Source organism: Natator depressus, chromosome 1 (genome assembly GCF_965152275.1).
Source record: "Natator depressus isolate rNatDep1 chromosome 1, rNatDep2.hap1, whole genome shotgun sequence".
Classification (NCBI taxonomy): domain Eukaryota; kingdom Metazoa; phylum Chordata; order Testudines; family Cheloniidae; genus Natator; species Natator depressus.
In genome coordinates this window covers 347731818-347844578 of record NC_134234.1, presented here as the reverse complement: position 1 = coordinate 347844578, position 112761 = coordinate 347731818, and the positions used below count along the sequence as shown (strand labels likewise).

Here is a 112761-nt window from a genome sequence, read left to right as displayed (position 1 = left end):
GAGGGTGCTGTCTCCCTTCCCTGAGCTGTCGCTCGCGCGCTGGGCTCAGAGGAGCAAACCCAGCCCTGTCAATTGCACCAATTCACCCCATGCTGCATCTGGGAGCTGGCAACGTGGGGCAGCGCCATGGGGAAGGGACAGAAGGGGGCTGGGCATCTATAGCCAGATCAGTCTGGAAAGTAAACCCTGCTGTGCGCCCTCTATGGACCCCAAACACTCACTGGCTAATCCTATGCCCTGACCCAGACGCAACCCCAATCACCCCATTTCCCCAGGGCCCCACGGCGCCTACCCCAGCCCGAGCCCATAGCACAGCCATCCCAGCACAGCAGCCCTGTGACAGCCACCGTCCCAGCGCTCCTCAAGTGCCCAGCCCCATGTCCCAGCCACCAGCCCCATGTCCCAGCCACTAGCCTCACATCCCAGCCCCACGTCCCATCCACCAGCCCTTTGTACCCAGCCCCACATCCCCACATGCGTTACTCCTGTACCCATCCCTGGCCACATACTCCAATACACGCTACCCACACACCATAGCCGCAGCCCCACACACTGTATCTCCCAGAATACACATCTCCAGACACTGCATTTGCACTCCCCTGCCCCATATCCCCAAACATACCCAACCCCTATCCCCATACACCATATCCCAGCCCCCAAGCCCCAAACACCGTACCCCCAACCCCCTAGCCCCGTACACTACCCCAGCCCTGTATCCCCATACACTGTACCCCAACCCCTATCCCCATACACCATACCCCAAGCCCCAAACACCATACCCCTTAGCCCCGTACACTACCCCAGCCCTGTATCCCCATACACTGTACCCCAACCCCTATCCCCATACACCGTACCCCCAACCCCCTAGCCCCATACACCATACCCCAACCCCTATCCTCATATACTGTACCCCCCCCCAAAACTCATACACCATGCCCTATCCCCATACATCATACTCCCCCAACCCCATCCCCATACACCATAGCCCCCCCATACATGACATCTAGCCCCATGCCCAACTCATCTACACCCCTTCCCAAGCCCTCCCCCCATACGTCGTGCCCCCCACGTCATCGTCACATGTGATATCACACACAGGATCCAGGCCCATACGCAGCCCCCTCCATGCTGTCAACATCCAGCCCCACTCATCAGCAACTGCCGCGGCTCCCTGCAGCCTGCACCAGGCAAAAGCCCACTTCATGCGGCACGTGTCCTCACCCCTCTCACCAGAGCCCCTTGCTCGTCTTTCACCCAGGACTCAACAGTGAGACTCGGTGGGATCCCGTCATTCACCCCAGCGCAGACCAAGTGCTACCAGACAGGCTTTCCCATTCGAGCCCTGCCCCTTCGCCCAGCACCTCAGCGCCCATGCTGGGCCTCACTGCCGTTCACCCCACACACCCCAGCGTCCGGCACACCCACCCCTGGCCCCAGCACTTCGCCCTGAGACGCAGCCTCCACCCGGCGATCCCAGCAGCTCCTCAGGCTGGCAGCAGGCCCCTGCAGACAGCCGTGATCCCCAGGCCTGCTGAACAGCGAGCCGGAAAAGCAAACTTTCCTCTTTGGGGTGGTTCATACACTTCTCCCACCTGTCTTTGCAAGCCCCATCTTGGATCTCTGGGCCCCGCTTGGCAGCGTGAAGGCCTTGTATGGCTCTTGGGCGCCTGAGGGGTGAGTTGCAGCATTACGGGTTGTGTTAGCCTGAGTGCAGGCTGAATTCGAGTTCATGCTCTTGAACTCTGGGTCTTTGTCCCTTCCGCAGCTGTTTCTGGGGCAAACCTGTCGAGACCCTGCTTGCACCCTGCCTCCTGTCTTGGAGGCCACAAGCCTGCAGACCGTACCTTGTCTGCGGCACGTTCCGCCGGGGCCAGGGAAAGCTGGGGCCCTTCGGCCCCTTTCCCACGCGCCCTCCCGCATGGCGTTGTTGTCCCACGGGAGGGCTGGGAATGGCAGAAGCGGTGCTTCTCAGCCTCCATCCCACGAAGCAGCTGCAGCCGTACCTGTGTTAGCAAACACTGCGTGATCTCCTGACACCAGACGGTCAGTCCTGGGGACACCACGGCGAGGCCCAGGCAGGCATAACACAAGAGAAAGCAACGTCCAACCAAAGTGGCTCAACTCTTTCCTGCGCTGGAAACGTCTCTGGCCAACCAGGGCCTACCCGGCTCGATCAGCCAACAGCCCATTTCCCTGCCCACCCAGTACCTGCAGCCTGGCAGCGACTGGCCCGCCTGAAAGGCTCTTCCCCTCTTAGGGGTCACGCTCCCCTTCCAGGACAAGATTGGCTGGTTCCTCCTATTACCCTCCCTCCTGCCCGCTGCCCCCATGACTGCAGTCAGCTCTGCGGTACGGACACAGCACCCTCCCAGTATGCGCGCGACGCCCCAAAGGCACGTGCCTTTGATGAGACGCCGCAGAGGTCTGGTGACCTCTCTACAGCCGCTGGCGGAGGAGACCTCCCTGCCTGCTGCATCGGGGCCTGGCAAGGAACTCACCTGTCAGCTGCAGGGTGACCAGCTGGGCTGCGTTTCTCTTGAGATGAGCATTAATTGCCAAAGGCAATTGCTGGTGATGATGCTTAACCTAAGGCAGTGACAGGCTGAGGCAAATTCCACAGCTCTGCTTCCTTCTTCCTCGCGGCAGACAACAGACTCTCGTTTTGTATCAGTCCGCAACAGCGTCAGAGCCCCGGTTCTGGTGAACACAGGACTGTTGCGGGAGGGTCTTGGCTGCCCAGTGAAAGCCTTGGGCATGCTGAGGTCTGCACAGAGCCTTGGTTGTCTCACAGTTTCATTGACGTCTTGTGGCATCGCATCCCATAGTTCTGCAACATTTGCCCCGGGCTCCGTCTTGAGAGCCCCATCTGTGGTCTGCTGGCTGTGACGAATGTCTCGCGCATTCGCCACACCCGCAGAAGTCCAGTTCGGCGCTGCCCACCTTCCCAAAGTCCTGCTGGCCCCCAGGGGCCTTGTTCCATGGTCATTTTGAGACTCCCCTTGGCGCAAGCGTAACTTGCCAGTTACCGCAGCTGCTGTGCCAGACCCTTGTGTTCTCAGCTGAAGCAAAGGGGATATTTTCCATGTGTAGATAGCACTTTCCTGACTTTATACCTATTCTAGCTGCATTGGCATCGCTGTTCCCACCGTCTCCAGACAGAGAGGAACAGCTCATTCTGAAAAGCCATTGGGGGGGAGGCCGCGTGACCCAGGAAAAGGGAGCCGACCGTGACACGTTAGCGTCAGGGTCATGTCGCGAACAAACGCGCCCATCTGGCAGGACATCCCGCGCGGCTCAGGATTTGACGTGCTGAGGTGACTGTGATGTCTCATGGCTTCTGAATGCCTTTTGGTAGCTTCTATATAAACTGAGGGCAACGTTTTTGCTTTGGGGTTGGTTTTTTTTTTTAAAGGTGTCGATTTTTTTTTTTTGGTCCGGACTAAATTCATTAATTTTTTGTTCTTCATGCTCTTCTCTTTGTATTTCTAGACATTAAAACAAGGAAGACTCAAAATCCTAAACACTTTGCCCCTGATGGTTAAAAGCTTTTCCAGCTACAACCTCGTGGAACTGGAAACAAAGTGTGGGTTCATTGTCCAGTCTCACACGCACACATGCCCCTACCTACACACGCACACGCACACACACACCCTGTTCTTTCACCCAGACAAACTCACCTGTGGGTTTTTGGTTTGGTTTGGTTTGGTTTTTTAAATTTTACAGGGTCAGTTTGACTTCACACCTTATTTTGTATGGATTTTCGGAGATTTCTCCTGCTCCAGAGTCATGGAGGTGTGGCCCATGCACCTCCTTCCCCTCAACGTTGTGATACACACACCCCACAGAGATCTATGTTTCTTATATTATTATTAATTATTAATTATTATTATTATATTATTATGTAATAAATTTATAAGAAACCTTTTGTTGTGTTCTGGGCTGCAGCTTTGCTCTTCCTGGCTTGGGACCAGGGTGAGCAGATTGGGGAGCAGCACCCCCGGCCAGTGAGTCTGTGGGCATCTGTTTGCACCTTATGACATGCCCAGTCCATGGGGCTGGCTCTGCGCGTGGGGGTAGAACAGTGACACTCAGACCTCAGGAGTTCAGGAGCCAAATTAACCATCAGCATTCCCCAAAGAGCCGCAGGGGTGGGAGTTCGGTGTTAGTGCTGTAGAGTCACCTTGAACCCATATGGCAGGAAACATGTCGTTTATCTCGGTCATTCTCCCAGCAAACCGACTGACCAAGTGTTGCTATTTTATCAGCTACACGTGATTACTGACAATAGACACATCCTGACTGGTCAATCGCTCAGCCTGGTACGAGGTCACGCAGCGCTTTAACGTCCTGTGCTGCCAAGAGCCCCAGGAGAGATGTTAACGAGCCACTCGCGGCTCCCGCACTGCAGGCTGAGGCTCTCACTGGGGCAGAATCAACACTCAACCAATACAGGCACAAAACCAGCCCCACCCTGCCCCCCGCCCAACCCCCTGCAGTAAATCCCCGGCAGGCTACAGCGCTTTCTCACCCGCACCCTGGCCAGCCACAGTCCATCGGCCTGACGCCAAGGCCAGGCTGGACCACAGCTTCCCACACCACACTCGAAAGGCTCCCAAATGTGGGCTTTGCTGGGCTGCGGGATGGCATGAAATCCAGGACCAGGGGGCCCTGGGCTGGGACTGTTGGCTCCCTGGCTTGGAGCTCTGCCTTCGGGTGAGGACAGACAGCAAGAGCATGCCCAGACAAGCAGACAGGGGTGTGAGCCTGGGACTTCTGACCCAGTCCCTGGAGGTGCTGTACATGGACTGGCCTAAGGAAGGGGCTGGGCCTGCTGACATCAGCCCAGCACAGTGCAGCAGCAGGGCCCCCCCGTGCTCGGCCAGGTGATCGCTATGCAGTGCACGTGGCCCCAGGGAAAGATCCAGGAGTTTGGGGAGGGCTCCACATTGGCGAGGCAGGAGAGGTTCCCCCAGGCAGCTGACCCGTGCCCCACAGTCCCTAGCTCGGCGCCTGCACTCCAGGAGCAGAGAGGTTGTCCGCATGACCCTCAGGGTCAGCTGGGGGCATTGCCCGCGTTCTCCGCCAGGGTCAGTCACAGCCACTGGGCAGGTCCCCTTCCTGCCAGCAGCCCCAGTGCCTGGGCTGCACTGGGCTTCAGCCCCCGCCCCCCAGCGTTCAGCCAGCCTCCCTGCTTGGCAAGCATGGGGGGACCAAGGAAATGGCACAGGCCAGCCAGGACCCAAAGGAGCTGCAGGACTTAGTGTCAGATGCCCAGTTCAGGAACTGGAGCTGAGACCCCTCAGGCATGTCCTGCTACGGCACCTACTGGCTGGACCGGAGGGAGCCCTTGCGGGCGGAGGGGGGAATGCCCAGCAAACCCTGCCTAGGGACAAGAGTGGGGCTGGGGGAGCCGCCCCATCCACCCCAGCAGTGGCTGCAAACCAGTCACCAGCCCTTGTGTCTAGCTGCCGCAGCAGGAGCCAAATGCCTCAGCAAGGTACCTGGTCTCCGACTGCCGTGACCAGGGTGGCCATGTCGCTGCCCTCCCCAGGCCTTACCGAGGGTCAGAGCCTGGTGGAGCCGAGGACACCAGGCTCCTCACCCAGCTTTCACCAGTCATGTGGGCCAACGGCTGCTGAACGAGGCCCAGCCTCCACCAGGGAAACGCTGTGCCTGCCACATGCCCCTCCTGCCCTGACGTGGGGGCCATGGCACCAGCCTCGCAGTAGCCAGCTTCACGCCTATGGCTGCAAGCTCAGTGCAGGCCTGGGAGCTCAGGCAAGATCTTGGAGGCAGTGGGGGGGGGCCTGTACTCATGGCTCCTACACTAGGCCACCTTGGGATTCACACGTTCACAGGCCCTCATCTTGGGCCTGAAAGACCCCAGACGGCTCAGCCAGGGCTCGGCCACACACACACACACTGGGATGGGGCTTAGTCACAAACGAATTGTGGCAATGGAAGCAGGCGTGCACACGCTGCAGCATCGCTGCTGTGTGCTGGAGGGTGACGCTCAAAGCACCAGGGCCTGTGAGCGCCCAGAGAGCTCCTGGCTAGGTTCCCATGCAGCTGGGCCTAGCCTTGCACGGTGCCAAGCATGAGCTGGCAGAGCAAGGGCACAGCAAGCGAGCCAGGCTGGCTGCCCTGGCTGGAAAGCACCAGGGAAAAGAGACGTGTTCAGACCAACCTGAGAAAATGTACCCAGAGCTGGTGGCCCGGGGACCGTAAACAGGCTGACTGAGGCATTTCAGAGACAGAACAGGGCCATAAGCCCCCACCCAGTGTAAATTTGGAGCCAGGCCGCTGACTCCAGCTGAGTGGCGCTGGCTTTACAGAGAGCAAGTGACTGCGAGCAAGCTCTGGCCCGTCGGGTACCACTCCCTCCTGCAGACATGGCTCTGCAGGGCTCCAAGGGGCCAGTGGGGCCGGAGTCCAGGGCAGGAGCAGGCGGGACTACAACACGGGCTAGCTGTGCTGGTAGTTGCATGGCCATGCATGTGGCCACCTTGCCATATGTGTAGTTTGCATGTGGCCAGCTCACCAAGGGAACCAGCACGCGCTGTGGATGGTGCCTGGCCTCGTCTCCACCCACCAAGACGTGGGAGGGCCGAGGCCCAACCCCGGCGGGACCCTGCAGGAAACAGCTGCACTGGGGGATGAGCCCCCATGTAGAATGACACTGTGAGATCTGTCACGGGCTCGCAGGCCCCGTGCTCGCTCAGCTCCGTACGGGCCCCTTCAGTGTGACAGCCCTTCTCGGGGCGGGGCACGCGCTCTCGGCGGGTTAAGCCGTGGGCCCCTCCCCCTCCCCTGAGCCGTCGGCACGCCTGTCTCCTAGTGCAGGTGGGCTTGCCAGGGCTCCGGTTTCCGGCCGGCACGCCCAGTCACACGGGCCCTCGTGGCGCCGGCCAGCGCCGCAGCATGCTGGTCGGCTGTGCTAAGGTGCGGCTCCTGGGGGGGTGGTGGTGGGGGGGCGCTGTCCACTGGGCTCCGTGCACTGCCCCCACCCTGAGCACTGGCTCCACACTCCCATTGGCTGGGAACCGCGGCCAATGGGAGCTGCGGGGGGGCAGTGCCTGCAGGCGAGAGCAGCACACGGAGCCTCCTGCCCCCCCCGCCCCCGCCCCGAGCTGGGCCTGCTGCTGGCCGCGTCCAGGGTGCGGCGCAGTGCCAGGGCAGGCAGGAAGCCTGCCTTAGCCCTGCCGCGCTGCTGGCTGGGCGCTCCTGCCCAACCCTCCTGCCCCAGCCCTGAGCACCCCCTAAACCCAGAGCCCCCCCTGCACCCCAAACCCCTCATCCCCAGCCCCACCCCAGAGCCCGAACCCCCAGTTAGAGCCCACAGCCCTCCCGCAACGCCAACCCCCTCCCCCAGCTCAGTGAAAGTGAGTGAGGGCGGGGGAGAGCAAACCACCGAGGGAGGTGGAATGTAGTGGGGGGGGGGCGGGACCTCGGGGAAGGGGTGGGGCTAGAACGTTGACAACCCTCGCCGTGGGCCCCCTGGCTCTGGACCCCCGGGGCCTCCACTCCCAGAGGGAATAATGCAACCCTGATCTCTAGACTGGAGTGACTCTCGGGCAGCGTAAAACAGGAAGGTTTATTGAGCATCTGAGCCCAGCACAGGAAACTCTCTGGGCCCTTGGGCCCAGCAACCCTCAGCCAGTACGTCTAGGTCTCTCCTGCATCCAGCTGGGCTCTGGCTGCTCTCTCCCCCCAGTCCAGCCACTCCCTCCTTCCAGCCAATCATCCTAGATCATCTCCCCCAACAGCTTCTCCCCTGTCCTTTGTCTTCGGTCCCAGGCAAACAGGTTGTCTGGGCCTCCTCTCTTCCATCCTTTGTTCCCCACTGGCTGGAACCGGCTGGTCAGGTGTGACGAAGTGGGACTGTTCTTAATGTTTCCTCCGAATATGGTTGGGGTGCCTCAGTTTCCCCTATGCAGTTCTTAAGTATCTAGGGGGTGGGGTAAGGGTGTATGATCATTGCAGAGCCCTAGAGGGCAGGTGTGTGCAGGGGTCTGGACACAGAGAATGGCCGACACCCTGTTTCCTGGCACCTGATGGCCTGGGCCCTTCCCCCCTGCAAGGTGAGAGCTAAAGGGTTGGAGAACAAAGGAATCTGGTGACCTCCTGGCCCGGGAAAGGGACAAAGCCCAGAGGAGGAGGGGCTGGACAGAGTTTCAGTTTGGGGCTGGCTGGGGACGAGGAGTGAAGTGCAGACGGGGTTGTCTGGCTCCCTGCCCCCCAAAATGGACCCAGCTGAGGGGTCCTGTTCTCTGCACCTACAAGCTCTGTGTTAGACCATGTTCCTGTCGTCTAATAAACCTTCTGTTTTACTGGCTGGCTGAGAGTCCCGTCTGACTGCGGAGTTTGGGGCAGGACCCTCTGGCTTCCCCAGGACCCCACCTGAGCGGACTCGCTGTGGGAAGCGCACGGAGGGGCAGAGGAGGCTGAATGCTCCGAGGTCAAACCCAGGAAGGTGGAGCCGGGTGAGCTGGGTGTCCTGCAGACAGGCTGCTCACAGAAAGGAGACTTCCCCAGAGTCCTGCCTGGCTTCATGGGGAGCAGCTCCAGAGCATCGCCCGGGGACTCCGTGACATCAGGTCACCGGGGTCCTCTCCCCTCAGCCCTTAGTCCTCCCACTGGTCAGAACCGGCTGACGACCAAGCTGGGGTGGGCCTCTCGGTCACCAGGTCACTGGTCGCTAGGGTTCCCCATCTCCAGGCAGTTGTCTGGGATCCCAGCTGCTAGGCGAGGTCATGCCTGGTCTCCTGCAACAACAAATTTCCTCTCCCCCCGCCTTGTTACACACACAGCACACAGGGAAACTGAGCCCCACACAATGTTCATGCCAAGCACTCGGAAAATCCCCCACTTCGTCCCACTGTCAAGCCCCATTTGCTGTGCCATGTTGGGCTTTGCTCAGTGGCAGCTGGGAACTGGTCTAGGGAGGCTGGTGCGGCATGGGGGGTGCAAGTCAGGAAGGCCGTGGGGCAGCAGGCCTGTGTGGCAGAAGGCTTGGGCTCTGGGCCTGCTGCTGAGGGGCCCCCGCTGTCAGACCAGGGGTGCGTGGGCAGCCTGGTGCAGGCCCTGCAGAGGGGAACAGCCCAAGGGCCAAGCCAGGGATGTCTGTAACCCTGCATGTGTGGTGGGCTGCCTGTGAGGGGGTACAGGGGGAGACCCTGCTAGCTACACCCCTGCCCCAACCCGGACAGGCTGGGCTAGGCGGGGCCTGAGCAGGCGGCCCCTTGCCAATGGGCCAGTTACCCACCCGCTGGCTGCCATCCCTTGAGGCTGCGCCTGCTGGGCTCTCCTACAGCTCAGCGGGGCCGGGCTGCCCCGGGGCGTGGCGTGATGCTGGAGACCCAGCAGCGTGCCCGGCCAGCTGCCAGGCCCACCCCACGGAGCCGTGCGCTGAGAGGGCTGCAGCTTGCGCCCCCCACCCCCGGCATGGCTTTGGCACCAGCATGTACCTTCTGTCCACTAGCCGTGTGCCCAGCAGGCCTGCGGCTCCGCCCCCGCGCTCGGGCTCCCCCAGGGCCAGCCAGTGCCGCCGCGTGGCGAGGGGGATGGCGAAGGTGGGGCCTGGCTCTGGCTGCACGCGGACGGATGCCTGGCGTAGCTGGGGCCCCGATGTGACAGGAACCCAAAGGCCCAGCTCAGTGTGGTCCTGATCCCCAGCACCAAAGCCCGGAGCCTGGTGTCTCTGGCCTCAGGGCAGCCTCAGCCTGGAACCTGGGCCCTGAGGCATCCGGCAGCTGCTCTTCCTATCGTTCGCAAAAAGAACAGGAGGACGTGTGGCACCATGGAGACTAACCCATTTATGTGAGCATCAGCTTTCGTGAGCTACCGCTCACTTCATCGGATGCACTCAGCCGTAGCTCACGAAAGCTGATGCTCACATAAATGGGTTAGTCTCCATGGTGCCACACGTCCTCCTGTTCTTTTTGCGGATACAGACTAACACGGCGGCTCCTCTGAACCCTTCGTATCGTTGTTAAACAGTGGCTACCTCCCGCCCCAGAGGTGGCTGCATTTCAGGGGTGGTCGGGCGGGTTTCCTGACGCTGACACATTGACGGAGCGACCGGCGTGAACTAGAGCGAGGAGCCTAGGCATGTACACCCCTTCAGAGGGCCTGAGACAGGACCCCTGGCTGTGCCCCCCTCCCCCCGGCGCCCCGAACGGCTGAGCACACGCAGCCCTCAGCGGCCCGGCGCGGGTGCCCCGCTGGGCTGCACAGCCCGGCTCTGGGGCGGCTGACAGACGGGCCCAGCCCTCGGGGTCACACAAGCATATCTTTATTTATTGAAAGACCCCGCCAGGCGGCGGCCGTGAGGGGGAGAATCGTGACCCGGGGTTTTGTACACGTCACAGGCGCTTCGGAGGGCTCGGGTCACGCGGTACCGGCGTTCGCAGAGCGGCGTGGGGCTACGGGCGCGAAGCGAGCACTGGGCGGAGAGACACGCGGGCTGGCAAGCGACAGGCACAGCAGTGGGGCAGGGAGAGCCGGGCAGAGGAGCTGGGCGCTCGCCCAGAGGGGCCTGACGGCAGCTGCAGGAGCTCAGCTCACAGGCCCTATCGCCCAGCCGCCCCGGGGCTCCAGCCAGAGCTGGCTTCGTAGCCACGGGCTCGTGACGTGGGCTCTGGGGTGTCTGTTGTAACCGCCCAAGCTGCTCCGGTGGTGGTGCAGGATGGGGGGCCACGATCCAGCCCCCCCCGCTCCCTGGTGGCCCCTGCACAGGTGCAAAGCCCCTCCTGCACCCCAGCCCCCAGGCTGCCCCGGGGAGCTCCGGCCAGCCCCATCCAGTGGCTACGGCGGGTGCCCTGACAGAGACACGTTCCCGGGCAGGGGGCACTGGCCAGGGGGAGCCAGGCGGGGCACTGGCCGGGGGGGGCCAGGCAGGGCACGGCCCTGAGCACGGCAGAGGCCAAGTGGCCCAGGGGTCAGCACTGCACCTTGGGGGGCGGGGGACACAGGTTGCCAGGTGCAGGTGGTGGGGAGGACTTAGCCCAGGGGTTCACATCACTGGGGGGGTCGTGGGGGATGAGCCGGCCCGGGGCCGTTGGGAGGGCCGGGGGGGATGAGTTGGCACAGGGTCATTGGGGGGGATAAGCTGGCCCAGGGGCCGTTGTGGGGGGGTTGTGGGGGATGAGACAGCCGGGGGAGCAGTGTGGGGGGTGAAGCCTGATTTAAAGGCTGGAGGGGCCCAGACCAGGCTCGCCTCCGCGCCGGGCACCCCTCCCCCACTCCAGGTGCGGCCTCAGGCCCTTCCCATGACCTCGGACCCCCAGTGCAGGCTCTGAACAATGAGGCCCCCCCCGAGAGTCAGGTGCCGGCCATGGCCAGAGGGGTGGCCATGGCCACGGAGCGGGCCAGGCAGGGCCCAGCCGGGGGGGCTGGAACAGGTTGTACAGTGGGGGGGCTGAAAGCCACTGAACCACCAGCCCCATGCCCCTCCCCGCACTCTGCACTTCCCCAACCCCCTGCCAACCCCCCACTCCCTGAGCTCTCCCCCTTCCCCCGCCAGCCCCTCCCCCACTCCCTGTGCTCTCTCCCTCCCCCGCCAGCCCCTCCCCCACTCCCTGCATCCCCCCTCTGTCCCCGCCGGCCCCTCCCCCACTCCCTGTGCTCTCTCCCTCCCCCGCCAGCCCCTCCCCCACTCCCTGCGTCCCCCCCTTTGCCCCCGCCGGCCCCTCCCCCACTCCCTGCATCCTCTCCCTCCCCCGCCAGCCCCTCCCCCACTCCCTGTGCTCTCTCCCTCCCCCGCCAGCCCCTCCCCCACTCCCTGCATCCCCCCTCTGTCCCCGCCGGCCCCTCCCCCACTCCCTGCGCTCTCTCCCTCCCCCGCCAGCCCCTCCCCCACTCCCTGCATCCCCCCCTTTGCCCCCGCCGGCCCCTCCCCCACTCCCTGCGTCCTCTCCCTCCCCCGCCAGCCCCTCCCCCACTCCCTGTGCTCTCTCCCTCCCCCGCCAGCCCCTCCCCCACTCCCTGCATCCCCCCTCTGTCCCCGCCGGCCCCTCCCCCACTCCCTGTGCTCTCTCCCTCCCCCGCCAGCCCCTCCCCCACTCCCTGCATCCTCCCTCTGCCCCCCCGGCCCCTCCCCCACTCCCTGCATCCTCCCTCTGCCCCCCCGGCCCCTCCCCCACTCCCTGTGCTCTCTCCCTCCCTCGCCAGCCCCTCCCCGGGGAGCCTGCTGCAGGGGGCAGCTGCCCGGCCCAGCCCTTGTGCCCTCCATGCCTTAGCGTGGGTCACTGAGGCAGGTGCCCCTGCGGCGCAGTCTCTCCTCAGGCCCCCTGGGCTCCGCTCCCATCAGCCTCCGGGGAAGGGGCCGGCCAGGGCTGGGTGCCCCCTGCCAACGCCTGCCCCGCCTGGGATGGGGCCTGCCCTCCAGCCTCGGCTCAGGGAGGAGCAGCCGGCTCTCCGGGCCCCCAGGGAGAAGCAGTGAGGATGGGCAGCGAGTCTGTGCGGGGGGTGGGGGCCGCAGCGTGTGCAGAAGGAGGGTCCAAGCCGGCTGGTTGTGGGGTCAGACAGAGTCTCTGGCCATCTGTGGGGCTAGACGGGGGGCAGAAGCAGGAGCCGCAGTGACTCGCGCCCTTACTCCAGGTAAATGTCCTCTGTGGGGCAGGCGTACTCCAGGTGCTCCTGGTAATATTCCTGAAACGCCCGGCTGCAAGGCAAGGGACACGGTGAGCGGGGGACAGACAGCACGTGAACCACGGGCCGGGGCAAACCCCGTGGGGGAGGGGGGCCACGCCGCAGGCCAGCCACGGGCCGGGGCAAACCCCATCGGGGAGGGGGGCCACGCCGCAGGCCAGCCACGGGCCGGGGCAAACCCCGTCGGGGAGGGGGGCCACGCCGCAGGCCAGCCACGGGCCGGGGCAAACCCCGTCGGGGAGGGGGGCCACGCCGCAGGCCAGCCACGGGCCGGGGCAAACCCCGTGGGGGAGGGGGGCCACGCCGCAGGCCAGCCACGGGCCGGGGCAAACCCCGTGGGGGAGGGGGGCCACGCCGCAGGCCAGCCGCGGGCCGGGGCAAACCCCGTGGGGGAGGGGGCCATGCTGCAAGGGCCGGGGCAAACCCTGGGACCCCATAACTCCAGCTCCCAGGTTCCCCCTGCTCCCTCTGTAGCTCAGATCCCAGCCCCCCCTTCCCGCAGGCCCCCCACCCCAGCTCACCCGACACACTCGGCGACATGCCGCATGGACTCCTGGGAGACGAAGACGTGGCAGGCGAAGCGGCTGAGCACGGGGTGTTTGGTGATGAACCCGAAGTAACTGCAGCACAAAGGGAGGGTCAGAGCAGAGCCCCAGCGAGGCACCAGGGCCGGCCTGCTTGCTGTGGGGTGATCAGACCCCAGGAGCCCAGGGCTGCCCCACGGGGCTGTGGGGAAGTCAGCAGAGGGGCTGGAGAAGACCCATGATCTCCAAAGCCCCCCTCGCACCCCAGTTTTGCACAACAGCAGACAAGATTCAGGAGCTGAAGCAACTGCAGTAAACTATTGCCATGGTTCAGGGATAGGACCCCCCCGCATCTCAGCACATCGGGGAGAGGGGCTCCCGGGGACACAGGCTGGGCAGGGGCAGAGGCAGGAGGGCTCCGGGGGGCACAGGCTGGGCAGGGCAGAGGGGCTCCGGGGGGCACAGGCTGGGCGGGGGCAGAAGCGGGGGGGGCTCCGGGGCGCACAGGCTGGGTGGGGGCAGAGGCGGGGGGGATCCCGTGGGGCACAGGCTGGGCGGGGGCAGAGGCGGGGGGGCTCCGGGGGGCACAGGCTGGGCGGGGGCAGAGGCAGGGGGGGCTCCAGGGGGCACAGGCTGGGCGGGGGCAGAGGCGGGGGGGGCTCCGGGGGGCACAGGCTGGGCGGGGGCAGAGGCGGGGGAGCTCCCGGGGGGCACAGGCGGGGGGGGCTCCGGGGGCACAGGCTGGGCGGGGGCAGAAGCGGGGGGGGGCTCCGGGGGGCACAGGCTGGGCGGGGGCAGAAGCGAGGGGGGGCTCCGGGGGGCACAGGCTGGGCGGGGGCAGAGGCGGGGGGGCTCCCATGGGGCACAGGCTGGGCGGGGGCAGAGGCGGGGGGGGCTCCGGGGGGCACAGGCTGGGCGGGGGCAGAGGCGGGGGAGCTCCCGGGGGGCACAGGCTGGGCAGGGCAGAGGCGGGGGGGCTCCCGGGGGGCACAGGCTGGGCGGGGGCAGAAGCGAGGGGGGGGCTCTGGGGGGCACAGGCTGGGGGGGGCAGAGGCGGGGGGGCTCCGGGGGGCACAGGCTGGGGGGGCAGAGGCGGGGGGGGCTCAGGCTGGGCAGGGCAGGGTAGGATGAGTGTGTTGGGCTGGAGGCCACCTCCAGAGCCCTGACCCTGGGTAACCAGCTGCTGCGCTGTGCTGCTGGTTTGCCCCGTTCCCTGCCGGGCGGGGGCCTCTCACCAGCTGTTCCTGGGGTGGCAGCCGCAGAAGGAGATGTTCTTCATCTGGAAGAAGTGGCTGCATCGCTCCAACTGAAAAGGAAGCAGCAGTCAGAGACGATCTGAGCCCTGCCGCCCCCTCTAGTGAGAGGGCGCCCCGTCCGTCTGTCTGTCAGACCCCCATGCCCTCGTCAGAGCGTCTCTTCCCCCGTTGTACCAGCTTTAGCCTTATTCGGTGTGTGTCCAACTCTCCCGCTCTCACCTCCTGTCTGACACATGACCCCCTCTGGCCCCCCACTCTCTCCGCCTCGGGCCGGGCCCTGTCTCTCCGCTCGGGCCGGGCCCTTACAAAGCCTTCTTCTGTCAGACATGGGGACAAGGGTTTGGCCCGTGTCACTGTCACTCCAGTTCCTGCCCCTGGCCTGGCTCCAGCTGGGGCCAAATCTCCTGTTGCTGCAACTCGGTCTGATCCTTGTGCACTTCCTGCATGAGGCCAGGGGCACCCCTTGCCACGCTTCAGACCATTTCTCCAGTTTGTCCAGATCCGTTTGAATTTTAATCCTATCCCTCAAAGCACTTGCAACCCCTCCCAGCTTGGTATCATCCACAGACTTTATAAGTGTACTCTCTATGCCATTATCTAAATCATTGATGAAGATATTGAACAGAAACAGACCCAGAACTGATCCCTGCGGGACCCCACTCGTTCTGTCCTTCCAGCCTGACTGTGAACTACTGATGACTACCCTCTGGGAATGGTTTTCAACCCTTTATGCACCCACCTTAGAGTAGCTCTATCTAGGTTGCATTTCCCTAGTTTGTGTATGAGAAGGTCATTTGAGACCGTATGAAAAGCCTTACCAAAGTCAAATTATACCACGTCTACCGCTTCCCCCCCTCCACAAGGCTTGTTACCCTGTCAAAGAAAGCTATCAGGTTGGTTTGACAGGATTTGTTCTTGACAAATCCATGCTGACTGTTACTTATCACCTCATTATCTTCTTGGTGTTTGCAGCCAGTCATCCGGCCAAGGGCCACAGCCCCCGCCCCAACCCAGAGCTCCCCACCCACCCTCACCTCGTCGTCCCGGCTGTACTCATTCACGGTCAGGATCAGCTTGATGCCCTGCAGCATTATCTCCAGGTCACAAGTGGCCGGTGGGCGCAAATGCACCGTCAGCTTCCTGGTGGTGGCGATCTGGAAATGCCCAGGGAGAGTGTAAGCGGGAGGAAGAGGCCAGGCTGGAGCAATGGAAACAGGCTGCTAGTCAGGAATAGCCGAGATGGCCGCATGCACTGGACCCACCTTCTGCAGGCACGCTTCCCACCGTCCAGTGCCCCCCGCAGCCAGGCCAGACAGGAGTTGCCAGAAGCTCCCCCGCAGCTAGCACTCCTGCCCCACTCCCTGCAGTGCCGCTCGAGTCAGAAACTTATTCTGATCCCCTGGGTAACTGTCACGGAGCGTGGGGTAGTCTGGGGCCTGCACCCCTCTTCCAGAGATTCACTCTCAGCCAGCCAGTAAAAGGGAAGGCTTATTGGACAATAGGAACACAGTCTAAAACAGAGCTTGTGGGTACAACCAGGACCCCTCAGTCAAGTCCTTCTGGGGGGCAGGGAGCTCAGACCCCAGCCCTGGGGTTCCCTGTGTTCCTCCACCCAGCCCCAAACTGAAACCAAAACCCCTCCAGCAGGCTCCCTCCTGTAGCCTTTGTCCAGTTTCCTGGGCAGAGGTGTTACCTCCCCCTCCTGGCTCAGGTGACAGGCTCTCAGGTCTCCCGTCCCCAGGGCACATTCCCAGGTCAACACTCCCCCAGCCCTGCTGCGTCACATCCTCACATCTCTGCCCCCTTCGAGACTGAACTGAGCGGGGTCACTGTGACCAGTGACCTGGGGAAGTTCGGGGCCCCTCTCCGGGACAGCGCATCCGCTATCAGGTTGGCACTTCCCTTCACGTGGACCACGTCCATGTCATAATCCTGCAGGAGCAGGCTCCATCTCAGGAGTTTGGCGTTGGCTCCTTTCATCTGGTGCAGCCAGGTCAGGGGAGAGTGGTCGGTGTACACGGTGAAGTGTCGCCCGCAGAGATAGGGCTCTAGTTTCTTGAGGGCCCACACCATGGCCAGGCACTCCTTCTCGATGGCCGCGTAGTGTTGCTCCCGGGGTAGCAACTTCTTGCTCAGGTACACGATGGGGCGTCTCTCCCCCTTTTCATCCTCCTGCATTAACACCGTCCCCAGTCCCGTGTCTGAGGCGTCGGTGAACACCACAAAGGGCTTGTCAAAGTTTGGGTTTGCTAGAACTGGGCCACTGACCAGAGCCTCCTTCAGCGCCCGGAAAGCCTCCTGGCACTGCTCGGTCCAGACCACCTTGTCTGGCTTCCCCTTCTTGCATAGCTCAGTGATGGGGGTGGCGATGGCGCTAAAGCGGGGCACAAACCTTCGATAGTATCCTGCCAACCCAATAAAGGCTTGGACCTGCTTTTTGGTGTGGGGAGCGGGCCAATCTCTGATCACCTCCACCTTAGCTGGTTCCGGCTTTAGGCGGCCGCTCCCCAGCCGATGGCCCAGGTAAGACACTTCTGCCATCCCCACCTTGCACTTCTCTGCTTTTACAGTCAGCCCAGCCCCCTGGAGTCGGTCCAGCACTTGTCTAACCTGGGACACATGATCCTCCCAGGTCTGGCTAAAGACACAGATGTCATCAATATACGCCACGGCAAAACTCTCCATCCCCCTCAGGAGCTGGTCCACCAGGCGCTGGAAGGTGGCCGGCGCTCCCTTGAGGCCGAAAGGCAGGGTCAGGAACTCATAGAGCCCCAGAGGGGTGATAAAGGCTGATTTCAGCCGGGCATCTGCATCCAGCGGCACTTGCCAGTAACCTTTTGTAAGGTCCATGGTGGTAAGGTATCGAGCTCCTCCCAGCTTGTCTAGGAGCTCATCCGGCCTGGGCATGGGGTAGGCATCAGATATAGTGATGGCATTGAGCTTCCGATAGTCCACACAGAACCGGACCGACCCATCCTTTTTGGGGACCAGCACCACCGGCGAGGCCCAAGGGCTGGCCGATGGCTGGATCACCCCCAAAGCCAGCATGTCCCGGACCTCTCTTTCCAGGTCCTGAGCAGTTTTCCCTGTGACTCGGAAGGGGGAGCATCTTATCGGCGGGTGCGACCCCGTCTGCACCCGGTGGACAGTCAGATTAGTGCGTCCAGGCTGGTTGGAAAACAGCTGTCGGTACGGATGCAGCACCCCCCTGACCTCAGCTTGCTGGGCAGGGGTGAGCTGATCCGAGAGGGGGATTGTTTCCAGGGGGGAACCAGCTCTGGTCCCAGGGAATAGATCTACTAAAGGGTCATCTCCCTGCTCCTCCCACTGTCCACACACGGCCAACACCACATTTCCCCTGGCATAATATGGCTTCATCATATTCACATGGTACACCCGGCGGTGGTGGGCCCGGTTCGACAGCTCCACCACATAGTTTACCTCATTGAGCTGCTTGACGACCTTGAAAGGGCCCTCCCAGGCGGCCTGTAGTTTGTTCTTTCTCACGGGGATGAGAACCATCACTGGATCCCTGGTGGCGTAGGCACGGGCCCGCGCCGTGCGGTCATACCAGACCTTCTGCTTCCTCTGGGCTCTGGCCAGATTCTCCCTGGCCAGGCCCATGAGTTCAGCCAGTCTCTCTCGGAAGGTCAGGACATACTCCACCACTGACTCTCCATCGGGAGTGGCCTTCCCCTCCCACTCGTCTCTCATCAGGTCCAGGGGGCCCCTCACCCCCCTTCCATATAACAGTTCGAAAGGCGAAAATCCGGTAGACTCCTGGGGCACCTCCCTGTACGCGAACAGCAGGTGAGGTAAGTACTTGTCCCAATCCTGCGGGTGCTGGTTCATAAAGGTTTTCAGCATCATCTTTAGCGTCCCGTTAAACCTCTCCACCAGCCCATTGGACTGGGGGTGATACGCTGAGGCCCAGTCATGCCGGACCCCACATTTCTCCCACAAGCACCGGAGCAGGGCCGACATGAAGTTGGAGCCTTGGTCTGTCAAGACTTCCCTGGGGAACCCCACTCGGCTGAAAATGGTCAGGAGCGCATCTGCCACGGTGTCTGCTTCAATGGAAGCTAAGGGCACTGCCTCGGGGTAGCGGGTGGCGAAATCTACCACCACCAGAATGTATTTCTTCCCCGACCGGGTCGTCTTGCTGAGAGGCCCCACGATGTCCATGGCCACCTTCTGGAAAGGCTCCTCTATGATGGGCAAAGGTCTCAACGCCGCTTTCCCCTTGTCCCGGGCCTTCCCCACCCTCTGACAGGGGTCGCAGGATCGGCAATACTGCCGGACGCTGGTAAAGACCCCGGGCCAGTAAAAGTTCTGTAGCAACCTCTGCCGGGTGCGCCGGATTCCCTGGTGCCCTGCGAGGGGGATGTCATGGGCCAGGGACAGGAGCTTGCGGCGGTACTTCTGGGGGACCACCAGCTGCCTCCTGATCCCACAGGACTCCCCTTCCCCTGGGGGAGCCCATTCTCGGTACAGGAACCCCTTCTCCCACAGGAACCTCTCCTGGCAGCCTCTCCTCATGGTCCGTCCCTCACTGAGGTCGGCCAGGTCCCTGAGCTTCCGCAAGGAGGGATCTTTCCTCAACTCGGCCTGGAACTCAGCGGCTGGGGAGGGGATGGGGCCCGGTTCCCCCTCAGTGGTCAGGTCTGAGGCCGCAGCCTCTCTGAGCCGTGCCCCTCGGCGCTCCCTCCCCACCAGGGTAGGGTCCTGCGCCTCCGGTGTGGTACCCTCCCCAAGGTCAGGGTGCAGTGCCCCTCGCCGGCTCTGGCTACGGGTCACAACCAGGGCGGTCTGGGGGTTGCTTGGCCAGTCCTCTAGGTCTCCCCCCATCAAAACTTCAGTGGGCAAATGGTGGTGTACCCCCACATCCTTGGGGCCCTCCTTGGCCCCCCATTTCAGGTGTACCCTTGCCACGGGCACCTTAAATGGGGTCCCGCCCACCCCCGTCAGGGTCAGGTAGGTGTTGGGCACCACCCGATCTGGGGCCACCACCTCGGCCCAGGCCAGCGTCACCTCCGCGCCCGTATCCCAGTATCCATTGACCTTCCTCCCATCCACCTCCAGGGGAACAAGGCACTCTCTCCGGAGGGACAGCCCCGCACCCACCCTGTAAACCGAGCACCCTGAGTCCAGAGCCTCCAGCCCTCTGGCGGAGCTGGCCGGGGGTACTCTCCCCTCCTGAGCAGGTGGTAAACTGGTAGCCCCCCTTTCCTGGGTCGTCGGCCCCTCGTCCAGCTGGGTCCCTACCCAGTTAACCCTGGGTAGGTTGGGTCTGCTCAGTTTGTCCCTGAGCCCGGGGCACTGGGTCCGTACGTGGCCTCTCTGGCCACAGTGATAGCAGCTCAGGTCACGTTGGTCCCCTCGAGCGGGTCGGAGGGGCCCGACACCAGGCGTTCCCCTTTGGAGGGGGTTCTCCCTATTTCCCCGCTGGGAGGCCCCATGGTGACTCTCTCTCTGCATCGGGGGGGGCCTGTTCTTTTGGGACTCCTCCCTGCTACCCCTTGACCGACTGTTCACAAACTCGTCGGCCAGCTGCCCTGCGTGCTGGGGGTTCGCGAGCTTTTTGTCCACTAGCCACAGCCTCAGGTCGGAAGGGCACTGTTCATACAGGTGCTCCAGTACAAACAGGTCAAGCAGGTCCTCTTTAGCTTGGGCCCCAGCTGTTCACTTGCGGGCATATCCCTGCATCCTGTTGACCAGTTGTAGGTAGGTGACCTCAGGCGTTTTACGCTGACTCCGGAACCTTCTCCGGTACATCTCGGGGGTCAGCCCAAACTCACGGAGCAGGGCCTGTTTGAACAGTTCGTAGTCCCCTGCCTCCGCCCCTGTCATCCGGCTGTACACCTCCACGGCTTTGGGGTCCAGTAAGGGGGTGAGGAACTGGAGCCTGTCTGCAGGGTCAACCCTGTGCAGCTCGCAGGCATTCTCAAAGGCCGTCAGGAAGCTATCCATGTCCTCCCCCTCCTTCCGCTGGGCCAGGAAGCACTTATCAAAGCTCCTTGCAGTCTTGGGTCCCCCCTCACTCACCGCAGCCGGGGCCCCACTGCTCCTCAGCCTGGCCAGCTCCAGTTCATGCTGTCTCTGTTTCTCCTTCTCCTCCTGCTCATGCTGATGTTGCTTCTCCTCATGCTGACGCTGCTTTTCATGATCCTCCAGCTCCCGCATTTTCATCTCCCTCTCCCATTCCAGCCGCATCCGCTCCAGGGATGGGGAGCTCCGCGGGGAGGATCCCCTGCTGGCTGCTGGGGTCAGGGGGCCCTCGGTATTCGCCGGGCTTCCCCCAACCCCTCCCCCAGGCCTAGGTAGGAAGGGTCTCGGGATGTCCTGGGCAGCAGCCTGACCCCTCCCAGCCCGGTCAGGCCCGAGGGCCCACACTGCGTCCGCCGGGCGGCTTCCCTCCGGGACAGGGATTGGGTCATCCAAGCGATCCCCCTCCTCCAACTGGACAATCAGCTGTTCCTTGGTGGACCTCCCGACGCGCAGCCCCCTCTGCCTGCACAGCTCCACCAGGTCGCTCTTAAGGCGTTTAGCGTACATCTCCCTGCTGGCCACTCGCAGGCCGGGCAGCTGTCCACGGTTTCCAGGAAAAACCCCTAGTGTGCCAGTCCTTCTTGAGGTCACCACCTCTTTGCCAGGGTCGAGCTGAAGACTCCTCCGCCCCTGAGACCGCTCGCTGCAATCCCCCGGGGGATCCTGTTACTGCAAAAGTCCTTCTCTCTGGTCACACACTCCCAGGGGTTAACCGCCCCCTGAAACCGTCTCTCTCTGAATCTTCAGCATGCCTGGTCCCCGTCAATCCCCCTTCGTTTTACTGCTCCCCAGTCACTTACTGCAGGAAGCGCCGTTCACGGGGTGCATTAGATCCCACCTCTCCCACCAGTTGTCACGGAGTGTGGGGAAGTCCGGGCCCTGCACCCCTCTTCCTGGGATTCACTGAGACTCTCAGCCAGCCAGTAAAACAGAAGGTTTATTGGACAATAGGAACACAGTCCAAAACAGAGCTTGTGGGTACAACCAGGACCCCTCAGTCAAGTCCTTTTGGGGGGCAGGGAGCTTTGACCCCAGCCCTGGGGTTCCCTGTGTTTCTCCACCCAGCCCCAAACTGAAACCAACCCCCCCCAGCAGGTTCCCTGCTGCAGCCTCTGTCCACATTCCTGGGCAGAGGTGTCACCTCCCCCTCCCCCTCCTGGCTCAGGTGACAGGCTCTCAGGTCTCCCATCCGCAGTGAAACTCCCCTGCCACATTCCCAGGGCAACACTCCCCCCTCTCTGCTGCGTCACAGTAACACCGACCAGAGACCCTCGCCCCGTGCTTCCTGCATCCAGCCCAACCCTTCTGGCTGAGTGTCTCTGAGACAGACCCAGCCGATCTCCGAGTGAGGGAGCAGCCATCAGCGGTTAATTGCCCTCACTGGTAAAAGCGGGCCCCCGTTTCCAGGTGAATGGGCCTCGCTCCAAGCTGCCACCCACTGGGTTTGTTGTGTCTTTGCTAGGCTCAAGAGCTGTCAGCTACCAAAACCCTTCTCCCAAGGGAGATACTCGTAAACAGACTGGGACCAAGTCACCCCTTCACCTTCTTTGTTGAGCTAACCAGAGGGAGCCCCTGTTGGTTCTCCCTCTAAGGCAGGTTTCTCACCCTTTAGTCATTCTCCTGGCTCTACTCTGGACCCTCTCCAGTTTCTCCACACCCTTTCGATGTGTGGACATGAGAACTGGGCCCCGCCCGCCCGGGACTGTCTGACTTGTGGGGGTCGGACCTCTGCGCGGCTCACTCCTCTGCCGCTGGTACGGCTGGGGACCGCGCTGCCCTTCTTAGCGACCCCACCACCCCAGGAGCTCGCATAGGGCTGCTGGAACGAGGGTGCTGGGCTGCGGCAGGCTTGGAGGAATAATAGCAACCAGATGCCTGGCTTCCATCACCCACAGGGCCCGTGGCTTTGTTCAATGGCTTTCGGCTCCCATGGGTGACCAGACGACCCGATGTTATCGGGACCGTCCCTATGTTAGGGGCTTTGTCTTCGATAGGGAACTATTTCCCTCCCCCATCCTGATGTTTCACATTTTCTGTCTAGTCACCCTACAGCGCCCCAGAGCTCACGTTCAGCTGGTTTCCACCACGACCCGTAGCCCCTGGCAGAGTCACTGCTTTGCAAAGTACAGTCCCCCCACAGCCAGAGCTCCTGCCCCATTCCCTACAGTGCCCCCAGCTGGGAGAGGCTGGGACTGGGGTAGCCGGGAGCACCCCCCACAGCCAGTGCTCCTGCCCCATTCCCTACAGTGCCCCTGGCTGGGACTGGGGTAGCCGGGAGCACCCCCCACAGCCAGGGCTCCTGCCCCATTCCCTACAGTGCCCCCAGCTGGGAGAGGCTGGGACTGGGGTAGCCGGGAGCACCCCCCACAGCCAGTGCTCCTGCCCCATTCCCTACAGTGCCCCTGGCTGGGACTGGGGTAGCCGGGAGCACCCCCCACAGCCAGTGCTCCTGCCCCATTCCCTACAGTGCCCCCAGCTGGGAGAGGCTGGGACTGGGGTAGCCGGGAGCACCCCCACAGCCAGGACTCCTGCCCCATTCTTCACAGCACCCCCTGCTGGGAGAGGCTGAGACTGGGGTGGCTAGGAGGCCCCTCCCCACAAGCCCAGAGCTCCTGGGTTATAACAGCAATTCCCTGGGAAGTACAAAGTCACGTCCCTTGACTCCAGCGACCCACGTTGCTTGGCCCGCCCCCTGCGGAGCGCGTTGCCTCACCTTCTGCATGGCTGCACACAGGATGCCGTTCCCCTGATGGTATGGGACCTCCACAGAGCCCAGAAACTGCACGTTGAACCTCTCCACCCAGCCAGGGTTCCTCTTCAGACCTGAAAACAGAGTCATGCAAGCCCTGGAGAAAACCATCAGCACCAAAGGATTAGGGGGGTGATGGTGGTGGGGTTTGAGGCCTTATCCCAGCCAGCAGCGCCCCGCTGAGTGGGGGGGAGCCAGAGGCATAGGATGCCCTCAGCCGGAGGCAGGGTTGCAGGATACCTGCGGACGGGCTGGGCACTGGGGAGCGCTGGCGTCCCGGCTGGCAGAAGCATACACATCAGAGACAGGAAGAGCCCCCTGGGTACGTTCTCTAGTGCCTTGCCCTAGAGACCCCCACCTCCTCCCAGTGCCACTCAGTGCCAAGGAACTTCAGCCCCCTCCTCCTAGATACCCCTCGTGCCACCCGAGACACCCCATCCCTCCCTGGGGGTCGCGCCCCTCTGTGCAACCTGCAGATGGCTATCGTCTCCCTGAGCCACAGGGGTGCCTAAAGGCCTGTAGCCCGCGGGGCCCTGCGGTGGCTACACCCAATGCAGCGGCCGTCGCTGTCCCCTCCCACAGCAGACACGACCTCAGAGAGAGGGAACCAGCAAGGCAGCACAGATCAGCCCCCGCCAGCCGGCCCGCCCAGCCTCCACGCGCTGCGCCCACTTTCTCAGACTCTCACTGGCAAGAAGCCGCCCAGAGCAGAGCGGGGCCCAGGTGCCATCCAACCCTATGGGCAGGGACTGTCCCCGCCCAGCTCCCCACAGGAGGCCTCTGCAAAACCTGCCCCATAACAGCAGTGCCCTTTCCCCCCGCTGCCGCCCCAGCAAACGCCTGACCACAGTGCTGCCCCCTCAGTCACTCTCAGCCAGGCCTGTTCCTGGCTTCCTCCTCCCTCTGAGGACGTGGGCTGACTCCTGGGTTGTTCCTGCCCAGGGCTCTGACCTCTCGCAGCCCCGCTGGGTTCCCAGCTTATCCTGGTTTAGAATCGTAGGACTGGAAGGGACCTCGAGAGGTCAACTAGTCCAGTCCCCTGCACTCCTGGCAGGACTATTATCTAGCCCAACCCTGAGAGGTGTTTGTCTAACCTGCTCTTAAAAATCTCCACAACCTCCCTGGGCAATTTTTCCCAGGGCTTAACCACCCTGACGTTGGGAAGTTTTTCCTAATGTCCAACCTAAACCTCCCTTGCTGAAATGTAAGCCCATTGCTTCTTGTCCTGTCCTCAGAGCTTAAGGAGAACTATTTTTCTCCCTCCTCCTTGTAACCACCTTTTATTTACTTGATTTAGTATCATCTGTACGTGTCAGCAACAGGCTAGTGAAGATGCTAAACAAGCCTGGACCTAACAGAGACCCCATAAGGCTCTGCTCCCACCTTCCCTATCGTCTGTTCTCCACGGGCTACTCCCTGCTGGAGCCCCCGCTCTGCATCCCGCGTGCCCGGGTGGGAGGGCAGGGCTCCTGTACTTGGTCTGGTGCGATAATGGGGCAAAAACGTACCCCAACTATGAGCTCAGCTGCAGAGGGAGGGCAAGTTTATAATGTGGCATATTAAGCAGTGACAACAAATGTCGGTGGGGAAAGGGGCAGAAAAGAGAGTGACTGAATTAGCCCAGGGGAAATGGGCTCCTGGCAGAACTGCCGGGCCGGGTTAAGATCCTGCCTGCTGCAAGAGAAGCATGGGACTGGAAATCCAGGCACTGAAATTGGTGTGCTGGAAATTGGATCTAGCTGGAGCACACAACAATAAGGGGCTATTCCGCCTTCACCGGCTTCTGGGGTCCTTAGAGATGGGAGGGAGGGGGAAAATGACTGGGGGGAGCTGCTGGGTCCCATGATGCTGGATGACTGACAGACGAGTACGGGAAGCAGCAAGCTTCCCAATCATGGCTGCACCTCCCACCATCTCCTGGGACCCCAGACCTCCCTCATCCTGATCCTTACAGGAGGCCTGATCACACTGGGCTGGAGGGCGGGACCCAGATGACAGCAAATTGTCACTGGCTCCAGCCTGATCCTGGACACTGCTTGGGACATGAGACGTCATCTCCCCCGTTCCCACAAAGCATATCCTGTTCCTTCCTGCCTCGGTTCTCCTCTTTCCTCTCCCGCTCCTCTTCCTCCCCCGCCTTGCTTCTCCTCTTTCCTCTCCTGCTCCTGTTCCTCCCCCGCCTCGGTTCCTCTCTTTCCTCCCCCGCTCCTCTTCCTCCTCCGCCTCGGTTCTCCTCTTTCCTCTCCCGCTCCTCTTCCTCCCCTGCCTCGGTTCTCCTCTTTCCTCTCCCGCTCCTCTTCCTCCCCTGCCTCGGTTCTCCTCTTTCCTCTCCCGCTCCTCTTCCTCCCCCGCCTCGGTTCCCCTCTTTCCTCTCCCGCTCCTCTTCCTCCACCGCCTCGGTTCTCCTCTTTCCTCTCCCGCTCCTCTTCCTCCCCCGCTGCGGTTCCCCTCTTTCCTCTCCCGCTCCTCTTCCTCCCCCGCCTCGGTTCTCCTCTTTCCTCTCCCGCTCCTCTTCCTCCCCCGCCTCGGTTCCTCTCTTTCCTCTCCCGCTCCTCTTCCTCCCCCGCTGCGGTTCCCCTCTTTCCTCTCCCGCTCCTCTTCCTCCCCTGCCTCGGTTCCTCTCTTTCCTCTCCCGCTCCTCTTCCTCCCCCGCTGCGGTTCCCCTCTTTCCTCTCCTGCTCCTCTTCCTCCCCTGCCTCGGTTCCCCTCTTTCCTCTCCCGCTCCTCTTCCTCCCCCGCCTCGGTTCCCCTCTTTCCTCTCCCGCTCCTCTTCCTCCCCCACTGCGGTTCCCCTCTTTCCTCTCCCGCTCCTCTTCCTCCCCCGCTGCGGTTCCTCTCTTTCCTCTCCCGCTCCTCTTCCTCCCCCGCTGCGGTTCCTCTCTTTCCTCTCCCGCTCCTCTTCCTCCCCCGCCTCGGTTCCCCTCTTTCCTCTCCCGCTCCTCTTCCTCCCCCGCTGCGGTTCCTCTCTTTCCTCTCCCGCTCCTCTTCCTCCCCCGCCTCGGTTCCCCTCTTTCCTCTCCCGCTCCTGTTCCTCCCCCGCTCCTGTTCCTCCCCTGCCTTGCTTCTCCTCTTTCCTCTCCCGCTCCTGTTCCTCCCCCGCCTCGGTTCCCCTCTTTCCTCTCCCGCTCCTCTTCCTCCCCCGCTCCTGTTCCTCCCCTGCCTTGCTTCTCCTCTTTCCTCTCCCGCTCCTGTTCCTCCCCCGCCTCGGTTCCCCTCTTTCCTCTCCCGCTCCTGTCCCTTCTGTCTAACAGGAGTTTGGCTCAGCCAGCCAAGACTGTGTAGTTTGGAACACTGCTGTGAACCTGTGGTCAGAAAGAGTCTGCTCAAAGCAGTGCCATCAACCAGTGGTTCTCAACAAGAGGTACGTGTACCCCTGGGGCTATGTAGAGATCTTCCAGGGGGTACGTCAACTCATCTAGATATTTGCCTGGTTTTACAACTGACTACATAAAAAGCACTAGTGAACTCAGTACAAACTAAAATTTCATACAGACCATGACTTGTTTATACGGCTCTATATACGATACACTGAAATGTAAGTACAATATTTATATTCCAATTGATTTGTTTTATAATTATATGGTAAAAAGGAGAAAGTCAGCCATTGTTCAGTACTAGTGGGCTGTGACATGTCTGTATTTTTAGGTCTGATTTTGTCAGCAAGTCGTTTTTAAGAGAGTTGAAACTTGGGGTACGCAAGACAAATCAGCCTCCTGAAAGGGGAACAGATGTCCGGAAAAGTTGAGAGCCACTGCCCTAAACTACCTGATGCTGGTACAAGTGGCCGGTCTCAGAGTGGCTGATCAGACTGGGTGCTGGGCCTGTATTTTTCCAGCCGTGAGGTTGCAAGGGCGAGTCAGCACCAGAGTCAGAAGCCACGTCTGCTCTCTTTGCTGTTCTTTCCTCTCCCCTCTTGTGCTGGTCTTGTCTTGGCTTCTGGGAGCCGATATTGGATTTTAACAACAGCAGCAGCAATGCCAGCTCCAGCCCAGCTCCACTGACTCCTCTCTTCCCCAAAACGGAACAGAGACCATGGTTAGCACCAGCTAAGAGACTGTCAGAAAAAGGGTTTTTCCTTCTAAAGGCTCTCCGAAGCTAAAGGGAAAGGAAACCCGGGGTGCTGTTGATATGAAAGTCTTATTCAATACTTACATTTCAAATGCTTTAACTGTGTTTCCTTCTCTTCTGTATCTTTACTAAAGGGATCAAAGGAGTTGTCGGGGTCTGTTTGCCATGTACTAAGCAGGCGGAGGTCTCTGTGTACCCAGCCACAGATCTCATTTAAAACTCTTTAATGCTGGATAGTTTCAGGGTCATGTTAACACCTTTGACTAATTGGCCCCTTTATTCCATCTAACTCAGTGGTTTGCAACCTCCCACAGGTCCATGGACCACAGCTTGGAAACCATCGATCTGGGCCTCTACGGGTTCTGGGGATTGATAGCCACACTGCCAAGAACAATACAGAACGGTTACTCCCGTATCCTGTTGCTGTTCTTCTTCGCGATGTGTTGCAAGTCTCCGTTCCACATTAGGTGTGTGCGCGCCCAGTGCACCGAAGCTGGAGGTTGTTCCCACAACGGTCCCTGTCGGGCTGGCACATGTGCCCAGCGTCTGACCGCGCTCCCAGTGGAGGGTATAAAGGGCGGAGCCACCCTGAGCCCCAGTGCTGCCTGGGCCAAGCAGGGGTTATTGAGATCAACTTGGTGCAGTCCTGCTTGAGCCTGAGAATCACCTTAGGAATTAAAGGCAGGGGAGGGAATGCACAGAGTAGACTGTCCTTCCTCGGGAGCAGCAGCCAGCCCAGGACGGAGCCCCGACTGTAACCCGCCCTGCAGCAGCACTGATCGCACTTCCTGCTCTGCTTTATGGTGCACAGATCTACTGTAGGTGCCCACCAAGTGTGAAACGGCAACCTGAGCACTTTGGTTTTCAGACCCCAGTCATGGCCCATCCTGAAGGACCTGCCAAGCTGGCTTGTCAGGCTGCTCTGTATTCCCAGAGGTGCGGCCCTTTGAGCAGGACTGCGTTCCTGGTGCAGAACTTCGAAAGATTCGCTGCTTCCTGTCGCCCATGGCGATGCCCTGTCTGTTCAAATAAAACATGGCTGTGGGGTTGTCCAAGTGGACGTGCAAAGGACTGCCTTTGATGTGTGGCAGGAAGACCTGGCCTGCCTGCTATACTGTGCAAAGCTTGAGAACATTCATGGGTAGGGATAGCTCCGCATCTCACTAAGTCCTTGGGTTCAGAGATCTCGTAAGTGTGCTCCTCAGCCTAAGGATGATGTCGATGTGGCTAGGCTCATGGAGGGAAGGGGATGTGAGAAGGAAACTCCCCTGCACAAGTTGGACAGGTTCACCCACCAATCCAAGGAAGCTAGAACCCTTGCAGGGATGAGAACTAGCACGTCCAGCGGATGGTAGAGAGACTTCAGTCACTCCTGCACGCGCCTCAGGTGACGACTGCCATAATGAGTCACGTATGCACAAGCCGCCATGTGCCCAAGGAGTCTCAGACAATTTCTTACAGGAGTCTGAGGGTGAGGCTGGAGAGGGGCGCACAGGTCCAGAGTCACTTGGAACCTGGCCTGCGGCATGCAGGCTGTTGTCGAACTGAGAACTGCCTTGATAAACTCTATCCTTTGCAGAGTACAGGACTGGGGTGTCAAATGGGGACTGGATTTGTCTGTTGTCTTCCACCTGCTATCTGGAGCAGCCTTGGATCCACCGGCTGTCCAGACACAGGAACACTTGAACACTGATCTTCCAGAGGTCATCAGTCGCCACTGCCATGCATTGGGGGCTCACAACAGGCCAAAGCGGGGACTGTAAAGTGGTAGTGAACATGTACAGCCATGAACCTGGGGAACGTCTTTGGCTCAGGTGGACAGCCACATGAAATCAGCGTCTCTCACGCTGAGAGCAGCATGCCAAGCAACAAGATCTATGGAAAGGATACAGGGAACCAGGGAAACCAGGCAAAACATCATCTTCTTGATGAATCTATTCAAGTTTCATAGATCGAGGATAAGCCTCAGGTCCCCTGGACTTGGCTTGGAGGGAATAGCAAGAGTAAACTCCTTTCACCAATGTTGTGCCGGTACCTCCTCTATGACTCCCAGCCCGAGTAGAGTCTGTTCTCTTGTCTGAGAACAGCCTGATGAGATTGGCCACTGAAAAGCCTGGAGAGAAACTACAGCGTGTAGCCCAGTCCCACAGTTCTTAGCACCCACCAGTCTGCTGTAATGGCCCTCCAAGCACTGAGGAAGTGAGATGGCCTGTCTCCAAAGGGAGCAGTGGGACAAGGAATAGCCCCATGAATGGATATGCTGGCCTCAGCTGAAGAGTCAAAGAGCCTGCTTCGAACTAGAGAGTTGCTGAGATGAAGCAGAGATGGCAGGTCCTCTGGTGTCGCCGGTACCCCCCAGCCTAGTTGCATGGCCCTGCACGTTGAGGCTGGCTCCCTGATATAGTACAGCTGGGGTCGGTCTCAGCGGTACCCAGGACTGCACCGTGGTCGACAAAGCCAACACAGGAGAGTCTCTAGCCCTCAGCATCTGGGAGCACCAAGCCAGAATTCGTGCCCTAACCTCAGCACTCAAACGGCTCTGCAAGGTATCAGCCGAGGCAGAACAATGTTCCTTAGTGGCCGAGGAGGTTTTCTTAGCTCTCTATTCCAGAGGCTGCTCTGCAACTCTTCTACCTCTTGCTCATGGGCCCCCGAGAGGGAGAATGTCGTCTTCTCGAGCTCTGCTTGACAAGGAGAGTCTGACAAGTCAGGACGGGCACTTCTGAGCTGCTGCCTTGCACTGATGGCCCTGGATCCAAGAGGGACGTAAAGCACACTCCATCCGAAAGTCTCTGAGCCTCACCTCCCTTGACTTCTGAGTTCTGGTCTTGAAGCCCCTGCAGCTGTGGCTCTTGTCTCTGATACGACCCTCCCCAAACGTTTTAAATAGCAGGGTCACTGTTGGGCATAGCTACTGTACAGACAGCAGGGCTTGTAACCGGGAGACTAACGCCTTGCTAAGTCCAGGTCCCCGACACCTGACACCCAGAGCAAACCAGTACAAAGAGAACAAAAGGGAAAAAACCCAGCTAGGACAAAACCTGAGTCCTATTAACTGTCTAAGAACGATTTCTGAACGATTTACAATGGGAAATAATCCCCTTCAGAGCAAGACAGTCGTGGGCTCCTGCACATGGGATACTCCGACTACCAACCCCAGGCAGTGAGAAGGAACCAAAGGGGGTCGGGGCAGCTCTGCCCTTTTTGGCCTCGGCTGGGAGCAGACAGGAGCAGCTGTAGGACAAATCTCTGTCTTCGGCACACTGGGCGCGCACACACCTTATGTGCAATGGACATGTGCAGTCACTGGAAGAAAACCTGGGGTTCCCTGACCCCACGGCCAGGCCAGGGGGTCTGGCTCACTCTGCTCCTGCAGCGGATGGCCCCAGGCGTGTCTGTGCGGTGCTGCTTTCCCCGTGTCCTAGCACCAAGGATCCTGCGCTGTCCAACTGCAGCTCCCTGGAGCTCTCACTCCTTTGCTGCCCCCCGCCTCAGCCGGCCAGCCCGGCTACGAGCCGCAGCCTCCCAGCACCCCCTTACGCTGGCCCTCGCCTGGCCTCCTCGCCCTCCTGGCCCGTCTCCCTGCTCCCAGCACTGGGTGCAGACACTTCAGTCCATCCAGGCTCTTCTGCAGCGTCAGGGTCACAGCGACTCCACCTGCTGCTTCACTGCGCCCGTGGGGCAGGACTGGCCCCCTCACCAGAACGGAGGAAAAACTCCTCTCTCTTCCCTGCCAGCTTGAAAGCCTCCTACCGGGCCCGCCTGCCAGGGACCAGGATTCCTCCTGCTTGAGTGGAGACTGTCAGAGCCAGGCTGGCTCTCAGCACAGGAGTCGTGCAGCTCCTGAGGCTTCCCGCCCCCCCCCCCCCCCACAGGTGCCGGGCACTGGAAGTTCCCTGTGCCACCCCCATCTCTACTCCTCTCACCAGGGCCCTGAACCTGCTGCACGTGGGCTCATTCACAGGAGCTTCCCAGCATGCGTTGGGGAACCCACACCGGCCGGTCTGAAGCGTCGTTTGCCCGGGCACAACATCTGGTTCCTGTGAGGGCACCACAGACCCCTTGGGCCAGGTTCCTTCCTACAATGCTCCTGTCTCCCTGGTGACTCCTGTCAGCACTCACCTCCCCGGAGCTCTCCGCTCAGACATCCCCTCTCCTGGCAAGGGCAGTGGGTGTTGCAGGGATCAGCACCTCTTCCCCACTGCCTCTCCTTCTATGCCTTCCTCTCCTACCACCGGCCCTCGAGCAGACAGAACCACCTGCTGGAGTCAGCCGGGTGCCCTTTGCCTCTGGCAGAGAACCCAGCAGCTGTCCAGGCTCCCAGAGCACCTAACAGATATGGATCCTTGGTGGTCTCCACTCAGAGACGGGCCCACTGTGCACTGGGCAGCCTGGACCATCAACAACCAACCTCCATCACCCAATTGGTGCACCATTGCAGGCCTTCCTGTGCAACTGTCTGCTCCCCCGAGAGCTGCCCCCCATGTGCTCGCCTGCCCCCTCTACAGACTCTGAATGTTCGGGACATTCCATGTGGATTCACGCCCTCCTCTGCTCGTAAGGACATAAGAACGGCACTAGTGGGTCAGACCAAAGGTCCATCCAGCCCAGTGTCCTGTCTTCTGACAGTGGCCAGGGCCAGGTGCTCCACAGGGAGTGAACAGAACAGGGAATCAGCAAGTGATCCATCCCTGTGGCCCATTCCCAGCTTCTGCTGCTGCACTCAGCCGGCAGCTGCCGAGCGACCCCAGGGGCCCGTGGGTTTGCTCTCGCTCTGTTCCCTGCTGCCACTCAGAGCTCCAGAGCCCAGGACGGGCTCTTGGTGGGGATAGGGGGTGAGTGGTGGATTCCTGGTGCTTTCTCCGTGATTACACACGATGATCTAGGGGCACTTGGGCGGCGGGATAGGGTCAATGCTCACCCATCTGGGTGGGTGTGTCTGTGAGGGGGTGTTTGTGTGGGGAGGGTCTCCCTGGCAGCCCTCCCCATCTGCAGCAGAGCGCTCTGGGTCACTGCCTGAAACTGTGGCCGAGCCTTACCCTGACGGCAGTGCCATGAGCTGGCTATTGCTGTCCCTGCAGGGCCCATGGCAGCACCAAGGGCTGCAGGTGCTCAGGGCTCCCACGCCACGGGGGGGGGGGGGGGGGGGGGAGATGCCTACCTATGACCTCCTTAGCTTGGCTCACCACCTCGTGGGCATAGAACGCCGGGAAGATGCCTCTCTCGCCAGTCCGCATGTTATAGCCTCGGTACCAGTAATCATCCTCCTCCAGCTCCACCAGGATCGGGTCGTCCACGTCCAGCTCCAGCTCGTCCTCGTGGCGGGGGATAAACCTGCAAGTGGAGGCGGCGGCACCAGGATGGGGGGAAGGGGCGTGGGGGGGAGGAAACGCGAGAGAGGGAAAGAGACGGAGATGAAGACGGGCGAGGACGCTCTTGCCCGCAGGAGCCAGAGGCACCGTACCCGGTTCCCAGCAGCCCCCTCAGGCCTCCCTCAGGGGAGGACAACCCCAGGCAGCCTTGGGACTCCTTGGCACCAGCTGGGCCACCATCCTATAAATCTATCTACTAGGAAGCGGTGGGCTGCCCCAGAGAGGGATGCTGCCTGCCTCACCCCCATTCGTTGCCCTGGGGCTGTGTATTTATCAGCTGCTCAGCCCCGGGGATGAAGCAGTTTCCTCCTCTCAGCGCCAGGCAGACCCCAACTTGTTCCTGGCCACGCGCCCAGAGGGGCAGCGTTGGTGCGGCCCTGGGGTCCAGGCTAGGGTGCTCTTCTCACCTGAAGACAGCCCGGTGCGTCTGCTCCCGTTCTTCCCCATTCACCATGCATGAGAACAGCCCAAAGGACTCCGTACCTAGGGAGCACAGGAGAGGTCACTGCAGCCCGGCAGGAGGACGACATGCAGGAGGCACCCTCGCCAGCCAAGCAACGGACAAGAGACCCGAGCGGCTCGGGCCTGGCTCCTCGGCGGGGAACGCCCGGCCCCGAGCGGCTCGGGCCTGGCTCCTCGGCGGGGAACGCCCGGCCCCGAGCGGCTTGGGCCTGGCTCCTCGGCGGGGAACGCCCGGCCCCGAGCGGCTCGGGCCTGGCTCCTTGGCGGGGAACGCCCGGCCCCAAGCGGCTCGGGCCTGGCTCCTTGGCGGGGAACGCCCGGCCCCGAGCGGCTCGGGCCTGGCTCCTTGGCGGGGAACGCCCGGCCCCGAGCCGCTCGGGCCTGGCTCCTCGGCGGGGAACGTCCAGGTCAGAGCTAGTTGGGGTTGCCCTTCCTGTGTTAATTCAGCCCCCACAGTCTGGGGAGAATGTCTTCAGAGAGGAAGGAAGAAAGATGTCCCAGCAGTTAGGGCACTAGCTCTGGTTCAATTCCCTGCTCCATCACGGACTTCCTGTGTGACTTAGGGCTTATCGCCAGGGCCCCGCAGTCGGAGCACAGCGATGCGATTTACAGCACATACCCAAGTGCTGTGCTGGAACTGCCCTCTGTGGATGCTGCTGGCGTGAGTTCGAAGGCCCCTCGTCCCCACTAACGTAGTCCTGTTTGAAGAGGACGACGTTAACGCCAACGAGGTACCTTTGAGTTCATGCCCACAGCGTAACAAGGGGCGGTTACAGACCAGCACTTCGGTGCGCACTGCAATTCACACCCTCGTCGTCTGGACCCGGTGCGGTGTAGACTCAGCTTTTGTCTGTCTGGGTCTGTACAGTGAGGAGTGTAGCACCCCCCCTTCCAGGGGTGCGGTGGGGACAAATGTACCGCAGAGAGGGAGGTGTTTAGACACTGCAATGACCGGGGGCTCGGCACATGCCCTACCCGGGGAGATAAGTAGGTTTAGGGGTGGCCCAGTCTGGATGTGGGACTCTCCTACAGGGAGAGACATGGCTGACCCCTCTCTGGGGCGGGCAGGGGAATTGGTACTTACTGGAGGAGCGGGATGTGCTATTGACAAAGACATTGAGGAACTTCTTGGAGAACTGGAGGTCGGCTTCAGGGGAGGAGTCCTCCGAGGAGCTCTGCCCGTCCTGTGCCGCCAGCCCCTCCCCAAACTCGTCCTCGTCCTCCAGCTCGCAGTTGTCGCAGGCGGTCAGCAGCTCACTGTCGTCGCTCAGCACGGAGGTGCAGCGCTTTAGGCTCACCAGCTCCAGCTGCGTGTTCTCATCCACCACCAGAGTGTATTTGATGGAGTCGTAGACCAGGGACTCATCCAGCGGCCGAGGCTCCAGGGCCATGGGGGGTGGAGGAAGCGGCAGGTCCTCCTCGAAGCTCTGCGTGTCGTCGTGGAAGGGGGAGCCCTTCAGGCTGCCGAAATACGGCACGTCATCCTCGTCTGTGGAGTAGGTCAGGTTAAAGCACCGGTTGGTCTTGGCCGTAGAGACATCGAGCATGGGCAGGAAGGTGTTGGGATTCTGATCCAGACTCTCTAACCGGATGTCATCGATCATGTCATTGTCCTCCAGGATCCCCGAGTCCAGGTCCTTATCGATGGCCCAATCCTCTCGCCCAGCTGCCGGCTCCACCTCTGTGCCGTGTTCTCTGGACGCTGGATCCGAGCCCTCTGTGCTGGCGTGAGGGGCGAAAGGGAAGCTTTTGATGGGCCCCGTACAGCAGCCAAAGTTTGCCAGCACCCCTGAGCTGCCCAGCCTGTCGATGGAGAGGGGGTGCCCCAGGAACACTGGGGTGATAGTGTCATTGGTCGGGTTGCTCATGAATAAATACGGGCCGGAGTCACTTCCCGGAGGTGAGGACTCTGTGGCAGGGCTGGTGCTCGTGGGTTTCTCGTCCTCGGCGCTCTGGAGTGAGCTGCGCAGAGTCTCCATGTCCACCAGCTCGATGCTCTGCTGGGAGGAGGACAGCTTGACCGGCTCTGCTTCGCTCCCTGGGGAGTCCCGCAAGCTGGGCTGTACGTCCAGGGACTCGCTGAGGATCTCGGGCTCAAGGTCAGAGGCCGGGGAGATGGTGTCACAGAGGGAGTGGGCCTGCTGGAAGCACTCGTCCGGACACTTGAGAGGGTATGAGCCCTCCAAGATCATCTTGTTGACGAGGTTGCTGAGCAGCCAGGGTGAGTCTGAGTCCTCGCTCAGGTCAGGCTCCGACTCGGAGTCAGAGTCGTACTCGCTGTTACCCTCGTCGTCCACCTCCGGCAGGAGCTTGGGCCCGATGGGCAGGTAGAAGGAGCGGCGGATGCTCTCCAGGCTGTGGTCTGGGTCAATCTTTAGATCCAGGGGACTGGACCCAGACACGTCTGTCTGGTCAACGGGGGCGGAAGAGTCCTCTGGGTTCAAGGTGTCATAATAACCCTCCATCTTCAGGTCGGCCAGGCTCTCTCTCCTCACCATGCTCCGGTCCCTCAAGCGGCTCTCCGGCAGCTCCCCGTCCAGGGTCATCTCCTCCTCCTCCTTGCACTTATCCAGCAGCAGCGAGTCCTTGATGCCCATGAGCCCCTGGCCTTCAAGCTCCGTCTCCAGCTCGGCCTCCGAGGTGGGGGAGCTGGCCTCCTCGATGGAGTTAGTGAGGTGGGAGGACCTGCCGCTGCTGCTGTCGCTGCTCAGATCCAGCTCCGTCTCCGAGATGGAGGAAATCATGTTGCTGACCAGGCGGCCCCCACAAGCAAAAGCTGCCTCGATTTCCCCCTCTACATCTGAGTCAGAACCCGGGGAGCTGAGGTCGTCACTGTGCCGGCTGCGGGGCAGGAACTGCTTTGAGTTCCTGCTGGTGAGATCTGCCTCGATGCCTGGGTCGGACGATGGAGACGTGGTCTCGGAGGAGCCTGAAGGGAGCCCATGCATGCTGGCGGCCCTGCTGCAGTGGGGACCCTCCCCTTCAGAGCTCAGCTGCTCTGTCAGCCCCCTCAGGCAGACATAGGCCCCCAGAGTGCACCCCCCGTCCCCATCGCTCCGATCAGCGAAGGCTCCAGCTTCAGTGTCTCCATAGCCGTTGGGCAGCTCTTCCTCAGACAGTGGGGTGCTGGACTGGCCACGGCGGGTGATGGGGGAGCCACGACCAAGAGCCAGGCCTGCGTCCCCCCCAGCGCCATCTGCAGGGGTACCCTCCTCACTGGGTTTTTGTCTCTCCCTGCCGCTGGCTGCCTCTGGCTTGAGGTTTGCACAGTAGCTTTCGGTGGCTTTGGGCTGCTGGGAGTTGGCTTCGCAGGTCTGGGGCTCCTTGCTGGCTTCCGAGTGAGAGGCTATGTTAGGAGGAGTGGCAGGCCCTGTTGGAGAGAGAGACTGTTTAGGAGACGGCTGGCTGAGATGAGATGGGGAATGTGGTGAGCATGGTGCAGAGGAGATGATATTCATATTATAATCTTCCCCGGCTCTCTCCGGCGGTTGGTTACCATATGCCAGAGACTCATGTCTGTTGCCTTCCAAGTCATAGAAGGAGGGTTTGAGCAGCGTCTGGGCCTGCCCTGTTTCCTCAGTGGTCAGCCCCAGGCCACTCTGACTTTCCAAGCAGGGGCCATCTTGGACACAAGGGTGAGAAGGAGACAGGTGCCCTGAGAAGAAAAAGCAAAGAGCCTGAGATTAGAGCTTTGAACCAGTTCCCCCACCCAACCCCGGCTAGGGCCTCTCATTCTCCCCCTGCTTCACTGGGAAAGCCGGTGCAGGAGAGTCCCCAAGCCCAGCTCGCTGATCCCTGCTGGGCAGTGCCCCATGCACGTGGGACGAGACAGAAGCTGGCTCGGCTCCTTCCGTGGAGCCACATCTTCAGCTGCTGGAGGGGAAGGGTCCCCTGGTCCGTGCCCCTGGGGATGAGCAAGACGGGCCCTAAGTGCCATTCCAGAGAGGAATAACCAGGGCCCGTGTGCTCGGCAGTGCATTGACACACAACGTGGCAGTGACTCTTTCCAGCGAGGACTGGTGTGGAGGGTGGATAGTTTTGCCGTGTTCTCCAGGCACCCAGCTCTGTGGGCCTCAGCAGTTAGGCTGGTGTCTGGAAACTCGGCTCAGAGTCTCCTTCCCCGGCCCTGCGTGTGCCAGGGAGGTGGGGCTCAGCGGTTCACCTTCTCCGCTCCCCAGATCTCGGCTGCTGCCCTGTTCTCGAGGCAGCGGGGCTGCCCAGCCTGTACGTTTGGCTCCCGGGCCCCCTCCTGCCCGCTGCCGTAGGACAGGGCCGGCAGCAGGCACTGTCATCAAGTCAGCAGTCCCTGGTGGGGAAAGGCGCAGCACCAGGGGCAGCCGCAGGCAGAAGACAGGGCCAGGAGCAGCAGAGTAACGAATCCTACAGCAAACACACCACAGTCTGTGGGATCGTGGGAAACGCTGAACTCCGGGGCCCCCTCGTCACTGAGCCTATGGGTCCCTGTGTCCGGTTGCCCCGCTTTGAGCCAGGACGGCTGGCTCTCTGTGGACGGCAGTCACACTTGGGTCCCATTTTCGAGGACTGAGAGCAAAGCGTGGCTCTGCCTTTCGGGTACGAGCCGAGCTCCCGGACATCGGGCAGCCCCGGAAACAGCCTGAGGGGAGCAGCGTGGGGAGGAGGGGCAGAGGAAGCATGAATCTCCCCAACACAGGGCTCGGACACAGCCCTGGGGGAGAAGCTGGGCCTGGAACCCTCCATGGAGCAGCTCACCCCATCTCCTGAACATCCAGCCTCGGTTTCCCACCCCTCCCCCATCCCCAGGGCCTGGCTCTTAGGGCAGCCACACAGCTGAGCTCAGACGCACAAGCCCCCGCAGCCCTTCTGCTGGCGCAGGGGGGGGGGGGCTGCAGCAGGTGGGGGAGGGGAGTACGCTCACCAGTGTGTGAGGAAGAGGAGGAGGAGGAGGAGTGGAGAAGGGTCTCCTGCCAGGTGGCCCGCTGAGCAGTGGGGGGAGGAGGGTAGCTGCCGTTGTTGTTCAGGGAATCCTGGTCAGAAAGAGAAGAGCCGGTGAGTTTAGAAACGAGGGCGGGGGGGGGGGTCCGGGGGTGAGGGATGGGAGGGCCAGAGGAGAGGGAGGAGGGGGAACACGGAAGTGAGGCCACGTCTACACTAGCAGTGGTTTACAGGAATCGGCCGGCCAGGCTCCAGGACTCCCTGCTCGGCAAAGCTGGGCTGTGCCCGACGAAGTCTGGAGAGTTCCTCTGGCCACATGCAGCCAGACCAGGTCTCTGCAAAAGCTGCCTCTGTGCTTGTCAGTCCCCACTCAGACGCAGGCTCCCCACAGGGAATGACCCCCGGCCTGCCCCTCCAACGGGGCAGGGCTGCCGCTGCACACGCTGGATGAATGACAGGTCAGACAGCGTCCCCTAAACTCTGAAAGCTGAGCCCTGAGTCAGCAGCCCTCTCAGCCCCCCACCCCCAGCGAGCCCCTTCTCCCCCGAGTGCTCCGGGAAGCTTCAAACATGGGGCAGCTCCTCATGCCAGGGGACTCCCGTCCCTGTGCAACACGCTTGTGGGAGGAGCGAACTAGCCGCACCAGGGACAGGATCAGCACTGCCAGCTGCGTTAGCCCCACCGGCAGGAGCGGGACCGTTCACACCACACAGCCACCGGTTTAGACTCTGCAAACTCTGCCTCTGGCGCTCGGGTCACAATGGGAAGGTTTCCACCACACGTGTAACAGCGAGAGACTGACTTGTTAAACTGAGAGCTGGGACTTTGAAGGAGAACCCAGAGGTCCATTGGCTCCCCCCACCAGGCTTTGTGTCCCCCAGAGGACATGTCCCCCAAGTGGGGAAACACTGGTGCAAGAGACGCTGCCAGCACCACACGATCTTCCCCTTACAATCTGACACACGCACAGAGACACAGAGACACAGAGACAGACACACACAGGTACACGTGTACACACAGACACACATAGACACACACATGCACAGACATACACACACGCACAGAGACACAGACACACACATGCACAGATGAAAAAAGGCAGAGCAAATGTTGCTGATGGGGCAAGGGTGATGAGACGAGGCTCTTGTAACTCCACTGAGGAAAAGCAGCACGAGCAGGGGGTGGATCCCACTCTGAGGGGGTAAAGGGGGGCTGTGCAATAGCAGAGACACTCAGATCTTCGTCAGACCCCACCGTGAAGAAGAAGGAAAAGCCATTCTGTTCGATCTGCTCCAGTTCTCGCACGGTGCCCTCCACTGGGTACTGGAACCATGGTCTGTCCAGCCAGTTGGTGAGTCGGGGCGATGCTGTACCGAGAAGTGAGCAGTGACTCGGAGATGAAGTGTTTCTGTCTCAAAACAAGTGACTAGAACAATCGCACATACACAATGGGAAATGACTGCCCAGGAAGGAGTACTGCGGGAAGGGATCTGGGGGTCAGAGGGGATCACAAGCTAAATCTGAGTCAACAGTGTAACGCTGTTGCAAAGAAAGGGAACATCCTTCTGGGCTGTATTAGCAGGAGTGTTGTAAGCCAGACACGAGAAGTAATTCTCCCGCTCTGCTCCGCGCTGATTAGACCTCAAATGGAGTATTGAGCCCAGTTCTGGGGGCCACATTTCAGGAAAGATGGGGACAAATTGGAGAAAGTCCAGAGAACAGCAACAAAAATGATGAAAGGGCTAGAAAACATGACCTGTGAGGGCAGATTGAAAAAACTGGGTTTGTTCAGTCTGGAGAAGAGAAGATGGAGCGGGGATATGAGAAGAGTTTTCAAGCACGTAAAAGGTTGTTACAAGGAGGAGGGAGAAAAATGGTTCTCGTTTAACCTCTGAGGACAGGACAAGAAGCAATGGATGTAAATTGCAGCAAGGGAGGTTTAGGTTGGACATGAGGAAAAACGTCCCGACTGTCAGGGTGGTCACGCCCTGGGATAAATTGCCCAGGGAGGTTGTGGAATCTCCGTCATTGGAGATGTTTAAGAGCAGGTTGGACAAACACCTGTCAGGGATGGTCTAGATCAGGGGTCTCAAACTCAAATGACCACGAGGGCCACATGAGGACTAGTACATTGGCCCAAGGGCCGCACCACTGACCACCCCACCCCTGCTGTCCCGGCCCCGCCCCCACTCCACCCCTTCCATGAGGCCCCGCCCTGCTCTGCCTCTTCCCACCCCTTCCCTGCCCCCATTCCAACCCCTTCCCGGAAATCACCATCCCAACTCTGCCCCCTCCCTGTCCCCACGGGGTGCAGGAAGGGTGCAGTAGGGGGCTCAGGGCAGGGGCTTGGGGTGCAGGAGGGGTGCGGCGGGGGCTCGGGACAGGGGAGGTGGGTCCGGCCCGGCACGCACCGAGGGCAGGGCAGGCTCCCTGCCTGCCTGCCCTGCCCCCTCACCGCTCCGGGAAGCGGCTGGGACCTGGGGGAGGGGGGGCACAGGGGTCTGTGTGTTGCCCTGGCCGCACCTCCAGGTACCTCCCCTGAAGCTCCCATTGGCCGCGGTTCCCCGTTCCCAGCCAATGGGAGCTTCAGGGGAGGTACCTGGAAGCGCTGCCAGGGCAACACACAGACCTCTGTGCCCCCCCCCCACCCCCAGGTCCCAGCCGCTTCCCGGAGCAGTGTGGGGGCAGGGCAGGCAGGCAGGGAGCCTGCCCTGCCCTCGGTGCGCGCCGGGCTGGAGCTGCTCTACGTAAATGCTGGGGGGGCGGGGGGGCCACGGGGAGCTGGTGGGCCACAGAAAATAACCCTGCGGCCCGTGCGTTTGAGACCCTTGGTCTAGATAATACTTCGTCCGGCCGCAGTGCAGGGGTCTGGGCTAGATGGCCTCTCGAGGGCCCTTCCAGTCCTACGATTCTATGATCCTGGCCACGACTGTCCCTACCTCGCTCCCCAGGAGAGTGGTACAAGCTGTGTGGGGTACCGAGCACCCTCATCTCCTGAAAGCAAGGGGCAGTTTGGGCCCTTACGAGAAAAGGTCGCTGAGGGTGGGCTGGAGGTAGCTGCGCTGGGAGTCGCCCAGAATCCGCCTCGCCAGACAAACCATATGACTCTATTAGTATTCACCTGCAGGCCACGGCTGTGTCAGCATCTGCCAGGTAAATCACACGCGGCGGGCCCTGGACGCCGTTAGGGATGTTGGATACAGCATCTCCTGGGAGGCTTGGCTGGGGCACAGTCACCGAAAATTTGCTGAAAGGTTGTAAACAAATTGTCCTGGAAGCAGCAGAGAGGGACCTGGGGGAGCTTCTGACTCAGCCCTGGCCCCATTGATTATCCAGCCCAGGAGGATTTAATGACATTTGCAAATTAGACTCTGAGAGGAGCTGTGAGTGCAAGAGGGGATAAAGCCCTAATCCTGGGGCTGAGAGAGATTAGAGATGTGGGAAGGAAACAACAAGAGATTGGGCAAATCCAGCTAATCCAGCTGGGGACAGATCACTGGAGCCCAAGTCTGTGATGGGGGAGAGAAACATGGAGAGCACGTGGCTGAGAGGGACCGGGGGGCAGTGAACCAGACAGGAGTTTGGCAGGGAATATGGCTGCAGATGAAGCCAATGTGATTCTATGCTGCATGTTCCGAGGAATCATGTCCTGGGAAAGGGGGAGACACCCCAGGATCCTCAGTGGAGACACCCCAGGATCCTACATTCCCAGAAGCCGCCTTGTTCTGGGGAGCAGAGAAAGGAGAGTCCCTCTCTCCCCAGCCCTGGGGACACCGGGTTTAACTCTGGGCGCATCCTCTCCAGAATGCTACAGACGAGAAACAGAAATGGGCACTGAAGAGAAGCAAACCGCTCCGTCTGCCTGGCTTGGCTGCGTGATGTCCAAGGAGGGGACACGACCCCAGACTGCAAATACACACAAGAGGTGGGAGACCTCCAGGATTACTTGAGCAGGAAATTAGTAAATAAATGATCAGGGTGATACCTGGAGTGCAGCTCAGAATAACGGGATAGAATTAGGGGAAGAATACTTTATATGGAATCTCAACAACTCTGTCAGCAACAGACAGGGGATCTGGTCAGAAATCCCCTCAAAGGGAAGGGCCAGGGCCTGTCACTCCCTGACAGAGGGATGGATCCAGGTGGGAATTTCCCCCAGGGAAGGGCTGGGGCCCGTCGCTCCCTGACAGGGGGTGGATCCAGATGTGGCAGGGCTTCAGTCGATGGTGGAAAGAAATGTTTGATACTCTCAAGCCCCGTTCTGAAGGGGTTGGCCCACTGCTGGCGCCTCCTCATGGCCAGGTGTGGCGTGGCAGCTCTCTCCCCTTCGCTCTGTGGCCACTGGGTGCTCCACTTCTGTAGTGGCCTGTCTCTTCCTGTGCCTTGGCCCTCCGGCCGGCTCCCTTCCAAGCCTCTCCCCTTCTGGGGTCCTCTGGGGACAAAAGCCAGGGGAATTAACACCAACAAACGGAGTTAGTGCAAGAGAAGGGAACACCTCCCTCGCAGGGCATATCACGACTGGGCCCTCCCGTCCCTCAGGGAGGGGCCTTCAGGCGGTGCTTGTTGGGGAAGCTCCTGCCTTCCCTCAGTCCTTTCCTCAGGGCTGAGGGGCTGGTCTCATCCCTGGGCTGCCCATAAGTGAGCTGTTCTACTCCCTTTTTACCTCCTCCTCCAGCCTTGTGGGTGTGGTGTGGCAGGGCTGGCTGAGCTCAGGGCAGCTCCAAAACCCTTGTTATCCAGTGTGGGGTTTGTGTGCCCCATCACACCCCCTCCCCCTCACGATGGCACCCGGGGAACCAGGCCCAGCAGATGTTTCACCCTGCCTCCCTGGAAAACCAAATCAGCCTGTTGGTGGGCTCTCCCCGCTCCATGCTGAACTGGGAAGGTATACGGCTGGAGGGACAGGTATCAGCGCACAGCCGGGGGCGTAGGGCATCCTTCATGGCATTTCGTCATCTCAAGGGGGCATGGTCGGTGAATGGATTTCACAAGAGGTACTGTCGGCACAAGTCCATAGCCCGTTTCACAGCGAGACCGTCCTTGTCTACTATGGATTGCGCCGTTCCCCAGGGCCCAGGGTGCTCCTCTCCGCTTCCTGGGACAATCCTGCACCTGCGCCGGCTTGTAAAACAAGCTCTTTGGAGAAGTCAGGACTGGCCAGGTCAGACTCTTTACACGGGTGTTTTTTCAACTGCTGAAAGGCCTTTTCACAGGCCTTGGACCAGCGTGCCTTCCTGGGGATCCTGTCCTGAACTGGGCCCATGGGGGGAGCTCCTAGCATCGAAAACCCTGGCACAAATCAGCAGCAGTAGCCTACAGGCCCCCCAAAGGTTTGGACTTTCATCTTTGTGGCTGAGCATGGGCACATTGTGAGGGCCTGGACTTTGCCAACGAGGGGCTGGACTTGGCCCTTCCCCAGAATATATCCCAGGTAGGTGGTCTCTTTTTCCCCACTTTTGCACTTTGCCAGTAGCCCAGCACCCCCGTAAGGACCAAAGTACAGCAGCAACCTGTGCTGGATTTTCCTCCCACTCTTGGCTGTAGAGGACCATGTCGTCTCACTAGGCTGTTGCTTGTAAGCCATGGGGTTGAAGAACTTGATCCATGAGCCGCTGGAACATTGCAAGGAGGCCAAAGGGAATAGTCTGAAATTGAGAGAGGCCAAATGGCGTGGCAAAGGTTTGTCTCCCATACCAGGAGAATCCAGTCGATGATTAGGGGATTTCTCAAACAGCAAATAACAGGAACGGGATCAGCTGATCCCAGTGACGGAGATCCTCAGCAACAAACCTTCTTTTCAGGGTCATATAGCCGGACCATCCATTTGTGGACGATGTTCATAGAGTCTTTGTTTTCAGAAAATCACATACCTGTTTCAGCAGCCGAGGTGGCCTGATCAGTGAGGATCTCCTTAGGTGCCACAGCAATAGTCTTTGCATTGGTGTGTGAAGTGGGATTGCCTCAAGACAGTGGGCAGCCTAATCATCTATCACAAAGATCTGCTTGTACCCAGCAGCACCATTTTCCAAGGGTCCAGCAAGGTCCATCCCGAGCCCTTCAAATGGGACGTCGACTATGGGGAGTGTGACCAGAGGGGCTTCTATCCCCCTTTAGGTCCTATGAGTTGGCATTTGGGGCAGAGTCTTGGTGAATTCTGGGCCAAAAGAAGTGATCCAAAATCCTGGACAGGGTCTTCTCAGGACCGAGGTGACCCACAGAGGGGACAGCGTGAGCCCGTTGCATGGCTTCGTGCCTGAGGCCACGGAATGGAGGAGTTGCCACCAAACTTCCTCCATCAGTTGGTCTTTCTCCAACTGGTGCAGGAGCTCAAACCATGGTACTGCTCTGCTCATTGTGAGTCTATGCCTTCCCCGTTAATCATAGTCTGGCACAAAGTTTCGTCCTCCCTTTGGTCCTTTATGAAGTCTGTCTCTCTGGTTAGGATGTCTCTTCTGTAGGGGGGCCACTGTGGCTTCGTTGTTAAGGGGGCCTTCTGGAGAAGCTTCCCTCTGGCTGGATCCTACCTCTCCAGGGTCCTCACCTACACCTGCCAATGTCACAGGTTTTGGGCTCCCATCCCCCAGGTCTCCTCAGCTGCTCCCTCCAGGGTCTCTGGGGTTGGTTTAAATTCCCTCAATACCTCTGAGAAATACTCCCAGTCCTGTCCCAAGACAACAGGGTAGGACACTGCTGAGGCCAGCCCCATTACAAGGCACTTTGTGTTTCCCCTAGAGCCAACGGCACCTTCTCCGTGGTTACACTGGAGGAAGACAGTCTCATAGAATCATAGAATCATAGAATATCAGGGTTGGAAGGGACCCCAGAAGGTCATCTAGTCCAACCCCCTGCTCGAAGCAGGACCAATTCCCAGTTAAATCATCCCAGCCAGGGCTTTGTCAAGCCTGACCTTAAAAACCTCTAAGGAAGGAGATTCTACCACCTCCCTAGGTAACGCATTCCAGTGTTTCACCACCCTCTTAGTGAAAAAGTTTTTCCTAATATCCAATCTAAACCTCCCCCATTGCAACTTGAGACCATTACTCCTCGTTCTGTCATCTGCTACCATTGAGAACAGTCTAGAGCCATCCTCTTTGGAACCCCTTTCAGGTAGTTGAAAGCAGCTATCAAATCCCCCCTCATTCTTCTCTTCTGCAGACTAAACAATCCCAGCTCCCTCAGCCTCTCTTCATAAGTCATGTGCTCTAGACCCCTAATCATTTTTGTTGCCCTTCGCTGGACTCTCTCCAATTTATCCACATCCTTCTTGTAGTGTGGGGCCCAAAACTGGACACAGTACTCCAGATGAGGCCTCACCAGTGTCGAATAGAGGGGAACGATCACGTCCCTCGATCTGCTCGCTATGCCCCTACTTATACATCCCAAAATGCCATTGGCCTTCTTGGCAACAAGGGCACACTGCTGACTCATATCCAGCTTCTCGTCCACTGTCACCCCTAGGTCTTTTTCCGCAGAACTGCTGCCTAGCCATTCGGTCCCTAGTCTGTAGCGGTGCATTGGATTCTTCTGTCCTAAGTGTAGGACCCTGCACTTATCCTTATTGAACCTCATCAGATTTCTTTTGGCCCAATCCTCCAATCTGTCTAGGTCCTTCTGTATCCTATCCCTCCCCTCCAGCGTATCTACCACTCCTCCCAGTTTAGTATCATCCGCAAATTTGCTGAGAGTGCAATCCACACCATCCTCCAGATCATTTATGAAGATATTGAACAAAACCGGCCCCAGGACCGACCCCTGGGGCACTCCACTTGACACCGGCTGCCAACTAGACATGGAGCCATTGATCACTACCCGTTGAGCCCGACAATCTAGCCAGCTTTCTACCCACCTTATAGTGCATTCATCTAGCCCATACTTCCTTAACTTGCTGACAAGAATACTGTGGGAGACCGTGTCAAAAGCTTTGCTAAAGTCAAGAAACAATACATCCACTGCTTTCCCTTCATCCACAGAACCAGTAATCTCATCATAAAAGGCGATTAGATTAGTCAGGCATGACCTTCCCTTGGTGAATCCATGCTGACTGTTCCTGATCACTTTCCTCTCATGTAAGTGCTTCAGGATTGATTCCTTGAGGACCTGCTCCATGATTTTTCCAGGGACTGAGGTGAGGCTGACTGGCCTGTAGTTCCCAGGATCCTCCTTCTTCCCTTTTTTAAAGATTGGCACTACATTAGCCTTTTTCCAGTCATCCGGGACTTCCCCCGTTCGCCACGAGTTTTCAAAGATAATGGCCAAGGGCTCTGCAATCACAGCCGCCAATTCCTTCAGCACTCTCGGATGCAACTCGTCCAGCCCCATGGACTTGTGCACGTCCAGCTTTTCTAAATAGTCCCTAACCACCTCTATCTCCACAGAGGGCTGACCATCTCTTCCCCATTCTGTGATGCCCAGCGCAGCAGTCTGGGAGCTGACCTTGTTAGTGAAAACAGAGGCAAAAAAAGCATTGAGTACATTAGCTTTTTCCACATCCTCTGTCACTAAGTTGCCTCCTTCATTCAGTAAGGGGCCATGGGTCTCCATGGGGGCTTCAGGGTTTGGGACCATATCCTCCCAGACCAGGGCCTGGCCACACCCAGAATCCACTAGGCCCGTGCCCTCAGTTCCATTTATCTGCATAAGAACCGTTACTTCAGCTGGAGTTCGTTTATGGTCCCTGTTCATAGCCACACTCCTTTTGGGGCACTCATGGTAGCAATGACCTGGGGCCCACATGAAAAGCAAGTCCCTGCTGCTGGCCGAGTGGCCGCTGGCCCCGGGCCCACTATTTGAGATAGCCCTTCCCTATGTGCCTTGTCTATTCCCCCTCCATAGGGGTTCCAAGAGCCTTTGTCCGGACTGGGGTCTGAGATGCTGGGGTTTGCTACCAGGGCCCAGTCCAGGGCTTGACGGCCTGCTGGGCACCTTAGAGGCTGGTGCTTGCAAGACCACCCTGTCTGATTGCTGGCTCCCGGGTTGGGCTCTCCCTTCAGCTGAGGTGCCCTGGGCTTCAGGCAGTTGCTCATATGAAGCAGTTAGAGCCATCTCTGCAGCTAAATAATTCTCCATCAGCCAGGCTGCACTGGCTAGGGACTTGCCCCTGCCCTCAGCCAGAAGTATGGGGGTGAGCTGCTCCACCACACTGAGCTCGGCCACCTCCACTCCAGTCTGAGTCTCCGGCGATTGCCACTTAAAACCCAAGCCTCCTAACTTCTGGGTGACCACGTGGGGCCTGGCCCCAGGGGCATTTCTCCCCAGGGAACCTCTGCCGGAAAGTCTCCTCCGTGAAGCTGAGGTAGTCAAGTAGGGCCGCTTTCACCTGTACTGGTCCCGTCACCTGCACCGTACCTGCGCTGGTCCCGTCAGGTACGGTGCCAACAGGGTGGCCCAGTGGGCATGAGGCTTCCGTGGCCACTCGTTCACAGGTTATCAGGAAGGCCTCTGGGTCATCCTCAGGACCCATCTTTGTGAGTTTCACTGGCACGGGCTGGACCACTGGGCCGGGGCCTACAACCCCGGGAGGGGAAGCCCTGGGGAGGCCCTCCGGCTGCATCAGAGCTACCAGCTGCTCGACCAGCCATTGCCGCTGTTGTGCCCCTATGTCCCAGAGCAGGCGTTGCTGCCGGGCAGCCATTTGCTGCAGGAGCCGTTGCTGCTGTGGGTTCTCAGTCACCCATTTGAGAAGATGCTCTAGGTCCATGTTGTCGGACCTACCAACCCCCGTCTCTAGGTCATGGGTGTTTGACCCCTAGGTCAGCCAGTCCTCCCCACTCTCCCGCAGTGGGGTGTGGACGCACCCGTAGGAAGCTGCACTCAGGCCTGGGCACAGCAGGGACGTACATCGGGCCACGTGATGGCGTCAGAATCTGCAATCCCATGAAACACACTGTTTCTAGCCCTCCTGGCTGTGGTGGAAAGCCCGGTGACGTCACCCAGTGTCACCGGTGCAGCATAGAATCATAGAATATCAGGGCCGGAAGGGACCTCGGGAGGTCATCTAGTCCAACCCCCTGCTCAGAGCAGGACCGATCCCCAATTTTTGCCCCAGATCCCAAATGGCCCCCTCAAGGATTGAACTCACAACCCTGGGTTTATCAGGCCAGTGCTCAAACCACTGAGCTATCCCTCCCCCTGCCTGCGTCTAGGAGAGCCAGGGAGGAGGCTGCCGGGCCCCGACCTAGCCCTGGCTGCTCCGGGGGTGGAGCTGGCTGGCTGGGAAGCCTGGACAGCCAGCTGTGCCCTCTGTGACTGGCTCCCTTGGGCGTGGCTCAGATGCCCCTGGGTCGGAGTGAGGAATAAAAGGTGCTGGTGTCTCCTGATGGTCACCCACCCACGGCACCAAGACAAGACACGCCTCACAGCCGCTTGGCAGGGTCCCGCTCCTTTCTTGCCTGCTCTGATCAGCAGCGAAACGGACAGTGTAGGCACTGAGCGGCCTGCCCTGGCCTCTGAGCCGAGCCCCTGCCGACGACAGGCATTTCCCGCCGCTCAGCGTGGCCCACTCAGGCGCTGCACGGGTGCAGGTGTCCCACGTCACTCACATTTCGCAGCTTCTCTGCAGCCACAGGGGCCAGAGACCCGACTCTCTTGTGACGAACGCTCAGATTCTGGAAAACAAGAGGGCAGCCTCCGGACCTGGGCTGCCCCCACACCACGCGCAGGGAGATGGGCCCAGCTTGGGCCCTGAGCTAGGGAACCATCTCCCCGCGGCATGGGATGGGATGGGATTAGGGTTGTCAACCCTCCAGGATTGTCCTGTAGTCTCCAGAAATTAACAATTAAACTTTAATTAAAGATTCTATCAGGGGATGAAACCTCCAGGAATACGTCTAACCAAAACTGGCACCCCTGGACGGGCGGGAAGGGGAGGGGAGGGGAGAGGAGCCTTACAAACTAAAGCGAGCAGGGGTGGAGCACTCGTCACTGCACCCTAGGGACAGCCCTGCCCTGGCCCCTGGGAGAGGGATGGGCCAGGACCTAGTGGGCTTCATCCGTCTGTAACTTCAGATACGCAAGGCCCCCTCAGCACCTCACACAACCGACAACGCCACTCAGCACCACACACACAAACGGCCCACGATCACAGTGCTGCGTGTGGGCCCCCACATGCCCTGCCCGGTGCAGGAGCAGAGACCCCAACACCTTCAGTGCCTGAGACCTAGACATGGGAAAATCAGCCAGCCAAGCTCAGCGCCACGCACAGAGACCCCCCCAAACCCCCTTCAGCACCACGCACAGAGACCCCCCCAAACACCCTCAGTGCCATATGCAGAGACCCTCCCAAACCCCCCTCAGCACCGTGCGCAGAGACCCCCCCAAACCCTCTCAGTGCCTCATGCAGAGACCCCCAAAACCCCCTTCAGCACTGCACGCAGAGACCCCCACAAAGCCCCTCAGCACCGTGCACAGAGACCCCCCCAAACACCCTCAGTGCCTCATGCAGAGACCTCCTCAGCACCACACACAGAGACCCCCCAAACCCTTTCAGTGCTGCATGCAGCGACCCCCCCAAACCCCCTTCAACACTGCGCGCAGAGACCCCCCACAACTTCTCAGTGCCTCATGCAGTGACTCCCCCAAGCCCCCTCAGCAGGGCATGCAGTGACCCCACCCAGCCCCCGTCTCAGCGGAGCTGCAGGCCCCTCACCTGGGCCCCCGGCATGCTCAGGCTCAGGGTGCTGGGCCGGGGCTTCTGCGTCTCTTCGGCGCCGGGCGAGGGGATGGGAGAGGCCGAAGGTGAGGGCGTCACATCCAGCCCAGTCCCATCTGGCTCCTCCTCATCCTCGTTGTCATCGATCATCTCAAACTCCTGGAAATCCTCCGAGAAGGTGCAGATGGGGTGGGGCTGCTCACAGCGCTCCAGCACCAGGCCGTCCTGGGGGGGCACACGGGGGTTAGGGGGCAGCGCTCCAGCACCAGGCCGTCCGGGGGGGGCACACGGGGGTTAGGGGGCAGCGCTCCAGCACCAGGCCGTCTGGGGGGGGCACACAGGGGTTAGGGGGCAGCGATCCAGCACCAGGCCGTCCTGGGGGGGTGTAATGATGCTGGTTCTGGTGGGACTCAACTGAGAGTGCCAGTTCAGGACAAATTGCTCAGAGCAGGGCAGTGACAGCCCAAGGCTGGGGTTTCTCCACCTCTAAGGCAAACCAAACCAGCCAAACAGAGAGGACTTTGGTCTCACCCCACTGGCTAACCACAAGTCACACAAGCAATTCCTTTAGACACCCCAGTTTCCCAGTATCACCACCAGGGCCACTCGTTATGGGGACAAATGGTTATGAAAACCAATACCCCAGTAAAAGAACAAAGGTTCCCTCGATCCCAAAGGACCAAGCCCCAGACCCAGGTCAATATACAAATCAGATCTTACCCATAAATCACACTGTTGCCAATCCTTTAGAATCTAAAATCTAAAGGTTTATTCATAAAAGGAAAGAAATAGAGACGAGAGCTAGAGTTCGTGAAATGGAATCCATGACATCCAGTCATGGCAAAGTTCTGTGTTCAGGCTTGTGGCAGTGAAGGATTAAACGGCAGGTTCAAATCCAGTCTCTGGAGAACATCCCCAGCTGGGAGGGGTCCTTCAGTCCTTGGTTCAAAGCTTCAGTGTAGCCAAGTCCCCCCAGAGGTCAGAAGCAGGACTGAAGACAAGATGGAGGAGCTGCAGCAGCTTTGTATAGTCTCTTGCCATGTGGTCTCTGCTTTCTGTGTCCCAAGGACAAGCTGCCCATCCCATGGCCTGGAAAACCCTCAGAGCTCTGTCCCTAGGCAGGTCCCTGCATGCCTGGCTGAGTCCCCAGGCGTGTCTGCCTTCTCTCAACGGGTCAGGTGTGTCGCTGATGGTCCTTAAGGGGCCATCCAGCAGGCCAGGCATAAGTTTGAAATACAGACGGCAGAGAGCCAGTATTCATAACTTCAACTACAAATGACACACACACAGACAGCATGATCCTAACCAGCCAACCGTCACCTTCCCATAGACACCTCACGCGACAACCTTTGCACAAGATTTGGTGCACTGCAGGACCTTGGTCGCAACAATGATCTATATGGTCCCAGTTTGTCAATAACATCACAGGGGGGCACAGGGGTTAGGGGGTAGCGCTCCAGCACCAGGCCACCCCGGGGAGGGGGCACAGGGGTTAGGGGGCAGCGCTCCAGCACCAGGCCACCATGGGGGGCACACGGGGGTTAGGGGAAAGCGCTCCATTACCCAGCTGTCCTGGGGGGCACACAGGGGGCTAGGGGGAAGCTCTCTAGCACCAGGCTGTCCTGGGGGGGCACAGGGGTTAGGGGGCAGCGCTCCAGCACCAGGCCACCATGGGGGGCACACGGGGGTTAGGGGAAAGCGCTCCAGTAGCCGGCTGTCCTGGGGGGGACACAGGGGGCTGGGGGAAGCTCTCCAGCACCAGGCTGTCCTGGGGGGGCACAGGGGTTAGGGGGCAGCGCTCCAGCACCTGGCTGTTCTTGCTGTGGGGGGGGGCACAGGGGTTAGGGGGCAGCGCTCCAGCACCTGGCTGTCCTTGGGGGGCACAGTTTAAATCTGAAATGGTGCTTCTGCCCAAACCCTGGAATGTGAGTGAATGGAGGGGATAGTGACCCACTGAACTGGGAGGTGCAGCCCCACATCTGTCTGGAACCCGGTGTGACGTTATGAGTGTAATGTAATATCTCATGGAGAGGTGACAGGGCCAGAAAGAGTTAATGAACTCCCAGACTGACCTGACCCAGGGCCGAACTTTAGAGACTGGTTAGGAAGAGATGGAAATGAACAGAGCTGTGAAATGCAGCCGGCATGGTTAGAGAGAGAGAAGGGGAGCTGTGTGTTCAGGTCTTGTGATGTCAGCAAACGAGTCTTGTCTATTGCTATGGCTTTGATTCAAAGATCAAAAAAGGAGTATTAACATTTAGAAAAACGAGGAGTCCTTGTGGCACCTTACAGACTAACAAATTTATTAGAGCATAAGCTTTCGTGGGCTACAGCTCACTGCATCGGATGGAGTCGGAGTAAGCCCAGCCCCGTGGCCTGCACTGACCGGCACACCGGAGCACTGAGCCACCACTGTGTCGTGTGTCCCCCCCCCCCGCACCTGTCCCCCAGCTGGCTCGGCCAGAGGAGCAGAGCAGGGGACTCAGAGTCCTGGCATGTCTGTGCTAGCGGAATTCGGGGCTGGCTTTCAGCACCTGCCAGCTGCACCCCTGGCACCAGCAGCGAGCGGGATACCAGCATGGCAGGGCTGGCGCTTTACCACCATGTGCTCTGGCCCTGCTCGTGGGTGACAGTGTGGTAGGGGCGCCTGGATCCTCTCTGCATGAGCCGCTTAGCGCCGGGGCCTCAGGACTCGTGCTGGCAGGGGCTGGAAAATGCTCACAGATTAGAGAGCCAGAAGGGACCATTGTGAGAACATAAGAACAGCCCTACTGGGTCAGACCAAAGGTCCATCTAGCCCAGTATCCTGTCTCCGATAGTGGCCAATGCCAGGTGCCCCAGAAGGAATGAACAGAACAGGGCAATCATTGAGCGATCCATCCCATGTCATAGAATCAAAGAATCACAGAGTTGGAAGGGACCTCTGGAGGCCATCTAGTCCAACCCCCTGCCCAGAGCAGGACCAATCAGTGCCATCAATGTCATCCAGTCCCAGTGTCTGGCAGTTTTAGGGACACCCAGAGCATGGGGCTGCATCCCTGACCATCCTGGCGAGGAGCCACTGATGGACCCGTCCTCCAGAAACGTATTGAGTTCCACAGGTTGACTGTGCGCTGTGGGAAGAAACACTTCCTTTGTTTGTTTCAAACCTGCTGCCTGTTAATGTCATTGGGTGACCCCGAGTTCTTGTGTTATGAGAAGGAGTAAATAACACGTCCCTCTTCACTTTCCCCACCCCAGTCACGATTTTACAAACCGCTGTCATCTCCCCCCCTAGTCGTCTCTTTTCCAAACTGAACTCTCCCAGTCTTATTACTCTCTCCTCATATGGCAGCCGTTCCAGACCCCTAATCATTTTTGTTGCCCCTTTTGTGAACCTTTTCCAGTTCCAATGTATCTTTTTTGAGAGGGGCGACCACATCTGCAGGCAGTATTCAAGGTGTGGGCGTCCCATGGATTTATACAGAAACAATATGATATAGTCTGTCCTATTACCGATCCCTTTCCTAATGATCCCCAACATTCTGTTCGCTTTTTTGACTGGCGCTGCACATTGAGTGGATGTTTTCAGAGACTATCCACAGTGACTCCAAGATCTCTTTTTGAGTGGTAACAGCTAATTTAGACCCCATCATTCTGTATGCATAGTCAGGATTATGTTTTCCAACGTGCATTACTTTGCATTTATCAACACTGAATTTCATTGGCCATTTTGTTGCTCAGTCACCCAGTTTACTGAGATCCCTTTGTAACTCTTCGCAGCCTGCATTGGACTTAACTATCTTGAGTAATTTTGTATTCTCTGCAAACTTTGCCATCTCATTTGTTCACCCCCTTTTCCATAACATTTATGAATATGTTGAATAGGACTGGTCCCAGTACAGATCCTTGGGGGACCCCACTACTTACTCTCTCCATTCTGAAAACTGACCATTTATTCCTACCCTTTGTTTCCTATCTTTTAATCAGTTACCAATCCATGAGAGGACCTTCCCTCTTACCCCATTACAGCTCACGTTGCTTAACAGCCTTTGGTGAGGGACCTTGTCAAAGGCTTTCTGAAAGTCCAAGTACATTCTATCCACTGGATCCTCCTTGTCCACATGCTTGTTGACCCCCTCAAAGAATTCTGGTAGATCGGTGGGGCATGATTTCCCTTTACAAAAGCTGTGTTGACTCTTCCCCAGCTAACTGTGTTCATCTCTGTGCGTCTGACAATTCTGTTCTTTACTTTTGTTTCAACCAATTCGCCTGCTGTTGGAGTTAGGCTAACCGGCCTGTACTCGTCAGGATCGCCTCTGAAACCTGTTTTAAAAAACTGGTGTACATCTGGGACAGAAGCTGATTTAAATGATAGTTTACAAACCACAGTTAGTAGTTCTGCAATTTCTCATTTGAGTTCCTTCAGAACTCTTGCGTGAATACCATCTGGTCCTGGTGACTTATTACTGTTTAGTGTGTTTAGTTTAGTACTGTTTAGTTTGTTCCAAAACCTCCTCTAATGACACCTCAGTCTGAGACAGTTCCTCAGATTTGTCACCTAAAAAGAATGGCTCAGGTGTGGGAATCTCCCTCCCATCCTCTGCAGTGAAGATGACACAAAGAATGCATTTAGCTTCTCTGCAATGGCCTGTGATCATCTAGTCTGACCCCTTGTGTAACACAGGCCAGAGAACTTCCCTGAGATAATTCCTATTTGAAGTAGAGCAGATCTGTTAGAAAAACATCCAATTGATTTAAAAAATTGCCCACGGTGAAGAACCCACCCCGACTGTGGGGAAGCTGCCCCGGAGGTTAATAACCCTCATTTTAAAAATTGCACCTTATTTCTAGTCTGAATTTATCTGGCTTCAACTGCCAGTGCTGGATCTTGGTACGCCGGGCTCTGCTAAACTGACCAGCCCTCTATTACCCAATAAACTGTGATCGATTCACCCCTTAACCTTCTCTCTTAGCTAAACAGATTGAGCTCTTTGAGTCTATTGCTACAAGACCTATTTTCCAATCCTTCAATCACTCTTGTGTCTCTTCTGGGACCCCTCTCCAGCTTATCAACAGCCTTCTCGAATTGTGGGCATGGAACTGGACACAGGATCCCAGCAGTGGTCTCCCCAGTGCACAAGCTCCCTGGTGCTAGGAGAAGAAACCAGGAGGCCGCTGCTCAGAAGGACTCCCTAATGGTATGTGATGTTATTGACATTAACCGTGACCGTATAGATCATTGTTGCAACCACTGTTATATGTTTGCAGCAAATATTGTACAAAGGTTACAAAAATATCGTGTGAGGCGTCTATAAAAAGGTTAGAATTTGCTGGTTATGATTATGCTATCTGTATGCGTGTATCATTTTTGTAGTTGAAGTTATGAATCTTGGCTATGTACTTGTGTCTCAATGTGTTTGATTCTAGCCACAGTGAAGCATTTGGTTAGCTTCCTGAGAAAGGAATTTGCAGATTAAGTGCCCAATCAAGAAACACTTAACTGACAATGGACCTTGGGAGACTCTAATCCACATGAGAAGTCTTCCTAGGAACGTTCAAGGTAGCACGTGAGCAATGGCTGCTTTCCTTGTAAAAACTGGAGTCATGCATGGACATGTGACTTGCCCAAGTGACTCCAGACTCCATCTTGCTGCTGTGATTTTCCACAATAAGAACAAAGGGGTGTCCTTCCACAGAGCAGGGGATATAAAAGGCCCTGGAAACCCCTCCATCTTGTCTTCAATCCTGCTTCTTGCCTCTATAAGAACAAAGGGGTGTCCTTCCACAGAGCAGGGGATATAAAAGGCCCTGGAAACCCCTCCATCTTGTCTTCAATCCTGCTTCTTGCCTCTGGAGGAACTTTGCTACAAACTGAAGCTCTGAACAAAGGACTGAAGGACCCATCCCAGCTGGGGATGTTCTCCAGAGACTGGATTTGAGCCTGCCGTTTATTCCGTCACTGCTGCAAGCCTGAACCAAGAACTTTGCCATCACTGTCTGTCATTGATTCCACTTCACCAATTCTAGCTCTCATCTCTATTTCTTTCTTTCTTTCTTTCTTTCTATGAAGAAACCTTTAGATTTTAGATTCTAAAGGATTGGCAACAGCATGTTTTGTGGGCAAGATCTGACTTGTATATTGACCTGGGTCTGGGGCTTGGTCCTTTGGGATTGGGAGAACCTCTTTTCTTTTACTGGGGTGTTGGTTTTCATAACCATTCGTCCCCATAACGAGTGGCCCTGGTGGGGATACTGGGAAACTGGGGTGTCTAAGGGAATTGCTTGTGTGACTTCTGGTTAGCCAGTGGGGTGAGACCAAAGTCCTCTCTGTTTGGCTGGTTTGGTGCCTTAATAATAAAGGACACCCAGCCTTGGGCTGGATCTGCCGTGCGCTAAGCAATTTGTCCTGAACTGATACGCGCAGTTGTGTCCCGCCACTGGCCACATGGCTACAGGCGAACACCCCGCAGGGCAGTCTGTCAGACGTTGCTGGGGTGAGGCGTGGCAGACCTGGAGGAATGGGAGGTGCTGCAGGCTGGAATTGAGGGGCATCAGCAGAGCCAGAGATTCCAGGGGCAGCAGGGACCATTGCGACCTGTATCCGGGACCTGCCCCACAATCCCTCCGACAGCAGATCTCTTTGCAAAATCAGCGATCTGGATTTTCAAATGTACCGAGCTAGGGGGAGGGAGGAGCCCGGGATGGAAAGCGGCTGGGTGCTGCTGGTTGGGTTTGAGGGGCATCGGCCGAAGTGTGTGCGTGAGTGCCCATGCAGGCGCACACATGCTTGGGGAGCCTGGAGCGGGGCGCAGGGCACAGGTCTGGGGTAACAAGGCATTTGGCTTCCGGCATCTGAACTTTGCCCATTGGGATTTACCGGGGGGGCACTGCTGGTTGGGAGCAGGAGCTCAGTTGTGCTCAGCCTGCACCGGCCTCCCATTTCTGGGTGGCAGCACATCGCCCTGTTGGCACACGGGGCACCAGGGTCTCTGCCTGTCTCAGCCCCGCCTTCCCCCCTCACCTTCTCATAATGGTCCGAGTCATAGTTAAGTCCAATTCCACAGTCGTCCGTGATTTCGGACAGGTCCTCATCGTCAAACTCCTCCAGGCTGATGTCCTGCGGGGGCCTGGGGCAAAGGGAGAGCAGCAGAGATCAGGGCTCCTGAGCCGCTCACACACAGCCATCCCATGCAGGGAGGCAGGCCTGGAAACTGGGGGCCCTCTGGGCTGCGGAAGGGCAGGCAGGGGGCCTGTCAGGCCTCAAGGGGCAAAGTCCCAAACCCTTTGGGGTGGAAGGAGATGATGGAGAGGAGACGAAAATGAGGCCACCCCACCCCAAACTGCAGAAACAAGCATGCTCGCACATGCTGTCCCTTACACGTGGAGCCCCCTTCTCCCCCCATCAGTTCACAGAGCCACCACCCACCTCCTCCCACACGCCAGCTCTGCTGTGACCCCCATGGGAGCCAGCCTGAGAGCGGATGGCAGGGCCGGGCCGGGTCAGGGTCATGTCTCCCAGCCACAGCCCATTAAACCCAAAAGCAGGTGCCTCCAGCCTGCACCCGAACAAATGTGTGAGCCCTCGTCTTCCTCTTGCTGCCCCCTGGCACTCCCACCACTGGGTCTCCTCGTGGGCAGGGACTGGCTCCTTCGACACCTGCCCAGCGCCCAGCACAATGGGGCCTGAGCTTGCCAGGGGCTCTGGGTGCTGCCAGAGCGCACACAACAACGGGACGGGTGAGAGGAAGGCCCCTGTCTGCAGCGTGGGACGCGCCCCTGGTCTTATTTTTAATCCCTTCTAACTTTCCCAGCCAGAGCCAAGGCAGACCCCCTCCCTTCAGGGCTGGTCCTCTGGCTGCTCTGGCTCCGGCCACAGGGAGTTTGCTTGGGGAGCTGACGGGGCACTAGAGGGCGGGGGGAAGTTCCAGGCTTCATGGGGGCTCAGAGCTGCCACAGGGATTTTGCTCTGTCCTCACTAGAAAACACATTCCCCCACCCCCCAAACTTCCTGAGCTCTGGGCCCCAGCCAGGCAGCGCGAGCCGGCTCCGGCCCAGTGGGAGCGAGTGCACCTGGCGGGGAGGGGGGGCTCTGCGGGAGTCAGACTAGCAGCTTCTTTCACATCCCAGGAGTGGGGCCTTTTCCCTGGAGCCTCCGTCCCCGAGAGCAGGGGCTCTGACGGGGAGCTCCCCGCAAACAGCTGCCCCACCTGCCGGTGCGCGCCTTCAAATCCCTCCTTTGCCCTGCTGCCTACCAAACGCTCCGGAGCCCGGCCTACGACGCTGACCAGTCCCCTCTGCTTCCCTGACAGCCTGGCTGTGTCCAGCTCTTGGCTCCCGTCTGACACTTCGATTGCCAGCTCCCTGGGCAGGGGCAGCCTTTTGTTCTGTCTGTCCAGTGCCTGGCACGGGGGGGTTGGGCCAGGGCTGGGGCTCCCCGGTGTACAAATAGTAAATAACAATCTCACAGGGAATCGCAGGCACTGAAGGGCAACAGACCAGCCTGGACTGAGCAGCCCTGATTCCGTCTAACTCCAAAGCGAAGGGAATGTGCCCGCAGCTGGCTAATCGGTCTTTGTGTCCGTGTATGGGGGTGTGAAGTCCAGCACAGCATAACCCAGAGTAGGTTGTTGCTTCTCATTGGAGAAGCCACCGTGTCCTACAAACTACACTTCACCCACCACTGCCATGCAGCCACCTCTGGGGAGCAACATGCACAGGGATTTAGGCCAGGAAGTGCAAAAAACTCTTCTATCTGACTGAGGCTGCAGGGGGGCAGAATGGAGCCATCCAGTTTGGAACGTGGCACGAATATCTGTGACAAGCAAATTCCCATGTGTGAGTTGTCATGGAAACTCAACTTTAAACTCACACTGCTTGTGCCTGGGCGCCAACTCAGGCCGGGCACAGAACCAGGAGCGTGAGCCCAGCTTAGCAGCCAGCCCTGACACCAGATTCTCCCCGTGTGCCAAACACAACTGGCCAAGCGTGTGGAGTGGGGAATAAACAGGAGGTAGCTGTGACCTGCTCCTGGCCATGGCTCTCGGCAAGGCCCTGGTCTCTGAACTGCTCTTCTGTCCTGCCTCCACCAATGCACTGGCCACGAGCGACCCTGGGCTTGCTCCTCTTGCTGGCAGCTGCCTCCCTGCTGGCCAGCCACCCCCTCTATGGACTCCAACCATGACCTGCCCGAGAAACTCCCTCCTGCCCTCTCCCCTGCAGTGCCACCCTGGGCCCTGACCCTGCTGCATGCCCCTGTCCTGTCCCTTCGCATGACGCTCACTGGCGGGATTTGCATGGTACGCGCTCCAAGGGGGCGGGTGTCACGGAGTCCCCGGGCGATGCTCTGGAGCTGCTCCCCATGAAGCCAGGCAGGACTCTGGGGAAGTCTCCTCTCTGGGAGCAGCGTGTCTGCAGGACACAAAGCTCACACAGCTTCCACCTCCCTGGGTCTGACCTCGGAGCATTCAGCCTCCTCTGCCCCTCCGTGCGCTTCCCACAGCGAGTCCGCCCAGGCGGGGTCCTGGGGGGGCCAGAGGGTCCTGCCCCCCAACTCCGCAGTCAGACGTGACTCTCAGCCAGCCCGTAAAACAGAGGTTTATTAGACGACAGGAACATGGTCTAAAACAGAGCTTGCAGGTACAGAGACCAGGACCCTTCAGCCAGGTCCATTTTGGGGGGCAGTGAGCCAGACAACCACGGCTGCCCTTCACTCTATGTCCCAGCCAGCCCCAAAATGAAACTCTCTCCAGCCCCTCCTCCTCTGGGCTTTGTCCCTTTCCCGGGCCAGGAGGTCACCGGATTCCTTTGTTCTCCAACCATTTAGCTCTCACCTTGCAGGGGGGGAGGGCCCAGGCCATCAGTTGCCAGGAAACAGGGTGTCGGCCATTCTCTGTGTCAGACCCCTGCACACACCTGCCCTCTAGGGCTCTGCAATGATCATACACCCTTACCCCACCACTAGATACTTAAGAACTGCATCGGGAAAACTGAGGCACCCCCACACTATTCAGAGGAAACATTAAGAACAGTCCCGCTTCGTCACAGCGGGCCCTGACCCTGCTGCACCAGCTCTGTTATCTGCTGGGAACTATTCACTCAGCTACACAGAGAATAAAGTTCAAGGAGTCTCCCTCCACCTCTGTTCCCACCACTAAGGGATCATCAAAGGGCTCTGGGCAATGGCTGAGTTTGCACTAAATGGGGTGTGACGAAGTGGGACTGTTCTTAATGTTCCTCTGAACAGTGTAGGGGTGCCTCAGTTTCTCCTATGCAGTTCTTAAGTCTCTAGGTGGTGGGATAAGAGGGTGTAATTGTTGGAGAGCAAAGGACCAGGGTACATAAATGGCCGACACTCTGTCTCCTGGCACCTGATGGCCTGGCCCTTCCCCCCTGCAAGGTGAGAGCTAAAGGGTTGGAGAACAAAGGAATCCGGTGACCTCCTGGCCCCGGAAAGGGACAAAGCCCAGAGGAGGAGGGGCTGGAGGGAGTTTCAGTTTGGGGCTGGCTGGAGACACAGAGTGAAGCGCAGACGGGGTTGTCTGGTTCACTGCCCCCCAAAATGGACCCAGCTGAGGGGTCCTGTTCTCTGCACCTGCAACCTCTGTTTTAGACCAATGTTCCTGTCATCTAATAAACCTTCGGTTTTACGGGCTGGCTGAGAGTCACATCTGACTGCGGAGTTGGGGGGCAGGACCCTCTGGCTTCCCCAGGACCCCGCCTGGGCGGACTCGCTGTGGGAAGCACACGGAGGGGCAGAGGATGCTGAATGCTCCGAGGTCAGACCCAGGAAGGTGGAAGCTGTGTGAGCTGTGTGTCCTGCAGACAGGCTGCTCATGGAAAGGAGACTGCCCCAGAGTCCTGACTGGCTTCATGGGGAGCAGGTCCAGAGCATCACCCGGGGACTCCGTGACATGGGGTGAGACACAAACTCAGCAGGGCTGGACCCTTCTCACTGCCCCTCAGCAGCAGGCAAGGAAACTGCCTCTCTGGGGAATGAGGGGCCCGGGGTCACAGACCCTGCACTGCAGCAATGAGTCAGAGCCCTTCTCCCTGGTCTAGCTGAAGACAAACCACTGTCCTGACCCTCCGGGGCTGGGTCTGCCACCCCGACAAATCCATGCCCCCATGGTGAGTGTGGGAGAGAAGACAAGAGCGAGTTGCCCAGGAACGGCGGGTCTTGGTACTGCCAGACAGACGGACATAGGCCTGCACTTGGCCTGGCCTCACCGGTTCCAATGGGAGGAGGTTCCGCGCTGCCAGGGCAGCTGCATGCGGAGAGGAGTCCCAGCCACTTGCAAACCCTGGGCCCATTCCCTCTGCTGCTGCGCTAGGCACTGCAGGGACGCCGCGTCGCCAGCCCCAGGCACGGAACATCGCCAGACGGGCCCAGAAATCAGGAGATTGTTTCAAAACAGCCCCTGGGTGATTTTTCATTTGCCTTCTGCCCCTTGGGGGTCACGCAGGTCACATGTTCAGGCTTCTCGCCTCCGCCACGAGGGCTGCAAACGTACTGTTCTTTCTCATGGAAGCTGAGATTCTCAGGGGATCCCAGGACTCCAGGAGCTGGGGCTGCCAGAAACACCCCAAACAGCGCTACGCTCCTGGCCAAATGGTGAACCTTGGCACCCCGGGCAGTGTGTGGTCGCAGAGGGTCCATTGGTGTGCCCTGAAGCCCACAGAGCCATTATGCCTATTCTCCGACAAGCCCAGGGGATGCCAGTGGCCACGAAGGGCCAGGCCAGACCAGCTGAAGGCTCCCAAGAGAAGAGTCTTGTTAAACTGGAGCGAAGGAAACGGTTTCAGTAACTGAGGGCACGTCTACACTACAAGAAAAGCCCAGGGCAGCAAGTCCCAGAGCTCGGGTCAGCTGACTGGGGCTTGCACTTGGGAGCTAAAACCAGCAGTGTAGCTGTTCCGGCTCTCTCAGACCCTCTCCCCGCGCCGGGCTCAGCGCCCGGGCGGGAACGTCGACACTGCTGCCTTATCCCCAGGGCACCAGGCTGAGTCAGTTGCCCTGGGCGCTGAGCCTCACAGCCGGCAGGTCTTTTCTGCAGTGCGGACGTCCCCAGAGACGTTCGAGAGCTCCCGGGAAGACTGCAGTGACCCCAGACCCGCCAGAAAGGAAGGGAGTGAAGGAAAGGTTAAATTCAGAATAACCCCAGCACTGGCAAGGATGGCCACAAACCCGGGTCCCCTCCACCTAGCCACGGCCCAGGGAAAGGGGGCAGTGGAGCAGCCCCGCCTGGAGAGCCCGGACCCCGCGCCGTCCCAGGCCACTCCCTGTGTGACAGTCATTTCACAGAACGCTGAGGCCCAGAGCCTGGAATTACAGCCAGACAGACGTGTGCGGGGAACCCGGTCCTCCAGGAGCGCAGCAGTGCAGAGACTTACAGACGTCACAAACCCTTGCTCCAAAGGGAACCCGAGCTGCTCGGCAGGCCTGGGCGAAGACGGGAGCTGGGGTCACTACCGGGCAGAGGCGCCGTGCTGGAGTGACCTGAACTGCGTTTCTGCACTTTCTAGGCCTTGGGGTCTATTTTAACTCTAACCTGACCAGACTTCCCTGCAATTCTGATCACTCTCAGGTACTTCTCTGCCCCTCACCAGTCCAGCACCGGAGCCCCCTGATTTCATCTTCACCCCCCCCCTCCCCGGGGGAAGGGTCACTTCTGTAACTGCAAGAACTTGCAGGGGGGGTTACTTTCCAGTTCCTGCTCTTGTCCCCGCCTCTCTCAGCTCAGTACAATGTTAATGGTGTGACACGCCAGGCAAGCGTCACCAAAGTGTTAAAAGGAAAAAACGAAAAGTGAGGCAGAGCTGGTCAAAAAACGTAGAACAAAACGTTTTCCTGCCAAAGAACAGGGTTTCATTGAAACCGTCTTCAAGAAAAGGTCACTTCCAGCAGGATTCTCTCTCGGGGAAGTTGGCCTGAAACGTTTTGGGTCAATGTTAGTCTCTACCTCAGCCAGGGCTGCTGCAGTGCCTCATGGGAGCTGTAGTTCCAAGGGCCTCGGGCTCCCATTCCCCGCGGCTGCTCTTGCGCCCTGGCCAGACTACATCTGCCTTGATGCACCGTGGTCACTCCCTGGGGCTGATCACAAGGCGTTATGGGAGTTGTAATCCAACCAAGGAACGGGCCTGAGAGGCCCTGCAGCAGCCCCAGCAGGCAGAGCTCACTGCCAACCCTAACAAAACCTTTTCACCATTTCTGAATCAACGTGTTTGACTTTTCCTTCCTGTGACACGTCTGGCTGTTTGCCATGATCCCCTTTTCCAAGGAGCTGCAGGCAGAGCCCTCATGCCCCTGCTGGGGTGTGTACGACTTGCCCAGGACCAAACTTCACAGGACTCTGGGGGTTGAAGCCTCTGCACCCACTTGCCTTCGCTGGCCGTTTCTGACAACAGCTTGGCCAGCCCCCAAATATCCCCAAGTCAGGCCTCCCCAATCACAGAACTGGCACAAAACCAGGAGATTTTAAAAAAGAACAAATGTGGGATTGTTTTTCTGTGCCCTCTGGCTCTGTGCCCCAGACCTGGATTCTCATTCCCCTTCTAAGCGTCGGGTGCTGGCCTGCTGGGGACCTCACGAGGTCAGCAAGAGCCAGGGGTCTGACGTGGGGGGTGATAAAGTTCCCAGGGATCTACCACAATCCCCAGCAGCTCTTGTGAGCTTCGGAAGGCAGCCGGGAGGCAGCTCTGCAGCGGAACGGGAGGGGAAGTCCAACGGCAGGAGCTCTCTCAGCTCGGAGGGAAGGGCCATTCACAGCTCTTCAGCGAGCCCCCGCTGGAGACCCCCTAGCCTTAGCACTCCCCAGCAGTCACTAATGAGCAATGTCCCAAAGAAGCCTGCCCTGCCCCAGGAGGGGGCTCTGCACTCGGCCTCGCTGGTGGTTTCCAGGGGGAGTGGCATGCCAGGCGGGCGTGGGAGGCAGTTGAGGCCGTGATCACCACCTAGGGTTTCTCCAAGTCCTGGCTTCCAGAAACAGCTTCTCTGAGTCTCCTGAAATGTGGGCTAGTCAGCACCCGCCGGCCACAGCCACACGTGCAAAGCCCTGGGAGAGAAGGACCCTGGAGGAGTGGTCTGGAGCGGGACGCACCTGGGGCTCCTGGCGGAAAGCAGCTCTCAGGCTGCGCGTGCCGGCCGCTGCCTCTCCACGACAAACCACCAGTGAAGTTTCTAGGTCAAGCCGCTGATGCGCTACTGCCTGACACGAGCCCCCGAGTGCTCCCGGTGTGAGGGAAGCTTCTTCCGTCGGCTCTCCCAGCCCCTCAACGGCTCCGCCAGGCGCCAGCCCCAGCCCCGTCTTGCCAGGCACCAGCCCGCAGCGGGAAGGACCATTCCAGAGCACGCTCCTCTGGGCTTGGGGCTACCGCCGAACTTACTGAGGGCAGGGAGGGCTGGCCACTGCCTGCATCTGGGGAGGCTGCCTGTTGCCGCCTGTCTGCCCCTGGGAGTTACCAGCGCAAGGCCTGGCTGCTCCCAACTCCCCCAGGCCGCCATAGCCCAGAAACCCCTGTCTGAGAAAACTCGGATCCGTCCCCTTTGGGCCCCGGCTAGGAGAGGGGCGGTGCTGCTAGCCGGGCTGCTGCCGGATGCTCCGCTTCCTTGGCACATGGCCTCTGAGACTGTCCAGATCTCTCTTCAGCCCACCCCCGCCTGCCTTCCTCCTGGCAGGATTTGGGGGAAGGAGGGGCTGCCGGGGGGAAGGGGCTGTTGCATGGGAGAGTCAGAAGATCATGTTGCCAGCAGCCCCCGCCCCATACAGGAGGCAGCAGAGTGCACCCCATGGGGCCTTCTGCAAGGGAGGGGGTCTCCTCGAAATAGGAGCTGAGCGTCATCGCGCCCCCTTGGCCGAGGCAGGGTGCTGCTCGGGGGAGGCTGCTGGCCCCATGGGAGTGGGACGGAGCTGACTCCTCTTCTTTCATAGGACGTGGGGGAAGGGTTGTTTCCTGGAGTCTCTTCAGCCCCAGAAACAGCACCCCAGGGTCACACCCCAGGGCGATGGGGGGGCGTCTCAGGCCTAGGGGCTGCGGAAGGGCGGCTTTGCCTGGGGGCTCTGCTGGGCCAGGCTGTGAGGCCATGTGCAGGCTCTGAGGGGAGCCCCTGGGGCCTGTCCCCTCCAGCGTGTTGTGCAAACACACCAGTGAGGGGGGCCCCTGGCATGGTAAGATTTCACTGGGTGCTGGGCGTGTGAGGCGGAGGGTGGTGAGTTCCCCTAGCGCTAACCTCTCGCTCGTGGGTGGGAAGGGCAGGCGGAGGGTGGCGCAGCCGGGCCTGTCTCTAAAGGCAGAACGTTAGGAGCGAGCTCAGCTGGAGCATGGAGGGGACAGGCTCCTGCAGGGGAGGTGGACAGGGCTCCTTCTGGGACTTGATCTCTCTCCCTCCTCGGAGCACTGAGTCCAACCGCGGTGCCTTGGGGCAGGGACCAGCCTCCATTTGCCTGGAGAACACTGAGCGCAGCCAGGAGGCTGCAGGACAATAATCAAACCCCTGTAAATCTAACCCTCCCCTGCTCTGTGGGTGGATTCCCCGACCAGCAGGGATGGAGGGAGAGAGGAGCGTGGGGGCCAGGTCCCCATGTTAATTTCCCGTCATGCTAAGCGCTGCTCCTCCCACCTGCAATGGGCAGTCAGCCCTTGGGGCGCCTTCCTGGAGACAAGACTCTGCTCGGCTGTTAGGGCCCGTCTACACTGGCCTTAGACACCCGCGGCTGGCCCAGGCGCCATGGTGGGAGGGAAACGCGCAAGTGGGGAACTCACGGACGAACTCAAGACGATCTGGGACGGGTTCAGAACTGGAGGAGGAAAGAACCAGCCGGGGAAATGCAGGCAAGGCCCCTCAGAGGAAGCCGCCCCGAACCCCGTGGAGGGAGACAGTGGGGGGTGGAGAGGAGCTGGTGCCCCTCCCACCACAGGGGCTGTCTTAGCCCCTACCCAGGCCCATGACTCTATTCTCCAGCTGTCCTACCACGCAGGGACCCTGGGGCTGGGGGAATCAGGAGATGAACAGCAGTGAGAGCTGCCCAGTCTGGAGCAGAACCTGGAAAAGACATGCCTTGTCTGGGTCGCGCACACAGGCACTGCCCCCTCCATCCCACCAGCCTAGCATCCCCCTCACTTCCTTCTCCCACTCCCATCATGGTCCGGCCTTTTGCTGCCCCCAGGCACGGATGGCACCAGGCACCCCCCATCCCAACGCCTCTGCATGACTCGCTGCTTCCACCAGGCCCCCAGACACAACGAGAAAGTTACCGGTGGGTGCACGCCGGCCCCCCGTGTCTGTCTGACCAGTGCATGTCTCAGGGCAGGCGCTGCGCTGCCGTGGGCCCCCCACCCAGGGCTCAGCAAAGCCTGGGGGCCGGTCTAACAGCAAGTGCCAGTCACGGCTCTCCACGTGCCCAGGCCACGGCTCAGAGGCCGGTCACAGCGCAGGAGGAGCCGCTAAGCCCAGCTATCGCCTGTACAGGACAGCCCCTGCCTGGCTGAAACATGGCGAGCGGAGGACAGGCTGCCCTTTCTGCAAGGGGGGAGGGAACGTTTCTCCCCTGGTGCAGTAACCGTAGTTCTTCGAGACGCCTGGCCCTGCGGGTCTGCCACTCCGGGTGCATGCGCCTCTCGGGCCCGCGGTCGGAGATTTCGAGCTAGCAGCGCCCATTCGGCCCCCGCACGTGCCCAGTGCCTCCTCGTGGCAGACACCAAGGCTGTGTAAGGGTGCGTGGGCGAACCTCCCTCAGTTCCTTAGGGAACAACAGAAGCAGAGAGGAAGGAGGGTGGGTCGTGGCGCGCCCACAGGGGCGCACACCTCGAAGAACTCCAGTTACTGCATGGGGTGAGCAATGCTTCCTTCTTCTAGTAGGCTGCTGCTGGCCCTGTGAGAGGAAGGGAGCGGCTGCTGTTTAGAGGACACTTGGTGGCCGTGGAGGACAGTTGGGCGGCCCTCTTCCTCAGAGATCTGTCTCTCTTCCTGGGCAGTTTCCTGCCCATAGGTGCGTAAAGGCCCCAGGGATATAGGGCAGCCCTGGAGTCCTTCAGCGTGTGCAGGGAGACATTTGCGGTCTCCGAGAAAGTGTATGACCTTCAAAGGGTGGCGCTCCACAGTGCTCTGAACATCTCTCCGACCCCGGAAGTTGGAACCACGGTGCCCTGCACACAACTACTGCTGGCGAGATGGATCTGGCAGCAGCGTCCGCGCATCTGGGTGGTCCTGGAGAGCCATTCTGGCCAATAGTTTGCCCTCCACAACTACGGACTGGAGTTGCTCCTGGCAGTCTTGTGGCTGCTGTTCAATAAAGGCCGTGAGCTTGTTGCCATGAGTAAAGTTGTATTTGGCCATGGACCATCTGACAGCCCAGGATCCAGAACGGCAGGGCTTTCATCCAAAGAGATTCAGTCACTTTGGTTCTGGTCATGGGGGGGCGTTCTCAAAAAGGGCCGCTTGCTCCACTCATTCGCTGCATCCACCACTAAGGGGTTGGGAGGGGGTTGGAAAATAAAAAGTGGAATCCTTAAGGGGCATGGAGCGCTTCATATCCGCCCCTTTGACACGTCAGTGGAATAGTGGCCGGTGTCTGCCCTGCCGTCTGAGCCAGATCCTCCCTGCACGAAGGTGGATTTCCAAAGGGGTCCCTAGGGGAACCCCTCACAGAAACTGAGGCGATCGACTGGGAGTCCTCTTTCTCCACCTACTCCCATGGGGGCCAGGGGGCAGCCCGTGAGGACAGAGGAGCGTCCTGGGCCATGAAATGGCCACTCAGAGTCCGAGATCTCGCAGATCACAACGACGGGGACGCTGGTTCATCCAACAGCATGAGATCCCTGGGAGTGCCAGAATCCCTGGGTGGTGCCGGAGAGGACCCCGTGCCGACACTGGAGCCGAGGTCGCTGGAGCGGAGCCAGAGACACTGGTGACACGGGCGTGCTGCAGGCGTTGCAGAGGTCAGGCGCCCGTGCTTGCACAGTCCCCCCGGCTGAGCTGCGTGGGTCGGCGCCGATGGCTGGGTCAAGGCACACGATGGCACTAGCGGCTGAACGAGTGCTTCGGTGCCCACGGCAGGGCCGAGCTTGAGGGGACCTGGTGCTTTCTCTCTCTGCTGGAGCCATGCGCCCCATCCTTGGAGCTCCAGGCTTGGCGGGTCTGCTGGGGCCGGAAGGAGAGCCCTTGGGCTCAGCCGTACCCTCGGTGACGGCTCTTTTGGAGTTGGCTCCTTAGAGTTAAGAGTTTGCGCTCCACTTTTTGGCTTCCCTTTGGGAGGAGAAGCACGCCCCGAGGTTGACAGGGTGCTGGGTCTGGCTGAGGACAGATGTATTGGGGGGAAGGGGAGGAGATGTACCCAAAGGGCGGCTGCAGGGAACATCCCATGGCCAACAGTCTGAGCTTCATCCCCCTGTCCTTCCTAGCCCTGGCCTAAAGAGCCAAGGAGAAGTTGCACTTCTGGGAGATGGGGGACTCCACTCGGCACTGGACTGTCGCTTGCCAATGCGGCACCCCAGCAAGAGATGCAGCGTTAGAAGCCTGGCGAACCAGACAACCCTACCAGGAGGGGACAGGTGTCCCTGGGGAAAGGAGAGGGAAGAAGCCGTACTCTCACCTTAGCTAACTATTACTAATCACTAAACAGTCACCTACAAACACAAACTAACTGAAGAAGGAGAAAAGGCCGAGTACGCTCTAGGAGGACACGCTGCTGCTCCGTCTCGGGCCAAGGCTGTAGAGAAGGAACCTGCTCTGAGCAAGGGGTGGGACTAGATGACCTCCTGAGGTCCCTTCCAACCCTGATCTTCTATGATTCTATGAGGGTGGTTTGCCCGCACACACCTACACAGCCGGGGTGTCTGCCACAAGGAGGCACTGGGCGCAGGCATGGGCCGAACAGACACTGCTAGCTAGAAATCTCCCAGCAAGGGCTGGAGAGGTGCATGAGCCCCTGAAGTGGAGCACCCATAGGGACAAACCCTGCTGAAGGCTCCAGGTCTGGTCTACAGCTACTGGTACGTCAAGAGACCTGCCTGCTTCCCACCTGGAGGCAGCTGAGACCTTAACCTAGGTTGGTAACCGGAAAAGCCCTGGCCATGTGGCAGTCAGATGGCACTTTGATCGCATACATCCCGCATGGAGCTGCTCAGACCCTGACAGCTCTGCCCCGCTCAGACTTCGAGAGGGCCTTGCTCTGAAGGCTGAGCCCAGCCCCAGCAGAGTAACACAAAGCAGGCCCAACAATCCCGGGCTCCGTCTCATTTCACAGAGAGGGGAAGAGACTCCCGCAAGGTCACAAGGAAATGGCAGAGCTGGACGCAAACCAGGCTATCAGCTGCACCGCAGAGGTAGACGCCAAGCACCCAGGCTGTAGGGAGGAGCAACAGCAGCGTCAGCCCAGAGAGGGAAATCTGGGCAGCCCCGTGAACCGGCCAGCGCATTATAGGTGCCCCGTGAAGGGTCTGTAAACCTCAGTCTTGTGCCCTTCCCGATGGAGGAGGGGGCCTGGGAGGGGTTATGTTAACCAGTGTTTAGCTCCTTCTTGTCTGTTCCCTCCACAGTGCTGGTACGCAGGGCTGGGCCCTGCCTAGGGCTCTCGGGGATGGGTATTGTGGGCGCTCAGCACCTTCAGCGAAGAAGCCAGGATGCTAACTGTGTGCCAAGGCTTCCTTTCTCCCCCATGTTAACCAACCACCGGAGTTCAACAAACCCCAACCCCAGAGCACAACTCCCCTCTCCTCCCAGCGCCCCGGTTCCTGCCCCTTGGCTTGCAGGTGGCCCTGTCCCATTGGCTCTCCAGTCAGCCTGCCAGTGGGACCTGGATTTCTACAGCAGAAAAACTAGCATCTCTGCTGTCCATGAGTGCCAGGCCAAGGCAAAGCCCAGCCCTGGTTTGCTCTGCCACTTGCGGAGACTGGGCGACGCGGACCATGGTTCTGATGCACTCGGGCAATCCCCATGTTTGCACCTGCTCATCTTTACACATGGCCTAGGAGGGACCCCACCAGCAACCAGCCATGAAAATCTCCCTGCGACCGAGTGCCACATGGTACAGCCACAGAGCCACACTCGAGGGCAGCCTTTTCGCTCCTGTCCTCATGGAGTCTCCTCTCTGGGGATCTCCGACTTCTATCTGGCGGGCATTGGGCCACCCTGCCACTTGCCAGCGAGCTCTGGAAGGTCAGGGACAATCCTGGGAACCTCCCTGCTCGAGAAACTGCAGTGGGCCCGACCCTGATCTCACCTGCCCACATGCCCCCCCTTTCCCCCGCTTCCCGTTTCACCCTGGAATGGGAGGAAGAAGACACAGGCCCAGCAGTTCCCCCACTGGAGGCTTGGAAGCTCCCCAGCCGGCCAGCGCCAGGATCGGTTCCCGGCCGGGGGTAACGCGCCCACCTACATGGGAGCAGAGCGCGGCTCCAGCCCGAGGAGTCTGGGGCAGTGTTGATCTTGGCAACGGGAGCTGAGGGCCTGTGGGGATGGGCCCCTGGGAAATGCCAGGAGTAACAACAAACAAACTGGAGCCAGATCAGAGGAGAGCAAGGGATCGACTTCCCAGGAAAGATTAAACCAGCTAAATCTGTCGAGTTGGGCTCAACGGGGGCGGGGGAGAGGACGTGCTCAAAGCCTGCAAATCTCTGGAGGGCGTAAATCCCAAGGACACAGAGCGTGACACCAGGGGTGTAACTAGGGCAAGGACAGGCTGAACAGCCAGGTGACATCCTGGCAGAGTATCCGATGGGACTAGGGAATCGTCCCCGGGGAAGGGCCGGGGCCCCTCTTCGCTCCCTGACAGGGGGAGGATCCGGGCGGGAATCGTCTCCAGGGGAAAGGCCGGGGGTCACAACACTGGGGCATTCAGAGCCCTTGGGAATGGGCACTTGGGGTGGGTCCCAGCCCTGGTCCACAGGATGGACTAGGTGGGATGCAACTGGGCTTTTGGTCTCTAGTTTCTGAGCTTCCATGATACGAGGGGTGGGATCAGCCCTACAGCAGCCAAGGGCAGGGGCTCTCCGTCTCTGCCCTCTGTCACACCACCTGGCTAAGATGTTGGCCTGCAGCTGGCTCTCAGAAGTGGGGTCTGTGCCTTGGATGCTGCCCTGCCCCCTTGTTTAGGATTCACTCCCCAAACACACCATTTTCTGATAACATCAGCTGAGGACCGACTCCTCCCCCCCGCAGCCCGTACCCCCAGGGAACCAGCTGCTAGGAGAGGTCTCAGTCCTGGTGAACAGGATGGGTCCTGGGGGCCAAAAGAAAATGGGACAGAGAGTGAGGCCCATAGGCTCTGAAGCTCCTACCCCACAAGCTCACTACCTTTGGGGGCAGCTCCCCCCCACACACACCAGCTCATGGCCCCTGTGGGGCTGGACCCAGCTCCTGCCATGGGGCAGGGGAACCAACCATCAAACCCATGAGATGAAGGCCCTAGGCTACCGGGCCCTGTGCTGAGAGCTGGGGCCTGGGCCGGCTTTGGGACAGGTCCCGGCAGCCTGATGGCTCCCGCTGTGGGAGGCTGGGGCCCACTAGCTGGGCATAGGGTAAGCTCTGACCTGGCCTCTCCTCAGGGTTTCCCTGGGAAGCCTGAACCCCCAGACACTTCCCCCAATTTGTCCCCAGGCCCAGGGGAGCTGGCTGGGCAGACTTGGGGGGGAGCCCCCTGCCCATGGGCAGAGCTGTCCCAAGCCCTCCACCCGGTCCCCCTTGGGGCAGGCCTGGGCCACCAGCCCTGTGGCCCTGCCCAGGAGCTGGGTCAGGACTGGCCATGCTGGAGCATTGCAGCAGCTGCGGGGGCAGGCAGAGACCCAGGCCGGCCCTGTGGGGCGGGGGGGGAAGAGACCCGACCCAGCCTGGCCCTGGGGGGAGACCCAGCCCAGCGTGGGGGGCGGTAGGCAGAGACCCAGCCTGGCCCTGGGGGAGACCCAGCCCAGCGTGGGGGGCGGGGGGGGCAGGCAGAGACCCAGCCTGGCCCTGGGCGGGGGGGGAAGACCCAGCCCAGCGTGCGGGGGGCAGGCAGAGACGCAGCCCGGCCCGGTGGGGCAGGGAGCGGGGCAGGCAGAGACGCAGCCCGGGGGGCAGAGACCCAGGGCCCCCCCGTGCCGGCCCGGCTGGGGGCTCCGGGCTGTGTCCGGGCGGGCAGGGCGCAGGCCCAGGGGATGCGGAGGCGGCGGGGCCCGGCGAGCTCCGGGCTGGGGAGGGGGCGCGGGCGGGGGTCCCGGCCTGCCGGGCAGGGGGTCCGGGCCCCTCTTACCTGCAGCCCGGCGGGGAGAGCGCGTGGAAGGTGGCGAGGGAGAACATCTCCGCCCGGTCCGCCATCTTCTCCAGCCCCGAGCCCGACTGCGGAGCGAGCCTGGCGCAGGCAGGGAGCGAGCCGGGCAGGGCTGGGCCACACGCGGGGCGGGGAGCTGCGGGGCGGGGCGGGAATCAGGGCTGGATGGGGGGCGGAGAGCTGGATGGGGGGTGTATGGGGGGAGGGGGCTATGGGGGAGGGGGACGGAGAGCTGGATGGGAGGTGTATGGGGGAAGGGGGCTGTACAGAGGGGCCAGGGCAGGGGGCTGTGGGGGAGGGGGGCGGAGAGCTGGATGGGGGGTGTATGGGGGAAGGGGGCTGTACAGAGGGGCCAGGGCAGGGGGCTGTGGGGGAGGGGGGCGGAGAGCTGGATGGGGGGAGTATGGGGGGAGGGGGCTGTACAGAGGACCAGGGCAGGGGGTTGAGGGGGGGCGGAGAGCTGTGTCGGGGGCTGTATGGGGGGCAGAGCGCACCGGGAGGCTCTATGGGGGGGGAAGTCAGAGCTGGAGGGGACAGGGCCGGGGAGCTGGGAGGGCGGGGGGATCAGAGCTGGGGGGGCAGAGCTGTATGGGGGGCAGGTCCGGGCCAGGGGTTTTATGGGGGGGGGTCACAGCTGTAGGGGGCAGGGCCGGGGAGCTGGGAGGGCGGGGGATCAGAGCTGGGGGGGGGGTGGGCAGAGCTCTACGGGGGACAGGTCCGGGCGGGGGGCTGTACGGGGGCGAGGGGGCCGTACACAGGGGCCAGGGCAGGGGGCTGTATCGGCGGGCGGAGGCTGCGCCCCCCTTACTGCAGACCCCGGCCCGAGCGCTTTGCCCCGTCCACCCCCCGCCGGCGGGCCGGGCCGATGCTCGCAGCCCCGCTGGCTCCAGAGCTCGGCTCCCCCGGCCAGGCCCAGCCGCTGCTGGAGGCGGAGCCCGCGGGCCGAGCCCAGAGCCAGGGACCGGGCCGGCTGCAGCGCCCGGGGGCGGCCGGGGGCGCGGCCGGGCTGGGGTCCCCGCTGGCCGCCCCGGCCCGGGCGCAGGGAAGGCGGCGGGAGCTGTCCGCAGCCTGGTGCTGATCAGCCGGGCGCTGTCCCGGGCCCGGGGTGCTGCGGGGCGGAGCTCGGGGCTGGGCCGGGGGCGAGGCGCTGGCGGGTCTCAGCCCAGCCCCGCGGGAAGGGGCCCCGCAGCCCGGCCCCGCAGCGGCAGCTGGGCAGGGAATGACCCCGGCTGCCCGCTGAGCGGTGCGGAGCCCGCCGCGCCCAGCCCGGCTCACAGCAGCGGCCGCGGGGGAAGGGCCGGCGGGTGTCCCCAGGGCAGTGCGGCCCCCGGCTCAGGCCCAGGGCAGGTGCGGGGTCCGGGACCACATCGCGGGCGGGGGGGGGAGAATCAGCTCCAAGCGCTGGGCGCCCGAACGGGGGGCTCGGCCGCACGGGCTCCCTCCCAGCCGGGGGAAACGCCAGTCTGCCGGGCCTCGGGCTGGCTGAGAGGCCCACGGGCTGGGCCTGGGCCTCCCAGCAGCGACAGACGCTGCGTTTTCTGGCTTTTCTCTCCCCCCTTTGCATGTGTTTGGCTCCTCGGGCCCACTCCCGCTAGCCTCTTCCCTTGCCCCACAGAGCAGGACGCCCAGGGGGCTGGCAGAGGAGGGTTTCTGTCCTTTCACGCTCCCTCCAGCGAAGGGGAAAGGGAGCAGGGGGGCTTGCTGAAATAAACCCCTTACCTAGTATGTGACCTTTCAGATGCGTTCATGGTTGTACCTTCTTTTCTGTGTCTTCAGCAGAGGGTCCCCAGGGTGTTTCGGGGGGTGTTTGCCATGGGGCTAAGCAGCCTGAGGGGTCTGTGTACCAAACCCGCTTCCACCGGGGCACTTACAGCGGGACATTCGCACCTTTGACTCTTTGGGTTCCTCTGTTCCATCAGAATTAATACAGACTGCCCTGTCCCCCTGGGGCCGGGGAAAGCCTCGGCTAGGGGAGGGGGTAGTTTGCTGGGCCTGTCCCAGAGCTGGGGGGCAGTGTGTGTGTGGGGGGGTTCCCACCAGGGCTGGAGGACAGTGTGTGTGTGTGTGTGTGTGTGTGTGTGTGTGTGTGTGTGTGTGTGTGGTGGGGAGGGGAGCCTTTCCAGAGCTGGGGGGCAGTTCAGTGTGGGGTTGGGAGGAGTCTGTCCCAGAGCTGGGGGGCAGTGTGTGTACGGGAGCTGGGGGACAGTGCAGCATCGGGTGGGGAGGGGAGCCTGGCCCAGAGCTGGGGGGCAGTGTGTGAAGGGGGGGTTCCCACCAGGGCTGGAGGACAGTGTGTGTGTGGGGGGGAGCGTGGGGGTGGGGAGGGGAGCCTTTCCAGAGCTGGGGGGCAGTTCAGGGTGGGGTTGGGAGGAGCCTGGCCCAGAGCTGGGGGGCAGTGTGTGTACAGGGGGGTTCCCATCAGAGCTGGGGGACAGTGCAGCATCGGGTGGGGAGGGGAGCCTGGCCCAGAGCTGGGGGGCAGTGTGTGTACGGGGGGGTTCCCACCAGAGCTGGGGGACAGTGCAGCATCGGGTGGGGAGGGGAGCCTGGCCCAGAGCTGGGGGGCAGTGTGTGAAGGGGGGGTTCCCACCAGGGCTGGAGGACAGTGTGTGTGTGTGGGGGAGCGTGGGGGTGGGGAGGGGAGCCTTTCCAGAGCTGGGGGGCAGTTCAGGGTGGGGTTGGGAGGAGCCTGGCCCAGAGCTGGGGGGCAGTGTGTGTACAGGGGGGTTCCCATCAGAGCTGGGGGACAGTGCAGCATCGGGTGGGGAGGGGAGCCTGGCCCAGAGCTGGGGGGCAGTGTGTGAAGGGGGGGTTCCCACCAGGGCTGGAGGACAGTGTGTGTGTGGGGGTGTGACGATGTGACGCAGCAGGGAGGGGGGAGTGTTGACCTGGGAATGTGCCCTGGGGACGGGAGACCTGAGAGCCTGTCACCTGAGCCAGGAGGGGGAGGGGGAGGTGACACCTCTGCCCAGGAATGTGGAGGGAGGCTGCAGCAGGGAACCTGCTCGGTGGGTTTAGTTTCAGTTTGGGGCTGGGTGGAGGAACACAGGGAACCCCAGGGCTGGGGTCTAAGCTCCCTGCTCCCCCAGAAGGACTTCACTGAGGGGTCCTGGGTGTCCCCACAAGCTCTGTTTTGGACTGTGTTCCTGTTGTCCAATAAACCTTCTGTTTTACTGGCTGACTGAGAGTCTCAGTGAATCCCAGGAAGAGGGGTGCAGGGCCTGGACTCCCCCACACTCCGTGACAACTGGTGGCAGCGGTGGGATCTACTGCACCCCGTGAACGGCGCTTCCTGCAGTAAGTGACTGGGGAACAGTAAAACTAAGGGGGATTGACGGGGACCAGGCGTGCTGAAGATTCAGAGAGAGACGGTTTCAGGGGGCGGTTAACCCCTGGGAGTGTGTCACCAGAGAGAAGGACTTTTGCAGTAACAGGGTCCCCCGGGGGATTGCAGCGAGCGGTCCCAGGGGCGGAGGAGTCTGCAGCTCGACCCTGGCAAAGAGGTGGTGACCTCAAGAAGGACTGGCACACTAGGGGCTTTTCCTGGAAACCGTGGACAGCTGCCCGGCCTGCGAGTGGCCAGCCGGGAGATGTACGCTATACGCCTTAAGAGCGACCTGGTGGAGCTGTGCAGGTAGAGGGGGCTGCGCGTCGGGAGGTCCACCAAGGAACAGCTGATTGCCCAGCTGGAGGAGAGGGATCGCTTGGATGACCCGATCCCTGTCCCTGAGGGAAGCCGCCCGGCGGACGCAGCGTGGGCCCTGGGGCCTGACCAGGCTGGGAGGGGTCAGACTGCTGCCCAGGACACCCCGAGACCCTTCCTACCTATGCCTGGGGGAGGGGTTGTGGGAAGCCCAGCGAATACCGAGGGCACCCTGACCCCAGCAGCCAGCAGGGGATCCTCCCAGCGGAGCTCCCCATCCCTGGAGCGGATGCGGCTGGAATGGGAGAGGGAGAGGAAAATGAGGGAGCTGGAGGATCATGAAAAACAACGTCAACATGAGGAGAAACAACGTCAACATGAGCAGGAGGAGAAGGAGAAACAACGTCAACATGAGCAGGAGGAGAAGGAGAGGGAGCGTCAGGAGAAGGAGAGGGAGCGTCAGGAGAAGGAGAGGGAGCGTCAACATGAGCAGCAGGAGAAGGAGAAACAAAGACAGCATGAACTGGAGCTGGCCAGGCTGAGGAGCAGTGGGGCCCCGGCTGCGGTGAGTGAGGGGGGACCCAAGACTGCAAGGAGCTTTGATAAGTGCTTCCTGGCCCAGCGGAAGGAGGGGGAGGACATGGATAGCTTCCTGACGGCCTTTGAGAATGCCTGCGAGCTGCACAGGGTTGACCCTGCAGACAGGCTCCAGTTCCTCACCCCCTTACTGGACCCCAAAGCCATGGAGGTCTACAGCCGGATGACAGGGGCAGAGGCAGGGGACTATGAACTGTTCAAACAGGCCCTGCTCCGTGAGTTTGGGCTGACCCCCGAGATGTACCGGAGAAGGTTCTGGAGTCAGCGTAAAACGCCTGAGGTCACCTACCTACAACTGGTCAACAGGATGCAGGGATATGCCCGCAAGTGAACAGCGGGGGCCCAAACTAAAGAGGACCTGCTTGACCTGTTTGTACTGGAGCACCTGTATGAACAGTGCCCTTCCGACCTGAGGCTGTGGCTGGTGGACAAAAAGCTCGCGAACCCCCAGCATGCAGGGCAGCTGGCCGACGAGTTTGTGAACAGTCGGTCAAGGGGTAGCCGGGAGGAGTCCCAAAAGAACAGGCCCCCCCCGATGCAGAGAGAGAGTCACCATGGGGCCTCCCAGCGGGGAAATAGGGAGAACCCCCTCCAAAGGGGAACGCCTGGTGTCGGGCCCCTCCGACCCGTTCGAGGGGACCAACGTGACCTGAGCTGCTATCACTGTGGCCAGAGAGGCCACGTACGGGCCCAGTGCCCCGGGCTCAGGGACAAACTGAGCAGACCCAACCTACCCAGGGTTAACTGGGTAGGGACTCAGCTGGACGAGGGGCAGGCGACCCAGGAAAGGGGGGCTACCAGTTTGCCACCTGCTCAGGAGGGAAGAGTACCCCCAGCCAGCCCCGCCAGAGGGCTGGAGGCTCTGGACTCAGGGTGCTCGGTTTACAGGGTGGGTGCGGGGCTGTCCCTCCGGAGAGAGTGCCTTGTTCCCCTGGAGGTGGATGGGAGGAAGGTCAATGGATACTGGGATACGGGCGCGGAGGTGACGCTGGCCCGGCCCGAGGTGGTGGCCCCAGATCGGGTGGTGCCCAACACCTACCTGACCCTGACGGGGGTGGGCGGGACCCCATTTAAGGTGCCCGTGGCAAGGGTACACCTGAAATGGGGGACCAAGGAGGGCCCCAAGGATGTGGGGGTACACCACCATTTGCCCACTGAAGTTTTGATGGGGGGAGACCTAGAGGACTGGCCAAGCGACCCCCAGACCGCCCTGGTTGTGACCCGTAGCCAGAGCCGGCGAGGGGCACTGCGACCTGACCCTGGGGAGGGTACCACACTGGAGGCGCGAGACCCTACTCGGGTGGGGAGGGAGCGCCGAGGGGCACGGCTCAGAGAGGCTGCGGCCTCAGACCTGGCCACGGAGGGGGAACCGGGCCCCATCCCTTCCCCAGCCGCTGAGTTCCAGGCCGAGTTGAGGAAAGATCCCTCCTTGCAGAAGCTCAGGGACCTGGCCGACCTCAGTGAGGGACGGACCATGAGGAGAGGCTGCCAGGAGAGGTTCCTGTGGGAGAAGGGGTTCCTGTACCGAGAATGGGCTCCCCCAGGGGAAGGGGAGTCCTGTGGGATCAGGAGGCAGCTGGTGGTCCCCCAGAAGTACCGCCGCAAGCTCCTGTCCCTGGCCCATGACATCCCCCTCGCAGGGCACCAGGGAATCCGGCGCACCCGGCAGAGGTTGCTACAGAACTTTTACTGGCCCGGGGTCTTTACCACCGTCCGGCAGTATTGCCGATCCTGTGACCCCTGTCAGAGGGTGGGGAAGGCCCGGGACAAGGGGAAAGCGGCGTTGAGACCTTTGCCCATCATAGAGGAGCCTTTCCAGAAGGTGGCCATGGACATCGTGGGGCCTCTCAGCAAGACGACCCGGTCGGGGAAGAAATACATTCTGGGGGCGGTAGATTTCGCCACCCGCTACCCCGAGGCAGTGCCCTTAGCGTCCATTGAAGCAGACACCGTGGCAGATGCGCTCCTGACCATTTTCAGCCGAGTGGGGTTCCCCAGGGAAGTCTTGACAGACCAAGGCTCCAACTTCATGTCGGCCCTGCTCCGGTGCTTGTGGGAGAAATGTGGGGTCCGGCATGACTGGGCCTCAGCGTATCACCCCCAGTCCAATGGGCTGGTGGAGAGGTTTAACGGGACGCTAAAGATGATGCTGAAAACCTTTATGAACCAGCACCCGCAGGATTGGGACAAGTACTTACCTCACCTGCTGTTCGCGTACAGGGAGGTGCCCCAGGAGTCTACCGGATTTTCGCCTTTCGAACTGTTATATGGAAGGAGGGTGAGGGGCCCCCTGGACCTGATGAGAGACGAGTGGGAGGGGAAGGCCACTCCCGATGGAGAGTCAGTGGTGGAGTATGTCCTGACCTTCCGAGAGAGACTGGCTGAACTCATGGGCCTGGCCAGGGAGAATCTGGCCAGAGCCCAGAGGAAGCAGAAGGTCTGGTATGACCGCACGGCGCGGGCCCGTGCCTACGCCACCGGGGATCAGGTGATGGTTCTCATCCCCGTGAGAAAGAACAAACTACAGGCCGCCTGGGAGGGCCCGTTCAAGGTCGTCAAGCAGCTCAATGAGGTAAACTATGTGGTGGAGCTGTCGAACCGGGCCCACCACCGCCGGGTGTACCATGTGAATATGATGAAGCCATATTATGCCAGGGGGAATGTGGTGTTAGCTGTGTGTGGTCAGTGGGAGGAGCAGGGAGATGACCCTTTAGTAGATCTATTCCCTGGGACCAGAGCTGGTTCCCCCCTGGAAACAATCCCCCTCTCGGATCAGCTCACCCCTGCCCAGCAAGCTGAGGTCAGGGGGGTGCTGCATCCGTACCGACAGCTGTTTTCCAACCAGCCTGGACGCACTAATCTGACTGTCCACCGGGTGCAGACAGGGTCGCACCCGCCGATAAGATGCTCCCCCTTCCGAGTCACAGGGAAAACTGCTCAGGACCTGGAAAGAGAGGTCCGGGACATGCTGGCTTTGGGGGTGATCCAGCCATCGGCCAGCCCTTGGGCCTCGCCGGTGGTGCTGGTCCCCAAAAAGGATGGGTCAGTCCGGTTCTGTGTGGACTATCGGAAGCTCAATGCCATCACTGTATCGGATGCCTACCCCATGCCCAGGCCGGACGAGCTCCTAGACAAGCTGGGAGGAGCTCGGTACCTTACCACCATGGACCTTACAAAGGGCTACTGGCAAGTGCCGCTGGATGCAGATGCCCGGCTGAAAATCGGCCTTTATCACCCCTCTGGGGCTCTATGAGTTTCTGACCCTGCCTTTCGGCCTCAAGGGAGCACCGGCCACCTTCCAGCGCCTGGTGGACCAGCTCCTGAGGGGGATGGAGAGTTTTGCCGTGGCGTATATTGACGACATCTGTGTCTTTAGCCAGACCTGGGAGGACCACGTGTCCCAGGTTAGACAAGTGCTGGACCGACTCCAGGGGGCTGGGCTGACTGTCAAAGCGGAGAAGTGCAAGGTGGGGATGGCTGAAGTATCTTACCTGGGCTATCGGGTGGGGAGCGGCCGCCTAAAGCCGGAACCGGCCAAGGTGGAGGTGATCAGAGACTGGCCCGCTCCCCACACCAAAAAGCAGGTCCAAGCCTTTATTGGGATGGCAGGATACTACCGAAGATTTGTGCCCCACTTTAGCGCCATAGCCACCCCCATCACTGAGCTATGCAAGAAGGGGAAGCCAGACAAGGTGGTCTGGACCGAGCAGTGCCAGGAGGCTTTCCGGGCGCTGAAGGAGGCTCTGGTCAGTGGCCCAGTTCTAGCAAACCCAGACTTTGACAAGCCCTTTGTGGTGTTCACCGACGCCTCCGACACGGGACTGGGGGCGGTGTTAATGCAGGAGGATGAAAAGGGGGAGAGACACCCCATCGTGTACCTGAGCAAGAAGTTGCTACCCCGGGAGCGACACTACGCGGCCATCGAGAAGGAGTGCCTGGCCATGGTGTGGGCCCTCAAGAAACTAGAGCCCTATCTCTTCGGGCGACACTTCACCGTGTACACCGACCACTCTCCCCTGACCTGGCTGCACCAGATGAAAGGAGCCAACGCCAAGCTCCTGAGGTGGAGCCTGCTCCTGCAGGATTACGACATGGACGTGGTCCACGTGAAGGGAAGTGCCAACCTGATAGCGGATGCGCTGTCCCGGAGAGGGGGCCCCGAACTTCCCCAGGTCACTGGTCACAGTGACCCCGCTCAGTTCAGTCTCGAAGGGGGGAGAGATGTGACGATGTGACGCAGCAGGGAGGGGGGAGTGTTGACCTGGGAATGTGCCCTGGGGACGGGAGACCTGAGAGCCTGTCACCTGAGCCAGGAGGGGGAGGGGGAGGTGACACCTCTGCCCAGGAATGTGGACGGAGGCTGCAGCAGGGAACCTGCTCGGTGGGTTTAGTTTTCAGTTTGGGGCTGGGTGGAGGAACACAGGGAACCCCAGGGCTGGGGTCTGAGCTCCCTGGCCCCCAGAAGGACTTCACTGAGGGGTCCTGGGTGTACCCACAAGCTCTGTTTTGGACTGTGTTCCTGTTGTCCAATAAACCTTCTGTTTTACTGGCTGGCTGAGAGTCTCAGTGAATCCCAGGAAGAGGGGTGCAGGGCCTGGACTCCCCCACACTCCGTGACAGGGGGGGAGCGTGGGGGTGGGGAGGGGAGCCTTTCCAGGGCTGGGGGGCAGTTCAGGGTGGGGTTGGGAGGAGTCTGTCCCAGAGATGGGGGGCAGTGTGTGTACAGGGGGGTTCCCATCAGAGCTGGGGGACAGTGCAGCATCGGGTGGGGAGGGGGGCCTGGCCCAGAGCTGGGGGGCAGTGTGTGTACAGGGGGGTTCCCATCAGAGCTGGGGGACAGTGCAGCATCGGGTGGGGAGGGGAGCCTGGCCCAGAGCTGGGGGCAGTGTGTGTACGGGGGGGTTCCCACCAGAGCTGGGGGACAGTGCAGCATCGGGTGGGGAGGAGCCTGGCCCAGAGCTGGGGGGCAGTGTGTGTACGGGGGGGTTCCCACCAGAGCTGGGGGACAGTGCAGCATCGGGTGGGGAGGGGGGCCTGGCCCAGAGCTGGGGGGCAGTGTGTGTACAGGGGGGTTCCCATCAGAGCTGGGGGACAGTGCAGCATCGGGTGGGGAGGGGAGCCTGGCCCAGAGCTGGGGGCAGTGTGTGTACGGGGGTTTCCCACCAGAGCTGGGGGACAGTGCAGCATCGGGTGGGGAGGGGAGCCTGGCCCAGAGCTGGGGGGCAGTGTGTGTACGGGGGGGTTCCCACCAGAGCTGGGGGACAGTGCAGCATCGGGTGGGGAGGGGGGCCTGGCCCAGAGCTGGGGGCAGTGTGTGAAGGGGGGGTTCCCACCAGAGCTGGGGGACAGTGCAGCATCGGGTGGGGAGGGGGGCCTGGCCCAGAGCTGGGGGCAGTGTGGGGAAGGAGGAGGAGCTGGCAGCACCCGGGTTGCTGCGCCAGCCCCTTAGCGGCAGCCGTGTTTGTGAGGGCCCCCGGGAGGGCAGGCCGGAGCCGTGTACCATGTGCTAGCTGCCGCCCCTCCCAGTCTCCCAGGTGTGCGTTGCCATAGCGCTGCACCTGGGGCCCGTTAGACCCACAGTCCATCCTCGTCAGGCTCCTGTGAGCACTAAACGCTCCTATATAGGGCAGGCCAAAGGGAAGCAGTCACTGCTCCAGGCCAGGCCCCAGGCCCCAGGCCCGCGGCCCGCTGCTCGGGGGCTGCAGGCCCCCTAGGGCCGTGGTGCTGACCCCAGCTGCACCTGCGCCGTGGTAAGAGCGGCTGAGCCCGCGCCCTGGCCCCTGTGAGCTGCTGACAGACTAGTGCAATGCAGGAGCCCTCCCCCGCGGCTCAGGTGTACATTGTCTCCCTGCAGGGACACTGCTGCCAATGGCACAATTGTAACCGCTGCTCGCCTCGCCAGGGCCCAGCAGAGACCTCCCCTGCCCGCCCTGGCTCCATCGCCACTGAAGGGCACAGACCCTGCTGAGATCACCGCTCCTGGACTCCTCAGCCAGGGAGTTCTGGGTCCACCGCATCGCTTTGCCGTTCCTGCTCCTCGGGGTTAGCGTTTGCAGCAGGAGGCAGCCCTGGAGAAGGAGGGACCCTGCCCATCCTCTGCACAACACCACCTGCCTCCAGGCGCCACCCTGACCCCCAGCTTTTTATTAAAGTGCCTTAGCTGGTTGAAGTCAATCCTACAACCCTCAGCCACCTCCACGAGCTTCACTGAGAGGAAGCCAACAGCGCCGTCTCTCCACAGGGATTTCACACTGGGATCGCTCTCACTGGGTAAAAACAACCTTTCTCTGGAAGAAGCAAAGCCCTAATCACCTTCCCGCCTGTGCCAGAACCATGGCGTCCCCGAAAGGCGGGGGCGGGGCGGGTCTGAGTGCCAGTAGCTGTCAGGACAAGAGGCGAGACAAGCTCTCCCTGCCGGAGGTTTTGGTCTGAAAGGAGGCCTGGCAATTGGTAACCACCAGAGGCAAGAGGTCACAGCAGCATTGTGCATGGCTGGAGATGGATGAGGATGGGTGGATGCGGGCCACCACGGAGAAGAGATGCAGGAGGAATTCCATGCAACTAGAAGTTTCAAATTGATCCCAAGTCCTCAGTGTGAACACTGTGGAAGATACCACTCACGTTCCAGCGGGTCCCAGGGAATGGAGAGCTGTACGGGACACAGTATGGATGGCAGCTGTAAGAAAATCAAGCTGACCCACAAAGAGTTCTCCAACTGTCCAAAGTAGACAAACAATCCTTGTTGGAGATGAAATACGCAGAATCAAAAGAACATACTGCAAGGGACAGGTGGAGAAACCAGACAGTGTCCTGCCTTCCCAGAACCAGGACACAAGATATCACTCTCAGTCTGGACAAGTTTCTGAAACTGACGGGCAAGGATCTGTCCGAGATGGTTCATATCAGCACTAAGGACACTGCATTGCAGGATCACTCACAGATGACAGATCACTCCAGGGAACTTGGAAGTCTGCTGAAGAAGAATGTCCTTGAAACGATCTTTTCTGAGAGCTTTCCCGTCCTGTGAGCCCAGGAAGACAGAAGGCGGAAGATGCTGGAAACTGTGCAGGGCTTTGATTTCGTGGAACATTGGCCCATCTTCTACAGGGAGAAGGGGTGGGATAGTCTGGTTGGCCTCCATCTCAGTGGAAGGAGGACCAATCTCTTTGAGGACAGGCTGGCCAGAGTAGTCAGGAGGGGGTTAAACTAATAGCAAAAGGGGAGGGTACAAAGAGGGAAGATACGAGCTCTCAACACAAAATCAAGATGTTGAGAACAAAATGAACCAAGAAACCAAAGGACATGAAGAGAAGCAATTCTTGACTTGCTGACACACCAATGCTAGGAGCCTGGGGAACAAACAAGTAGAATGGGAATTGCTCATTTAAGAGCATAAATTTGATCTATTTGGTGTCACTGACACCTGAGTGGATGGTTCACAGGATTGGAATGTAAAATGAATGGTTATGACCTCTCTAGGAAGGATCAGGTGGGCAAAAGGGGACTGGCATTATCTGTTTTCCAGTCACAGATAACATGGAAGAAAATGATCATGAATGCGTATGGATCAATGTCCTTTCAGCTAAAGTCCTAGCTGGGGTCTGCTACAGACCCCCAAATCACACTAGAGAACAGGATGACCGCTTCCTTACACACTTTCCCAGAGTGTGTCGGGAAAAACCTACTTGATCATGGGGGGTTTCAATCTGAGTGACGTATGCTCGAGGTCTCATGCCGCCAGTGCTAAACACATCCTTAAATTTCTCAACTTTCCGTATGATAATTTCCTAACTCAAAAAGTGTTGCATCCAACATGGGGAAATTCTATATTAGACCTCATCCTAACAGACAAAGAGGAACTGATCACAGAATGAAACATTAATGGTAGCTTAGGTACAAGTGATTGTGACTTAATCACATTTATAATGTGCAAGCACAATAAAGTCCAGACCAGTTATATAGATACTTGATGCTTTTTGTAGGGCCAATTTCACAAAGCCAAAAACAATTATGGGCCAGATCTGCTGGGAGGAACAATTTAATCAGAAAAACATGAATGATAATTGGGAATAATTTAAGAACATCTTACTAGCCACAGTCACAACTGAGGAAGAAGGCTGTGCTGGTTAAACCCCACACACAACAACTTGGTTTAGAGGGGAAGTGAAGGCAACTGTAAAAATAAAAAATAAATATATATATTAAATAGAATAGAATAGAGAGAGAGAGAAAGTGATAATAATGAATATAAATCAGAAGTGAGAAATTGTAGAAAATTGATAAGGGAAGCCAAGGGACACAAGGAGACCTCTTTGGCCATGAGACAGGGTGCTCTACTCACCGCTGGATTGCACCTCCTCCTGGCTTTTCTGGGGATTAGCTTCATAAGGTCAGCACCCTGTCCTGCAGTTGCACACTGTCTCTCTGCCTTGCTCTCTTGGTCTACAGCCCCTCTCTCACTCCACAAGCTGTCGCTGTCTCCTTGTGACTCAGCCCTCCAGCCAGGTCACTCTACGCATTTTTCCCTTCCAGGGTACCACAGTGTTCCTTCAGGAATCCTGGGAAGGCTTCTGAATCCCTGACACATAGTGCTGTGCCCTCAGTGGCTGGCAGGGGAACCCGGGCCCACCCACTACTCCAGGGTCTGGCTCAGGGATCCTCTAGTGAGCAGTCAAGGGCTGTTCCCTTCTAGACCTTACAGCCTTTCCCTGAGCCCTTTTCTTACCATCTAGCACTCCTCCTCCCTCCACCTCCCAGGGGGTAACTCTAGGCTACCTGTCTCTGTAGCCTTCTCCCAGGGAGTGACTGGAGCCTTTCCCAGCAGCCCCCTTTAACTACCAATTTCCTGCCTTTGTAAGCACAGCCCAGCTTGTTCCTCCTCAGCTGGGCTCCTTCACTCAGTCCAGGGATTCCCCTGTGCTGTGGCTTGTTGGGTTAATTAGCCCCCTTCTCATCCTGCATTAACCCTTTCAGGGCAAGTGTGGTGAACACCCCATTCCAGCCCAGTGGAATTACAGATAATAATATTGAGGGTTTTAAAAGTATACTAGGCCCAAAAAGAATCCTGACCACGGTGTTGGGCCATTACTAGATGGAAATGAAAAGTTATCAGTAACAATGCAGAAAAGGCAGAAATGTTCAATAAATATTTGTTTTGTTTTTTGGGGGGAAAAAACTATCATACAGTCTCATGGTATGGTGATGTTAACACTCTGTCCATTCCTCGAGTATCTCTGGAAGATGTTAAACAGAAGCTACTAAAGTTAGACATTTTTAAATCAGCAGAGGACTTTGCCAGAGGACTTTGCATCCAAGAGTTTTAAAAGAGCTGCTGTATGACCATTAACATTGATTTTCAATAAGTCTTGGCGCACTGGGGAAGTTCCAGAAGACTGGAAAAAAGCTTCTGTTATGTCAATATTTAAAAAGGATAAACAGGATGACCCCGGTAGTTACTGGCTTATCCGCCAGACGCCAGTCCCGGGCAAGATAATGGAGCGGCTGGTATGTGACTCCATTAATAAATGGAGGGTAATGTAATTAATGCAAATCAACATGGTTTTATGGGAAATAGATCCTCTCAAACTTACTTGATATCTTTATTTTTGGGATGAGATGATAAGTTTGGTTGATGAAGGTAATAGTGTGACGTGATAGACTTAAACTTCTGTAAGGCACTTGACTTGGTACCACAGGACATTTTGATTAAAAAACCAGAATGATATAAACCGAGCATGGACACATTAAATGGAATAAAAGCTGGCTGACTGATAGGTCTCCGAATGTAATGGGAAACAGGGAATTGTTATCGAGTGGGTGTGCTTCTAACCGGGCCCGCCGGGATCAGTTCTGGGCCCTGCGCTATTTAACATTGTTATCAATGATGTGGAAAAAAACATAAAGCATCATCACTGATAGAGCTTGCAGATGACACAAAAACTGGGGGAGAGGTAAATAGTGAGGAGGACCCGTCACTGGTTCAGAGCGATCTGGATCACCTGGTAAACTGGGTGCAAGCCAATGATAGGTTTTCAGAGAGCTAACTGTAAATGTAGACATCTAGGAACAAAGAACTTAGGCCAGACGTACAGGCTGGGGGACCCTATCCTGGGAAGCAGGGACTCTGAAAAAGATTTGGGGGTCACGGTGGACAACCAGCTGAACAGGAGCTCCCAGTGTGAACCCATTGCCAAAAGAGCGCATGTGATCCTGGGAGGCATAAACGGTGAATCTCGAGTGGAGCAGAGAGGTTATTTGACCTCGTATTTGGCCCTGGTGCGACTGCTGAGGAAGACCTTGTCCAGTTCTGGTGTCTGTAATTCAAGAACGATGTTGATACATTGGAGGGGGTTTAGAGGCGATCCACAAGAACCATTAATGGGTTAGAAAACCTGCTGTATAGTGCTAAGCCAAGTAGATAGAACTCCTTAACAAAGAGATGGCTGGAGTGACGCGATCACAGTCTATAAGTACCTATAAGTACCATGGGGAACAAGTATTTGATTTTGGTCTCTTCAGCTTAGCAGAGGAAGGTCTAACACGGGCCAATGACCGGAAGTTGAAGCTAGACAAATTCAGACTGGGAATAAGGTGTAATGTTTTCAACGGTGAGAGTCGTTAACCACTGGAACAATTTACTCAGGGTCACTGTGGATTCTCCATCACTGACCATTTTAAAATCATGATTGGATGTTTTTCTGAAAGCTCTGCTCTGGGAATTATGGGGCAGTTCTGTGGCCTGTGCTACGCAGGGGGTCAGATTAGATGATCACAGTGTTTCCACTCTACTCTGCCCTGATTAGGCCTCAGCTGGAGCATTGTGCCCAGTTCTGGGGGCCACATTTCAGGAAAGATGGGGACAAACTGGAGAGAGTCCAGAGAAGAGCAACAACAATGATGAAAGGGCTAGAAAACATGAGCTCTGAGGGCAGATTGAAAAAACTGGGTGTGTTTAGTCTGGAGACGAGAAGACGGAGAGAGGAGATGAGAACAGTTTTCAAGTACATAAAAGGTTGTTACAAGGAGGAGGGAGGAAAATGGTTCTCGTTTAACCTCTGAGGACAGGACAAGAAGCAATGGGCGTAAATTGCAGCAAGGGAGGTTTAAGTTGGACATGAGGAAAAACTTCCCAACTGTCAACGTGGTTCAGCACTGGAATAAATTGCCGAGGGAGGTTGTGGAATCTCTGTCATCAGAGATTTTTAAGAGCAGGTTAGACAAACTCCTGCCAGGAATAGTCTAGGGGTCGGGGTGGCTGGTAGTTGAGGTTCTCCGGGATGTCAGCTTTGGGGGAATGACTGTGTCACTTTAAGACAAAGTTCAGTCCCTGTTCCTGCACCAGCCCATGATCTGAACCAGGAGAGCACAGTTAGCAGGATCCAGAGCACCTCCTCCCAGCGTCTGAACCAAGCCAGGCAGCAGGCTCAGAGGGGAGAAGTCATTGGCTGGCCGAGAGGGGCAGAGGATTTTCCCTCTGGCCAGTCTGGATGAGCTCTCCCCGACGGCTGGCAGCGCAATGGGGCAAAGGGCTTCAGGAGCAGCCCGTATCGGCATAGACACAACTCCTCCGCCCAGGTGTGCAGCAGAGGGAGCTGCTTTGAAAAAAGGGATCAGTGACAAATCAGCACAGAGCTCATGGCTCGGGGTTATCCTTGTAGGAGTCAAGGGCAGCCGAACGGTGCTTAGCCCTGATTGAGGGGGTCACCCTCCAGGGACTCTCCCTCGCAAGCGAAGTCCCAGAGCCGGCGTTTAAAGGCGCCGCTGAGGGGACTCCGTGGAGAGTCCTTTTTCTGTTCAGTGCCGACAGGAGCCGAAGTCGCTGGCGAGCAGGTCTCTAGGGGCTGAGCCTTAGGCCCGGTGCAGGGACAGGGCTGCAGTGAAAGGCAATGGAGAGGCAGCTGCACAGAGGTTTCCTGCTACCCAGTGGGCTCCGGGGGGGCTCAGAGCGTGGTGTCTCCGACATGGCACAGAGCCGCAGCGGGATCACAGCCGCAGCCAGGAGCCAGTTGCAGAGATGGTGGTGACAGCAGCCGAGGCAGTGCTCGATGCCCCCCCCCCCACTTCCAGGGGCAGGAGGTGGACCTGTGTGAATGCACCTCTGAACTCTGGGTCTCCAGTGTCTGAGGGCAGGGGTCTGCAAGTGGGGTGCAGCGGAGGGGAGTGTGCAAGGGACATTGGTCCACTGGACTTTCACGCCACAAGGTGGGAAAGTGAGTCACGGGACAGTGCCCAATGCACTGTGGTTGGGTGTTTGGTTAGGGCTCCACGCTTTCGAATCCTGGTGGTGGTGGTTTCCCCCATTAACGCTCCCCCATTCCCCCTTTGCCCTTGTAGGAGCAGTTCTCTGCTGTTACGCAGGCTCCGTGCCTGCGAGTGGGGCAGTATGGCCTCATAGAGGCGCCCGGGGTGGTGTGTAATTTTCCCAGGTTGCTGGGTGGGGGCTCGAGCCGGTTCTGTGTGGCAGGGTTCAGAGGAACCCCTGGATATTGAACCCGGCCCCTGGAGCTGCCGACTCCACCTGGCAGGAGCACAGGTGCCGGCTTCCTCCTTTCTGCGGGGTGCTCAGCCCCCGCCCCAGCCCCCGCTCCACCCCTCCCCCCATCAGGAACAGCTGATTGCAGCAGGCAGGAGGTGCTGGGTGGGGGGGGCTGCTGGTGGGTGCTAAGCACCCGCTCATTTTTTTCTGGTGGTGCTCCAGGGCTGGAGCACCCACGGAGCGAGGCTCAGGACACCTTCTGCCTGTAACCAGACCCCTGATCTGAGGGGGGCAGGGGAACGGCCCTTACGGGCTCAGGCAAAACTTCCCTGCAGCCTGGTGCTGTGCGGGAGGGAGCCAGTTCCCAGCCCGCCCTCGCCGGGGAGCAGAGGCCGACTGACCCCTGTGGCGGTGAGACCCGGCTGGGTGTGCCCAGGGGCGAAGGGAGAAGCAGCTGGCACAGAGATGCCTGGTCAGAGGACGGCCATGGCCAGGTGGGGTCTATCACCCAAGCGACCCCGAATCACAGCCCAGCGGGGGAGGGGCTGAGAGAGGGCTGGGTCCTAGGGCTGAGGGCAGCAGGGTAATGCCAAGAGGGGAGATGGGCACCTGGCATATGCACAGCCCTGGGGACACGACTCCAGAGGGGGCCTGACCACGTGGGGGAGCCACGTCAGCCTGGCCTCCCCAGCCCCTGGGCACCAGAGCTCTGGAGGTAGGGCTGGGTCAAGACCAAATGCTCCAGGGGTCACTCCCTGCCCTCTCTTAGGATCAGGACACCTCAGCTGCAGCCGTGACAGCTGACACATGGAGGCAGGTGGGTCACTGCCTCCCTCACTCCCTGGCAGACGAGGGGGAGGGGCAGTGGCAGGACCCCAGCCTGGTCTCAAGCCCAAAGGTTTTGGGGTGGCAAAAGGGCCCGGGGTCACATGAAAACTCCCCCGTGCCCCCTGCAAGTGCCAGCGACCAGCCCAGACGTGACACTGCCCTGGACTGGGTCTTGGAACAGTTTGAGTGAATGGCGACGGTGCTGTAAGATCTGGGGCATGCCTGGGAGGACAGCTGCCCAGGGGAGGGAAAAGATGCTGCCGAATCTTGGGCTAACGTTGGTCTGTTCCAGCTTCCCCAGTTAAAATCACCCTGCTCAGTTCGTTCTCAAAGCGGGAAGAAATGTGACAAAAAGGGACTTTTGTGTAATATTTTTATAACCCCGATGCGTGCCTCAGTTTCCCTGATATTTGGCCTGGCTACCCAGGAGGGGGTTAGGGGTGTGGAAAGAACTGTTAGCTCTCAGGGCAGGCTATGAGACACGGGTGTGAATGGCGCTGGGCTGTCTGACCCTGAATGGGTCATTAAAATGCGCTGGTCAAGCCCCACCCCATTTCAGGGCAGAATCCAAGGGGACAATGGTAAATCCAATCACCAGGACATGGACACCTGGCGACCCAGAGGGAGGTGGATTTCCCTGAAGCTGATCACAATCCCCCTGCTGGAGAACACCGGGCTGGGGAGGTGTGAGGTAGGGATAAGAGGTGGCTGCTGGAAGGAGTCGGGTGCTGACCTGGGAACTGACCAAGTTGCTCGGAGGGAGACAGACAGACCTTGAATACTGGGGATATGAGAATGGGCGACGCTTTAACCTTCAGTTCTCTGCGCTGCCCTAAGGGCTTCCTGTGCAGGATAAACCGGCCTGTTCTGACAGCGCTGGGGGAGCGTCCCTGCACATGCTGGGCGAGGTGCATTAATCCCTGCAGAGCGGGCACGTCTCTCCCAGGGGTCTGTCTCAGCTGGTGTCCAGGCTGAATCCCCACTCTGGCACTTCGAGTGCAGAAGGTGGGGGCCTGCAAGGATTCTAAAAATTAATACTGGCCACTCCCGGCTTGTATTAAACTCTGAAGGTTCCAGCTTTTCTCTGACCTTGGCTTGGTAAACGTTGCCACCACCCAAATGCAAAAAACCCCAAACCCCTTGGACCCAGGAAGGCGCACTTGGGAATTCCTCCCTGTGGGGGACCCTCAAGCCCTTTCACCCCCCTCCGGGGAAGAGCTGAGAAAGAAAACAAAGGAAATCAGCTGTGGCCACCAGCTAATCTAACAACCTGCACACACCTCTGAGGACACCAAAAATCCAAATCCTGTCCTTAAAAAAGGTAAATTTTATTAAAAACAAAAAGGAAAAAATCCATCTGGAACTTTGGCTTTTGCTAGATTTTAAAAGAGCAATTCCAAAAATCAAGCACCCAAACTAGCGTCCTTGGGGGTTCAGCTGAAAGGTTACAAGCAAACAAAAGCCTCAGGGGTTAGCACAGAGGAGATGCTCAAGCCAAAATAAGAAATAAACCTGATAGTGTCTAACTAAACAGTCCCGATCCACATTATTCCTTCCAGGTATGGAAAATACTTTTTCATACCTGGTTCAAACCGTACACAGCATTGCTGCCTAACATGGCTGCTCTGTCCCTGCAGCCCAGAGGGCCGCAGACCAAGGGAAAGTTTCTTTCCCCATTTTAAAAAGTTCCAGCCTTCCCATTGGCTCTTTTGGTTAGGTGCCCACTTTTTTTTCTTCACCTGGAGGACTTTTTAACCCTTTACAGGTAAAGCAAGCACAGAATAGCCACCAAGAGGATTTTACAGCAGAACTGGCTGGCTGGGTGTCCATCAAAGGGAGCTACTCCCCCCCTTTATTTATCATAGCTGGATTTCCTGACCGGAGCTCACGGGGTGAAGCAGGAGGCCACATGGCTCACCCTGGAGGAAGAGAGACCCTTGCGGGTCTGGCCCACTGAAGGGTTCCTTCTGGAGACTGGTCTAAGGCTGGGAGCATGGCACCTCCCACTGGGATGAGATTTGGGGTCTCTTGGTTAAGAGAACCCGTCATGGCCACCCTCGTGCCTGGCCTCTCTGTTACCAGCACCAGCCTTCCAGATGCTTTCCCCTTCTCTGGGGCTTCCCTCAGCCCCAGGCAGGCCAAAGCTGCCTGGCCGTCGGCCTGCCCTGCCTGTGTCCCCACCACGCTCAGCTGGGGGCTCAGCTCGGCCTCTGCCCTGCCCAGGCTCCGCCAGCTGTCCTGAGCTTAGCCACCTTTCCTGGCTGCTGCAGGCAAGGGGGGAAAGCCCCTCCACCCTGCCAGCTCGGCTCAAGCCTTGACTCTTACAGGTAAGGGAGAGGGACTGAGTTTTGTCTCAGGGGATACAGTCATTCCTGAGGAGGATGTTAAATGTGAGGTCATGGGGATACCCTGACTACCAGCCACCCCGATCCCTCCTGTGTCTGCCCAGGAAGCTGAGCCGTGGGCAGGATTTGGAGCCTTGACCCAGCCCTTGATGGGGTTCTACCACGCCAGGTTTGACAAGGGGTCTCTCTGTCCCTGAATCTCTTCACCCCCGAATGTCTCCCCAGTAACCTCCGCCTTCCATTTCCCCTGGGGGTCAGATGCGTCTGAGTCCAGGAGAGTACAGCAGGACACGCGCACACCCACTTATGCCCTGTTGCCCCGCAGGTCCATGAGATCCCTCATGAAGTTTCTACTGGGGACAGCTGCTACCCCCACTTTGGGTTTACTCAAAGTCCCACTTCTGGGGTGCCTCCGCTGGTTCCTAGTCCCCAGTACTGGCTCTGTCCAGCTGGCTGCACGCATCTGTAGCTCTGGGACTGAGTAAGGGGTGAGAGACAATGGAGCTGGTCTGCCGGGTCAGTGTGGTGCAAATCACAGGTCTTCTCAAAGGCAGTGAGGTGGGCATCATTGTCCACCCCTCCTTAAACTGGGGCAGCAATTTGGTATCAAGGCTCCCTGCAGAACTGGCTTCCTGTGGTCTCCCCCCACTTCTCCCTTGATTCTCCGTCTCCAGGTCATGATGGCAACCTTCCCTGGCTTTCCTGTTTTTCCTACTCATGTTTTCACTGCTCCTGGTGGACAGCTCCATCCCTTTCACGGTCTGCTAGCCTCTGTCGCTCCTGCACTTGCACCTCCAACTTCCACTGCTTCAAACCTGTCAGTGGGGAACCAGGCGGGGAGACACTTTATTGTATGGGGAACTGAGTCATGAGAACACCTGGCTATTGCCGTGACTGCTGCCTCTGTCATCCTGGGACCCTCTTGGGAACCCCCCCCGGGTCTGGATCCTGGTTCTTGGTCCGATCATCCTTCTCCAGCTGCGCAATCAGCTGCACCTTGTTTAATCCTCTCACTCTGCACAGCTCTGTGGTACTTTTGTTAGGGGGGTGGTTATGTGCCATTTTGTCACTGTTTCCTTTGACTGACATTGTTTTTACTGCTGCAAGTCACTTACTGGTGCATGCAATATCCCACCTCTCCCACCAACGGTCCCGGAGCCACAGGATCTGGGCTATATCTCAGCTTTTAAATGCTCCTAGGTTTGTACATTCCCAAGCCAGAAGGGGCTGTTTTGATTATCTAATCTGGCCTCCTGTGTAACACAGGCCAGAGAACTGCCCCACAATAATTCCTGGAGCAAAGCTTTTAGAAAAACATCCAAGTGTGATCTAAAAATTGTCAGAGATGGAGAATCCACCCAAACCCTTGGTCATTTATTCCCATGGTTAATGATTCTCCTTGTTAAATATTGATGTCTTATTTCCAGTCTGCGCCAGAAGCTGACGCCCCCTCAGTTAATGCTCTGTCCTTGAGGGCTTGGTTGTTGGAGCTGGTAACCAGCCTAGTTCCTCTGTGTCACAGAGTCCCCAGGTGATGCTCTGGAACTGCTCCCCATGAAGCCCGTCAGGACTCTGGGGCAGTCGCCTTTCTGTGAGCAGCCTGTTTGCAGGACACACAGCTCACACCTTCCTGGGTCTGACCTCGGAGCATTCAGCCTCCTCTGCCCCTCCGTGCGCTTCCCACAGCGAGTCCACCCAGGCGGGGTCCTGGGGAAGCCAGAGGGTCCTGCCCCCGAACTCCACAGTCAGGCGTGACTCTCAGCCAGCCAGTAACACAGAAGGTTTATTAGACGACAGGAACAGGGACTAACACAGAGCTTGCAGGTGCAGAGAACGGGACCCCTCAGCTGGGTCCATTCTGGGGGGCAGTGAGCCAGACAACCCCGTCTGCACTTCACTCCATGTCCCAGCCAGCCCCAAACTGAAACTCCCTCCGCCCTCTCCTCCCCTGGGCTTTGTTCCTTTCCCGGGCCAGGAGGGCACCGGATCCCTTTGTTCTCCAACCCTTTAGCTCTCACCTTGCAGGGGGGAAGGGCCCAGGCCATCAGGTGCCAGGAAACAGGGTGTCGGCCATTCTCTGTGTCCAGACCCCTGCACACACCTGCCCTCTAGGGCTCTGCAATGATCATACACCCTTATCCCACCACCTAGATACTTAAGAACTGCATCGGGGAAACTGAGGCACCCCCATACTATTCAGAGGAAACATTAAGAACAGTCCCACTTCGTCACACTCTGGCCTCCTTTCCCGCCCCAGCCCTGGGAGCACTGGGGCCACCGGCCCAGCCCAGAGCAGACACAATGATGCACTCACCTGCTGATCCATTTTGCCAACTGCAGACAGCTGGGAGGGGTCTGTGCTCTGCACAAGGGTGTTGCCCTGCACCGGGGGGGAGGAGGGGAGCTGTGACCTGTCCCCAGCGTCAGCACCGCAAGGGGCTCCCTGATGAAGCGTCCAAGGGGTCATGCTCCAGCCTCAGCCAGCGGGGAATTCCCCCTGCGCAGACTCCAGCGGGGCGGAGGCTCTGCTTGGTGGGACTGCATCATGCCCGGGCATGCCCTGCCCCTGCAGGCGGTGAACGCTGCCTCCCCCGGGCCGGCACTTGTTCCGCACAGGATGGAGTGGTGCCACTCTGCTCCCGGGGTCTTTTGCCTGGAGAACTGCAGGCTCAGCCGCTCTCACCCTGCCCCTTCCTCCTGCACAGTCAGCCTGCCCCAGCCCTCGTCTGCCGGGACAGGCCGAGCCCTCGTTCCGTGACTCGCCCACTTGGTTCTCAGCCCAGGCGTCCGCGCCCCAGTCCCTCCCCACTCTGCACGTGGCTGCTGGCGGCGCTGCAGGGCAGGGCCTGGGAGCGTCGCGCAGGGTCAGAGGCCCGCACTGACCCCCTGGCACCGTTCGGTGCGACTGACGAGCCAGCCTGACTGCCGGCACCCATGGGAGTCGACAGGCAGCTGTGCATCCGCCCTGAGGGAACCGAAAGGTGGCACCCCCCAGGCTGGGCCTGGTCTCCCAGTGTTGCCGGCACCCAGTGCCGAGAGGCTGAACAACAGCTTGAGTTGGTTCGTTACCCGGTGTGCTACACCCAATAATCACAACGGGGTGGAGAAGCAGAAAAGTTTATTTGAAGCTTCAAATAGGTACAGGGAGATTTGAATCTCAAATCCTGTACCCAGAGCAGGAAGTTACACAGGCTTTTATACATCCTTTTTCCCAGCATACTTATCCAATAGCAAGCTGCCCCAAGTATCCATATAGCCAGCCAATCCAGTTCCCAGCTAGTTCCCTGGTTCTCTGTATCATTTGTTAGACTATACATAAAGCTGCTTTATTCAGCATCGTTCTTCCATATCTGCCCTGTTTGGCCTTGCTTAGTTTCAGGCAGTCTGACTCTGCAGCATATTGTTGCAGATTCTCAGCAGAACTGCTGTGTGTGCCTCCAGGCGGGGGGGCCAAGGACACTTGGGCCTAGAACGCAGAGCTGCTGCGAGTGCCTCCAGGCGGGAGGGGGGGCCGAGGACACCTGGGCCTAGTGCGAGGGGGCTTCATCGACACTCGTGGTCTTCCATCCCCTCGAGTTACCTAGTGGCCATGCCCCAGTGTCCCCAACACCAGGATGCTCAGCGCCAAGCTACGACATCCTGGCAAGCCCATTGCTAGCAGGCCCCGGTGCCACCCAGCTGGGCTCTGTTAGCAGGCATGGGCCCTGGAGGATAAAGCCACTGCAGCCACCCCATCCTCCACCCACGGGACACACCAGGATAGCTGCTGGTGTGTATTCACCTCCCCACCCCCCTCCAGCCCACGGCTGCTCTCCTGGCAGCCCCTTCCCTGTGCTCCTCCCCCTGTCTGCAGGCAGCCTGGCTCCAGAGGGGCCCGGCTGGGGTTCGCAGGCCCTTGGGGAACAGGGTCTGGCTGAATTCAACCATTCATGGATGCAAAGGCCAGAACAGAACCCGAGGACTGGAAGGGCCCTTGAGAGATGATCTAGGCCAGTCCCCTGCACCCACAGCGAGGCGGGCGCTCTGCTGGATGAGGAGCTGGATGAGGCCTGGTCTCACCCTCATGGGGCAGATGGGGCCCTGTGCCCAGCTCTAGCCCTTGCCAGAGCATGGCATGGGGGCAAGGCATCTTGCTCCTTGTGCCTCCAGCTCCTCTCCCCTGCAGTGACCCAACCCCACTCCCCCTTCCCTACCTCTCTCCTGCAGCTGCTGTCACCCCGTGAGGCTTTCATAGAATATCAGGGTTGGAAGGGACCCCAGAAGGTCATCTAGTCCAACCCCCTGCTCGAAGCAGGACCAATTCCCAGTTAAATCATCCCAGCCAAATCATCCCAGCCAGGGCTTTGTCAAGCCTGACCTTAAAAACCTCTAAGGAAGGAGATTCTACCACCTCCCTAGGTAACGCATTCCAGTGTTTCACCACCCTCTTAGTGAAAAAGTTTTTCCTAATATCCAATCTAAACCTCCCCCATTGCAACTTGAGACCATTACTCCTCGTTCTGTCATCTGCTACCATTGAGAACAGTCTAGAGCCATCCTCTTTGGAACCCCCTTTCAGGTAGTTGAAAGCAGCTATCAAATCCCCCCTCATTCTTCTCTTCTGCAGACTAAACAATCCCAGCTCCCTCAGCCTCTCTTCATAAGTCATGTGCTCTAGACCCCTAATCATTTTTGTTGCCCTTCGCTGGACTCTCTCCAATTTATCCACATCCTTCTTGTAGTGTGGGGCCCAAAACTGGACACAGTACTCCAGATGAGGCCTCACCAATGTCAAATAGAGGGGAACGATCACATCCCTCGATCTGCTGGCAATGCTCCTACTTATACATCCCAAAATGCCATTGGCCTTCTTGGCAACAAGGGCACACTGTTGACTCATATCCAACTTCTCGTCCACTGTAACCCCTAGGTCCTTTTCTGCAGAACTGCTGCTGAGCCATTCGGTCCCTAGTCTGTAGCGGTGCATTGGATTCTTCCATCCTAAGTGTAGGACCCTGCACTTATCCTTATTGAACCTCATCAGATTTCTTTTGGCCCAATCCTCCAATTTGTCTAGGTCCTTTTGTATCCTATCCCTCCCCTCCAGCGTATCTACCACTCCTCCCAGTTTAGTATCATCCGCAAATTTGCTGAGAGTGCAATCCACACCATCCTCCAGATCATTTATGAAGATATTGAACAAAACCGGCCCCAGGACCGACCCCTGGGGCACTCCACTTGACACCGGCTGCCAACTAGACATGGAGCCATTGATCACTACCCGTTGAGCCCAACAATCTAGCCAGCTTTCTACCCACCTTATAGTGCATTCATCCAGCCCATACTTCCTTAACTTGCTGACAAGAATACTGTGGGAGACTGTGTCAAAAGCTTTGCTAAAGTCAAGAAACAATACATCCACTGCTTTCCCTTCATCCACAGAACCAGTAATCTCATCATAAAAGGCGATTAGATTAGTCAGGCATGACCTTCCCTTGGTGAATCCATGCTGACTGTTCCTGATCACTTTCCTCTCATGTAAGTGCTTCAGGATTGATTCTTTGAGGACCTGCTCCATGATTTTTCCAGGGACTGAGGTGAGGCTGACTGGCCTGTAGTTCCCAGGATCCTCCTTCTTCCCTTTTTTAAAGATTGGCACTACATTAGCCTTTTTCCAGTCATCCGGGACTTCCCCCGTTCGCCACGAGTTTTCAAAGATAATGGCCAAGGGCTCTGCAATCACAGCCGCCAATTCCTTCAGCACTCTCGGATGCAACTCGTCCGGCCCCATGGACTTGTGCACGTCCAGCTTTTCTAAATAGTCCCTAACCACCTCTATCTCCACAGAGGGCTGGCCATCTCTTCCCCATTTTGTGATGCCCAGCGCAGCAGTCTGGGAGCTGACCTTGTTAGTGAAAACAGAGGCAAAAAAAGCATCGAGTACATTAGCTTTTTCCACATCCTCTGTCACTAGGTTGCCTCCCTCATTCAGTAAGGGGCTTTGGGGGCAACCTGGGGACTCTACTCCCTGCCCGCTCTGCATGCAGCCCCCCATGGACTCAGTGGCTGAGGAAGGGCCCTGGCAGAGCGGAGGGTCCCCCTCGGGGACCTGAGAATGTATATGCTGGTTTGTACTTTACAGACTCTCTTGGATCCAGACTCCCTCTGCCAGGGTCCTTTTCGAGTGAGGCAGGGTGGACACTTGCTCGAGGCCACAAAGGGAGGCAGGGGCAGGCACAGAACCCAGGTGTCCTGGCTCTCAGTGGCAGGACTCCTACCCCAGCAGCCACCAGGCTCCCCACTGGTTATTTCAGCTCAAGCAAGAAGACAGATCTGTTGTACCAGGGTGGTTTATTAAGGACAGGGAGCCCCTCCTCAGGCCCCTTGTCCCAGGTAAGGTGGGCATGGGGTCCACCTTGCTGAAGGAGACTCCCCCCATAACACCACCTCACGCAGACAGGCTGAGGAGGGGAGGGGAGTCCCCTCTAACCCAGCTGCAGGGTTGGGGAAGAGCAGTATCTGTGGCCCTGCCACAAGAACGAGCAGAGGGAGATGACGGCAGAGGACTCTTGCTTCATCCCTCGGAGGCCGCATTCTTTCCCAGTCTCGGGGGCGGAAGGTTTACCTCCCTGTGCCCCAGGGGCAGGAATCCCCATCAGGTTGCATGTAGCTGATGAGTGGGGTGTAGGCTAGGAAGTGGGGGGCAAAGACGATGAGCAGGGGCGCAGGTTCCTAGGTGGGACTCCCTCCTGCTAGGAGAAGGTCTAGGTAGGCCCCAGCGACCAGATCCTCCTCCTGGACCCCCAGCTCCTCCATCAGCCTCCGGGCCACCCGCTCGCCGTCCTCGGGGCTCTGCTGCTCACTCAGCACCACCTGCAGAGGACACACAGGGCTCGGGTCAGAGCAGGGTGGCAGGGAAAGCCCCTGGAGGGAGAGTAGCACTCCACCCCAGAGACAGCTGCATTCCGATAGCAGGCGAGGTGACGCCTTCACAGCCTGTGGGGTGAAATGCAGGATCCAGTGCCTGGCCTGGCCCTCACTGTCGCTCACCTCCAGCTCCAGGAAATCACCCAGCCCTTCCACACGGTCCAAGTGCACGCGGGTCTGTCCCACCATGTAGAGACGACGCTCCTTCTTCACCACGCCCTGCACTCCAAGCGCCTCTGACAACACAGCCTGCAGAGACATCAGGGCCGGGACAGCTCAGCCAGCTGCCCCCTCCCCCCAGTTCTCTCTCCCCCGGTCCATGAACTGATGTCCCTATGACACTGCCTGGGGCCACCACAGGCTCAGCACGAAGGGACTGGCCCCTGGCCATCCCTCCGACCTACCAAGGAGCGTTGGACTCATCTGTTGGTCCAACGGGCCATGGCCAGGGCCCTCGGGGTTTTCCCTGCAGCACTGTGATCCCAGGCAGGGCTGGCAGGAATCCATCTCCTCTGTGATCTGGAGCATCCCAGCAGATGTGCGGCAGCTCTTACCACGGGATTGGCTGCGTGGACAGGGGCAGCCAGAGTTACGGGGAGGGACTCTTACCACCAGACCCAATGGTCCAGTGGGAGGGTCTGTCCAGCACCATGCCTGCAAAGGGAAATGGTGTCCCACTGATCTACTACAATTCTCCGGACATCTCAGTGAAGTGGGGGGCGAAGCAGCACTGGCTGACATAACTGGGTTAGATTCCCAAAAGCCTTTGACAAGATCCCTCCAAAGAGGCTCATTATGTGGTGGGAAGCAAAGCTACTGTCACGGATCAGAACTGGCCCAGAGAGAGAGAAACAAAGAGCAGTGTGAAACAGGCCATTTTCATCCTGTCAGAAGATGGGAAGAGGGGCCTCACGGGTCTGTACTAGGTTCCATGTTTATTTATTACCAATCTGGAAAGGGAGTGAGCAACGAGGTGGCAAAGTTTGCAGAGGACACAACATTCGGGACCAGAGAGGACTGTGAAAAACCAAATCCAAGCAAGCCATGGAAAGGGCAACACTGTGGTTGATGAAATTCAGCGTCAGTAAGTGCAAAGTAATGCACATTGGAGGGGAAATTTAAACCACTCACATACCTTACAGGAATCTAATTCAACTGTACCAGCTCAAGCAAGGGGCCTAAGCATCAGTGTAGACAGTTCAATAGAGACCTCTGCTCAATCCGTGGTCAAAAAAGCACACAAGCTGTGGGGATGCACTTGGCTTGGGATGGAAAGGGAGACGGAGTTCAGTCTGGTGCCTGCCTATAAATCAGGAGTGCAGCCTCATCTGGATACTGCATGCAGGACGCGTCTGCCCAGATGACACAGAAAGGACCATAGCGATCATCTAGTGTGAGCTCCTGTATAACACAGGCCATGGAACTTCCCCACATAATTCCTGTTTGAACTAGAGCAGATCTGTTAGAAAACATCTAATCACAGCAATGTAGGGCTGGAAAGGACCTCGAGAGGCCATCTTGTCCAGCCCCCCGCACCAAGGCAAGACCAAGTGACCCTAGAGCCCCCTGACAGGCGTTTGTTCAGCTTGTTCTTAAAACCCTCCAGTGACGGAATCCACAACCTCCCTTGGGAGCCTGTTCCGGAGCTTCACTGCCCTGAGAGTCAGAGAGTTTCTGCTAATATCTGACCTAACTCTCCCTTGCTGCACATTAAGCCCATTGCTGCTTGTCCTGCCTTCAGCAGACATGGAGACAATTGATCATCGTCCTCTTTATACCAGCACTTGACATTTTTGTAGGCTGTCCTCAGGTCCCCCCTCAGTCTCTTTTCTCAGGACTAAACACCCCCAGTTTGTTTGACCTTTCCCCATGGCTCAGGTTCTCTAAACCTTTCATCATTTCTGTTGTTCTCCTCTGGACTCTCTCCAGTTGGTCCCCATCTTTCCTAAAGAGCGGCGCCCAGCCCTGGACACCGTATCCGGCTGAGGCCTCCCCAGTGCCAAGCAGAGCGGGACAGTTACCTCCTGTGACTGACGTTCCACACTCCTGTTAATACGGCCCCGGATGACATTATCCCTCTTCGCAACCGCATCACATTGTTGACTTGTATTCAATCTGTGATCCACTAGAACCCCCAGCTCCTTGGCAGCAGTGCTGACACCTACCCATCATTCCCCATTTTGTGGCTGAACATTTGATTTTTCCTTCCTGAGCGTAGTGCTTTGCACTTGTCTTTACTGAATTTCCTCCTGGTAATTTCAGACCAGTTCTCCAACTTTTCAAGGTCATTTTGAATTCTAATCCAGCCCTCCAAAATGTTAGCAACCTCTGCCAGGTTGATGTCATCTCCAAATTTTATAAGCATCCATCTTATTATTCAAGTCATTTATGAAGATATTGAACAGTACTGAACCCAGAATAGACAATCTTGATTTAAAAACTGCCAGTGATGGAGAATCCACTACCACCTTTGGTAAACTGTTCCAGTGGTTAATGACCCTCACTGTTAAAAAGCTATGCCTCATTCCCAGTCTTTGTCTAGCTTCAACTTCTAGCCACTCGATCATGTCAGAGCTTTTTCTTCTAGACTGAAGAGCCCATAAGCCCCACGTATGTAATTTACAGACTGTGATCAAGTTACCCCTTAACCTTCTCTTTATTACGATAAACACCTGTCAGGAATTGGGGCCTGCATCAGCTCCGATCTCCAGGCAACCGAATGAGCACAGCTGGCCTGACGGGCAGGAAGCGTCAGCAGACTAGCTCTCTAGCCCAGCAGCAGTTCAGTGACTGCTCAAAGATTCACCCATGACTGTGATAGCCCCTATGATTGCTGGTTCACAGCACTGCCTCACTCCCGGTAACCTGTCTCTGAACCTGGGCTCTGACATCTGACCCCCGACTCTGGCTCTAATCATCAGGCCTCACTGCCCATATCCAGGTCTCTGAGTCTATCACTCTAAGGCAGGTTTTCTAATCCTTTAATCATTCTCGTGGCTCTTCTCTGAACCCTCTCCAATGATCAACATCCTTCTTGAAGCGTGGGCACCAGAACAGGATTCCAGCAGCGGTTGCACCAGTGCCAAATATAGAGGTAAAATAACCGCTCTGCTCCTGCTTGAGATTCCCCTGGTTATGCACCCCAGAATCCCACTAGCTCTTCTGGATCCTGCATTGCACTGGAACCCCATGTTGAGCAGATTTTCCACCACGATCCTAAATCCCTGCTTCCCAGGACAGAGTCCCCCATCCTGTAAGCGTGGCCTGCGTTGTTTGTTCCGAGATGTACACGCTTACATTTAGCTGTATTAAAATGCATACTGCTTGCTTGTGCCCAGTTTACCAAGCAATCCAGACTGGTTTCAGTGACCTGTCCTCTTCATTATTGATCACCGCCCAATTTTTGTGTCATCTGCAATCTCTATCAGCAATGATTTTACGTTTTCTTCCAGGTCACTGATAAAAATGTTAAATAGCATAAGGCCAACAACCGATCCCTGCAGGACCCCACCAGAAACAGTCCCACTCAATGAGCCCTCATTTACAATTACACATTGAGACCTGTCAGCCAGTTTTTAATCCATTTCATGTTACTGGGCATTGCAGAACTAGAGGGGTTCACAGAAGAGAGACAAGGATGATCAAGGACTTCAACAAACCCTCACATGAAGCGAGATTGAACAGATTGGGATTGTTACCTGGGAGAAGGGACATGGTTAAAAAAAAAAAAGGTCTCGAGAAGGGAGATTGTGAGTTTCCGTTCTCCGTCTCAGCACAAGAACAAGGGGATAAGCACTGAAACTGGAAGATGGCAAATTCAAAATGGACAAAAAGAAATACTTTTCCTGCCACACAAATACAACACATGTAACTAGATTGTGGAACTCACGGCCACTGGAAGTTGGTGAGGCCAAGAGCTTCGCAAAAGTCAAAGAAGGATTGGACACTGATATGGGTAACAAGACTGTCCACTTAGAATAGTTAATGCCACAAACAATTCCGGATCAGACACTGAACATCCTATTTCAGGGCTTTAGTCAAACTAATGATTAGAGAGCAGGGTTAGATTTAATGTGAGGGCAAATTATCCCACATCTGCTACTGCAAGGTTCTTAGCCCTAGTCTACATTTCAACAGTTCACACAGGTATGGCACTCCCACCCGAGTGCCACAGCTAGGCTAACAGCTAAATCGACAGAAGAATTCTTCCATCGACTTAGTTGCTGTCACTTGGAGAGGTGGCCTACAGCAGGGGACTAACCCTTCCGTCACTCTAGTCTGTGTCTGTGCGTGGCTGTGGTGCTGTGGCCATGCTGCTGTAGTGTTCCTAGTGTAGACATGGCCTTACTCCTTCCTTTGCGGGGTCTGGCACTGGCCACTGTTAGAAACAAACACTGGACCAGAGAAGCCTGGGGGCTTCTCCAGTCTGCTCAGACCGATGTTCCTGGGAGAAGGGCTGTGTGCACCTGTGTGCAGACAATCTCAGGCGGGGAAAGGCTCTTACCACCAGGCCTGCAGGGTCGGCTGTGGGGGAGATGGAGTAATGAGAAAGTTTGGGACCTTCAGAGTCAGGACGCTCATAAAATATCAGCTGCCCCTGGCCATCCTGAAAAGGAAACGGAGAAGGGCATCAGCGCCAGAGGTGGCTGCCCGGTTCCCTGGCCCGCAGGCCAACAACCCACAAACTCGAGCGAGTTCAGGAGAGGCCCAGAAACGCTCTGGGGACGGAGGGAGCGACTAAGGAAGAGACGAAAGGCAGATCTGTCTGTTTGGCTCAGACATGCTGGTGGGGACCCAAGAACACCCCTGCAGTTATACAAGGGCGTGAGCCCCATCGAGCGAGCTCCAGGCCGTGTCACCAGTGGAATCGGCAGGGCAGGGCCAGAGGGTTGAGTCTGTAGGAAATGGGTCTACATTAGCAGAGGTTTGCTAGTAAGTTCCTGGTTGTACAGGTGTAGCGCCCTTGGCAAACCCCGCTCCTAGTGCGGCCCAGCATACACCGGCACACGAGCGCCGCCCGCTTCCCGCCGCAAAACAAGCTAGGGAGAGAGAAGGCCCTTGATGTCAGGATAACTGCAGCAGGGCTTGGGCCGATACAAAGACGCCCTCACCTCCCCGGGGCATTACTGCGCTGGCTCAAGTGTGCAGCACCCAGCCAGCCCCACACTCCGCACGCCCTGCAGAACGGGACAGCAGGGACCGGGGATGCATGGGAAAGGAGCTGCCAACCCCCTGGGATGGGACAGCACGGGCCGGGAGAGGCTGTTCTCCCTGCGGGATGTGCCGAGCAGAACCCGTAGCCTGCAGAGCCAGCCCCGGGGCTGGGGATTGGGATGCAGGAGGGGGCAGGCTCAGGGCTGGGGGGCAGGCTCTGGGAGGGAGTTGGGGGGCAGGAGGGGACAGGCTCAGGGCTAGGGGTGGGGCTCTGGGAGGGAGTTGGGGGGCAGGAGGAGGCAGAGCTGGGGGTGGGCCTCTGGGAGGGAGTTGGGGGGCAGGAGGGAGGTGGGGGTCGGGGTCGGGCTCTGGGAGGGAGCTGGAGGGCAGGAAGGGGCAGGCTGGGGCTCTGGGAGGGAGTTGGGGGGCAGGGCTGGGGGTGGGGCTGGGGGTGGGGCTCTGGGAGGGAGTTGGGGGGCAGGGCTGGGGGTGGGGCTCTGGGAGGGAGTTGGGGGGCAGGTTCAGGGCTGGGGTGGGGCTCTGGGAGGGAGTTGGGAGGCAGGAGGGGGCAGGCTGGGGTGGGGCTCTGGGAGGGAGTTGGGGGACAGGAGGGGGCATGGCTCTGGGAGGGAGTTGGGGGACAGGAGGGAGGTGGGGGTCAGGCTCTGGGAGGGAGTGGGGGGGCAGGAGGGGGCAGGGCTCTGGGAGGGAGTTGGGCAGGAGGGGGCAGGGCTAGGGGTGGGCCTCTGGGAGGGAGTTGGGGGACAGGACTGGGGGTGGGGCTCTGGGAGGGAGTTGGGGGCAGGAGGGGGAAGGGCTCTGGGAGGGAGTTGGGGGGCAGGAGGGAGGTGGGGGTCGGGCTCTGGGAGGGAGTTGGGGGGCAGGAGGGGGCAGGGCTGGGGGTGGGGCTCTGGGAGGGAGTTGGGGGGCAGAAGGGGGCAGGCTGGGAGTGGGGCTCTGGGAGGGAGTTGGGGGGCAGGAGGGGGCGGGCCTCTGGGAGGGAGTTGGGGGACAGGAGGGGGCGGGCCTCTGGGAGGGAGTTGGGGGACAGGAGGGGCGGGGCTCTGGGAGGGAGTGGGGGGGCAGGAGGGGGCTGGGCTGGGGGTGGGGCTCTGGGAGGGAGTGGGGGGCAGGCTCTGGGAGGGAGTTGGGGGGCAGGAGGGGGCAGGGCTGGGGGTGGGGCTCTGGGAGGGAGTTGGGGGCAGGAGGGGGCAGGTTCAGGGAGGGAGTTGGGGGGCAGGTTCAGGGCTGGGGTGGGGCTCTGGGAGGGAGTTGGGGGGCAGGAGGGAGGTGGGGGTCGGGCTCTGGGAGGGAGTTGGGGGGCAGGAGGGGGCAGGGCTGGGGGTGGGGCTCTGGGAGGGAGTTGGGGGGCAGAAGGGGGCAGGCTGGGAGTGGGGCTCTGGGAGGGAGTTGGGGGGCAGGAGGGGGCGGGCCTCTGGGAGGGAGTTGGGGGACAGGAGGGGGCGGGCCTCTGGGAGGGAGTTGGGGGACAGGAGGGGGCGGGCCTCTGGGAGGGAGTTGGGGGGACAGGAGGGGGCGGGGCTCTGGGAGGGAGTGGGGGGACAGGAGGGGGCTGGGCTGGGGGTGGGGCTCTGGGAGGGAGTGGGGGGCAGGCTCTGGGAGGGAGTTGGGGGGCAGGAGGGGGCAGGGCTGGGGGTGGGGCTCTGGGAGGGAGTTGGGGGCAGGAGGGGGCAGGTTCAGGGAGGGAGTTGGGGGGCAGGTTCAGGGCTGGGGTGGGGCTCTGGGAGGGAGTTGGGGGGCAGGAGGGGGAAGGGCTGGGGGTGGGGCTCTGGGAGGGAGTTGGGGGCAGGGTGGCAGGACTGCGGGTGGGGCTCTGGGAGGGAGTTGGGGGGCAGGAGGGGGCAGGGCTGGGGGTGGGGCTCTGGGAGGGAGTTGGGGGGCAGGAGGGGGCAGGGCTGGGGGTGGGGCTCTGGGAGGGAGTTGGGGGGCAGGTTCAGGGCTGGGGTGGGGCTCTGGGAGGGAGTTGGGGGGCAGGAGGGGGCAGGGCTCGGGGTGGGGCTCTGGGAGGGAGTTGGGGGCAGGAGGGGGCAGGGCTGGTGGTGGGGCTCTGGGAGGGAGTTGGGGGGCAGGTTCAGGGCTGGGGGCTCTGGGAGGGAGTTGGGGGGCAGGAGGGGGAAGGGCTGGGGGTGGGGCTCTGGGAGGGAGTTGGGGGCAGGAGGGGGCAGGCCTGGGGGTGGGGCTCTGGGAGCGAGTTGGGGGGCAGGTTCAGGGCTGGGGCTCTGGGAGGGAGTTGGGGGGCAGGAGGGGGAAGGGCTGCGGGTGGGGCTCTGGGAGGGAGTTGGGGGGCAGGGCTGGGGCTCTGGGAGGGAGTTGGGGGGCAGGAGGGGGCAGGCTGGGGTGGGGCTCTGGGAGGGAGTTGGGGGGCAGGAGGGGGCAGGGGCTGGGGGTGGGGCTCTGGGAGGGAGTTGGGGGGCAGGAGGGGGCAGGGCTGGGGGTGGGGCTCTGGGAGGGAGCTGGGGGGCAGGAGGGGGCAGGCTGGGGTGGGGCTCTGGGAGGGAGTTGGGGGGCAGGAGGGGGCAGGGCTGGGGGTGGGGCTCTGGGAGCGAGTTGGGGGGGCAGGAGGGGGGCAGGGCTGGGGCTCTGGGAGGGAGTTGGGGGGCAGGAGGGGGCAGGGCTGGGGTGGGGCTCTGGGAGGGAGTTGGGGGGCAGGAGGGGGCAGGGCTGGGGGTGGGGCTCTGGGAGGGAGTTGGGGGGCAGGAGGGGGCAGGGCTGGGGGTGGGGCTCTGGGAGGGAGTTGGGGGGCAGGAGGGGGCAGGGCTGGGGGTGGGGCTCTGGGAGCGAGTTGGGGGGGCAGGGAGGGGGCAGGGCTGGGGGTGGGGCTCTGGGAGGGAGTTGGGGGGCAGGAGGGGGCAGGCTGGGGGTGGGGCTCTGGGAGGGAGTTGGGGGGCAGGAGGGGGCAGGGCTGGGGGTGGGGGCTCTGGGAGGGAGTTGGGGGGCAGGAGGGGGCAGGGCTGGGGCTCTGGGAGGGAGTTGGGGGGCAGGAGGGGGAAGGGCTGCGGGTGGGGCTCTGGGAGGGAGTTGGGGGGCAGGGCTGGGGCTCTGGGAGGGAGTTGGGGGGCAGGAGGGGGCAGGCTGGGGTGGGGCTCTGGAGGGAGTTGGGGGGCAGGAGGGGGCAGGGCTGGGGGTGGGGCTCTGGGAGGGAGTTGGGGGGCAGGAGGGGGCAGGCTGGGGTGGGGCTCTGGGAGCGAGTTGGGGGGCAGGAGGGGGCAGGGCTGGGGGTGGGGCTCTGGGAGCGAGTTGGGGGGGCAGGAGGGGGCAGGGCTGGGGCTCTGGGAGGGAGTTGGGGGGCAGGAGGGGGCAGGGCTGGGGTGGGGCTCTGGGAGGGAGTTGGGGGGCAGGAGGGGGCAGGGCTGGGGGTGGGGCTCTGGGAGGGAGTTGGGGGGCAGGAGGGGGCAGGGCTGGGGGTGGGGCTCTGGGAGGGAGTTGGGGGGCAGGAGGGGGCAGGGCTGGGGGTGGGGCTCTGGGAGGGAGTTGGGGGCAGGAGGGGGCAGGGCTGGGGGTGGGGCTCTGGGAGCGAGTTGGGGGGGCAGGAGGGGGCAGGGCTGGGGGGTGGGGCTCTGGGAGGGAGTTGGGGTGCAGGAGGGGCAGGCTGGGGGTGGGGCTCTGGGAGGGAGTTGGGGGGCAGGAGGGGGCAGGGCTGGGGGTGGGGCTCTGGGAGGGAGTTGGGGGGCAGGAGGGGGCAGGGCTGGGGGTGGGGCTCTGGGAGGGAGTTGGGGGGCAGGAGGGGGCAGGGCTGGGGGTGGGGCTCTGGGAGCGAGTTGGGGGGCAGGAGGGGGCAGGGCTGGGGCTCTGGGAGGGAGTTGGGGGGCAGGAGGGGGCAGGGCTGGGGGTGGGGCTCTAGGAGGGAGTTGGGGGGCAGGAGGGGGCAGGGCTGGGGGTGGGGCTCTGGGAGGGAGTTGGGGGCAGGAGGGGGCAGGGCTGGGGGTGGGGCTCTGGGAGGGAGTTGGGGGGCAGGAGGGGGCAGGGCTGGGGGTGGGGCTCTGGGAGGGAGTTGGGGGGCAGGAGGGGGCAGGGCTGGGGGTGGGGCTCTGGGAGGGAGTTGGGGGCAGGAGGGGGCAGGCTGGGGGTGGGGCTCTGGGAGGGAGTTGGGGGGCAGGAGGGGGCAGGGCTGGGGGTGGGGCTCTGGGAGGGAGTTGGGGGGCAGGAGGGGACAGGCTGGGGTGGGGCTCTGGGAGGGAGTTGGGGGCAGGAGGGGACAGGGCTGGGGTGGGGCTCTGGGAGGGAGTTGGGGGGCAGGAGGGGGGCAGGGCTGGGGGTGGGGCTCTGGGAGGGAGTTGGGGGGCAGGGAGGGGGCAGGGCTGGGGGTGGGGCTCTGGGAGGGAGTTGGGGGGCAGGAGGGGGCAGGGCTGGGGGTGGGGCTCTGGGAGGGAGTTGGGGGGCAGGAGGGGGAAGGGCTGGGGGTGGGGCTCTGGGAGCGAGTTGGGGGGGGCAGGAGGGGGCAGGGCTGGGGGTGGGGCTCTGGGAGGGAGTTGGGGGGCAGGAGGGGGCAGGGCTGGGGGTGGGGCTCTGGGAGCGAGTTGGGGGGCAGGAGGGGGCAGGGCTGGGGGTGGGGCTCTGGGAGGGAGTTGGGGGGCAGGAGGGGGCAGGCTGGGGGTGGGGCTCTGGGAGGGAGTTGGGGGGCAGGAGGGGGCAGGGCTGGGGGTGGGGCTCTGGGAGGGAGTTGGGGGGCAGGAGGGGGCAGGGCTGGGGCTCTGGGAGGGAGTTGGGGGGCAGGAGGGGGCAGGGCTGGGGTGGGGCTCTGGGAGGGAGTTGGGGGGCAGGAGGGGACAGGCTGGGGTGGGGCTCTGGGAGGGAGTTGGGGGGCAGGAGGGGGCAGGGCTGGGGTGGGGCTCTGGGAGGGAGTTGGGGGCAGGAGGGCGCAGGGCTGGGGTGGGGCTCTGGGAGGGAGTTGGGGGGGCAGGTTCAGGGCTGGGGCTCTGGGAGGGAGTTGGGGGCAGGAGGGGGAAGGGCTGCGGGTGGGGCTCTGGAGGGAGTTGGGGGGCAGGGCTGGGGCTCTGGGAGGGAGTTGGGGGGCAGGAGGGGGCAGGGCTGGGGGTGGGGCTCTGGGAGGGAGTTGGGGGGCAGGAGGGGGCAGGGCTGGGGGTGGGGCTCTGGGAGGGAGTTGGGGGCAGGAGGGGGCAGGGCTGGGGGTGGGGCTCTGGGAGGGAGTTGGGGGGCAGGTTCAGGGCTGGGGCTCTGGGAGGGAGTTGGGGGGCAGGAGGGGGAAGGGCTGCGGGTGGGGCTCTGGAGGGAGTTGGGGGGCAGGGCTGGGGCTCTGGGAGGGAGTTGGGGGGCAGGAGGGGGCAGGGCTGGGGGTGGGGCTCTGGGAGGGAGTTGGGGGGCAGGAGGGGGCAGGGCTGGGGGTGGGGCTCTGGGAGGGAGTTGGGGGGCAGGAGGGGGCAGGGCTGGGGGTGGGGCTCTGGGAGGGAGTTGGGGGCAGGAGGGGGCAGGCCTGGGCGTGGGGCTCTGGGAGGGAGTTGGGGGCAGGAGGGGCAGGGCTGGGGGTGGGGCTCTGGGAGGGAGTTGGGGGGCAGGAGGGGGCAGGGCTGGGGTGGGGCTCTGGGAGGGAGTTGGGGGCAGGAGGGGGCAGGCCTGGGCGTGGGGCTCTGGGAGGGAGTTGGGGGCAGGAGGGGGCAGGCCTGTGCGGGGGCTCTGGGAGGGAGTTGGGGGCAGGAGGGGGCAGGGCTGGGGTGGGGCTCTGGGAGGGAGTTGGGGGCAGGAGGGGGCAGGGCTGGGGGTGGGGCTCTGGGAGGGAGTTGGGGGGCAGGTTCAGGGCTGGGGCTCTGGGAGGGAGTTGGGGGGCAGGAGGGGGAAGGGGCTGGGGGGTGGGGCTCTGGGAGGGAGTTGGGGGCAGGAGGGGGCAGGCCTGGGGGTGGGGCTCTGGGAGGGAGTTGTGGGGCAGGTTCAGGGCTGGGGCTCTGGGAGGGAGTTGGGGGCAGGAGGGGGAAGGGCTGGCGGGTGGGGCTCTGGGAGGGAGTTGGGGGGCAGGGCTGGGGCTCTGGGAGGGAGTTGGGGGGCAGGAGGGGGCAGGCTGGGGTGGGGCTCTGGGAGGGAGTTGGGGGGCAGGAGGGGGCAGGGCTGGGGGTGGGGCTCTGGGAGGGAGTTGGGGGGCAGGAGGGGGCAGGGCTGGGGTGGGGCTCTGGGAGGGAGCTGGGGGGCAGGAGGGGGCAGGCTGGGGTGGGGCTCTGGGAGCGAGTTGGGGGGCAGGAGGGGGCAGGGCTGGGGGTGGGGCTCTGGGAGCGAGTTGGGGGGGCAGCGAGGGGGCAGGGCTGGGGCTCTGGGAGGGAGTTGGGGGGCAGGAGGGGGCAGGGCTGGGGTGGGGCTCTGGGAGGGAGTTGGGGGGCAGGAGGGGGCAGGGCTGGGGGTGGGGCTCTGGGAGGGAGTTGGGGGGCAGGAGGGGGCAGGGCTGGGGGTGGGGCTCTGGGAGGGAGTTGGGGGGCAGGAGGGGGCAGGGCTGGGGTGGGGCTCTGGGAGGGAGTTGGGGGCAGGAGGGGGCAGGGCTGGGGGTGGGGCTCTGGGAGCGAGTTGGGGGGGCAGGAGGGGGCAGGGCTGGGGGTGGGGCTCTGGGAGGGAGTTGGGGGGCAGGAGGGGGCAGGCTGGGGGTGGGGCTCTGGGAGGGGAGTTGGGGGCAGGAGGGGGCAGGGCTGGGAGGTGGGGCTCTGGGAGGGAGTTGGGGGGCAGGAGGGGGCAGGGCTGGGGGTGGGGCTCTGGGAGCGAGTTGGGGGGGCAGGAGGGGGCAGGGCTGGGGCTCTGGGAGGGAGTTGGGGGGCAGGAGGGGGCAGGGCTGGGGGTGGGGCTCTAGGAGGGAGTTGGGGGGCAGGAGGGGGCAGGGCTGGGGGTGGGGCTCTGGGAGGGAGTTGGGGCAGGAGGGGGCAGGGCTCTGGGGGTGGGGCTCTGGGAGGGAGTTGGGGGGCAGGAGGGGGCAGGGCTGGGGGTGGGGCTCTGGGAGGGAGTTGGGGGGCAGGAGGGGGCAGGGCTGGGGGTGGGGCTCTGGGAGGGAGTTGGGGGCAGGAGGGGGCAGGCTGGGGGGTGGGGCTCTGGGAGGGAGTTGGGGGGCAGGGGGGGCAGGGCTGGGGGTGGGGCTCTGGGAGGGAGTTGGGGGGCAGGAGGGGACAGGGCTGGGGTGGGGCTCTGGGAGGGAGTTGGGGGGCAGGAGGGGACAGGGGCTGGGGTGGGGCTCTGGGAGGGAGTTGGGGGGCAGGAGGGGGCAGGGCTGGGGGTGGGGCTCTGGGAGGGAGTTGGGGGGCAGGAGGGGGCAGGGCTGGGGGTGGGGCTCTGGGAGGGAGTTGGGGGGCAGGAGGGGGCAGGGCTGGGGGTGGGGCTCTGGGAGGGAGTTGGGGGGCAGGAGGGGGCAGGGCTGGGGGTGGGGCTCTGGGAGGGAGTTGGGGGGCAGGAGGGGGCAGGCTGGGGGTGGGGCTCTGGGAGGGAGTTGGGGGGCAGGAGGGGGCAGGGCTGGGGGTGGGGCTCTGGGAGGGAGTTGGGGGGCAGGAGGGGGCAGGCTGGGGGTGGGGCTCTGGGAGGGAGTTGGGGGGCAGGAGGGGGCAGGGCTGGGGCTCTGGGAGGGAGTTGGGGGGCAGGAGGGGGCAGGGCTGGGGCTCTGGGAGGGAGTTGGGGGGCAGGAGGGGGCAGGGCTGGGGTGGGGCTCTGGGAGGGAGTTGGGGGGCAGGAGGGGACAGGCTGGGGTGGGGCTCTGGGAGGGAGTTGGGGGGCAGGAGGGGGCAGGGCTGGGGTGGGGCTCTGGGAGGGAGTTGGGGGCAGGAGGGGGCAGGGCTGGGGTGGGGCTCTGGGAGGGAGTTTGGGGGCAGGAGGGGGCAGGGCTGGGGTGGGGCTCTGGAGGGAGTTGGGGGGCAGGAGGGGGCAGGGCTGGGGTGGGGCTCTGGGGAGGGAGTTGGGGGCAGGAGGGGGCAGGGCTGGGGTGGGGCTCTGGGAGGGAGTTGGGGGGCAGGTTCAGGGCTGGGGCTCTGGGAGGGAGTTGGGGGGCAGGAGGGGGAAGGGCTGCGGGTGGGGCTCTGGGAGGGAGTTGGGGGCAGGGCTGGGGCTCTGGGAGGGAGTTGGGGGGCAGGAGGGGGCAGGGCTGGGGGTGGGGCTCTGGGAGGGAGTTGGGGGGCAGGAGGGGGCAGGCTGGGGGTGGGGCTCTGGGAGGGAGTTGGGGGGCAGGAGGGGGCAGGGCTGGGGGTGGGGCTCTGGGAGGGAGTTGGGGGGCAGGAGGGGGGCAGGCTGGGGGTGGGGCTCTGGGAGGGAGTTGGGGGGCAGGAGGGGGCAGGGCTGGGGCTCTGGGAGGGAGTTGGGGGGCAGGAGGGGGCAGGGCTGGGGCTCTGGGAGGGAGTTGGGGGGCAGGAGGGGGCAGGGCTGGGGCTCTGGGAGGGAGTTGGGGGGGCAGGAGGGGGCAGGGCTGGGGTGGGGCTCTGGGAGGGAGTTGGGGGGCAGGAGGGGACAGGCTGGGGTGGGGCTCTGGGAGGGAGTTGGGGGGCAGGAGGGGGCAGGGCTGGGGTGGGGCTCTGGGAGGGAGTTGGGGGCAGGAGGGGGCAGGGCTGGGGTGGGGCTCTGGGAGGGAGTTGGGGGCAGGAGGGGGCAGGGCTGGGGTGGGGCTCTGGGAGGGAGTTGGGGGCAGGAGGGGGCAGGGCTGGGGTGGGGCTCTGGGAGGGAGTTGGGGGGCAGGAGGGGGCAGGGCTGGGGTGGGGCTCTGGGAGGGAGTTGGGGGCAGGAGGGGGCAGGGCTGGGGTGGGGCTCTGGGAGGGAGTTGGGGGGCAGGTTCAGGGCTGGGGCTCTGGGAGGGAGTTGGGGGGCAGGAGGGGGAAGGGGCTGCGGGTGGGGCTCTGGGAGGGAGTTGGGGGGCAGGGCTGGGGCTCTGGGAGGGAGTTGGGGGGCAGGAGGGGGCAGGGCTGGGGGGTGGGGCTCT

At 60.2% G+C, this 112761-nt stretch overlaps 1 protein-coding gene and 1 long non-coding RNA gene across 3 annotated transcripts; both read right to left on the bottom strand.

Annotated features, from left to right (window-relative positions):
- Positions 1–12143: 12143 nt before the first annotated feature.
- On the bottom strand, positions 12144–72038 carry MAPK8IP2 (mitogen-activated protein kinase 8 interacting protein 2). Of its 2 annotated transcripts, XM_074942802.1 has the most exons (13): positions 71897–72038; positions 56695–56800; positions 49689–49916; positions 38028–38136; positions 36627–36785; positions 34215–36500; positions 33076–33151; positions 32458–32630; positions 23193–23302; positions 15466–15585; positions 14411–14481; positions 13173–13271; positions 12144–12664 (listed from the first exon to the last, which is right to left on the bottom strand). In XM_074942802.1, exons 1-13 carry the CDS (start codon positions 71959–71961, stop codon positions 12592–12594), a joined length of 3675 nt encoding a protein of 1224 aa, XP_074798903.1. In that variant the 5' UTR covers positions 71962–72038; the 3' UTR covers positions 12144–12591. The 2 variants fall into 2 exon arrangements, with proteins under 2 accessions (XP_074798903.1, XP_074798902.1); XM_074942801.1 differs by having other exon boundaries at positions 34215–36785.
- Positions 72039–97422: 25384 nt separating this feature from the next.
- On the bottom strand, positions 97423–103870 carry LOC141980991 (uncharacterized). Its single transcript, XR_012637636.1, has 3 exons — positions 103213–103870; positions 98832–98957; positions 97423–98654 (listed from the first exon to the last, which is right to left on the bottom strand). It is a non-coding gene; the product is annotated as an uncharacterized LOC141980991 (long non-coding RNA).
- Positions 103871–112761: the final 8891 nt, after the last annotated feature.

What these genes read in the sequence shown, in the direction of transcription:
- MAPK8IP2 (XM_074942801.1), bottom strand. Translation starts at nt 71,961, where the DNA reads ATGGCGGACCGGGCGGAGATGTTCTCCCTCGCCACCTTCCACGCGCTC. An exon ending in CTCTCCCCGCCGGGCTGCAG is followed by an intron (nt 56,801 to 71,896) that starts GTAAGAGGGGCC and finishes CCTTTGCCCCAG; the next exon opens with GCCCCCGCAGGACATCAGCC. An exon ending in TGCCACCCCAGGAACAGCTG is followed by an intron (nt 13,272 to 14,410) that starts GTGAGAGGCCCC and finishes TTTGTGCTGCAG; the next exon opens with TTACTTCGGGTTCATCACCA.